The 144179-nt window shown below is 38.0% G+C and overlaps 1 protein-coding gene across 1 annotated transcript; it reads left to right on the top strand.

Annotated features, from left to right (window-relative positions):
• Positions 1 to 73063: 73063 nt before the first annotated feature.
• Positions 73064 to 127745, top strand: RGS5 (regulator of G protein signaling 5). The gene is made up of 5 exons (XM_063105584.1): positions 73064 to 73172; positions 104579 to 104689; positions 110738 to 110799; positions 118852 to 119018; positions 123021 to 127745. The coding sequence occupies exons 1-5, from the start codon at positions 73129 to 73131 to the stop codon at positions 123180 to 123182; spliced, it is 546 nt and encodes a 181-aa protein (XP_062961654.1). The 5' UTR covers positions 73064 to 73128; the 3' UTR covers positions 123183 to 127745.
• Positions 127746 to 144179: the final 16434 nt, after the last annotated feature.

Here is a 144179-nt window from a genome sequence, read left to right as displayed (position 1 = left end):
AACCTAAGCTCCCATCCTAAAATTAGAAAAGTGGAATTAAACCAGAAGGAAATAATAAAAATATGAGTGAAAACCAATAAATAGTAAAAAGGAGAATAAAGAAGATCATGAAACCAAAAGTTGGTGCTTTAAGAAAACCAACAAAATTTACAAATTCTTAGGTTGACTGAACAAGAAAATAAGAAAGAAGCACTATATACCAAAATCAGAAAGGAAAGAGGAGGTATTGCTACTGATCCTAAAGAAATTTAAAGAAATCAAGGATTTTTTTGAAAAACTTTTTTTCAACACATTAGACAATTTACATGACGTGGGCAATTTCTAGAAAAACATAAATTAGAAAATCTGAATAGATCTGTACCAAGTAAAGAAGTCAAATTAGTGCTTAATTAGTTGTATTTCTATATAATGGCAAAAAAAAAAATCTTAAAATGAATTTAAGATGACAAATCTATTCACAAATGAACAGAAACAATAAAATACTTAGAAATAAATTTAACAGAAGACATATAATATTTGCACACTGAAAACTACAACAGATTCCTGAGAGAAATTTTAAATATTTATATAAATGGAGACACATTCTATCTTTAAGGATTGGTAACCTCAGTATTGTTAAAATGGCATTTTCCCCTAAACTGATCTATGGACTCAACACAATCTCTTACAAAATCAGAGCAGTCTTTCTTGTGGAAAATTTCTGACTGATCCTAAAATTTATATGGAAATGCAAGGGACCTAGAAAAGCCAGAACAATTTTTTAAAAAGTTGGTGACTTACGCACCAAATTCCAAAACTTATCATAAAACTACAGTAATAAAAATAGTGTGGTATTGGTGTGAGGATAGACATATATATCAATGGAAGAGAACTGAGAGTCCAGAAATGAACCCATACATCTATGGTCAATTGATTTTCATCAGTAGTGCCATGACCATTCAAAGGAGAGAGGATAGTTGTTTCAACAAATGGTGATGGAACAGTTAGATATCCATATGCCAAAAAAAAAAAAAAAAAAAAAAAAAAAAGATCTTCAACCCCTACCTTACAGCCTATGTAAAAATGAACTCAAACTCAAAATGGATCACAGACATAAACGTAAAAGCTAAAACTGTAAAACTCAAGAATAAAACATAGGAGAATATCTTCGTGACCTTGAGTCAACCAAAAAGTTCTTAGAAAAGGCAATAAAATCACATCATAAAAAATTAATACATTCGATTTTATTAAAATAGATAACTTTTGTGCTCCAAATGACCCCATGAAAAAAATGAGAAGATAAACCTCAGACTGGGAGAAGATATTTGCAAATTACATGTCTGAAAAGGAGTTGTATCCAGCAGTTATCCAGTTATGTATATTCTCATAACTCAATGAAAAGGAGGTAAAAAATCCGATTGAAAAATGGGCAAAAGCAGGAATAGACATTTCACCAAAAAAGATATATGAAAGAAAATATGTTCAACATCATTAGTCACTAGGGAAATAAAAATTAAAATCTCAACAAGGTAGCACTACACACCCCAAGAATGGCTATATTCAAAAAGACAGACAATACAAAACATTGGTGAGGAAATGGAGCAGATGGAACCTTTATGCATTGCTGGTAAAACTGCAAAATGCTACAGTCACTTGGGAAAACACTTCAGTGGTTTCTTTTCCTTTTTTTTTTTTTTTGGTCGGGGGAGGGTGGGCAGTGGCTGTGCTCTAACCAACTGAGATAACCAGCCAGCTCCTTTAGTAGTTTCCCAAAAATGTTAAACATAAATTTACTATATGACTTAGCAATTCTACTCTAAGAAATTTAAACAAGAGAAATTAGCATGTGCCCATAAAAGGACTTGTATGCAAATGTTCATAGCAGCAGTATTTAGAAAGCCTAAAACTGGAAATAATCCAAATGTCCATCAACTGGTGAATGCTTAAATGTGGTATGTCCATACAGTGGAATACTATTCAGTAGTAAAAAGAAAAAAAGTGATGTATGCTGCAACATGGATGTCCTAGTCAGTTTGGGCTGCCATTACAAGGTACCGTAGACTGAGTGGCTTAAACAGCAAAAATTTATTTCTCACAGTGCTGGAGGCTGGGAAGCTGAAGATCAGAGTGCTGGCAGATTCTGTGTCTGGTAAGAGCCTTCTTCCTCTTTACAGACAGCCGTCTTATCTTCACATGACAGAGATAATTAGCTCTAGTCTTTTTCTCTTATAAGAACACTGATCCCATCATAGGGACTCTACCCTCATGAGCTCATCTAAACCTAATTACCTCATAAAGGCCCCACCTCCTAATACCATCCCATTGAGGTTGGTTCAATGTATGAGTTTCAGAGGGACACAAACATGCAATCCATAACAATGAACTAACCTTAAAAATACTCTAATAAGTGAAATATGCCAGATACAAAAGACCATGGTTCCATTTTTATAAAACGGCCAGACAAAGCAAATTTACAGAGGCAGGAAGCAGTGGTTTATTGGAGCTAGTGGGAATGGGGCACTGGTAGTGAGAGAAATTGATTGCAAATGGGCTTGAGGGAAAATTTGGGGGTGATGAAAAATGTTCTAAAACTGTATAGTGGTGATAGTTGCAAAACTACAAATTTACTAAAAATACCATTCAATTGTACACTTGCAGTGGGTAAATCTTATAGTGTTTAAATTATAGCTCAATAAGGCTATATAATTTTGAAAAGCTTTAAAAAACCATGAGGAAAGGGAAAACCAAGGCCTGGCTTTGCATATTTAGATAAAGACTGAGTTGCATGGTGATTGTTTTTCTTTCTCATCATCTGACTTGATTAACTCTGCCTTCAGAAGGAAAAGTTTATGAGAAATTTAATGGTTAACTCCCTAGAGGACTTTTGAATTTTTTGCTGTCCTTGGAGAAGAAATATCCAAATAACAGATGTATGAATTTCATTAATGATGAAAACTAGAATTTTTTAAAAAGGAAATGTTTTCGCAGGACGGATTGCTAGTAGTTCTGTTTATTTTTCCAATAATCTCTCTTCTCAACAGGTAAATTCACTTTCTGAAGCTTCCACAGACTAAATTAACTGTGGGGCTATAGAATTCTTGTGCAATCTTTAAGCAAAGAAAAAGAACTGTTATTGATGGAAGAGTTTTAGAGGAAGGGCAAGGAAAGTAAATTGAAACCTGAAAGAATCCTTTTAGTTTGCAAATGAGTTATAGTTTTAGTGGTGTAGTGGGGCAGAGCCCTGAAGAGTGATTGGGAAGTTGACAATGATTGACAAGAGAATATGTGATCTTTTGAGGAGTTTAGTTATAAAAGGAAGGAGAGATAGAGGTGTGCAGTCAGAGAAGGATGCAAGGTTAAAGGAGAAGATTTTTTTATTGTTATTATGAAAGGGCCTTGACCATGTTTATAGCCTACTTGAAGGAGTTAAGAAAGGAAAGGACAGTAAATACGGGTTAGAAAATGAGATTGAAGGGCCAGCCCTGTGGCTCACTCGGGAGAGCGTGCCGCTGGGAGCGCTGAGGCCGTGGGTTCGGATCCTATATGAGGATGGCTGGTGCACTCACTGGCTGAGCGTGGTGAGGACAACACTGTGCCAAAAACATGGGAAGAAACTAGCATTGAAGTAGAGAAGTGAAACTCTTCCTTTGACATAGAAGTGGAAATAGTGGGGATGAATACATATTTAAATACGATGTAAGTTTGTAGGCTCAGAGGTAAGATGGTAAGGGAATTCATGTCTGGCAACCTCTTTTTTTCTTTTTCTTTCTGTAGACGTAAGGGATATGATAATCACTGAAACTGTAGCACAGATGGAGTAAGTTTCCATCTTTAAACTTAGTACTTTACATTACGAAGTGTAAAGAAAGTATGGACTATCCCCCATGAGAGAGAAGATATAACTGAACAAGGACAGGTAAAAGATTTGTCATATAGTACAGGGCATACCACTGAGTCAGAGCCCACAATTTTCTAGTGGCAATAATACATCCAGATATTTAATACCTTTTAGCAATGTTCAACAATCCAAATGCATGAGTGAATAAGGCATGTTGCTGGATTTATCAATGGTGGTGAATTAATAAGGTAAATACAGTGGGATTAGGGTCTATGGACTTTGAAGTGCTGGTGAGAGAGTAATTTAAGAGATTCACCATGGATCTCGATTGGGTAGGAAAAGAAGAAAAACCATCAGGAGAGGGGTGAACTGGGAGAAAAGGGAAATATTTAAGGAACAGAGTCTTAGTGAGGTTGAAGAGAAGGTCAACATAGGGCAGTATAATGATTCTAAGAATGGGAGATGATAGTCAGATCTTGGAATACTGGAATTTACCATTTCTGAGATAAGGGTATTCCAAGATCCAGATTCAGTCATGTGTTTCGGTTACTGAAATGGAAGGACTCTGGGGGAAAGAGCTTAAGGTCATGTTGTTGGATGGGCATCCATATGCATGATTCAATCACGGGTGATTTTGGCAAGAACTGGGGCAAAAATCAAGATTTTGAGTCATACCAGAATGCTCAATGATGAGAGGTGTGGGTGTAGGAAATGAGTAAATAATGAAGAGATGAGCTTTTATTCAACTCAGAGTTTACAAATCAGTATTTGCAGATATGATTTCACTTCATCTTTACAACCTATGGGGTAGACATGACTATTAGTCTAATTTTTCAGATAAAGAAACTGACATTTAAGTTGGGACTTGGCAAACAAAATCACGCAGCTAGTAATTGACGGAGCTGGAATTCAAGCCCACATTTCTGACTGCAGAGCTCATGTTCTTTCCAGGAAAACGTGCTGTCTTAGCCTAGATAAAATTTTACCCCTTGGAACACATATTTCACAAAGATACTGTAAAGATACAATGCCTTGATCCAAACAAAAGATACTATAAGTGTGGAATTTAAGACCCATTAGTTGATAAGGGGTGCTTTCCTTGAAGCCACTGGTTGAAGAGAAGAAAGTGTTTCTCCCAATTTGTGCTAAAGAAAACAAGAGGCTACGTACATACATCAGCCAAAACCTCTCCTCAGCTGCCCCAAAGTAAAGAGTAGAACTGACCTTCAGCCACACCACAGGTGCTCCTCAATATTCAATTTAACTTAATTATAACTGGATAAAAATGTCAAGAGAAGGGGTCAGGAAATAAGGCATGAAATGTCTAGTGTGTTACTTAAAAACAACATAAAGAAGTGGATGGTTCAGGTCCTATTGTTCACATGTCTTTCATAATTCTAATTTTTTCTCCAAGACAGAAGGACTGATAATTATTTAAATAAAATATTTCTAAAGCACCAATATTTCTGGGAGAAAGAATCAGAGTTTCTTCTTTTAGACAACATTATAGCCATTTATTTCTTCTGTTTGACTCAACATAACTATTAAGATAGGAAACTAAAAAAAAGAAAAAAACTAATTCCTATTTTCCACTTTCCTGTAATTTTTGCATGTGGAGTTTAACCATGACAAAAACAGTAAAGGAAGGAGATTGGTCTTTGGGAATTATTGGGGCTCCTTTCCTACCCAGTAGTAGTGCCTAGAATATGACAGGTGCTAGGAAATGGTAACTAAGTTATATTTAGCCTAATAACTAAATGAGGGTACTGTCCATAAGGAGAGAAAATGACCTGACAGAGGAAGATTAAAATACCCAAAACCATTTTCAGAGAGGTTTGAAAGGAAAAGGTCTGAGTTCAAGAATTCAAAGAAGTAACACTCCTTCTTGAATGTGAATAGGAGTAAATATCCAACAGGAAAGGGTCCCCATTTTAGGGAAATGCCTACTGGGCCGATTGCCACAGATGTGGATTAAGTAGGTCCACAGATGGCAAACCAGGAGAAAAGTGGAATTACAGAAACAAGTAAGATGAAAACAATGTTAAGCAAACTATTACCAGTCCAGACTTTATGAAAAGTGTTTGAGCTGCAAATCCAGGTAGTCAAGTCCCTGAGGTTCTTTACTTCATAAGGCGTGGGTTTGGGTGGGGGTGGTGAATGAGCTGAGTCGAGAGGTGAGCTTAGTCAGATGCCACCTAGACCAGCTTATGGAATCAAGTTCTCCTCCCTGCCCCATAGGGAATTTACCACTACTCAAGGAGACGCAGGAATCTCCAGCCCATGGAGATGCCTAGGGTGAGAAAGAGCTTTGATGTCAGTAGCAGTGATGTAGAAAGGCTCAACAATCAGTGTGATTGAGAGAGGGGGATTCTACATGTAGTGGTAGCCATCATTGGGCAACTGAATGAAGAAGCAGGAGAATCTGAAAATGGAGGTGGTGGAGGGTTACCTCCTTCACAGTAGAGGAGGTAGACGATGGTAGTGATGGCAGCATAGAGTAGTATGGTAACCCTCACCTCCGAGGGCTTGCCAAACACAGCTCTGTGGTGTCTGCAGCATGAAGACAACTGCCTGACACCAAAGAAAGAATCTCCTAGAATACTGGCCCTACATAGAGCCATTTAAATAGATGCCATCCTAGACCCTTCAGCGATGTACCATCTAAGAACAAGAATGGACAGAAATGGGTATGCTGACCCCCAAGGACTCATGTCCTGTCAATGAAATGACTACTAAAATTTTGACATTACATGTACATGCTGAGTAAATGCCTTGTAGGGAGAAGCCAATGGGCTTGAGTAAAATCTAATTAATCAGAGTCCTCAGCTCTTTTCCAGAACATAAACTGGCTTCTCAATTCCAGTACTAACCGTATCAGCCAGTTCAATCACTGACTCGTGGCCTCTAGCTTGTTGGATCCATTATTCAGAGTAGGTCATTTGCTTTTGGGTAGATCGCTTTGCCCAAGGATATTATTGCCCTAGAGAGCCCATTTGGGACAGACCCAGGTCTTACCCTCTTGGGGAGGGAGGAAAGACAGAACAACCAGATGAGAAATACTTCTTTTTTCATAGGAATGCAAAGATTTACTAAGAGAAGAATATTAAAAAAAACATTTTTAAAATAATAACCTTTCCCCCCTGATATTTCCTCATTTCCCTTCTTTCTATATAATCTAATAATTATCTGTGTTTATTATTCTAATGAAGGGCAAAAAGCTCATTAATTTCTTGATCCTGCTGTGTTTTCCAGAAGCCCTTCAGGAAAGAATTGGAGAACATACAAAATGTTTGGGAAACATATGGATTGAGGAGTGAGGCATCTCTCATCCCACGCTAGAAAAATATTCTTCCGGGCTTGGGAAGGGACAGTGATAGAAGGGAACTGCTGAAAACAGAGAGTTCTATGAACCTGAGAGGAAAAATAGGGTTGAACCTTCTTTCTCTGATATAGTCCCAGGAAGGTGCTTTGAGGTCTATGATGATCTAGAGAGCAGAGGATAGACCCCCAGTTCCCAAACAGAGATACCTAGAGTATCTGGGCAGAGAAATCCAAAGGCAGTCTTCAAGAGATGGCTAAAAAGCAACACAAGAATCCTGTGTCTTTACGTGTAAGAAAGAAGGGGCGGAGAGAGCTGCCAGACCTAGAGTGATTACTGAGAGAGGACCAAAAGGGAATCACCGTGGACACGGTGTAGATAGATGAATGGGGTCGAGATAGCATCATTCCCAGGGGCTACCTGCAGAAACTCCCCATCAAATCTTAGATTTAAACAGGGGAAAGTGGAGCAAACACATGAAGCTTCTGCCGCCCTAGCAGAATATGGGCTTGAAATCCAATTTAAGTTGAGTTATAAAACATAAACGTTAAATTTCCTTCACATCTGAATTTGAAGCCTCGGATTTATCCTAGCTTCACTGCCACGTAATGCTATTTGTCAGCTTCCCGCATTTATTTAGGTGTGCATACTGAGACCAAAAACCGTCTCGTGGATTGCTTAGTTCCTGAGGATACATCTTTGAATAAAACTCAGCATGTTTTTGATCTCGTGGAGCTCACAGTCCAGTGCAGGAGATGAACAGTATTCAAAAGAACAAATGTATGACATGTTAAGTGGTAACAAGTGCAGTGAAAATATAAAACAAGGCAAGAAGGATATCTAGAGTGTTCACTAACTTTGAATACACGATATTTTCTCAGTAAAACTGTTGAACTGAATTGACCGGAACTTACGCTCTTCGAAGCACTGGCAATAAGTTCAATAAACTAAGAACATTTTCTCAAGAAAGCCAAAATAGGCAAATGAGAGAAGCAATTGTTTATATAGGATTTATAAATAAAATAAGCCAGCTAAGGACGGCATTAATACACTGCAAAGAAAGGGAAATGAGAAGGAAAATCACACAAAACAGGAACAAAATTTATTTTCATTAATTCAAATCCAAATATGTCTGATTCCAAAGGTTATGAAATGTTATGGCATTATGAAAAAAAAAAAAAAAAAAGCATAGGTTTTGGATCTGATTCCTGTTTCAGATTCTTTCTAGTTATGTTATTTAACTTTTCTTAACTTTTTTGAGCCTCAGTTTTCTACACAGGAAAAGAGATTAGTAATTCCAACATCACTGGGTTGTTGTGAAGATATATTTAATGACAATTATTTTAAAATATTATGATAATATTATGATAATATAAGCACTCAATAAATGATAATTATTAAAAAAAAAATTAACTCCCTTCCATGTAACCCTCACCCTTCCATGTATCCTTGAATTACATACAGAAGTAAGATGAAAATGATGTACACTGGTAATATATCATTGCCTTATGACCAGAGTGGAACATGGGGATATTTTGAAGTAACTAGCGGGTGCCCTCAGAGTTCTCTTTCAAAATTTACACTTGGCTTCCATTCCCCAGCATGTATCTATGTGTCTTCCCTTCTCGGCAGAGAATACGGTTAGTCTGTTACCTGAATACCCAGTGCTCAAGGCTTCTGCCCCATCTGCACTCCTCCCAAGCAAGCCTCTGTCCCTGTGCTAGCCACTCTGGAGGTGCTGGTGCCATGATCTGTCCCCCTTTCCAATCCTTGGGACTTTCCTTTATAAATATCCTTCCTTCTAACCAGGCTATCTGTGGCTTTTCAATAAATTCCTAGAAAATTATATAATTCTACTGAGTGATGAAAAACTGCAACTACCAGGAGTCATACAATAATAGCTCCTACTGGCTTTTAGGAGTCAGGTATCATATGTCCCTGCCCTGTCTCCAGCTATATTGATGTCCTTTCATCATACCCATGGTTCTGTCCACTATAATTACTTACCACACTGTATTGCTAGTGTGTTTACAGACCTATCTCTTCTTGGAGACTGTGAGGTCTTTGAAAGCTGAGACTGTGTCTTACTTTATCTTTTAGCTAGAGTGCTTGATGTAGACTGGGAGTTCAGATATTTTTGCTGTTGTTGTTCATCAAATGAAAAATAAAGCATAATAATCATCATGTAACATACGTGGAAGAACTTGGCTCTTTGTCCAGCATGAGGCTAGTGATTTTACATATATTAAAATATACATTTTAGTATTCTCCTCCCAAAGATAAGGCTGTGAGTTTTGGTTAAATAACTCAAGGTGCACATCTAACAGACAGACGTATCAGGCCAAACCAGAGGGAGGGCCAGTGGAAAGAGAAAATTTTTAGTAGAATGAGGACTTTTAGATTTCCCAAGTCACATGCAAATGTAGCCACAATTTTCTGCCTCTGCATAATAGCATCTTTGGCTTTGGAATCCTGAATAAGTTATTGCAGAATACCAAAGATACAGAAGGGGAAAATGCTTTACCACTTTTAAGCCATCCCTATTTACTCCAGGGTCATATTCATCTCCCACACACCCACAACTAAATTCTGAAAAAGGTATTGTTTTGATACGTTATTTCCTTGAGACCATATGAAATAGAACCTTCCTGAAACTGAAATTTTCCCAGAAGAATGCCCTGAGAAATTAGTTGGGTTTCTTCTCCAATTACATTCAAAACCATCAGTTAATTCTTCTATGAACAGATGTACACTACAAAGGTTGTAAAATGGCATTGGAAGAAACCAGACTGGCTACAGGCATAAATATTTTCCTCAATGTGGATGAGACTTGCTCGTATCCCCGCACTGCTGAGAGGGCCAGGGCTGGTGGGAATGAAGCAGCTGGGGACCAGCATCCCTGAGCCTTGCATCTCCCTGGGGAGCCCTGTCTTTTAAGGTGCCATAGGGATCAGTTAATGAGGCCAGCCTGAGGTCCTCGGGTCACATCTGAAAGAGGAAACAACAAAATCTTCATGGGAAAATTATGTGAAAACGAAAATAGACAGAATATACAAGTATTATCTAGAACCCTAGGGAATAAAGCCTGAAAAAGGAAAAAGAAAAAAAAAGAAAGAAAGAAAGAAAGAAAAGTAAGGGGGGAGAGATGATAATGGAAAAATGAAAAAAAAAAAAAAAAACCCTCAAAAAAATGAATTAGAAGCCCCAGCTGTGTTAGAAAATTTCAGTGTGTGTGTCATTATCTTTCTCTGGGCCTCAGTTTTCTCACTAGAAATGTCACTTCCAGGTACATTCTGTGAGATACTTTCTAGTGTTGAAATTTTGTGGTGCTGTTTTCACATAAGTCTCCTGTGTAAAAAATAAAATAGATCCAAAAGAGAACATAAAACAAGATTAGTTTGGAATGTGTGAAAAGTAATGATACTGAATTATAAAGAGGGGAAATTTGTCATTTGGTGGCAGGCTGGGAGTCTGGTGATCTCTACCCCATCCCAGCCTGCCCCCCACCTCTAAGCCTATATACCTGCTCTATATCTCTTTAAGAAGCCTTTTCTAATCTTATTCTCCCTAACCACAACCCCCCTCCCCCCTGGTTTTCCACTTGCCCAGGCAGAAATTAGCATTCTTCCTTTCTGCTTTCAGTAGCCCTCAGTAAATATTTCCAAGACACACATCACATTATTTTGTAGCTACTGCTTTAGTTGTCCTAACTAGACTAGACTGGACTAGAATCTCAGCTTCTTGATGAAAGAGATTATGTCTTAATCGCTTTGGTATTCTGAAGATCTATGGCAGTACTGAACCCATAGTAAAACAGCAAATATATATATAATGTGCTGAGTAGATGGGAAAATGAATAAATGATTATGTAGAAAAGGAAATTTGAGGACAGAATAAAGGAGGAGGTAGTTGGCAATAGGTTACCTTTCAAATCTTCCCAAATCTACTTATTAAATGTTTATTCATCTAGTTAACCAAGTGGTTTTTCTAAATATCAGCGTGACTTTGTGACTGTGTTCTTTCCTATCCACCCTCACTAGCTATCTGTTTTCTGACTTGCACTTACGTTTCTGCCTCTCCCTCCTGCACAAGGACATTAGCATTCTTAGGCTATTACTTTTATCTTCCTCTTCCCTCTGTATATATGCAGTATTCTTTGTTCCCCAGTCTTAGGATGACAGGTTGGGAGAAAAGCATCTTTTAAACTGATTTCCAAATTGCCTAGGAGATGTACTTTTCTTTGTGAAGTCCCTTTAAAGAAAGGATGCTGTTGCAATTAATTATATGCCAGTCTTAATGACAGTCTTCCTATTCGATGGATGTGTATTTGTCTACTGACTAATTAATCATTCAGGCCTACTCATCAGATTCTTCCTACTTCTCTCTCACTCCCACTCCCTCCCCACTCCCAATCACCACTTAACTTTAGGGAAATTGGTCTCATTCTGCCCGAATTTATTCTTGGTCACTGATTCTCAGTGTTCATTTAGATTAGAAATAAAACAATCAGAGAACTGGTGTGTTGATTTCCGAGTACCCTGACACAGGAAACCTGGAGAAGCAAAGGATTGCTTTAATACTTCAATCCTAGAAAAAGCAGGAAATACCTCGTGTTAATAGGATGGTGCTACAAAAAATTGGCTCATTCTGGAAGGATTTTAGGTGTTGTTTAAACATACATGATGCTTAAATTATCCCTATCTTTAAGTGCCTAATCAGAATTATGCAGCACTTTTATCACAGACGCTATTCCCACCTGATTGCAGAATCGGGTGGTGTATTGGTATGATTTAAAATTATGGAACATTAAATTTGCTCCATCTGCTTTATTTTAACAGATGAGGAAACTCAGGCCCAGGATGGAGTGGCTTATGCACAGTTATACAGACAATTAGTGGAAAAATCCAGAAATAGAATCCATGTCCAGTGCTTCTCTGTTAGCAATATAAGGGCTTTTTTCCAAACAGCTACAATTCCAGACTAAAATGCCAACCCTTCGAATCACTTCTTGTTTGTTTTAAGTTTGTCTCCTGAAAGCCCCAGACAAAACACCAATATGCAAATGGGGAGCATGGAGCAGTCTCACTGCCATAACTTTGGTTTTCAGATTAGCTCCTGATCCCTAGTAGAAAGCAGAATCCTGAGAGAATTGGGTTCATCAGACAGGTACGCTTGAATGTTGAGAGTGGAAGTCAGGAAATGACTGGAATAACATTTCCAAGTCTGTATTTCACAGAATGCTTATGACCTGTAAGGTGCTAATCATGGGCAAAAAAAAAAAAAAGAGAGAGAGAGAGCGAAAAGATAATCCAGGTCAATCAATTGAGAAATACCAGATTAAACACAGTTAAATGTATTTTTCACTTTTGCTCTGAAAAAGACCTGTGAAGAAAATGAAAAGACAAGCTACAGAGAAATATTTGCAAACCCCACGTCTGACTAAACACTCTTACATAGAATATGTAAAGAAATTTCAAAACTCAAAAATAAAACAGTACAAAATTATTTGAAAATACAAAAAAACCCAAACAAAACCAAAAATTTGGAAAATGAGCAAAAGACATGAAAAGACATTTCATCAAGAATAATAACAGATGGCAAATAGACATGAAAAGATGTTCAATATCATTAATCATTAAGGAAGTGAAAATTATCCCTACAATGAGATACCACTACACACCCACTAGAATGGCTAAAATCAAAGAGACATGCAATACCAAGTGTTGACAAGGATGTGGAGAAACTAGAGCTCTCACACATTGCTGATGGGAATGTAAAATGGTATATCTACTCTGAAATTATTTTGGCAGTGTCTTAGAAAACTAAATACACACTTAATATACAATCTAGTAATCAAACTCTTGGGTGTTAATCTCAGAGGAATTAAAACATACGCTCACACAAAAAACATGTATATAAATGTCCACAGAAGCTTCATTTATAATATCCAAAAACTGGTAACAACTCAAATATGTTTCAATGGGTGAATGTTTAAATAAACAGTGGTCCATACATAGCACAGAAATGAATGCATGATTGCTACATGCGACAACTTGGATGGATTGCAAGGGAATTATGCTGAGTGAAAAAAAAGTCAATCTTAAAAGGTAACATATGTATGATTCCATTTACATAACATTCACAAACTGACAAAATCACAGAGTTGGTGATAGTGGTTGCCAAAGGCTGAGGTGGGGAATGAGGATAACCTTAACGGGGTAGCAAGATATTTGGGTTGGAGTTATAAATCCAGGAGCCATCAGCATACAGATGGCACTTAAAGCCATGAGATTGGATGAGATCACTCTGGAATAAGTGAAGACAGAAAGTATGAGAAGTCCAAGGACCAAGGCCCGTGTCCTTATACATTTAAGAATCCATGAAAAAAGGAGTTATCAGCAAAAGAAACCAAGAAGAGGTGGCCAGAGAGTGTTAGAGTGGTGAAATTTGGGATAATTTCTCCCCCTTTTTAGTATTGTATTCATTGTGGTTTTAATACTTTAAAAAGGAAAAGAAAGTACAAATACGTCTTTGACATGTTTATAAACTTCTTGAGGTCAGAGCAAATCTTCTAGTGCTTGCTCTGGGATTCTTTATGTACTCCAACTCCACTGAAAAAAGCAATATTCCTCACCGAGAAAGAGATTATTAATTCAAGGAATATATTATTGAAGGCATTTCACTGGCATGATAGAGGAATGAGTTCATCTTGTATATGTTTGTGTCATCTTACTTAAAATGTGACTCGAAAAAAAAAAATCTAAAATGTATTTACTAGATAACTTTCAGAGGTGAATTTTCCCTCTTCTATATTCTAACCTTCATAAGGTCAAGGAACAGTATGTAGTTCTTTGTACATTGCCTTCCACTTAGTAAGATTCCATAATATTTGAAATATTTAGGTCTGTTAAAAACCCCAAAACTCCCAAACCTTACATTTATGAAAAATTCCCTTGTTAATGACTAAGCCCTGGGCTTAATTGTCTATAATTTTTACAAGTCCAAATTTTTTCCCTTTTATGGATGGAGTTTTACACATCATAAATTCAAATGTTCAGAGAATCTTAGATGTTATTATTCTTACCCTCTTTATCAATCCTCTTACGTTGAATTACAGACTCAACAGAGCCTAACTGGAACTGGCACTTTTCTAACACTAATATTATTTTCTATTTCTTTCAGGGTCTTTTTGTCAAGAGCTTAAAAAAGTAATTAGGTAAGCAGAAAAAAGTCATTTTATTTCCAAAGGCCAAGTCTTGAGAGTTCACCCTTGCATCAGCCACAGTAAGGCTTCTCCATTCCTACGACTCCAGACTTCAGTAGCTTTTCTTTAGCAGAGGTTTAGGGAACCTGGGTCCTATTTGTAGACAAGTTATTTAATTTTGAAGCTATAATGACTCAGTTGTAATGCTGTATCACCACATCCCCCTCACTGTCTCATAAGTTTGTTGTAAGAATACTTGAGATGATATTTATGAATGGATTAAAAAACATATTGATAGTTAAAGGCCCCTGCCCCAAATATATTCTTTACATATGAGGATACTTCAAAAACTTCATGGAAAGATTTGTATTATCTTTTAACTCTATTTTTCCATGAACTTTTGGTAGCTGGCTGGTACAGGGACCTCAGTCCTTGAGTGTTACAACACTGCACTCTAACCAACTGAGCTAACTGGCCAGCCCTCCCTGAACTTTTAAAAATATCCTAGTATATGTCTGTGGCTCTCTTTACTCTCTGCACTCATTTATGATAATTGCAGTGATTGCTTACACAAGATTAAATCTGCAACTTGTGTCTCTAGTCATTCTCTCTCTCTCATGCATTAGTTCTAGATAATCAGCAGGTAGCTCTGCAGCACCACAGCCTAAGCCATGTTTGAAGAAAGGCAACACCCGGGGAACCCAATAATAATCTCTTGGCCCTTGTGTCCTAGGTCAGCTGAGATTCATTAGACGGTGCTAAAATTAAGTGAATAAGCTATTTCAAGCCTCAAGCCCATATTAGTCTAGGAACTATGACAAGTATGGTACCTACCAGTGGGAATACCATGCACTGAGCTGTATTGCTAGGGCTGGAGCTCAGAGCCCTCAAGCCCATTGTACAGACTGGGTCACAAACCCTTCACACACAGGTACATGAGCTAGGTAATAGGAAAAGACCCTGGGAGCTGTGGGCAAAAAACTAATAGGCTTTATTCAGAGCAAGGTGCAGCCACCCTAGTGACCTCCCAAAGTGTCCCAAGAAGCACCATGTATCAAAGCCATTAGTCCTTTATATTTAGGTCCATAACTCAAGACACCTGGGTGCCCATATGCAATTACATTAGATAGTAACCAAGGGACATCTGGGTCCATGTGGATATTTACAGCAAATGCTCGGCAAGACTCTGAACATCTGAGGGGCCCTGACCATTTTCCTATATTTTCCCAACATGAGCCATGGGTAGCTGAGAGAAGGAGAGGAAGAGAAATATAAAGAGGAGAATTATAGCTAGCACTTACTATTGCTTTATGGTATTAACTCACCTAACTATCACAAAAAACTTGCATGGCAGTTACTGTCTTCCCCATTGTATAGATGAGGAAACAAGCACAGAAAGAGTGGGTAACTTTTTCAAAGAAATATTGAAGGTTTGCCAGAAAGTTGGAGTCATGGATTAATCTTCTAAGAGGAAGATCTTTTTCCCTGTTGTGAAAAACGTAAATAAAAGGAATTATATCAGACATACTAATTAAGAGGCTATTGCCTTAGCATAGGTGAGAAATGATGAAGACCTAAACAGAAAACTTCCAGAAGAGCTCATTCTTCCTGCCTTACATTTCTATAGAAGAGACATTTTTATTCTATTTCCCATAAAGCAGAGAGTATTGAAGTAGACACCACTCCCTCTCCACCCATATCTCTTCCAACTAGGGGGAACAGTGGTGAATGTTTTAAAATTTGAGAGCTTCATGCCCAATGGGGTACTTTCACTTAAGGTATGTTTATTAAACTGAATGGCAATATGAGCATATTTCTCTCCTTCTCTCTTGTGTTTTCTGCCCCTTGTCTTACAAGAAGGGACAGGGCTTTCTCACCTTTTCTTCCCATAATGAAGCAGGCAATCAGGGGCAATTGCTCCCCCAGCTGGAGGAGGCGGGCCATCCTCCAACTTCTCCCTTGACATTTAAATGAGTAAATTGGACTCAGCTGTTCCCACTGATGGGTGCCAATGTCCACCTGTAGGATGAAGTGTTAAGATGGTCACACGTTTGTCCCAGCCACAATCTCAAATTCAGCTTTACCAAGTAGCTCTACATTTTGCATTTCACTGAACAGCTATTGATAAAGCTGATTCTTTCTTCTCTCTCTCTGTACCTATTAGAATACTAATAGGAAGAGTTATCAGCATGTGACATCCCAGAAGAAGCACGAATAGGGACAGATATAAAAAGTGTTCACTGAGCTGTGTTGTTCTGGGGAAATACTTATTCCTGATATTTTGAGGAAACTCTGCTTCCCTGCTTGACCAGCGCCCACAACAAGGAAACCAGTTCATTTCTCTGAGCCTTAGGTTCCTTATCTATAAAATAAGGATTAGGAATAGGTCATTTTAAACAAGCCTAATGCTATTCCCTATTCCCCCTTAGGTTCATACTAGGATATCTAGAGAGCCTTTTCTATTATCTCATCTTGAATGGCAATCAAAACCCCTTCAGGGCCTCCAGAACAACCTGATGGAGTGTCAGAAGTCATTAAAGTAAAAGAGTAAAGATAAACAACAGGAGTCTTTGATCCCTGGGCCTGGTAATCAGTACATTAAAAAACTAGAGCATGAAGTCCAGTTATGCTCCCTAACCATATTAAAACCAAGGCAGATCAGACTCTATGCAAGTTTCAAGGACCTGTTGCTTTTACCCAGATCTAATAAAGAAGGTTGTTTTATCTCTGCTTTTACTAAACTGTCACTGTCTGTACTGAGGGAGGTAACGTGGGTAGGAAGAAAGTAAGATCTGGAAAACTGAGCTTCAGGACTGTCCTACCCACATATCTGTGAGGATCCCTAGGGACAAATCCATAGTATCTAATATCTCTTTTCCATGGAGGAAACCGAGGTGAGGCCCGTAGAGATTGAGGATATGTTCATAGTCACAGAGTTATAGAGCAAATTAGTGATAGAGTAGGAAAAACTGAGAAAATGTATTAATTGATTAAAAGAACAAACAGTCATTGCTCATCTACCATGCGCTGACATTGTGCTAGACTCTAAGAGTAGAATTAAAAAGATGAATAAATGTAAGTCCCTGCCCACCCCCCAGGAGCAGTAAAATATTGCTGGTGCTGTGAAAGAACACTGTACAAGATACAACTGGATCACTCTAGAGGGAGTGGCCATTTTTCTAGGAGAAAAGAGTCAGAAAAGCTCTATCAAAAAGTTATATATATGGGTTTTATATATATATATATATATATATATATAGGTTATATGTATTTGTATATATCAACTTCTATGCAATCCAATCATAATATAATTTCCATAACTAAAGTAGCATACATAAGTGATTGGGAAATGTTTTTAGTAGAGTTAAATGCAATTTAATTGGATTTGTTTGCCTGATAATCAATTTTAATAGTTACTGATTACATACTAAATTGATCTAAATTAGCAGGTCACACATGTCACAGATAATATGGTTAGGAATACATGGCCTTAGAATGGCGCCACAGGACTGAGAAGAACCCTGAAAGCTCACCAGTCCACTTGACTAAGAAAAACTCATATTTTCCTATCAAACATTTCCTTAAAATTATTCACAAATATCTAATGTATCTTAGAAAGACTTTCCAATTTTAGGAGTTTATTATTGCAATACATTCCAGAGGAAGCAGCAGGTAATACTAGACTTATTGTAGAGTGAATTGTTCACAGAGACAGGTAGTAATAATGTATATCACTGTCAGAAGAGCTGTCCTTCCTGCAGATCAGAGTTGTCATTAAGTGCTTAAATACTCTTTCTCACAAATGGATGTTCAGTTTTTAATTGAAGGCCAAGTTGAAGGCATAATCTTAATGATTTATCTGGAGAAGATAATCATTACATCTTGACCCTACAGAACACAGAATTTGTTTTAAGTTACCATTTACTCAGTACATACAATGGATCAAGTGACATTTAGAAAGCTTTACATGTATTGTCATAGGTAATCCTCACAATAAGCCTTTGAAACTGGTATTATTACACCCAGTTTTACAGATACATAATCAGAAATTCCAAGAGGTAAAATAATATACCTAAATTTACCCAGGTAATAATAGGTAAAGCTAGGATTTGCTTTTACATTCTCAATTATGATAAACACCATGCTGGGCATTTCAGAAGACACAACAATACAGTAGTCTTGGTTCCTGATTTCTAGGATCTTACAATATGCTTGGGGAATCAGATTTTTATGAAAGCAAAGTGATGTCAGTGCTAAAGTGTTAGAAGCAAAACCTTACAGCAGTATTCAAAAGAAAAAGGAGATATCTGGAAAGGTTTCTTGGAAGAGATGGGAGTGTTGTAAAACTTCAAAAGAAAATTATTTCTGCAGATTATCATGAGGAATAGAGAATTCTGGGCAAGGGGGCTTGTACAAGTATATAGGTTATGCTCAGAGGTCAATGGGTGGATGAGTGAACAGAGTTCATGGTGCGTGAGGGGCTACAGGAAAGGATAGATAAGACCTGGAAAGTAGAAGTGGGTGAAAAGAGCAAAACCACAGACTGTTTCCCAAGAAAAAAAATTGAAAGAATTTTAAAGCCACAAAATTCTGATGTATTTCAGGATTTTTCCAGGGATAAAAATCTTTTTCATTGTTGGTTTGAGAAAATTTACTCAGCAGAATGTATTCAATAATGTAACCTCAAGTTTTATTTTTCAGATCTGCTCTCTCCAGTCCCCCTCGCCCCCATTTACCTAAATAATATGGGAGTCAGGGAAAAGGAAGTGAATCCAGTATCTATGAGCCCTTATGGGGTATGAAAAAAGGGAGACATTTGGGAGGCAGAGCTCCGGATCTCTTTTATGGAACAGGCCTTTCCCAGTAACAATGGAGCCTGGGACAATGCTCTCTTCAGTGTCCATGTCATTGGACTTGTTATAGATGAGCTGTTATAATGAAGGCTTCCTGGTTAATTAAACCTTCTGAATCAATCTGTGTTATGTTGAGTTTTGTGATTCATTATAGAGCAAGCCTTCAATCTTGCTCTCATGGATTACTGTTTTCAGTGAATATGTTTGGTTGTTTACTCTCTGCTTGGCACCAACCACCTAGTGAGTCAACAACCAGAGTTGAGGACAAACTACTCTCATCGTCCTTTCTGAGTACTTCAATTTGCTTTATTTTTCATGTGTTGTAAATGTCATTGTTTCCGCTAATGTTGTTTTTTAACATCTGCCAAAAAAAAAAAAAAAAATCACTTATAATTCTTGTAACTTGTTTTCTTCACGAGTCATAAAAACTGTTGTATGATAGACTTCAAGCAACTGGGAACAATATGTTTGATAAACTTTGCAGTGTTAAATGCTTTGGAGATCATTTCTGAGCAGGAGTAGCATAATGAATTAGTAAGTACGTAGTGAAGCCGCAAGAGAGATTGAAAGTGTTTACCCATTGAAGTAATTTCTGGGAAAGAATCATGAAACGGACTTTGGAGGATTCTATGTGCTGTATCTGGACCTTTTGTTAAAACTGCAAAACCATGGCTTTAGAGAGCATGGGCCTTATCTTTCTGACTCTGTAGAATTCAAGCTGCTTCTGGTAAATGCTATTACCAAATTACTCATTGATTTGGGTAGAGCTCAAATTGGCGATAATAGTGAAAATAGCAATAATAGTAATGTTAGCTCCCAGCCATTGTGTACTTATAATAGGTAGAACTATATTAAATACTTCACGTAAGTTATTACATTTAATGCTTAACAAAACTGTAAAGTAAGAATTTTTAACTCCATTTTATATTAGAGAGTAAATTAAGTATAGTATCTTAAACAAAGTTGTACAGATAGTAAAGGAGCCAGGTTTTTGTTTAATTCTAAAGCCTGTGTCCTTAAGCACTATAATATTCCATCTCTCAGATTCTCCAAGTCTGCCAAACCAATGTGTGTGTTGTGTGTGTGTGTAAATGCCTCTTCCTATGCATAAACCACACAAATATATCTCTTCTTTTCAGTATAGAACGTTTGCTAACACATAGGAGAACTATTACCATTCATAGTAAGCCATAGTTGACTGTAGACACTACCTTTATTGTCTCCTCCCCACGGTCCAACCAAGACACCTTTACAGAAGTAACTTTATTTTACACAGAACTGAGCATGTCACCACTGCCCTCAGAAGACTTTGGCGGTTGCCTACGGAAAATATAATCAAGTCTGAACTCCTCAGCCCTCCATCAACACTGCCCTGCTGAACTTTCCAACCTTATATCTCATTACATCTTCCCCCCAGTTCTAAGTTCTTCTCATAGTAGGCAATCACTACCAGCCCCATCAGTGTACATACAATTTCCTGCCTTTGTACCTTTTTTCATGCTTTCCTTCTGCCTGAAATTCCTTACTTGTCCTGGGTTTTAAACATCCTTTAAGACTCAGAGGAAAACATTTAAGACAGAATCTGCCTTACCCTCTTCTGATTGTATATTACATTTGGTTATGGTGTGTTTCAAAGTTTGCCTTAGAGTGTACTACTCACTTGTGTACGTATCTGTCTCAACTTCTTTCCACCTATGTTTTTTTTAAGCACAGGAACATCTGGTTCATTTCGTATTTATGATGTCTTGGATAATGCTTAATAGGATAATGCTTAATACATGCTCAGAAAAATTGGTTAAATTGTATAAAAAATTCACTAATGTTTTCTATTTCTATTTCTGTAACTACTTAATTCCAACAATGCGCAGAATGTACTTATGCTGTGAAATGACCAAAATGTAAATATTTTTCTGATATATTTAAACAATATGCTATGTTTGATCCATTATCTGTCTATCCTCATGGAGCCACTAACCAAGATGTTTACATCAAAACTTTTATAGAACTCATCTGTAAGACAGGAATCAAACATCTAAAAAATAAGTTATAATTTTTCAAGAAAGATCTTTCTACATAATGAGGAGATTCAATTCAGTGTCCCACTTCATTTATACCAGAACTAGCTATGAAATGTGAAAAAGTAGCCTGAGGTTAATACTCTATGGACAATTTATCTAGTTTGATCTTGAACATAGAATACTTAACACAAGTACTGTACTTATGTAGGCATTCATTTTCCTAACAATGACTGATGATGTCCCCAGGAAGTCAAGCAAAGGTCTCCATCAATTATAGCCACTGGCCAACCCTCCATCTCCAGTGGAAATGTTGGGTCTTTTTCTATTTTAAATATTTTTTTTAGTTTATTTTTATACATGAATGTCTATTTGTGTCAGTGTTTTCTACCTTAAACTGAACATATAAGAATGGAGCGAACATACCAAAGTTTGGTCAGCCTGGTTATTTCAGTCATTTTAATTTAACAAATGAAGTGGATCAGTAACTTAATGATCTGATTTAAGCTACACAGTTGGTTTAGAATTTGGATAATATGAGAATATGTGACATTGGGATGCATATGTGTGACCCATACCTATCTGAAAGATACAATAAGCCAGGAAAACTATAGTCTGAAAACATGGGGCAGAAAAACAACTTTGTCAAAAGAAAATATTTTACTCCCAGCTGCTGCAAGCAGGGAAGGCACTTCTCTAAAGAGTCAAAATGAAACCGCACAGGAAAAGTACAGAAGAGTAATGGAAGAGAATCTCCCAGCAATGTTCAGACCAGAAGATAATATATTTCCAAGCAGTGCCACAAAGGTATTTATTTATTCATTGGACAAGCATTTACTGAAGGCATACTCTATACTGGACACTGTTTTAAGTTTTGGGGATACAGTGATGAATAACAACAAAAAAAATCCCTGCCATCTTCAAACTTACATTCTAGTCTGAGAAGAAAATAAATAATTAACAACAATACAATATTAGTCATTACAGAAGAAAAATAATCTAGGTTAAGGAGTATAGCATTTGGGGATAAGTTGGGGAACAGATAGAATTTCAGAGAGAGTGGTCAAGGGTCTCTCACCTCATGACAATGAACAGAAACCTGAAGGAGGCAAGGAAACAAGCCAGGAAGAGATCTTGGGAAGAGTGTTTCAAAAAAATAGAACAGCAAGTGCAAAGACTGGCTGAGAGTATTTTCTGGGTTTAAGGAACAATAAGAAAGTCATGGTTCCCAGGGTACTATGAGCTAGGGGTAGAGTGGTACGATATGCGATCAGAGAGGTAACCAAGAGAACGATTATGTCAGACCCAGGCACAGATTCTTTCTTTCTTTCTTTCTTTAGCAGCTTACCAGTACAAGGATGGAACTCTGTACTTGGTGTTATCAGCATTATATTCTTTTCTAATTTAAGTAAAATTTACATACAGTGTTTTGTGTTGCTATTTGTGTTGCTATTACAGAATAGCTGAGACTGGGTGTTTTATAAAGAAAAGAGGTTGATTTGGCTCATGATTCTGGGGCAGCTGCATCTGGTGAGGGCTTCAGGCTGCTTCCATTCATGGTGGAAAGCAGGAGGGAAGCAGGCATGTATAAGATCACACAGAAAGAGAGGAAGCAAGAGAGAGAGAGGGGATGTGCCAAGCTCTTTTTAACAACCAGCTCTCACAGGACTAATCCATTCCTGCAAGATAGAAAACTAACTCCACCCCTGGGGAGGCATTAATCTATTCATGAGGGATCCACCCCCATGACCCAAACACTTGCCACTAAGCCCCACTGCCCAACACTGTCACACTGAAAGTCAAATTTTAACATGAGTTCTGGAGGTGACAAACATCCAAACCAGAGGACAGTGAAATGTATAGATCTTAGGTGGAGAATTAGCTAAGTTTTGATAAATGTGTTCACCTATGTAACCATCATCTCAAACAAGATATAGAATATTTTTATTACCCGTAAAATTCCTTCATTCCTACTTCCAGTCAATCTCCACCCCACCTTCTGAAACATAGTGTAATTTTTTTCACCATGGATTGGTTTCATCCATTCTAGAACTTCAGATGAATGAAATCATAGAGTATGTATATATTATTAGCCTTTTTTTTTAACTGCTGGTTAGTATTCTAATGTATGTACACCCTGCAATTATTTATCTATTTTCCTGTTGGTATTCATTTGAATTGTTTCTCGATTTTGGGTATTATGAGTAAAGCTATTATTGTGTACATATCATTGTGTTGACGTATCTTTTCATTTCCCTTAGATAAATACTTAGATTAGAATTACTGGGGTATAGGGCAGGCATATTTTTTACCTTAAGTGACACAAAACTGCTATACAGTTTTCTAAAGTAGTTGTACCATTTTTTATTCTCTTTAGCATTGTATGAGAGTTCTGATTCTTTCCTCCCTAACATTTGGCGTTATCAGCGTTTTTTCATTTTAGCCATTTTAGTGGATACATAGAACCATCTCACTGTAGTTTTAACATGCATTTTTCTGACATGCTACGAGGTTAAACAATTTTTCATGTGCTTATCGCTCATTTAATGTATCAGTCTTTTAGTCTATCCAAGGGTTTTGTTCATTATATTATTTACTTGTAGGAGTTATTTATATTTGCACACAAGGATGCTTCAAAATGTTCGTGGAAAAAATGGAATTAAAAGATAATACCAATTCTTCCAAGAACGTTTTGAAGACCCCTCAAATTCTGCATACAAGAAGGGAAGCACTTTTAATGTTATTACTTTCTAACTGTGAAGAGAAGCCTCATAAGGTTTTGATCATGGAAAAATATAAAGCCAGTGGTATAATTATGCACATTTTGCACTGCACAACTTTAGGGGCTGCTATTCACATTTGCAGTCATCATCGATTTGTATATTTGTTACATTCTCCATCATATATCAGTAAAATTTGAGGAAGAGACAGCTTTTTCTAATTTACTCAAAAACATTGTTTGAGGTAGTAGTGGACCACTGTCATAAACTTTTACAAGGATCATTCTGTCTTCTGAACAGAGAATTGACTGTAAGAAGTCAAGGATAAGAAGTTGTCGAAGCAGAAAGTTGTGAAAGCATCAGTTGGGTGTTTTGTTTTGTTTTTCTTTTAGCTGTGTAAGGTGTGAGAAGAAAGAGGCAATCTAAAGCAGTAACTATTCAGTTTCCAAACAGAATTGAGAGGATATATAAAGGGCCCCAGATGTGCTGGATTGGAAGATGAAGCTTTTTCATATCTCCAGTATCTCTAACTGGCATAATGTTCTCAAAGAAATAGTCTCAGGATATAGATCAAATTAAGGGCAAGACTATAAAACTCTTTGTTAAAACCCTTTGAAAGATTCCAGATTATGCTTTCTAGACTCTCCTAGTTAGGCAAAAGAGCTTCTAAGAATCTAAGGACATTGTTCTGACATGACGTCCAAAGTAGAGAGGAACCTGTCTGAAAAAAGGATTGTTGAAATGGGTTTCATCTTGTGGAATGAACAATATATTACTTAGAAAGCCCACAAAGATTTTAAGAGATTTGTAATAAATTAGACTAAGCGGGTCAAAGTCAACACAAAATGAAAGAGACCTCTTGGCCTGTAACTTTCTATAGGCTGAAAGTTAGCCAAGAAAGCCACTCAGCAGTAAACACAGCCATGAGAAAAGAAAGATGTCTCAGAGGGTAGTGCCAAGACCCAGAGGGGGAAAGACCAAAAGATGAGAATAACCATGGATTGGAGGACTTCTTTTAGGGATTAGAACTGGGGCCTAATCATGGAACATTTTCTGTTTCTGCAGGAGGTGGAATTAGCATGTGTATGGCTGGAGGTGAGAATTGCTGCAGACCAGTACTTCCATGAGTTTCTTATCCTTCCTCTTTTGAATGAGAGTGTCTCTAGCCAATATCCTAGCCCTCTTTTAACATTATATCTTGTATGTGTGGGAGGAGATAATGTCATTTTAGTTCACAGGTCTCTGGATTAAGAAGAGCAGTATCAGAGGAGATAGACTTGAGAAACTACATCCAATGTGTTTCATCAATATCTAGACCAAATTTATGATAAATTTATGAAATGTAAGCCCAGTGCCCTCACTGAATGAGAATTTTTGGTGTCTGAAAGAGGGAGGTAAGTACATTTTGCATGTTGAAGAGATATAAGTTATTCTGACCTGAATTGACTATGGTCGATTGTTTGCAAAGCTAGCTGTAATAACTCCTTATATTCTTCATATCCTTATTCCTATGTCCCTCTTCCTAACCAGAGGCTGAGATTTTTCCCCGTCTCCTGAGTCTGGGATGGCCTAGTGGCTTGCTTTGATCAACAAAATGTGGCAGTAGCAATAGTGTATAACTTTTGAAGCCTGACATTACGATACTTTGCAGCTTTCACTTTCAAATATTTGGAACACTTTCCTGAGACTTCTCAGGATGCAAGAAAACATAGAGAGAAAGACTGAGTCATCAGCCAGCACCGAGTGACAGACTGAGGAGTGAGGCCTTCTTGGGGCTCACAGCTCAGCCAACCCTCCAGGTTGTTTTGCCTTCTGAGCAAACACAGGCAAAAACAGCCAATTCACAGAAAGGTGAAAAAATAACAAAGTATTGTTTTAAGCCACTGAAGTTTAGGGTGCTTCCTCTGATAAAGAACATCTGGGAAAATCCTACAGCTAACAGACAGAATGGTTTCTCTCTAAGATCCAAAATGCTTGCTCTAATCCCTGCCAATCAACATGGTACTTGGGGTCCTAGGCAGAAGTCGGTCAAGAAACAGAAATAACATCAAAAGGTTTAGGGACTGGAAATGAATAAATGTTGACTGATCGATTTAAATATTTATTTTAAAGTAACATAGTTGTTTACATAGAAATTTCTGAAGAATCCTACTCCCACTGGGAATTTTTAGAGCAAAGAAATATGAATTGCCAATGGATGGTAAAGCTGTTTGGTGAAAGTTTAGTGAAGAAAAAAATGCTTACATCATTTCAAAACATCTACAGATAATTAATTAGTTACAAAGAGAAAAAATGATTAAATTTACTATGGAGATATCTCCCAGATGTCATTTTAATAAGTGATCAAAGTTAATGTTATCAGTGATGAGATACATAATGAAACGAAGTTAATGTCACCAATCATGTGCCTCCTGATAGGATACAGTAAGGACAAAATATCACTCAAGTAGTATTCCTGCCCAAGATTTATAACCTAAATCTAATCATGAAGAAATATGAAAACAAATCAAAATTAAGGGGCATTTTGAAAACTGACCTTTATTCTCCAAAAAAATGTCAGAGTCAAAAGGCTTAGGAACTAGTGCCGTAACAACTAAATTAAATGACAGATCTTGAATTAGATCTTGAATAATAGGAAAAAATGATATAGAGGGCATAAAATTTGAACATAGGCTGTATAATAAATGGTATTATTGCATTGATGTTAAATTTTCTAAATTTGATCAATGTACAGTAGTTTTGAAAGACATTCTGTTCTTTGCATTTGGACTTTCGCTGTCCTTTGCACTGGAAACTATTCTTATTTTCTCTATTTATGCATTTTCTCCTTTTCTCTTAAGTTTCTTCTCCAATTCTACCTCTTCTCTGAAGCCTTATCTGATGACCCCAGTTCAAACTTATATCTCCCTCCTCAGAATTCCTATAGTATTTATTGTCCACAATACACTACTATATTAATTGATTAGTTAAAGAAATAGAAGTCACAGCATATCAACAGACTGAAGAGATAGGATCGGGGCCTGGGCATGTCTTCTGTTTAATGACATTCACTTCTACCTGTTGCTTGACTCCCTTTCTCTCTATTGACCCCATTACTCAAGAAGCAACCTATATTAACATACATGCAAACTTCAAACCACAGTCAATATTGCACCCAGACTTATTGAGTGTATGACTAGGTCTCCTATAACCAGTTTATACTGATCATTGAGTTTGGTGAAGACAATACCAGAAATATATCAGATGTACATTATTTTCTTCAGAAGGCACAGGAATCTTTCACTGAGTATGAACAGTGAATGACAACATACCAAGGCTGTGCGTCTCTACTCATAGCAAACAGGGAGTTTAGAAAATTGCTCCAACTTTAAATTTTAGACAAATTGACCAATCGCCATTCCATTGTTTTCCAGAAAAAAAAAACTACCAAAGAATTATAGTGTTATATCTTAAGTCAAACTAAGTGACCACTTAGTTTGCCACTCATCTCCTCCCCTCATATTTTATAGGAAAAGAAAACCAAAGAAATGGAGGTTTAGTGAGAATAAATCAATAACCCAGGAGTACTACATTAGAGGGAAAAATGGCTCTAGAGCCCAGGTCTCATAAATCCTATTTTTTTTTTTCTCTGAATATCAGCCTCTCTGATTTTGCCCTTAAATATGAAAACTACATCTGTTAGGTGATAGCAAACACTGTAGTTGTTGAAGTACTCTACTTCTGCACATGTAGTAGTAACAAGGAAAGGAAGAAAGGTGGAAAGCCTGGTATTCCTCAAGTTTGAATAAAATACCAATTTTAACCCTGAAGAAAAGAAAATTTCTCACTTAGCACTTTGATTTTACCCCTTGTTTCTTCCCAGGACACCATATAACAGAGCACTAATAAGCATAAATGATCCTGGGGACTCTAGGACAAGGGCATGGATGAAATGAAAGAGTACCAAATAAGTTCAATTTATTCCCCATCACACAAAACACATTCCTTCTGGCTTACTCTAGCCTGTGCATACCACTGGACTAAAAATAGACCCAACGTTTATTCCTGGAACATTGTTTGGTTTACTATTGTTAAATTCTCTGGGCAAAGTTGTTTTTCCCAAGAAATTACATTTGGGGATCACAAAAGCTTAGGTTCGCCTGGAGTTGCTCCTACAAAGCATACTTCCCTCCCAGTTCCTCATAATATGAGCACAAGCTCTGTCTTTTACCAGTACACAAACTGCAGAAAGCCGACTGTCATCTTCATGTCTTTGTTTTCTCGCCTGTAAAAAGGAAATAGTAATAATAACTGTTCTAGTTATTCTACAAGTTTTGTGCAAATCTAAGTACATAAGTATATGCAAAGGCATTTTAAAAATTTTAGAACACTGCAAATGCACACCTTTGTTATGGTTGTCAGGGACCATAAGAGATAAATTTCTTCAATGTTATCTGTTACAATAAAATAAACATGTTAGAAAGATTTCTCTAAAAGTATCTTTATATTTTTGGCCTGTCTTTCTACCACAACTTCTCTGTTGTCTACCACAACTTCTGTCATGCATGCAGTTTCTCTCACCCCCACCTCCACCCTGCTGTATTCACCACAGAATGGTGCCTGATTTGATTTTGCCAGCAAAATAAATACCAATCACTTGTATTATGCACTTCTTTTTATATAAATCTAATATATCATGAGCTCCTGAAGGTAAACAATCTGGTTTTATGTCTTTCATCCCTTACAGAGTTAATTAATGGTAAAAGCAATTTGTGGCAGTATATATGCCACTAAACCAATTATCATCAGAGCCTGAACTTTAAGACTGCTTTCCAAAGTGGTATAAGAAAGGCATGGTTGACGTAGCCTTCATTGTTAGTTATGTATGGCCAGGGTGTGGGAAGTCAATAGTGAAAAAGCTGAGTTGAACTAATCAGTCCATGTGGACTAAATCCACCAAAACCTCGGTTTGTTAGAATTAAGGTAACCACACAGAGCAATAATAGCTCCTTTTGATGTTGTTACTATTAGCATCATAACTTTTTTTCTTTTTTTGGCCTGTTCATGAGGGGAAAAGAAGAAAACTAATGTTGATTGAATACCTAGTGTGTTCCACGCTCTTCCTTCAAAGTCCCCAGCGATCCTATGAGGCAGAAAGGGCAGTTATGGTATGTTAATATGAAGTACAAAGTGGTGCCCCAAATCTCTCATTCCATATCTTGAGCCCAGGTCTTTTGACTCCCAGACCAAAGCTGTTTTCAACTTTACCTCTAAATATGAACATCTTATCTCTCATAGTTTTTATTTAGAAATTTGAAGGTCTTGGCAAACATGAATTCACAATCAAAGGTGAAATATCAATGAATTAGATGGGAGTATTATGAACTTTATTTTACAGAGGAATAACTTTGTTTTAGTCTGTTTTGTGTTGCTATAACAGAAATACCTGAGACTGGGTAATTTATAAAGGAAAGAGGTTTATTTGGCTTACGATTCTGGGACAGCTGCATCTGGCACAGGCCTCAGGCTGCTTCTACTCATGGCGGAAAGTGGCAGGCAGCTGGCGGGTACAAGCAGATCACATGGTGAGAGGAAGCAAGAGAGAGAGGGGAGGTGCCAGGGTCTTTCTAAGCAATGAACTCTTGTGGGAACTAATAGAGTGAGAGCTCACTCATTAATTCCCTCTCCCCCAGGGAGAGCATTAATCCATTCATGAGGGATCCGCCCCATGACTCAATCAGTTTCCAACACTGCCACATTGGGGATCAAATTTCCACATGAGTTTTGGAGTGGACAACACATCCAAATTCCATCATTTCGCCCCTGGCCCCTCAAAACTCATGTCACTCTCACATACAAAATACAATCATTCTATCCCAACAGTCCCAAAAGTCTTAGCTTCCTCCAGGACCAACTTAAAAGTCTAAAGTCTGAAGTCTCTTCTGAGACCAAAAGCAAAAGGCCTTCCAGCTGTGATCCTGAAAAACAAAACCAAATTTATCTACTGCCGAGATACAATGGTGGAACAGACGTTGGGTATACATTCCCATTCCAAAAGGGAGGAATAGGCCAAAAGAAAGGAAAAACAGGTCCCAAACAAGTCCAAAACCAGCAGGGCAGGCATTAAATATCAAGGCTGGCAAATCAGGTACCTTGATTCCATGTTCGACTGCCTCTGCACACTGGTGTGGGGGTTGGGTCCCTAAGTCCTTGGGCAGCTCCGCTCCTATGGCTTTCCTGGTCTCAGGCCACACTGCACCTCTCCCAGCTGGTGTTTCACTCTGGTAGCTCCACAGGTCTGGGGTCTCCATGGTGGTACTGCTCTCATGGTTCCACTAGGCATGGCACTGTTGGGGTTTCTCTGCTACAACTCTGACCCCACATTTCTGCTCGGCATTGCTCTAGCAAAGGCTATCTGCGGTGACTCCACCATTGTGACAGATCTCTTCCTGGGCCCCCAGACTTTTCCATACATACTTTGAAAGCTGGGTGGAGGCTCCCAAGCCTTCCCAGCTCTGGCATTCTGTGAGCCTGCAGACCTAACGCCACATGGACGCTGCCAAGGCTTCCGTCTTGTATTTTCCAAAGCTGCAGGTCCAGCCACACCTGGGGCCAATTTAGCCACAGCTGGAGCAGCCAAAGCAGCTGAGGTGCTAGTGCTGGAAGCAGCTTCTTGAGGTGGCCCTGGGCAGCGAGCCCATGGAGGGTGCCTCGGGCCTGTTCCCTAAGACTATTCTGTCTCCCTAGGCCTTTGGGCCTGAAATGGAAGGGTTGGCCCCAGAGGCTTCTGCAATGCCTTCAGGGCCTTTTTCTCCTTCTCTTGATAATCCCTTTCCTTTGTACTAATTTTCTTAGCTAATGGTCACTGGGCTGCACCATTGCATGCTCTCTGCTTTTCTACCACATTGTCATGCTGCAAATTTTCCAAATCTTTACGCTCTGCTGCCTTTTTAAATGCTGGCTTTACATCATGCTTTTTCTGCCATAACTCAGCGTAGGCTGTTAGAAATAACCATGCAGCGTCCTTAATGCTTTGCTGCTTGGAAATTTCTTCTGCCAGATACTCTGGTTCATAACTCTTAAGTCCCACCTTCCACAAAGTCCAAGGGCATAGACACAATGTAGCCAAATTCCTTGCTATGGTGTAGCAAGGGTGATCTTTGCCCCAATTCCCGATAAGTTCCTCATTGCTATCTGAGACCTCATCATCCACATGGCCTTTATTGTCCACATTTCTATCAGCATTCTGGTCACAGCCGTTTAAACAGTCTCTAAAATCTTCCAAACTTTCCCTCATCTTTTTCTCTTCTTCTAAGTCCTCCAAACTCTTCCAGCCTTTGCCCATTACCCAGTTCCAAAGCAGCATCCACATTTTCAAGTATCTGTAAAGCAACACCCCACTCCTCGGTACCAGTTTTCTGTTTTAGTCTGTTTTGTGTTGCTATAACAGAAATACCTGAGACTGGGTAATTTATAAAGGCAAGAGGTTTATTTGGCTCACAATTCTGTGACAGCTGCATCTGGCATGGGCCTCAGGCTGCTTCTACTAATGGCAGAAAAGCAGCAGGTACAAGCAGATCACATGGTGGGAGAGGAAGCAAGAGAGAGAGAGAAGGTGCCAGGGTCTTTTTAAACAACAAGCTCTCGTGGGAACTAATAGAGTGAGAACTCATTCAGTACTCCCCCCACCCCAGGGAGAGCATTAATCCATTCATGAGGGATCCACCCCCATAACTCAATCAGTTTTCAACACTGCCACATTGTGGATCAAATTTCCACATGAGTTCTGGAGGGGACAACACATCCAAACTCCATCAAAATTCATGTACAAAGAGAGGAAGAGAAGCTTATTTCCTATCAGGCAATGATTAGATGCAAAGCCTATGTTTGTTTCATATCATTTATTTGTCTAGTTATTAATTTGATAAGTATTTGCTAATGACCTACTATGAGCCAGGCATCTAGAAGATGCTAGGAATTCAGCAATGAACAAAAGAGATGAAAATCTTCCTCCTTGTGGAGCTCGGATGGTAGTGGGAGAAACTGAACAATAAAGAAGGAAGGAGGAAGGAGAGGTGTCTATGTATGGGTTGAAATTTTATTTAGAATCATAGGCAAAGTCTCTTTGTAAAGATCATGAGTAAAAATCCAAAGGAGTTGGGGGGGAAAGCCATACAGATATCTGGGGAGAGCATTCCAGGCAGAGGGAATTGCAAGGGCAAATGCCCTGGAGGAGGCCAGTCTGGTTAAGACAGAGTGAGTGAGGGGAGAAGACAGAAGGTGACATCAGAAAGGTAGTAGTCATCAAACCTGGGGATGGAGGGGATTTGTGTAAGTCTTGAGATCTTGAATGCTCCAACTTTGCCTTTTACTCAGTAAGATGGCATAAAGGTAGAGCTTACAGACCCCTCGAGTCCATTGCACAGATTGGGTCACAAACCCTCCACATGCAGGTCTGTGAGCTAGGTAACAGGAAAAAAAGGTTCTGGGAGCCATGGGTATAGAAAAATGGAATGGATTTTATTCAGATCTAGGAGCAACTGTCCTAGCAGCTTCTCTGAGAGTTCTGAGAAGCAGGGTGGCTCAGAGCTGTTAGTCTTTTATACTTAAGTCCACAACCCTGGACACCTGGGTGCCCATACACAATTTACATTAAGTAGTAACAAGGAACACCTGAGGATATTTACAGCAAATGCTTGGCAAGATTCTGAACATCTGAGGGGCCCTGACCATATTCCTATTTTTTCCAACAGATGGGAAGTCATCAGGTTGTTTTGAGTACAGAAGTGACCATACTGTGACTTAACTTTTAACATGACATTTTCACTCTGGTGGCTGTGTTAAGAGTAGACTAAAAGGAACGAGTGTGTAGAAATGGAGAATATTTAGGAAGCTAAATCATTAACTCAAGTGAGAGATGCTGGTGGCTTGGACCAGGCCTTAGCAATAAAGGGAGTGAGAGGGATTTCTTCTGGTTATCACTCAGGACTATCTTGTTACATCATTTAAATAAATGCCCAATGTTTAGAATGATGATTTTTAAAAACTGAAGTAAGCAAGAAATGTAAAATAACTTTGGCCTTTAAGGGTAGTTATGGAGTAAGCAAGCATTTTATTTAGCTTTCTCTTACAAGAGTTAAGCACAGATGAACAATAAAACCCTAATTGCTTGGAACCCTATTTTCAGCTGGATATGGTAGCAATCATCTCCAAAGACTCACACATCACATAAAACTTAGCCCTACTTGTAATCATTTCTCTATTGTTGATTAGAAGATGGTAATTCTGCAGTTTAGCTCTTCTTTGCACACATAATTGGCATTTGTTTCATGGACAAAGTCAAGTCATGGAACATTCTGCGGTCACCACACTAAATATACTTATTAGGGCAGAGGCATGTCTCAGAAACCACTATTGAGTTCCTAAGACAGGCTTGCTCTGCAGAGATCTTGGTCTCAGCCCCAGTGTGACCCTCCTTGGGGTCTAGAGACTCTAACACCAGTTGAGCAGAGTTTGATCCTCAGAGGTTTGGGGGTTATAGGTCCATTGGACCATTCGTCCAGGCTTTTAATTCCAAACTGATCCCCAATTCTAGAGGTGGTAACTGCTTCCTGCAGGTTCTACCTCAGTGATAATTTTGTGTTCCCATTTTTGCTTTTAAATGTACCTAGTGAGGATTTTTTTTAATACCTAGTTAACAATCCTTTATATTAAATCCTTTCTTTTAAAATTGTTTGTTATTTTTACCTCCTAACTGGACCGTAATTGAATCAGAAATTGGAACCAAGATTGTCCCATGAAACAGGCTGTCCAAGATAATTTTTTTTTCCCTTAGTATATTTGAGTACTCATGGAAAGAAAATGACAAACAGGTCATTAAATGCTAAGCTCAAGCTTGGAGAACCATAAAAGAACCTCTGATTTTGCAGTCATAAGGTCGATATTTCCGAAAGTCATCCACTAGATTTAATTATGTAGGTTGCAGAAGTAGCATAAAGTCTCCAAGTTTCTCATGTGAAATTTTGAGAATTTATTGGGAAGGAATGTGTCCGTGAGAATGGGTAAGTCTGGATGAATTAATAAAAATGAGAAATTTGAAACCGTGACTCACTGTCAGCCTCCCTTTACAATGAGAATAGCCTTCTCTCTTTTGTCTGAAGAATCTAGTCTTCCTTTGGTTGAAGATCCTGTAATAATTTTATTTAGATGCCCATTCCCTCCAAACAAGACCCCTTGTTTCTCCTAGATTCATAATTACAGTTTGATCTCAGTGTGAAGTATAAAGTCTGACCTGGGAGGAAATAGCTTATATGCTAAAATGATTGCAAGATTTTGCTAATCTATATAATTTAAACTGGTGGAATATCTGTGGATGGATTCTCAGTCGATCAAAATGTGATATAACCATGGATTGGATCCCATTTATTGATATGAGTGCTCCTTCCAGATATTCTGGATTGCAGCTGAACGTAGCTCTAATGGTTTGTTTGGTGGGTTAGCTGAAACTTGGGCTATGTATAAAGAGGCTGAGATGTCAGATCTTTCCTGACTTCATATAGAGAAAGGAAGCCAAAAGTTTAGATATATAGGAATGCTGAAATAGCTTTATCATTTGTGATGTACACAACTACACTATGTTCCTTGATAGGACTCAGAGAGTAATTCCTCACTAAGTCACTGAGAAATACATTAGTGGGAACAGGACCAGCATCCTTAAAAAATTAAACTGTATCTGTTCTCTATTATCCCATTATCGCAGTGGGAGATGCTACCACTGAGATGGGTTCTTTGATTTCAGTGGAGATTTTGGGGTCCTAGGGTAGAAGAGGTCAATTGGATGTACTTAGTTGCTATTACAAGATGGGTGCCTTTATTGTAATGGACAACAGGGACAAAGTGGTCATCAGAATTCTTCTGACTTGGAAGACTTTGAATAAAGGCCAATTAATCTTTAGGAAATAAATACTGTGGAGAGCAGCTTACAAAACGTTTGATTTATGTAAAAGGAAAAACTCCAGTTCTGGTGGTTAGAAGCCTAACTTTAGTCACCTTAACAAAGAATCACTGTTTTTCACTCAGTTCCCACACCTAAACCAGTTCACAGTCCCAGAGTCCTTTGATTGAAAGAGAGGCTAGGTCTCCTAGAGAAGCTTCCCTGTGGCTCTGTGTTGGGAAAATATAGGAAAAATGGTCAGGGCCCCTCAGATGTTCAGAATCTTGCCAAGCATTTGATGCAAACAGGCATATGCACTCAGGTGTTCCTTGGTTATCGTCTAGTAATTACGCATGTGCACCCAGGTGTCCTGGGTTATGGACTTAAGTATAAGGATGAGTGGGTCTGATCCATGGAACCTCCCATCCCCAGGATGCCTGCCCCCCCCATGGGGGGGCATGAGGAGGCCACTACTGCTGCTGGAGCTGCTGCTGCTAGTGCCCGCGGGACACTCTGCAAAGCTACTGTTACTGCTGGACCTGTAAGCTACTGGACCTGTAAGCTGCTACTGCTGAGGAAGCTGAGGACTGAGCTCATGTCATCTGCCAACAGCTCCTGGAATCTTTCCCAATTACCTAGCATGGACCTGCATGTGAGGGGTCTGGGGACCCAGTCTGTACAGTGGGTTTGGAGAGTCTGAGCCCTAGCTCTGACAATGTAAATGGAAACTTAGTATAACTAAAATAATAACTAAAATAATGAAACATTTTGGCTTTAGTTATGATTTGCCTTACTTTACACTCTGTCACAAGTATACACTGTAAATAGTCTTCCAAGCTTTCTGCAAAGGGACCTGTGGCTACTTAAGAAAGTGACTGTACAGGGGAAAAGGAGAACCCAGATCTTTTTAGTGATCAATAAACACTGCCTGTTGCAGATTCAATCACCACTTTGGTCTACCAGTCAAAGTAAGGGCTTATGGAAGTCAAGTAGTTTATGGAATTTTGGTCAAGTAGTTCCTTTGACTTACCCCATGGTTATTTCTCTGGTTCCTGAATATGAAATTGAAAGAGATATGTTGGCAACTAGTAGAATCCCTACATTGGATCTCTGGCCATTGAGTAAGAACCATTATTGTAAGAAGAGCCTAGTGGAAACTGATGGAATCTCTCTTACTAAGATAGTAAACCATAACAATACTGGATTCCCGGAAGAATTGTAGAGGTTAGCACCATCATCAAAGACGTGAAAGATGTAGAGATATTGACAGCTATCTTATTCCCACTTAACTCACATATTTGGCCTATGCAAAAAGATCTTGGAGAATGACTGTAGATTATGCTTGATCAAAAAGTGACCCCAATTACAGCTACTGTTCCAGAGGCAGTATCTTCACTAAAGTAAATCAACACAATTCCCTGATACTTGGCTTCCAGCTATTGAACTGGCAAACGTTTTTTTCTTCATACCAATTTGCAACAAATGTCAGAAGCAAATCGTTTTTATCTGGTATGACAGTACAACTACACAGTCTTGACTCAAGGCTACATCAATTCTACTGCTCTCTGCCATAACACAGTCTACAGAGATCTTAATTGTCTTTACATTCCATACAACATTACACTGGGGAAAGAAGTTGACTGATATCCATAGAAGGCATCACGGTACATATGAATGTACAAATGGTGGGAAGAGTTGACATAGAGTGTCTCCTAATGTAATTCACCAAAAAGGACTCCATTAGTTTCCTATTACTGCTGTAACAAACTACCACAAATTTCATGCCTGAAACAACACAGACTTATTCTCAGAAGTCTCAAATCAATGTGACAGCAGGGCTGCATTCCTTTTAGAGGCATCTGGGGAGAATGTTTCCCTGACTTTTTCAGCTTCTGGAAGCTGCCTGCACTCCATGGTCCAGGACCCCTTCCATGCATCACTCCAACCTTTTGCTTTCATTATCATATTACCTACTACTAACCCTGAGCCTGCTGCCCCCTGGTATAAGAACCCTTGTGATGACACTGGGCCCACTGGGATAATCTCCTGATCTCAAGATCCTTATCCTTAATTTAGTCACATTTGCAAAGTACCTTTTACCATGTAAGGTGACATGTTTACAGGTTCTGGGAATCAGAATGTGGACATCTTGGGGGGGGGGGGCGTGGTATTCAGACTACCACAAAAGCACAGCATTAATTCTATGATTTTTCCATAGAATTGGTCATGTGGAAGATCAGATGGACCATCTTTAAAAGTCACCATACAGAATCAAGAGCTGAATTCTTTAAGACTATCATACATTAAAAACAAAATAGAACAAAATGAAACAAAAAACAAAAAACCACAAAGGGCTAGCTGGTTAGCTCAGTTGGTTAGAGTGTGGTACTAATAACACCAAGGTCCAGAGTTCAATCCCTGCACTGACCAGACGTAAAGGAGAGGAAAAGAGAAACTATTTCAGATTGAAGGAGATTGATAAAACATGATGTCTAAATGCAACACATATGCACACATACATATACACACATATGATTCCGGAATGGAAAGTTTGGATAGTTGTTAGTAAAATTTAAATAGAGTCTGTGGATTAGATACTAGTGTTATATCAATATTGATTTATTTTTTGGGAGGGCTGTATGGTGGTAAAGTAGGAAAATGTCCTTGTTTTGTGTGGTTTCATATTAAAATATTTATGGTAACAGGGCATCACTTCAGAGAAAGATCGTGTGTGTGTGTGTGTGTGTGTGTGTGTGTGTGTGTGTGTGTGTGTGTGTGTGTGTGTGTGTGTGTGTGTGTGTAGATGGAGGAGGGTGGAAAAAGTGGAAAAATAACAATTAGGAGATTAGGAAATCTGGGTAAAGAAAGAATGGGAATTCTTTGCATTATTGAAGCTTTTTTGTAGGCTTGAAATTATTTCAAAACAAAAAACATTAAGGTGAAAAAAATTATCAATATCAGTGACAAAAAAGACAATATTCCTAAAGACTCTTTTTGTTTGTTTGTTTTTTGGTAGGTGGCTGGTACAGGGATCAAGTCCTGAACCTTGTTGTTATTCAGCACCATACTCTAACCAACTGAGCTAACTGGCCAGCCCCCTACAGATTTTATAAAGACCAAAAGGAAAAAAGAAGATAAAAAGATGAAAACATTTATTTGATAATTTTGATAAAATAATTTCCTCAAAAATACAACTTATTAAAACAGGCAGATGAAGAAGTAGAAAATCCAAAGAGTCAGATATCTACTAAAACATTGATTCTGTTATTTAAAATCTTCCTATAAAAAAGCCCCAGCCTGGATGATTTAATGGATAAATTCTTTCTGATATTTAAGGAAAAAAAATAGCACCAATGTTACTGAAAATAGAAAAAGAGGGAACATTTTAGAACTCATTTTAAGAAGCCAGCATAACCTTGATTGCAAAGGACATTACAAAAAAAAAAAAAAGGAAAATTATAGACTAATTTCTCTGATGAACAGAGATGCAAAAAGCCTTTGAAGAATTAGCAAATCAAATCTAGTAATATGAAAAAAAACAGACATATATCCTGGCAAAGTAGAGTTAATCCAGATTTTCAAGGGTGATTTAGTTTTTTGGGTTTTGTTTGTTTGTTTTAAATCAATGTAATAATGTACATTGACAAAAAAAAAAAGAGAGAAAAACATGATATTTCAGTAGATGCAGAAAAAGCATTTAAAAAGGAAGAGAACTACAGCTCAGTATGAAAAATGTGTACAACCCAGTGAAATACATATATATATATATATAATAACTGAACATTTGCAAGAGAATATTTCAACAGTATGCTTAAATTATAAGGTGATTAACTTCACTTGTTATCAGAGACATGCAGATTAAAACCGTGATATAATACTACTACATAACCAACATAATAGCTAAAATGATAAACAATGAATACTCAGTCTTGGTTAGAATGCAGAGCAACTGAAAGCCTTATAAAATGATGGTGGGAGTGTAAAATTGGTACAGACATTCTGTTTACTGGTATCTACTAGAAACTAAATAGATACTCTATGTCCCAGCAATACGAATCCTAGGTAAATGTACCAAACAGAAATTAGTCCATATGTTCAGCAAAAGACATATTCGTAGAAGCAGTATTCATAGTAGCCCCCAAATTGGAAAAACCCAATTGCTCATCAACAATGTAATGAAAAAATTAATTGTGATATAGTCACAAAATTACAGTAATGGTTCTCAAGCTTTTTGGTCTCAGGACCTCTTTACTTTCTTAAAATTATTGGAGAACCAAGGAGCTTTTGCTTATGTGGGTTATATCTAGTAATATTTATCATATCGGAAATAAAAATTGAGAATATTTTAAAAACAGGAATACAGGAGCACCATCACATACTATGTAGCTTCAGGAAAACTCCACTGTATACTCGTGACATAATGAGAATAAAAAGACAAATAACATCTTAGCATTACTATGAAAATGCTTTAGACCTTGTGAACACCCTGAAACGGTCCCGAGAACCCCAGGAGTCCCTAGATCACACTTTGAAAACCTATGCTTATATAACAATGAAATTGACCAGACTACAACAATATGCAAAAATACAGATTAGTTTCCCAAACTTAATAAAGAAGACTGAGAGTACATAATGTATGATACCATTTATATAAAAAGTATGAGAACCAGCAAAACTAAACTCCGATGTTAGAAGTCAGAATAAGGGAGTATGACCAAATGAGGGAACGTGAGCAGTGCTTCCAGGTTACTCTTAATGTTCTGTTTCTTAATCTGGGTGCTGGTTACACAGGTGTGGTCAGTTTGTGAAACTTCATAGAGCTGTATACTTGTAACACTTATCTGTATGCATATTGCACATCAAGGAACTCAAACAACTCAACAGTAAAAAGCCAAATAATTTGATTAAAAAATGGGAAAAGAGCTGAATAGACATTTCTCAAAGGAAGACATATGAATGGCCAACAAGTAAATGAAAAAATGCTCAATATCACTAATCAAGGAAATGCAAACCAAAACCACTTTGAAATATCATCTCACCCCAGTTAGACTGGCTATTTATTATCAAAAAGACAGAGAATAACAAATGCTGGGAAGGTGTGGAGAAAGGGGAATACTTCTGTGCTGTTGATGGGACTGCAAATTAGTACAACCATCATGGAAAGTAGCAAGGAGTTTTCTCAGACAACTACAGATAGAACTACCACATGATCTAGCAATCTCAATACTGGGTATATACCCAAAGGAGTGGAAATCATCATGTTGAGGGGATGCCTGCACTCCCATGTTTATCTCAGCTCTATTTACAGTAGCCAAGCTACGAAATCAACTTAAATGCCCATTGATGAATGACTGGATAAGGAAAATGTGGTATACATACACAATGGAATACTATTCAGCCATAAAAAAGAATGAAATTCTGCCATTCATAGTAACATGTGTGAGCTTGGAGAAAATTATGTTAATTGAAATAAGCCAGGCACAGAAAGAGAAGTACTACATGTCCTCACTCATAAGTAGGAGCTAAAAATTAAATTAAAAAAGAAAGAGAGAGAGAGAGAGAAAGAAAGAAAGAAAGAAAGAAAAGAGAAAGAAAAAGGAAACAACAATCAAGTTAATATGTTGAACTTTGAAAAGGAGAGCACAGAACAATCACAATAATATGTTGAACTTTGAGGAGAGCATAGAACTGGGGTTACTAGAAGTTGTGGGGGTCGTGGGGTTAGTGAGAAGTTGGTTAATGGACACAAAGGATGATAATGTTTCATAATGATGAATCAACTATCCTGATTTGACCATCACATATTATACACAAGAACTGATATTCAACTCTGTACCCCACAAATAGGTATAATCAATATTTCAATAAATAAATAAATAAAATAAAGAGTTAAACAATCAAAATTATACTAGAAACTTAGAGAGCTGCTGATTTGTTTACTTCCACTCAGAGCCAAAATTCTGTCCGGATAGTCTTTGAGTTGGAGAATTCCAGACTCCAAGCAACAAGCTTTTGACTCCAGGCCATCTCTCTGGCCCTCAGATGAATGGTCTCTGAGGTAATAAACCATAGTTTCAGGTGTAGAAGCACCACCAAAATCCACTTCTTGGTCTCCAGCTATTTCCCAGCTGCATCTTCACAATAAACACCTTTGTCCCCTCTGGGGGTGGAGAACACTGATTGGGAAGTGCTGAGGAGCGGCCCGAGGCAGTCTGTTTGTCTTTTACCACAATCCCGTTCTTAAATCTCCTGTCTCCTCATCGCTTCTCTAATCTTACCTCAGGCAAATGTTCCTAACTTTTTTCATGCCACAGACCCCTTTAGAACTTTGGCAAAACCTATAAGCCCTACCTCAGAGTAATGTTTTTAGGGGCATAAAATAAAATGCATATGGTACAGGAAAAATGAAATTGAAATACAATTGTGAAAATATTAAAAAGATATATATTATCATACACGTGTTCATTAATTCACGAAAAATGATATTTAAAATATTCAGAATTAATTAATTTAGTATCTAGCAGTGGATCTACCAAAATTTCAAAATAATTTTCAATGTAAACAATATTTCAGTATATGTGTAACAACTATAATGTGATATGAAAACATCTGTGAATTGGTGACAAACTACAAAGATCCATTGTGGATTTTTTGTTCCACATTTAAAATTAATGAAAATGCTGAATTTCAGTTACAGATTAATGAAAAAAAAAAAAAAGATGTCATTTTTTCCCCATCCTAGTATATGTGTGCTCTGAATTTTATCAACAGAATCTCAAAGCACCCAAAATACATGGAGCCTAGATTAAGAATTTGTGGGTCGCATTCAGCTTTTCTAAACTTGCATAGCTCCAAATTTTCATACTTAGTTTACTTGGACTGTAGTCTATAGCAAAGCTATATTTCCCACTTCTCTTTTTTCAGACAGGCTACTTTTAGCCCAAGCTGTCTTTCTCTCATATGAATGTTTAACACAAACCAGCATTATAGTGAGTTCCTCACAGCACCATGTCCTGCTTCTTTCACCTGACCAATTCTGCATTTTAGGATCTGTTACTCATAGTACCCTAATCTGTATACCAATTTCTGTATCTGTTGGTTTGTATTGCAAATAATAAAGAACAAAATTACAATAAATTTAAACATCTCAAATGGCTTTATTGCAATTCTAGAATGGGGCAACATGTCATTCCATAAAATTGAGTAAGTATTCCAATGAGCTGAGCAAAAGAGGTTGATTTTATAGCCAGAAAAAGGTGAACAAAAGCAGAAACAAGGAACAAAAAGTGAATTGGTCATTCCAAAGGCAGGGACAAGAAGACAGAACAATAGAAAAACAACTGACTAATTAGCATCGCGTTACTTCAGGTTAGCTCTTTTGTGTAAGGATTAAAGTGGAAGTCTTTGGGGGCCTAGTGCAGGAACTTAGTCCAAAACAATGGCCTTCTATAATTTTTATTTAACAACACAAACCCCAATTTAAAGAGTTTTTAGCAACAAGAAGATTTGATAAATCACATATAAGAAGTTTCAAACAATGGTAGAATTCAGGTTCGGTATTATTTTAATCAGTGGCTTAACAATGTCCTCAAGGTTCCAGGTTCTCTGCTCTTCTCCCAGAGTTATTTCTTTAAGTCAATTGTATGGAATTTACTAATTCCAAGAAAGAGATCTCTGGCAAAACAAAGAAACAAAAACCTCAGTGAACAAATTGGCTCAGGAAACATTTTACATTCTCATCTCATAGATTCACAGTGCTCATTAGGATGTATGTGTATGTACAAATAGCTGTCCTACATAATGATTTTGGTTAGTGTTATAATTTATAGAAAAGAATGTGTGTAGTCATTTTGTGGATGGATGCCAATAGTAAGCTGTTTTAGACCCCAAATTCCTTCTCTTTGACGGATGATAAGTGCCCAGTGATGATGTCTTCCAGAGGACATTCTACAGCAACCAGTGTTCCGTCATCCAGAAAACCCATAGTAAGGGCATGATTATTTCTTTGTTCTGTTCCACAGGAAAGGTGAATTGAACAGTTGAGATATATCATGTGATAGAGGCAGCAAATTGTCAATGTTGCAGCACAAAGCTGTGTATAGATTTTTAAAAACTAATACTTTATTTTTTGAGAGAAGTTTTAGGTTCACAGTAAAATAGAGAGGAAAGTAGAGAGATCCTCCATATATTCCTCCACACACATACACACCATCCCCCACCATCAACATCCAGGCCCCACTGTGTTACATTTCTTACAACCAATAAATCACCATTGACACATTACTAACCAAAGTCCATAGTTCACATTAGGGTTCACTAGACATATATCTACCAGTATAGTGTCATACATAATTGTTTCACTGCCCTAAACGTCCCCTGTGCTCCACCAATTCATCCCTCCCAAACCTATGGCAACCACTGATCTTTTTTCTATCTCCATAATTTTGCCTTTTCCAAAATGTCATATAGCTGGAACCATATAGTTTGTAGCCTTCTCAGATTAGCTCTGTCACTTAGTAATAAGCATTTAAGATTCCTTCATGTCTTTTTGTGGCTTGATAACTCATTTCTTTTCAATGCTGAATAATATCTTGTTGTATTGATGTACTTACTACAGTTTATTTATTTAACCATTCAACTATTAAAGAACATCGTGGCTGTTTTCAAGTTCTGGCAATTATTAATGAAGCTTCTATAAACATTCATGTGAGGGTTTTTGTGTGGAGAGACATTTTCAACTCACTCGGATAAATATTTAGGATTGCTATTGCTGTACCATGTGGTAAGAACATATTTCAGATTGTAAGAAAGTGCTCTACTGTCTTCTAAAGTGGTTGTATCATTTTACATTCCCACCAACAATGCACAAGAGTTCCTGTTGTTCCTTATCCTTGTCAGCATTTGGTATTGTCAACGTTTTGGATCTAGTCCATTCTAATCAGTGTGTACTGGTATCTCATTGTAGTTTTATTTTGCAATTTCCTAATTATGTCTGATGATGAGCATCTTTTCATGTACTTGTTTCCCAACTGTATATCTTCTTTGGTGAAGGCTCTCTTCAGATCTTTTGCTCAACTTTTAATTGGGTTGTTTGTTGTCTTATTGTTGAGTTTTAAGAGTTCTTTGTAAACATAGATCTTTGAGCTTTTTAAAAAAACAGACACGATGAGCCCTGTTTTCTGTCTGTTCCTGTTTCACTCTGTAAGAAACTTGTCTTTGATATGGAACTCAAACACCTGTTAGTTAAGCAAGCAATGTCAACATAGTTGGTAATTGGTGCAGTGGCCAAAGAAATTACAACAAGTGGTAGGCAAGTATTGAACAATGTTTCAATCTGAAGATTTTTGTCTCTAGCACTGGCACTTGATGTGACAGGTATGTACCCATATGAAAGGGTGAACTCATTGCTAGAAGATCCTTGTTCTGCAACTGCCTTTGCTCAGGTTAGAAGATATGAAGATACTTAAAAATTTTCTTTTGACAGCTCAGTGATGGACCCTTGATTTGATGCCACAATAAGTTCTGTGGAATCAGCAGGGAGAAAAACTGAAGAACAGAGCAAAGGAATGGCATTTTGGAAACCTGTCCATTTTGGATGCCAATATTTTTTTCTTCCAAAATTCAAACAAAACAAGGATAAAACCAAATTGCTGTAGAACAGACTATCCAGCTCTCACATAAATACTAAGGCTGTAGCAAATGTTCACAGGACGCTTTTTCTTGAGCCCAGTACTTTTTCTTTCTTTTTTCTTTTTTTGCATATTTTAGAAACTGAAGGTTGTTCTGTATGTCTTCCAATTCCTAAACTTGCAAGTATTAAGAAAACTGGAAGATAAGAAACTGCATCATTCAGCAAAGAAAAAAAAGACATCAGTGGAGGGAGAAGATTTTTCAAGCAGCTGCATCATATTTCTTTACCTGATCCTTTTCCATGAGTGGAAGAATCAGTAAATGTGGGTCTACACCTCCAAAATTCAATCTTATCAGGTGGATGCCACATTTCCCTCATGGGAAAGTGACATTCAAGTACTTTGGTTCTCACTCTCTGCTTCTTATCATTTGAAGAACAACTAAAAAAAAAAAAAAATAGAACATTATCATCTCATTTATACCTACCTGAGGCATAAGTTTGTCCTTTTTTTTTTTTCCTTTTCCCCCTGTATTCCTCTATTCAGTCTTGGCTGCCACAATTAAATAGACAGAAAACACAAGGACACTTTTTGTTGCATCTGTAGAGGAAACCTTAGCAGCAGACTGTGTCCTTGTTATTAACCGTGGTGACATATAGCATATCAGAGCTGGTGAGGACATGATTCAGACAAATATCTTAGTTTCAAAGTTTCCAAATTGCACCTTCCTGACAATGCCATCTGAGAGGCAGACCAGAGCCCATTCAGTACATTTTCACTTTGATGTGTCCATGTACTCTCTGTCCATGAGCATCTTCTGGCCACACCTTGTGTTCACATTAAACACCTAATGAGAGAGAGTTATGCCATCAAGATGGCAGAATAAACAATCCCTAGCATTGCTCTTCCCCATAATTTAGAACTACTAAAAAGCAAAAATTGCCAACCTGGGACCACTGGGGTTGGAGGAAGAGGAGAAGAGCCCTACAGAGTTTGTAAAGGTATAAGAGGCCATGACAAGATGGTATAGGTATGGCACTATCATTCTGAGCCCTGGTCACTTCTGAACTACCCTGGAAAAAGGCAGAAAGTGTCTGCTACACATGGATTGAAGCCAGAAAAAGCTGCTGTGACACTCTTCATGTAAACCTGCTTGGAGTCTGCAGGGGAGAAGAGGGCTTTGGAGTGTACCATACCAGCCCACAGGCCACAAAGACCACTGGCAGGATTCCCCTAGGCCTGCATAGAAGTAAGCAACCACAGATGACTGGATAAAGGAGTAGGCCAGAGTCCAGTGAGTTATGATGTGTGATGCATACACAGTCCTGCTGCATGGAAAGTGCTTGGAGTGCAGGAGAAAGACTGGCTTTCCAGGGGAACATTGGGTGCAGTGAGAGCACCTGGTCTCAGTGGAAGTTTGTCAAGGCAAGATAATTGCAGGGGTGCAATCTATAGGAAAGACTCAGTAGGGCCAGAATTTCCACACAGCCAAGACCTGGAAATGATTAATGGTACTCACAAAGAGCCTTCCCCAGAGAATCAACAGCAAAGAAAGAATTTAGCTCAAGCACAGAGATCAAGGTCACCACAGGAAGTTCCCAAAACTTGAGAACTAACCACAGGACAGCACATGAGTTCCTAAGCAGTGGTAGTAGCTATTAATGCACCACAGAATGGAAAAAAAGAACCCACAGACAAAGCTCTGATAACCACCTATAAAACCTACAAGAGGTAGCAGTCTCCTCAAATGCCCAGAAATCAATGTAAAGACACAAAGATAAAGAAAGAGCAGAGAAATATGTTGCCACCAGAGGAAACAAAGCACCAGCAATGGATGCAGAGGAGCAGAAGATCTATGAAAGGTCAGAAAAAGAATTTAGAATAATGATCTTAAAAATGTTCAGGAAGTAATAAGAAAATACAGGTAGAAGATTAAATGATATCTGGAAAGGAATTCAGGAGAAGAATGAGAAACTTGACAAAGAATAGAATCAACTAAAAAAAAACATAGAAATTCTAGAAATAAAAGATAGATTATCTGAATTGAAAAACTTGATAGAAAGCTCTAACAACAGACTTAATAAACAGAAAAGGATCAGTGAGCTCAAAGGTAAAACACATGAAATTATCCAATCAAAGGAGCAAAAGGAACAGAATAAGAAAAAATGAAACAGAAATACATCTAATATGAGACTCCCTCAAGCAAAATCACCTCCACATAATTTGTGTACTTAAAGGAGGGTAAAAGGGAAGAGACCTAGAAAGCATATGCAAAGAAATAATGACTGAAAATTTCCAAAGTATGGAAACAAACAAAAGCATCCAATACATGAAGCACAAATTCAATCCAAAGAGGAATAACCGGAGACATGTCACAATGAAATGATTAAAAACCAAAGAAAAAGAGAGTACTGAAAGCAGTAAGAGAAGAGAAACACATAGCATACAACTGAGCCCCAATATATCTCTCATCATATTTCTCAGTGCAAGCCCTGGAGACTAGAAAAGAATGAGATGATATGCTCAAAGTGTTGGAGGAAAAAGACTGTCAGCCAAGAATTCTGTATCTGGACAAACTAACCTTCAAATATAAAGGAGACAAAAAGTCTTTCCCTGAAAAACAAAAGCCAAGGGAAGTCATCAACACTAGACCTTCCTTAAAAGAAATGCTAAAGGGAACTCTTCAGTCTGAAAGAAAATAATGCTAGAGTGTAGCAAGAAAACATACAAAGTTATATAACTTGAAAAGAGCACACCTAGGGACCTGAGGCAGGAGTTGAAGGCAGCGTTCTCTGCTCAGAAGCAGGCAAGAGAGCACACCAGGGATCCTAAGGCAGCTGCTGAGGACAGCACACCCCATGTGGAAGCAGGCAAGGAGCAGGCCTAAAACACCACTTCCATGTGGGTGACCCACCACAGCCACCACCACAGCCACGGCTGCCACAAAAGTGGCTCAATTCCACAGAAATAGCCACAGCCACTGTGCAGGTGGCCTGCCAGACACTCAACTGCATTGACACAGGGAGAGACACCAGCAGAGATTGGAAAAAGAAGAGGACATCTCTCTCCTCAAAGACCACTCCAGGGTAATGGAAGAAGCAACTCTTCCACCAGTTGACTGGATATTGATGAAGAAATACAAAACTGCTGCCTTGAAATAAAAAACCCAAGAAAATATGACACCACCAAAAGAATGCAGTAATTCTCAAATACTGGACCCTTTGGAGCAGGGAACTCTTGAAATGACTGAAAAGGAATTCTGAGTAACAATCTTAAGAATATTCACTGAGATATGAGAAGACTCAACTACTCAACAAAATGAAACAAACAAACAAAAAATCCCCCAGGACATGAAGAAGGAAATTTACAAAAAGATTAATGCCTTAAAAAGGAATGTAGGAGAACTCATGGAACTGGAAGTGTCTCTCAACAAAATAAAAAAAACACAATGATAGCTTAAGCAGCAGGCTAGAACAAGCAGAAAAAAGAATTTCTGATCTTGAAGATTGTCTTTTTGAAATAACTCAGCCAGATCAAAAACAAAAACAAAAAAAAGGAAAAAAGAATTTTAATAAATGAAGAAAATCAAAGAGAGCTACCAGACAACCTTAAGCACACAAACATTCAAATCATGAGTGTTCCAGAAGGGGAGGAGGAAAACCTATTCAATGAAATATAATGGAAAACTTCCATTCATAGGGAGAAACACAGACCTTCAGATGCAGGAAGTTCAAAGATTCCCAAACAGATCCAACTCAAACAGATTCTCTCCAACACACCTTATAGGGTAACTGGCAAAGCTGAAACACAAAGAGAGAATCTTAAAAGAAGCAAGAGAAAAGTGTCACATTACCTATAAGGAAGCCCTTATCAGACTAACAGCAGACTTCTCAAAAGAAACTCTACAGGCCAGAAGAAAATGGGATGATATATTCAAAATACTAAAAGAAAACAACAACAACAAAAAAAAAACTACCAGCTGAGAATACTATAGTTAGCAAGGTTATCTTTAAGAAATGAGGGGAATAGTGTATTTTCCACACAACCAAAAACTGGGAGTTCACCACCACACAAGCAGCCCTACAAGAAATCCTGAAGGGAGTACTGTATCTGGAATCTGAAAAATGATAATCACTACCACAAATACACAAGAAAGAACAAAACTCACTGGTAGAACTTAAGTGTAAACAAGAAAGAGAAAGAAAATCTTGCCACCACAAAAAAAACATAATGACAATGTAATAATGCCCCTGCTTTATTTCTGATTTTAGTAATTTTGGTCTTTTCTCTTTTTTCTTCATCAATCTAGATAAAGGTTTGAAAATTTTGTTTATATTTTTAAAGAGCCAACTTTTGTGTTTTTTTATTTTCTCTATTGTTTTTTAATTCCCTATTTCATATACTTCTGTTGTGATCTTTGCTTTTGGTTTAGTTTGCTCTTTTTCTATTCTCTTAACGTAGAAGTTTACATTACTGATTTGAGATTTTTCTTATTTTTAAGGCATGTGTTTACAAGTATAAATTTTCCTCTAAGCACTGCATGAGCCCTGCATCCTATAAATTTTGATATGTTGTGTTTTGATTTTTATCTCAAAGTACTCTCTAATCCTGTGATTTTATTTTTTACCCATTGTTTATTTAGGAGAGTGTTATTTCTGCACATTTGTGAATATTCTAAATTTCCTTCTCTCATTGTGGTCAGAGAACATATTTTCTATGATCTTAGTCTTTTTAAATGTATTAATATTTATTATGTAGCCAAAATTTTTTAAAAAGGAGGTACATAACTCAAAAGTAAAGTATATACACAGACAACCTCAATGTTGTAAGTGTGGTGAATAAACCACTTATATCCTTAGTATAAAGACTAAAGGATTAACCTAAGAAGACAATAATATATACAACCACCATATGAAAGATAGAAAATATTAAAAGATGTAACTTGAAACAACAAAGTGTCAAAAGGTGAGGGGGGAATAATCAATTAATTGTTCTTATATTTAGATCAGTTTTTATGGTTGCAAATCACGACCTAGGAAAAATCTCCTAAAAGTAGTTTGCTAATAGGTTATTATTCTTGATTGTGCTACTTGTTCTTGAAGTCAATCTGCCTAGTTATTATACACCAAAGAGTGAATTCCTGACGGGACAAAGTAAAAATATGTATTGTTGGATCTTATCAATTAGATTCCTTCAGGAGACAGTGAGGGAAATCTGTGAGGCTGGGGCCCACCTGGTTTGCCAGTCTGTGAGCTCTCACTTTTCACGTGGTTCGAATTCTCCAGGCCAAGAGGTTTCACTGGCCCCAGCAGGCTGTAAGGGAGTTGGAGCTCAAATGGTGCTCATCACTCCTCCTGACTCTGGAAGTCTTGAAGACACCCCTCACCACCCCCCAGTGCACTTTGGTGGTCTTGGACAAGGGAATGAGACAGGGTAAGTAGTGCTCTTCTTGGTCCCTTCCTGACTCCCACTTTAGCACAGTTAAAGCAATTAAAGAAATCCTGGTGAAAAGAATTGTTTAAGTTAGTCTTAAGCACTGTTCCTAAACTTATATATTTATTTTTTGGCAGCTGGCCAGTATGGGTATTTGACAAGGAACCCACTGACATCCTACAGAACCAGCGCTCCCCTGCACGTGCCCTTGGAAACACTAGTCGGAAGCAGGCTAAAGAAGCCTCCATTACATGACTTCTACCCTGGCTTCTGGTAACTTCTTTCTTTGAAGAGGTTTAGGTGTCTGCATATATGGGTGTGTATAAAAGCTTCAAAATGTAGTTTGGATATAAACCAAGTGCCTAATATTGGTTCCCTTGGGAAAGGGAGGGGAAGGAGACAGGAGAGGGGATTTCAATTTATTTGTAAAGATGTATTTGTTTCCTAATGATATATTTGTTTTTGTTCTGGCCTAGAAGTGTTAACAGCACCCCCTCTCTGCTGCCGCCATGGTAAATGTGCTATTCCTCATGGTTCACCTATTCTCTGCCCACACTTTTGTAATTAGTTCCTTTGTAAGTAAGCCCTCTTCCAATCATCCTAATTTGAGTGTGCCATCTGGCTTCCTACTGACACACTAGTATTGCACGTATACCATGAGACAGAAAAGTTCTAGGTACTTCACATATGTTAACTCATTTATTTCTCATTTAATCCAAAAACATTGCTATATTTATTAACTAAATTTTACAGATGAAGTGACTGATATCAGAGTTTAAATAACTTGCCCACACAACTAGTAAGTAACACAGGCTTGAAATAAACTCAAGCAACCTAGCTCAAGAGCCCATTCTGTTAATCCCTATACTATGTAGCCTCCTGAATAAATAATTTTGAATATGCAAGATAAAATACATATAGCACTTAACAATGAATGACATAGATAAGTATGAATCAACATAGACAAATCTCAAAGATCTAACGTTGAAACAAAAAGAAAGTTTCAGAATCATCCCATTTTATGTATCTTTTAAAACTTTATTTATTTATTTATTTTGGAGGCTGGCCGGTATGTGGATCTGAACCCTCGACCTTGGTGTTACAACACGGCACTCTAACCAACGAGCTAACTAGCCAGCCCTGTGTCTTTTAAAATAAATACACAAAACGAGATGTAGTTTTTTTGTGGATATATATGTATGTGTGCATATAAAATATAAAAATATGTACTTTATGTAAAGTATGAAAGATGATTTGGATGTAAGCTAAATGCATCATAATTGTTTTCTTGATAATAAAAGGGAATGTGTCTTGGGGAGAGAACAAAAGACATTTCAACTTTATCTGAAATGATTTATTTATTTAAAACAACAAAATAGTGAAGAATCTGAAAAAAAGACAAAATTTCGTAACTTTTTGACTCTGGGTCATGAGTACTTCACTCAGTGTTTGCTGTATTATTCATTGCACTAAAACATTTTTAAAACCTCAGTTTCAAAAACAAATAGCAACAATAACAAAAAAAAATTAATTAAAAAATGCATAGATAGATAGTAAATAGGAAGTAAAGTTACGGAGGTTGGATGTAGAGTGAATTCTTCAAATAACTTTGTCCGTAAACAGGAGGAGAGAGCTCGAGGTAGCTCAGGTTGGTGGTAGGGTCAGATCAAAGGTGGGTTCTTAAAGAGAGACTGAAGCATAGTTGCAGGATAATTGAGAATGAGTTAGAGGAAAGGGAGGGATTTATGATGAAGAAGACAGAGAGGGATTATCCAAAGGAGCAAGGCCCTGGCAGCTGCAAGTGAGGACACATACATATTTGGTGATAAAAATGTGAAGGAGTTAGTTTCTGAAGGATTAAACTCCGCCCCCCACCACCAAAAAAATATGACCCAAGGCCCTGAAGAAAAGGTATGAGACAGTTATTTCAGCAAGTGGGAAAAGGGGTACTAGAGCAACCTAGTAGAATTGCTGCAGAGGTTTGAGTACCTGTTTGAAGTCACTGATCACAAACAACATGAAATCTATCGCCCCCGTGTGAAAACCTGTGTGATTCTCTTCAAGAATGTTCAATTGCATGGTGAAATTAGACTTAGGTTTTACCACAAGGATAAATTGGAGGAAGCAGGAATCAAGGGAGCTGAGAATACTTGCAAAGGAGTAACCATACTTTAGTTTCATGGAGTCTAACCTGGGAAAGTAAGGAAGTAAATAAAGGGGGAATTTCAAGGCTAGTGAGAAAGTAGAGTTCAATAGCTTGACTATCTGATGAGATCTAAGGATTATTTTAATGGGGTTACATGATCAATTAACTTTGAAGAACAGAAGATGGTGTCAGAAAATGGAAGGTTTGGATTTGAGATTTTCGAAGTGGGGCAGTTTCTGGTAATGATAAAATCCTGAGTGAGTCCTTGGTAGAGTGAAATAAAGCTAATTAGAGATGAGTTTTTTTTAAAAAGTCATAGGAGAGATGTTGGTTGGGTTGTCTCCCTTGAACTGATGTCACAATGAGTGGAAGATTGTGATCCTGTAGTGGAAGTCCTCAGAGAATAAAGAGAAGAAACCAGGAGGGAGAAGTTAGTTTTGTTTTGCTTAGCTTCAAACATGGGTTAAATAAACAAAGAGTTTTGTTTTTCTTGCATAATAAGAAGTCTGGATGCAGGCTCTTCAGGCTGATGCACTAGCCACGTGATGCCAACAGTTTCCTTTTTTCTTGCTCTAAACCATCTTTAGCTGGTGGCTTTTGCCCTCATGCTTGCTGTCTCTTGTTTAACAAGAGCCGACATTAAGTTAGCATCACACTCACCTAGAAGAGAAAAGAGAGGGACAAAAGTAGAGTCAGCTGAGTCTCCCTCCTTTTCAAGTGCTTTCCTGCAAATTCTGTCCAGTAATTTCTGCTTACACCACATTAGCTAAAACCATGTGACTTGCTAATCTTTGCTGCAAGGGAAATTTAATTTTTAATTTCTTTTTAAAAGATGAATATATTGTTTGTTCATGCAAAAATCAGTTTTCTGTTTTGGAAACAAGAAGAGAATAAGTAATACATAATCACTCTCGGTATATACCATGTGTTATATCCTGAGGATATGGGTCTTAAAGGGTAGGCTGATTTTGTGAAAGCAAGGAGGCTTATTAACCTGGAAGTGACAATGGCAAGGGATAAGGCTAAATTACCTCCTGATCCTGACATCCATAAAATATGAGAAAACAAAATGAAACAAATAACAAAAAAATTCTCTAATTTGAGGTGCAGTTCAATTATAGTTAAATCCTGACAGTAGTGAGAATGGTAAGAGAAGAAACTAAAGATAAGGACGGTAAACTAATTTATAATGACAGAGATCAGAAAGGCCCACCATATGGACATGAGAGAAAAAGGGGTTGGTGCGGGGGCACGCCTGGGGTCCTCCCGCAGACCCAGAAAGACAAGGACCCAACACGATTACCCCCCGTGTTGGGACCGAGGGGTCTCGGAGAAAAGTGAGCCTGCTGCCCACCAACCCAGCCCCGTGAAAGAGACACTCAGACGCGGCAGGGGTTCTGTCAGGGCAGTTCTACTTTATTGCTGTTACACTGCAATTTATATAAGCAAGCAAGTAGGGGCTTTCCATGAACTAACCAATCAATTAAAGGATCACGCGGGCATGCATTTTGTACTAACATGTTGAGCACAGCGATCACGCAGGGTTCAGGAGTGCGGAAATACTGGAGGACCAATAAAAATCTTTTGGAGCTATCTCGGGTGACGCCTCCCCTACTTCCCGCGGGCGCCATCTTCATCTTCCACCCATAGGCACCATGTGGCTCACAGATAATGTTTGCTCCTAAAAATGGGCCCAACAGGTTGGGTCAGAATAGTACGAGGTTAATAGTGGATGAAGAGTGAGGCTTCACTTCTGGAGGTGCCTGAAGTAAACAGGGACATAATGCACAATGATGTTTATCCCTAATACTATTTCAGAGGATGGTGTGTATTTTTTTTGTAGCTGTGATCCAGATGCTTAGGTTAGTGTCATGGTGGCTCCCAGGACAGCTGTCTCCTCCAGTTATATGTGCATCTATGGGGCCATGAGGGAGCCTTCTCCTCAGGCTTCACAGGAGGTAAGGTGATGTGTGTCAGTCTCATGGACGCTCAACACAGTGGTAGAGGTTGTATTCTGCATAAGAACACGTGACTGAGAGGAGACTGGGGCTGAAATTCAGCCAGCGCTCCACTAATCAAGCCATGTACTTCATCTACCTGGAAAGGTTTCTCTTTTCTAATTCTCATGAAGGTGGTATCCTAGGGCAATGCTGTGATATTTGGAGGTATTGCCATTTATTTAATGAACTCACATATTTTCTGTATCTACTGATACAGGCACACCATTCTATATGTTCTGGGGTTCCCAGAGACAAATAAAATGTGTTCCCCATTTAGCCTTAAGAAGCTTAGTGCATACAAAGGAAATAAGACACAAATAGCTACAATCATCCAGATTCAAAGATCCCTAGCATGTTAGAAATGGAAGGGAACTCAGAGGGATCTGAACCAAAACTGAAAAAAAAAAAAAAAAAATTTGTGAAGAAGATGAAGATTAAGGATTGAAAGTGATCCTCCATCCAAAAGATCCTGCTTATTTTGTGGAAAGGGAATTAAGTCTAAGATATTTTGACTCAGAAAAATCAAGAAAACTTTGTTTTTAAAATGTCCTCCAGTGCTACATTAGATAATATTTGTAGTGAGAACATGAACTTACAGAATGTTCTTCCAACAGAAATTATTTGTCAGGGGACGATGCTGTTCTCCAGGGAAAGGGACAGCCTTTTTAACAGCCACTACTGACCTTGAGGATAAATACTCCATTAGAGTAATTATACCAAAAAAGCAGCTCTCACAGAACTATGACAACTGTCTGTTCCCTTTAGAGACAAGTAGGACTCCTTCATTTTCAGTATCTTCTAGAGGCAAAAAGCATGGCATCTGGATGCAACTCCATCCTACTTCTGATGTAGCATATGTAGTGAGAGACTCCTGGAACTTCCAATAGAATAATTTTGCTCTATAGCTGAGTGGTGTTTAGATACAGTAAGATCATCCCCCAAAGAGAATTCTGCTTATCAAAATATTTAATAATTTAACAGAATATGAGTTTTCCTATTCTTTCATGAACTAAGTGGAAGGAACAAGTGAGAATCTTTCCAAAGCCTCTATGCCTTCACCTTCTCATTATCTGAGAGGATTAGGGCTAACACAGAAATCCCCCACCTTTTGTTACTTTTACTGTATATTTTTTAGAATCCTCATCCTTCCATTTTCCTTTCCCTTTGTCTCAGAATGGACCTCTCCTACTCCTTTTGAAATCTCAGCCTGCCCACACTCTTCACACTGTAGACATGCTAACATGTCATTCGTCCTCCTAAACATAATTATTAACCTTATTGCTACTTAAGCTACCATATCATTTTTCTCCTCTTAATGACCCCCAACTTCTTGAAAGAATGGTCTCTATATATCACTTCAACGTCATCAACTTCTACTTACTAGCAAATCTCTTACAATTGGAGTTTGCACCCATAACTTCTCTGATATTCTTATCTTCAAGTTCCTCTCTAGCTCAGATAAAACCTGAAACATAGTATACCTTTCTCACTCCTGTTTACTCCTGGCTTAATTCAGGATTCCTAATGTTCTTAGCTTGGATTTTCCATATGCACAATCCAGATTTAAACTATTTATTTTCCCATCCTGCCCTCCAGGTTCTAGCTGAGACTCCAACATAAGACCTGGTTTAAATTCCCAGTGCATCCAGTTGAGCCTGGCAGAGCCACTGTAGAAACCTAGTCATCATGCAGTCTATAAAACCTAAGACACCCTTGGGAGAACATTTTTATAAGAGGTAATTTTGCAAAAGATAAAATCCTAGACAAGAATTAAAAACCATGAGAAAATTTTGTGTCATGGTAAACAAATTTAAATAACAATAGAGATAAATTTAACAGCAAATTTTTACTGAATGCCTACTATGTTTAAGGCACTGTTATGAACACTTTATAGGCATTGTCTCATTTAAGTTTCACTTAATGGAAAACACCAAGGTGCTCAAATTTTAAGTAATTTGCCCACTGTCACAGAAAGTGATAGAACTATAGTTTGAGCTGAGGAACTCTCTCTCTCTCTCTCTCTCTTCAGTCTGTACTCTTAACCACTATCTTAAAATGCCTCCTTAGGGCCCAGCCCGTGGCGCACTCGGGAGAGGGCGACGCTCCCGCCACGGTTTCGGATCCTATATGGGAATGGCCGGTGCACTCACTGGCTGAGTGCCGGTCACGAAAAAGACAAAAAAAAAAAAAGCCTCCTTAAAGGCCATTGAAATCCTTTAAGATAAGTATTTAAAAAATTTTAAGGCAATTGGTGGAGTTTGGATGTGTTGTCCCCTCCAAAACTCATGTGGAAATTTGATCCCCAATGTGGCAATGTTGGAAACTGATTGAGTCATGGGGGCGGATCCCTCATGAATGGATTAATGCTCTCCCTGGGGGAAGGGGATTAATGAATGAGTTCTCGCTCTATTAGTTCCCATGAGAGCTCCTTGCTTTAAAAAGACCTTGGCACCTTCTCTCTCTCTCTTGCTTTCTCTCGCCATGTGATCTGCTTGTACCCACCAGCTGCCTGCCACTTCCACCATGAGTAGAAGCAGCCTGAGGCCCGTGCCAGATGCAGCTGTCCCAGAATCATAAGCCAAATAAACCTCTTTTCCTTATAAATTACCCAGTCTCAGGTATTTCCGTTATAGCAACACAAAACGGAGTAATACAGCAATAATGCAAGTCATTATATCCATAAAACCAGAACAAGAATAGTTACTCAAAAGAATCAAGTAGAAATCTTAGAAATAAAATTTATAGCCATGAGATTTTTAAATATAGAAAACATCTCATTTTAAGAGTAAATAGAATTGTCACAGCTGAATTCAAAATTAGTGAACTGGAAGAAAACATTGAGAAAATTTCCAAGAATGCTTCTCAGAAATTCAAAGAGACAAAAAATGTAAAATTAAAGGTAATAGAAATGGAAGACAGAATGTGATGCTAAACATTGTCTACTGGAAGCTCCAGTTCAGAATAGAGACAATTGAGAAAAAAAAGTAGTGTGCAAAGACTAATGGCCGAGAATTTCTAAAACTGAAGACAGACATGAGATCTCATATTGAAAAGTCCTCACTGTCAAGCAGGTTAAAAGCAAAGCCATACCCGTACCCATTATTTTTAAAAATGGAGGAAAAATCCTAAAGGTTCCCAGAGAGATTGCTCATAACAGCACGACCACGCTGACAGGAGAATTCACATCAGCAGCAACAGATGCCTGGAAACAGTATGTAAATATCTTCAAAGTGCTCAGTGAAAAGGATTGTAAACTAAAATTCTGTAACCAGCATAACTTTTCTTTCTTTCTTTTTTTTTTAAATACAAGGATTTCAAAGTCTACTCGCACTGATTCTTGTTTAAAGAACTCTTAAACAAGAGGAAAAAATGAACTGAGAAAGAAAGAATGGGAAACGAAAAGCAAATGTAGGCAAAAAAGATCGGTATAACATGAGGACAAACTTCCATGAATAGTAACTGTTAAAAATTAGGAAAGAAACAGTAACTTACTGTTTTGTGTGCGTGTGTATATCTGAATATCTGAGAGAGAAAGGGAGAGAAAGAGAAAGAGAGAGTTTTTGCATGTTTTTGTTTTTTAATGCTTAGTGATAATAACATGAGAGAAGGTATTATGTGTAAGGCAAGCTTAGGCTTTTGTTTGGTTTGGGGGAGGAGAGAGATGCTAAGTAATCTTTAGACTGTTAAACAGCATTTATTTAATGTGGATATTAAAAACCCATGGGTAGCCATTAAAATAATAGAATGTATAATATCCAAATGAATAAAGTGAAGTAAAATAAATAAATAAATTCAGTAACTCAAGCAGAAGGTTAAAAAAGGGAGAAAGTGTGGTATACAAAAAATATGAATATGATTGCAAAAGTACATCCAAATATATTATTGATCACAACAGATGGAAAAAGTCTATATTTACAATTATTAAGAGACAAGGATTCTGGGATTTGAAACATGCAGAGATATGCTTTTTTAATAAAAAAAATCTGAGTAGAGTCTGGGAGGGGTGGGGGTGAAGGAGGAAGATTAGGGGTCAACTAATGGGGGCAAAACCATGCTCTCTACCCTAAGTGAATCATTGTGCAGTATATGTATGGGTTGAAACAACACACTGTACCCCACAAAAATAAACATAAAGTTGAAAAACTAAGAAAAAATAATTGAGTAAAAAAGCCATGAACATAGGCAACTACTAACTAAAAAACAATGAGGTAGAAATGTTAGTATCAGACAATATAGATCTTAGAGCAAAATTCATTGAAAGGGATGACAGATAGTATATAAAGATTTAAAAAATACTTAACATAAAGATATAATGATCATGATTTTGTAGGCATCAAACCACATAGTTTCATAATGTAGACAGCAGATACTGCTTTTTTCAGTTTCTAGAAGAAATAAAAAAATCCATGTCCCATTAAAAAGTATTAAAATATCTCCATAGGAAATGAATATATAAATAGACATAAAAAGTAAATGGAGATTTGAATAAAATGAATAATTACAATTGTTATAGCTGTGTAAAGCTTGCCTATAGCCTACAGAAAAGAAAATATAAATTTTCCAAGCACATGAAGAATATTTACCAAGATTGACCAATTAGTAGGCAACAGATTTCAACAGGATTTACATTATCTTTATCTACATTTATATTACAAGACTACATTATCTTGACTGCAATACAACTAAATAAAAGGTCACAATAAAAAGTTGTGCTTTAAAAATTACAGTTTTAGAAAGTAAAATACAAAAATTAAAAACCCACACTTCTTACTAATCATTAATTAAAAGGATACTATAATGGAATTATTAGATATTTAGACTAGATAATGCACTAACACGTCTGTAGTGCAGCTAAAATAGTATTTAGAATACAATTCATGACTTCAAATGAAAGAGAAACTGAATATAATTTAGTCAAGTGTTTAAATTATAAACTAGTTTAAAAATATGCTCAGTAGAATAAACTGTAAGAAAATAGAAGATAGGAAACAAAAAATATACAAACAAAAATTTTAAAAAAGTAGAAAACCAAACAAAAGACATGTTCACCACTAACAAAAATGTGTTCTTTGAAAAGGCTAGCAAAGTAGAACAAATTTCTGAGAAAATTAACCAAGGCAAAAAGAAAATTTTAAAGAATAAACAATAATGGGGATAAGAAGGCATAAAAATATGAAGTAGAAGTTTATTTCAAATCAAGAGATATACAAGTAAATTTGGACACCTACATAAAACGGGCAATTTTCCAGAAAAATGCAAATTGCCAAAACTGACCAAAGAAAAATTATGACTAAATTAAATTTGTAGCTGTTAATAAAACTAAAATGGTAATATAAAACATACTCTCTCAAAAAACACCAGGCCCAGAAAGTTTTTCAATTTTTACTCACTAAATTTTTACAGAACAAAAAATCTTCATTTTATACAAATTATTCTATGAAGTAGAAGAGAAAAAGCTACTCTTTATTTTCCATTCAAAATGTCTTTTGTCTTTAGTCCACTTAAAATAGCAATAAAAAAATGTGTTGTATCAAGGGACAAATCTTACCAAAAGTACATATGACCATTAGGGAGAATTTGTTAAACTTTACTGAAGGGCAAAGAGATTGATATAATGCACTCATGTAGAGATAGAGCTGGGTCTCTGGAGCTCACAGACCCCTTGAGCCCATTCACAAACCCTTCACATGCAGGTCTGTGAGCTAGGTAACCAGCAAAAAGGTCCTTGGAGCCTTGGTTGAAGTAGGAATAGTCTTTATTCAGCACACACAACACTACGAGCCAAGCAGTCCACGCACATCTAATAGCTAAACAGTACAAAGAGAAACTCAGAAACCCAACCGTTACAGGCAAAGTCCAAAGAAAAAACTGAAACTGAGCAGCTGCCAGCAGAGTAAACATGCTCTATTTTTAGAAGCAAGCTCTCTGCCACCAGCCTGCCTCATAAACTGCAGAATACACAAAAGCAATAACTGGAAAGATACATAGGTGCACATGCACACTAACTCCACCCACACAACTTGTTTACAAGAAATGTGGAGGGAGCCTGACTAAATTATTCTATTTTCCCCACAACTCAGAACCGCCTGATTCTAAAATTTATATGGACAAATAATTACATATAAGGGGTAGATAGGAAAATGCTAAAAACGACCAAAAGGGTGTGCTTGCCCTACCAGTTTCCAAGATATTACAAATATATAGTAATTATGTGATATGGGTATAGGAATAACTGCAACTTAGTGGAATAGGAGAGAATAGATCAAGTATAAATAGAAACATGCTTTCTAATAAAGGTGGCATCTCAGATCAATAGATTAGAAATACTCCAAAATAAATGGAGTTTAGAAAATAATTCTCCATACAGTAAAAATATACTATCACTTCCCTACCTCACTCTATAAGCAATAATTCATTTCAAGTGGATTCAAGACTTAATTGTGAAAAGCAAAAATCAAGTTACTAAACAAAACTGTAGGAGAATATTTTTATGAGTTTGTTCTAATGAAAGCTTTCTTATATAAGACCAAAAACTTCACTGATAAGGGAAAACCTAGGTAAATTTGACAAGATCAAAATACACCATAAACAAGCTAAAATGATAAGCTACAACACAGGAGAACTTATTTGCAAAACAATAAATTTTTATCAGAATATATAAATAATTATTTAAATTAAGAATTTTTGAAATAACTTTAGACAAGAAAAAGTTGCAAAAATAGTAGTCTTCATATGCCCTTCACCCAACTTCTCCTAATGTTAAAACTTACATAACCAAAGTACAATGATCAAAACAAAAAATTTAGCATCTACACAATACAATTAACTAATTTAAAGATCTAATTTGAATTTTGCCAGTTGTTCTACTAATGTCCTTTTCTAATCCAGGATCCAATTTAGGATCTCACACTGCATTTAGTTGGCATGTCTGTTTAGCCTCCTCCAATCTATGATGGTATCTCTTTCTTTGTATTTCATAATTTTGACACTTTTGAAAGAAATAGCCAGTATGTCTTTTTCCCATTTTTCTAATTGAAATTTGGTCCTTTGGCCCTTAATTTTTTTTTTCATACTTACACTGAGATAAATTCCAGTTTTTTTTTTTCTACCAAATTTTATTTTATTTTGTCAATATACAATGTGGTTGATTATTGTGGCCAATTACCGAAACCTCCCTCCCTCCTCCCTCTCCCCCCTCCCTCCCAACAGTGTCCTTTCTGTTCACTTGTTGTATCAATTTGAAGGAATTGTAATTGTTCTGTCTTCTTCCCTCCCCCACCCCACCGTTTTTTTTTGTATTTATTTATTTATTTTTAGCTCCCACAAATAAGTGAGAACATGTGATATTTCTCTTTCTGTGCCTGACTTGTTTCACTTAATATAATTCTCTCTAGGTCGATGCATGTCGTTGCAACTGGCAGTATTTCATTCTTCTTTATAGCTGAGTAGTATTCCATTGTGTAGATATACGACATTTTCTGTATCCACTCATCTGATGATGGACATCTGGGCTGGTTCCAACTCTTGGCTATTGTAAAGAGTGCTGCGATGAACATTGGGGAACAGGTATACCTTCGACTTGATGATTTCCATTCCTCTGGGTATATTCCCAGCAGTGGAATAGCTGGGTCATATGATAGATCTATCTGCAATTGTTTGAGGAACCTCCATACCATTTTCCATAGAGGCTGCACCATTTTGCAGTCCCACCAACAATGTATGAGAGTTCCTTTTTCTCTGCAACCTTGCCTGCATTTATCGTTCACAGTCTTTTGAATATTAGCCATCCTAATTGGGGTGAGATGGTATCTCTGTGTGGTTTTGATTCACATTTCCCAAATGCTGAGTGATGTTGAGCATTTTTTCATATGTCTGTTGGCCATTCATATATATCCCTTTGAGAAATGCCTATTTAGCTCTTTTGCCCATTTTCTAATTGGGTTGCTTGTTTTTTTCTTGTAAAGTTGTTTGAGTTCCTTGTATATTCGGGATATTAATCCTTTGTCAGAAGTATATTTTGTGAAAATTTTCTCCCACTCCGTTGGTTGTCTTTTAACTCTGTTGTTTCTTTTGCTGTGTAGAAGCCTTTTGGTTTGATATAATCCCACTTGTTTATTTTTCCTTTGGTTGCCCGTGCTTTAGGGGTCGTATTCATGAAGTCTGTGTCCACTCCTACTTCCTGAAGTGTTTTTCTTATGTTTTCTTTAAGAAGTTTTATTGTTTCAGGGTGTATATTTAAATCTTTAATCCATTTTGAGTTGACTTTAGTATATGGTGAAAAGTATGGGTCTAGTTTCATTCTCTTGCATATTGATATCCAGTTATCCCAACACCGTTTGCTGAAGAGGCAGTCCCTTCCCCAGTGAATAGGCTTGGTGCCTTTGTCAAAGATCAGATGGCTGTAGGTATGTGAGTTGATTTCTGGATTGTCTATTCTATTCCATTGATCAGTGTGTCTGTTTTTATGCCAGTACCATGCTGTTTTGGTTATTGTAGCTTTGTGGTATAGTTTAAAGTCAGGTAGTGTTCTGCCTCCAGCTTTATTTATTTATTTATTTATTTATTTTTGCTCAGCATTGCTTTGGCTATGTGTGGTCTTTTGTTATTCCATATAAGTGTCTGGATAGTTTTTTCCATTTCTGATGAAAATGTCATTGGAATTTTGATGGGGATCGCATTGAATTTGTATATCACTTTGAGTAGTATGGACATTTTCACAATGTTGATTCTTCCAATCCAAGAGCATGGGATATCTTTCCATCTTCTTGTATCCTCTCTAATTTCTCTCAGCAGTGGCTTGTAGTTCTCATTATAGAGATTTTTCACATCCTTGGTTAACTCAATTCCTAAGTATTTTATTTTTTTGGTGGCTATTGTAAATGGGCAAGCTTTCTTGATTTCTCTTTCTGCATGTTCACTATTGGAGAATAGAAATGCTACTGATTTTTGTGTGTTGATTTTGTATCCTGCTACTTTGCTGAAATCATTTATCAACTCCAAGAGTTTTTTTGTAGAGGCTTTAGGCTGTTCGATATATAGGATCATATCATCAGCAAACAGGGACACTTCGACTTCATCTTTTCCAATCTGGATGCCTGTTATTTCCTTCACTTCTCTGATTGCTCTCCCTAGTACTTCCAACACTATGTTGAATAGGAGTGGTGAGATTGGGCATCCTTGTCTACTTCCTGTTCTTAAAGGAAGAGCTTTCTGCTTTTCCCCATTCAGGATGATATTGGCAGTGGGTTTATCATATATGGCTTTAATTATGTTGAGATAATTTCCATCTATACCTAACTTATAGAGGGTCTTTGTCATGAATGAATGTTGAATTTTATCAAATGCTTTTTCAGCATCTATAGAGATGACCATATGGTCCTTGTGTTTGATTTTATTAATATGGTGTATCACATTTATTGATTTGCGTATGTTTTTTTTTTTTTTTTTTTTTTTTTTTGTCTTTTTTTTTTTTTCGTGACCGGCACTCAGCCAGTCCTGACTGAGGTCAGTCCTATATAGGATCCGAACCCGTGGCGGGAGCATCGCCGCGCTGCCAGCGCAGCACTCTACCAAGTGCGCCACGGGCTCGGCCTTGATTTGCGTATGTTGAACCAACCTTGCATCCCTGGGATGAATCCCACTTGATCGTGGTGAATAATTTTAAGTATGTGTTGCTGTATTCTGTTAGCTAGTATTTTATTGAAGATTTTTGCATCTATATTAATCAAGGATATAGGACTGTAGTTTTCTTTTTTAGTTGTATCTTTACCTGGTTTTGGTATCAGGATGATGTTTGCTTCATAAAATGAGTTTGAGAGATTTGCATCTGTTTCAATCTTTTGAAATAGTTTGTAAAGAATTGGTGTCAATTCCTCTTTGAATGTTTGGTAAAATTCTGCTGTGAATCCATGTGGTCCTGGGCTTTTCTTTGTTGGGAGCCTTCTGATAACAGCTTCAATCTCCTTTATTGTTATTGGTCTGTTCATATTTTCTACGTCTTCATGGCTCAGTTTTGGGAGCTTGTGTGTGTCCAGAAATTTATCCATTTCCTCCAGATTTTCAAATTTGTTGGCATATAGTTGTTTATAGTAGTCTTGAATGATTCCTTGTATTTCAGATGAATCAGTTGTAATATCACCTTTTTCATTTCTAATTTTTGTTATTTGGATATTCTCTCTTCTTTTTTTAGTTAGCCATGCTAATGGTTTGTCAATTTTGTTTATCTTTTCAAAAATCCAACTTTTTGATTCATTGATCTTTTTTATTGTTTTTTGGGTTTCAATTTCACTAAGTTCTGCTCTGATCTTAATGATTTCTTTCCATCTGCTAACTTTGGGTTTGGATTGTTCTTGTTCTTCTTGTTCTCTAAGGTGAAGTGTTAGGTTGTTCACTTGCCATCTTTCCATTCTTCTGAAGTAAGCATTCATGTGATAAATTTCCCCCTTAGTACTGCTTTTGCAGTATCCCACAGGTTTTGGTATGATGTATCATTCTTTTCATTAGTTTCAATAAATTTTTCATTTCCTGTTTGATTTCTTCCTAGGCCCATATGTCATTAAGTAGAATGCTGTTTAATTTCCATGTGTTTGTATAGTTTCCAGAGTTTCATTTGTTATGTATTTCTAATTTTAATCCATTGTGGTCTGAAAAAATACATGAGATAATTCCAGTTCTTTTGAATTTGTTGAGACTTGATTTGTGACCTAACATGTGATCTATCCTGGAGAATGATCCATGTGCTGCTGAGAGAATGAATATTCTGAGGTTGTTGGATGGAATGTTCTGCAGATATCTGCCAAGTCCAATTGGTCTAGTATGTTGTTTAGATCTTGTTTTTCTCTGCTGATTCTTTGCCTAGATGATCTGTCTAATATTGACAGTTGGGTGTTCAGGTCCCCTCCTATTATGTTATTAGTGTCTATTTCCTTCTTTAGGTCTAATAGAGTTCATTTTATAAATCTGGCTGCTCTGACATTGGGTGCATATATATTTGTGATTGTTATGTCTTCTTGATGGATCAATCCTTTTATCATTATGTAGTGGCCCTCATTATCCCTTTTTATGGTTTTTAGTTTAAAGTCTATTTTATCAGAAATATGAATAGCTACTCCAGCTCGTTTTTCATTTCTGTTTGCATGGTCAATCTTTTTCCATCCTTTCACTCTTAGTCTATGTGAGTCTTTATGAGTGAGATGGGTCTCTTGAAGGCAGAATATAGTTGGGTCCTGCTTTTTAATCCAGTCAGCCAGTCTGTGTCTTTTGATTGGGGAATTTAAGCCTTTTACATTAAGAGTTGCTATTTGCTATTGAAAAGTGTTGATTTAATCCTAGCATTTTATTGATTATTGTTTGGATGTCTTAGGTGTCTTTTATTCCTTTCTTTCTGATTTACTGTTTGTTTTCTGTATTTTTTGGTTCCTTGGGTTGTAGATAGCCTTTTTGTTTGTTTGTTTTCTATTCATGAATGCCGTTTTTATTATACTTGTGGCTTTTGATTTTTCTTGGGTTTTTATGGCAGTGGTAGTTATTTTTCAGGTACCAAACCCAGTACTCCCTTGAGAATTTCTTGTAAGGGTGGTCATGTGGTAGTGAACTCCCACAGTTTTTATTTGTCTGAGAAATATACTATTTGCCCTTCATTTTGGAAGGATAGCCTTGCGGGGTAGAGTATTCTTGGCTGGCAATCTCTGTCTTTTAGTATTTTGAATATATCATCTCATTCCTTTCTGGCTTTCAGGGTTTGTGATGGAAAGTCTGATGTTAGTCTGATTGGGGCTTCTTTATAGGTGATTTGACACTTCTCTCTTGCAGCTGTTAAGATTCTCTCTTTGTCTTTGAGTTTTGCCAATTTGACTATAACATGTCTTAGAGAAGACCTTTTTGGGTTGAATACGTTTGGGGATCTTTGAGCTTCCTGAATCTGAAGATCTGTGTCTTTTCCAATAACTGGGAAGTTTTCTGCCACTATTTTGTTGAATATGTTTTCAATGCAATCTCTTTTTTCCTCCCCTTCTGGAATACCCATGACTTGGATATTTGAGCACTTAAGGTTGTCTGATATCTCTCTCAGATTTTCTTCAATGCCTTTAATTCTTTTTTCTTTTCCTTTTATTTTTCGTTTCTTTTTTTTTTTTTTTTTTGTCTGCCTGTGTTATTTCAAATAGCCCGTCTTCAAGGTCAGAAGTTCTCTCTTCTACTTCTGCAAGTCTGCTGGTTAAACTCTTGGTTGTTTTTTTTATTGCATTGAATGAATTCTTCAGTTCAGCAAGCTCTGCTACATTCTTTTTCAGGGCATTGATTTCCTTGTATATTTCTTCTTTCAGGTCCTGTATACTTTTCCTCATTCATCATGTTGTGTAGCTGAGTTTTCTTGTATCCCATTCAGTTTCCTTAGAATTATCACTTGAAATTCCTTGTCAGGCATTTCAAGGGCTTCTTGTTCTACAGGATCTAGAGCTTGAGAGTTATTACCCTTTGGTGGTGAACTTTCTTGATTTTTCATATTTCTGGTATCTTTCCTTTGATGTTTAGTCATTGTAGCTGGGGGTTTCACAGTCCACTGGTTTGACACTATTGTCTGGCTAAGATGTTGCTGGGGTTGCCAATTTGGTATGGCTACCTCAATGTCTGCTCAGTTGGTCACTAGTGCCTTGTGTGTGTGGTTTCCTCAGGACTTGGGCCTCTCCGGGGAGCCATCTCTCTAGTCAGCAGGCACTTGGCCGGGCTTCTGGGTCACACGGCAGCACTGCAAGGCATGTGGTCTCTGCAGAGCTTCCGGCTCCCCTGCTGGATGTCTCCCTGCTCCACACGCACTGGGCCAGGCTGGGGATGGAGATGGGTGGTGGCAGTGAGTCCTACATGCTGGATCACATGGCAGCACTGCAGGGCATATGGTCTCTGCAGAGCTTCCGTCTCCCCTGCTGGATGTCTCCCTGCTCCGCATGCACTCAATAAATTCCAGTTTAATCTAACAAGTACAACAGTCAGCATTGTCCACCCACCTGACCTCAATGATCAGTACAGGAAAGTCAGTTGACAGCAGCACACATTTGAGACTTTGCTGGAATTGGAGAGAGAAGCCCTTTTTATCCACTACCTTTGAGAGGGACTGTCCAGCCTTCTAGGAGCCATCAACTGCCTTGGAATCAAAACAACATGGAGGGGAGAGGAGCCTGGAGAGGCAGATATTCTGGAGCTGCTAGTATTGTCTGTCTGGCCCTTAATTTTTTAAAGTTCATTATGTATTAGGAAGATGATCATTTGTGATATGTACTACAAGTTTTCTCTAGATTTCTCACCTTTCTTCTGGTTTTTTTTAGAGATTTTTGTCATGACTTTTAAAAAATATAGTCAAATTTACCAATATTTGTCTTTGTCTTTGGATTTTGAGTCATAGTTAGAAAAACCTTCCCTACACTGAGGTTAAAAGGGAATCCATCCATGTTTTCTTCTATTATTGTAAGTTTTTACTTTGTACATTTAGATCATTAATCTAGTTGAAGTCTATGTTTGAATATGGTAAAAAGTATAGACCTAATTTTATACTTTTCCAAGTGGCAAACCAGTTGTCCTGGTGCCATTTATTATAACTACATTTTAGTCACAGTGTTTTGAGATGTTATTTTTATCATACCCTAAATTTCCACATGTACTTAGATCTATTTCTGGGCTATTCTATTCAACCAGTTTATTTGTCTGTTAGTAAACCAGTACCACACTGTTTTAATTATATAGTATGTTCAGTGTTTGGGTATTCATGTGTTTGTTTTTTCAAGTTAAACTTCAGTATCAAGTTGTTTAACTCCATAAAAAAATCTTGCTCGGATTTTTATTAGGATTGTATTCAATTTATAAATTAATTTAGGGAGAACTGACATCTTTATAATGTTGAGTTATCCTACACAAAGACAGGGATGTCTTACCACTTGTTTGAATCTATTTTTGTGTCTGCCAGGAACGTTTTAAATTTTTTCTTTTATTGGTTTTATATGTTCCCTGTTAATTTTATCTCTAAATATTTAATTGTCTTTGCTTCTGTTGTGAATGGAATTTTCTCTACCATTATGTCCTCTAAATAATTTCTTATTAGTTGTATATTATGATACTTCTCTGAATTTTTTTTATTGTTCTAGTTAGTTTTTATCATTGATTCTGTAGGGTATTTGAGGCCTGCTATTATGTCTTCTGCAAAAAGAGATTTTTTTCTTTACCAATTCTTATGCCTGTATTGATTTCCCTTAATTGTAATTATCTAATACCTCTAGCACAACATTGAGAAGAGCAATACTAATTTGAGCATAACATATTGCACACAGATACTGATATTCAACTCTCAACCCCATAGACATATACAATCGACTACATTTCAATTAAAAATAGAAAAAAAGAAAAAGGGAGAAATCAGAAATAAAATAAGAATTTACAATGAGAAAAGAACCCATGAAAAAAGTATTTTTTTAAATGACACTTCTTTTCAGATCTGCATAAATATTGGTCTGTAGTTTTATCTTTTTTGGTTGTATCTCTGTCTGGTTTTGGTACCCAGTTTATACTGGCCTCTGAATGAGTTTGGGAGAATGGCCTCTGTTTCAATTTTTTGGAATAGTTTGAAGAGAAATGGTATTAATTAACAAAATACCGGAGACTGAGTGATGTATAAATAGAATTTTATTTCTCAGAGTTCTGGAGGCTGGGAAATCCGAAATCAAGATGTCAGCAGGTTTAGTTTCTGATGAGGGCTACTGTCTGCTTTCACGATGGCACCTTGTGGCTGTGCCCTCACATTGTGGAAGGGTAAAAGGGGACAAACACCGTGTCTTCAGGTGGCAGAAGAGCAGAAGAGAAAAAACCCACTCTTTCAAGCCCTTTTATTAGGGTGCTAATCCCACTCATCAGGGTTGCAACCTCATGACTTAATCACTTTATAAAGGCCCCACCTCTTAATACTATCGTGTTGGTGATTTAAGTTTCAAGACATGAATTTTGGGGGACATGTTCACATCATAGCACAAATTTCAATGAAGATATTAAAAAATGATCTGGAAGAGTACACACCAAAATCTTAATAAGGATGGGGTGTGATAGAAGTGGGAAAAGAGTGGAAATGGGAGTGGTCATTTTAAGGGACTTCGGTTTTCTCTGCTGTCTCTTTATTTCTTTAAAGAAAAAAGCACAGAAACACATATCACCACCTGTTTATAGTATATACTTCTGGGTGGCAGAGTTATAAATTATGCTTGTATGTAGTTTTTAGAACTTATCACGAAGAAAGAAAGAAATCAAGCAACATGTGAGGTGAAAGCCTTGCCTCTGTTTACTCCGCGTGCTCCTAGCAGGCCTTAGGTGAAACTCTCTGCAGCAATTAGGGAGATTAATTAGTGGGTAGATGCCTGTTCACCATCTAACACATAGTCCAAGAGGTTTGCAGATTGGAAGCTATAAAATTCATCTCAATAAATATATTGCTAATAATAGTTAAAACAAAGAAATGTATACGTGATTTAGTTAAGAAAATGAATTAGAAATGGATCAGAGTAGTTGTGTGGGCAAGAGACCCTTTCATCTGATGAAAACTTTCAGTTTCTCCCACTACTTCCACCTACATAGCTAACTCCTGCCTTCTGTAATATCTAGCACTTTGGAGTCCAAACCCTTGTGGCATCCTCCAGGGCAGATAGATACCTCTTTGGTGTATCCCCTGAATTCCTTTTCCTGCTTCGTTAGTTATCACATCTGTATTAGTCCATTTCTGTTGCTTATAACAAAATACTTGAAACTGGATAATTTATAAAGAAACAATATTTATTGCTTAAAATTTTGGAGGCTGGTAAGTTCAAAATCCAGGGAACATATCTGGTGAAGGCCTTTCTTTGGTGGTAACTCCACAACAACACAGTTATCACATGGAAAAATGGCAAAAGCAGAGAGAGAGCTAACTCACTCCTTCTCTTTTTAAAGCGCCCAGAGCCAAGCCCATGACCTCCATGAAACCATCAACTTATTAATCTATTTATCAGGGCATGGTCCTCACAATATAATCACCTCTTCAAGGCCCCACCTTTCAATTAATATTATAGGATTTCCTACCCTCTTGACACTGTCACATTGGGGGTTAAGTTTCTAATACATGGACTTTGGGGGACACAGTTCAATCCAAAGCAACTCCTAACCACCCCTTTTCACCTTCTATGAAGAGGTTGAAATCACTCAGAATGTGATGGTCTGTTTCTCTTTTTGCCATTGTAGCTTGTACCTTTTTTATACATTTATTATTGTTTTGAGGGATGCTTAGAAGGGAAAGGAAATTTAAAAAATACTTCACTTTATTTTTAAAAGACTTCAAATTTATTTTACATGAGCATATTCTCTTTTTGTGTGTAGTTAAAAAAAATAACATGAGATTTATCCTCCTAACAAATTTTCAAAGTGTATAGTACAGTATAGTATTGTTGACTCTAGGCACAATGTGGTACACCAGATCTCTAGAAATTTTTCATCTTGTATCACTAAAACTTTATACCCATTGAACAGCAACTCCTCAATTTCTTTTTCCCCAGCCCCTGGTAAGCACCATTTATTTTCTGCTTCTAGAACGTGCTCCTTTTTTTACATTCTATCTGGCTATTCCATCTTTATCAAGTTTTTAAAGACAACTATTTATCAGATTTAGTATTTACTTTTACTAATTTTTTTTATTTCAGGTTTTAGTAAGGCTGAGATAATTTTTTATTCTTGAATAGTCTATCATACCAAGTCTTTTGGGACAGTCAGAAATCTGCTTTGATTTTCAGTCCTGGCCAAGACATTAGCCTCCATTGCTCTACATTACATTTTTTCCCTTATATTATTATCTCCTCAAGGCCCCTTGGGTATCAAACAGTGATTTAGGCTCTTTTCCCAGTGAGTCTCCTCTTCTAGTTTTAATATTCCCACTGTAAGACTCAACAGGCAACATCAGTGTTTATGTCTCTAAAAAACCACAATTAATTGATTGGCTGATATTTACTTAGCCAGTTAATGGCAGAACTTGGGCAACTGTTTAGTTCAAGCAATATTTGTAGATGTCTACATGCCTGACATTGTGCTTAGTGCTAGGGGTACAAAGGTGAATATGACAGGTGCTATTATTTTAATGTCTACCCCTCCCCCCAAGCTCATTTGGAGCTTAATGCCCAATATGGTATTGGAAAGATGTGGCCTTTAGATGGTGATTGGACCAAGAGGGCTATGCCCTCATGAATGGATTAATCCACTTGTAGATTAATGGGTTAATGGATAAGTGGGTTATCACAGGAATGACACTAGTGGATTAATAAGGACAGGAAGAAGTACGTTAACATGGTCTCACTCAGCTCTCACCGTGTGATATCTTGCAACACCACAAGACTCTGTAGAGAGTCCCCACCAAGAAGAAGGTCCTCACCAAATGTGCCCCTTGACCTTGGACTTCCCAGCCTCCAAAACTGTAAGAAATAAATTTCACTTCTATATAAATTACCTGGGTTCAGACATTCTGTTATGAGCAACAGAAAATGAACTAATACAACAGGATTCCTCCTTGTTAAAAAAATATGTGTGTGTGTGTGTGTGTGTGTGTGTATACACATTAGAGTTGTAGCTTTCAAACCTTTTTGATTATAACCCATAGAAACATAATTTATTTAATGACCCTGTGCACATATACATATTGATAATTAAATCAAAAATTTCAGAAAATAATACTTAACTTTCTACATGCAGTGCATTGGTTATTAGTCTATTCTATTTATCTAATTGAAAATATCAGGTCATAATATACTTAATTGACTTTATTAGCCACTAACAGGTCTTGATCAACAGTTTGAAAAAAAGAGTGTACAGGGAGGGAGTCATTGAAGACAAAAATTTCAAATAAAAGGCAAAATTGCATGAATGATCTTCAATTCCGTATTTAGAGCTTTTCTTACAGATCATGCAATGCTGCTTATTTTTAGCATGAACTCATGTATGCTCCTTAGGCATTCACATTACATGTTACATACTATCAGCACCTTGGACCCCGACAGGATAAGACACAATTCAGGTAAATTTTGGTGGAATACTCCTTGAGTTTTGGGAGGCAGGAAAATGTTGAAGGGGAAGGGAAAACAAGCTGAGACAAGAATGGGTGGGTGGATTGGTGCGGGGGAGGCTGAGGAGTTACTTAACCTAGTCTTCAAAGCAGAGAGTAATCAGAAGACCACTTACAGAATTAGAAGAGTTTTGGGGGATAAAATCATTTACTCTTTTCCCACTTTGATCACACTCAATCCCTGTTAAAATTTTGCTGTATTGGTCTTCCAGATCATTTTTTTAGTAACTTCACAGACATGTGAATTCATAAAGAGTATATAGTAATTATTTGTATGTGCTTTGATTTATATAAGGAGTCGTTTTGTCTCCTCCATCACTTAGCTCCAGAAAGTCTTACCTGGTGCCCTTGAAGTCTTCCAACATCCCACGGCTCACTTACATTGTATTGATAGAATATGCTTCTGGGTCTTGAGAGCGGTGAGTGCCTCTTTCTTCCCTGAACTCCTAGCACCCACCTGTGTGCCAGGAACAAGGTAGGTACTCACCTACGCATTCCCTAGATTCCCTAAATCTCAATTTTCTCCATTGTGAAATAAATGAACTCCAAGGCACTTGCAGTCCTAATAATCTATGACTTTGATAGATGTGAAGTAGCTCAAGGCACTCTGCTTTACATGAAAGCCCACATCTTTGCTGTGGTTGGCCTGAGATTACTAGTTCAAACATGAACGACCTGTGCATGATTTAGGGACTAACCCCAGCCTGGTCAAATCAGCAAGAGTGTTGTGATAAGACCAGTTGAAAGCATGCTGCGGCAGTGCCTGCAGCAAAGAAAGCATTCCAGCTCTGCTGTCTAGCCTGCAATTTCCTCTAAGGCTCTGGATTGGTCAGAACGACAGAGGGCTGGGGTAGAGCCTTTATATATTCCTCAGAGGGAAAGGCAGTTCTAGACAGTTTCGAAGTATTCCAGGACTCGCTTTGCTGTTGAGAAGCTGTGCTCAAAGCTGAGGAGCTAAGCCACTTGCCAAAATGTGCAAAGGACTTGCAGCTCTGCCCCAGTCATGCCTGGAAAGGTGAGAATGAAGTAATTTTGGTTTAACAGATGGAGATATAGAGAATCTTTACTCAAGGGAGGCAATAGAAGCACTGTAGTCTGTGGCTAAACTGAGGTGGAACAGGTGCTCGATTGTAGACTAGGAATTGTCTCTTCCCTGTAAACTGTACAGAGATTCTGAAAGATCCAAGCTAGGAAACCGATACAACATGGGATAATTCATACATCATTTAATATCCAGGACATCATTCCCTTCAAGGAGATGCCTATTTTATAGGAATCTCAGAGTTTAAAAAAAAAAAAAAAATTGTGGTTTAAGAATTTAGAGTCCAACATCAAACTGTCTGGGTTTGAATTCTGGCTCCACTACTTACTGTTTGTGTGGCTTTGGGAAATTTATTTAACCTATCTCTATCTCAGTTTCCTTATCTCTAAGATGGAAATACTAACATTGTCTACCTCACAGGCTGGTTATAAGGATCAAATTAATTAATTATATGACACAGAACAATGTGTGGCACATAGTAGAACCGAATAAATGTTAACCCTTATTAATGTCCAAGGACTGAGAGAGGAAGGCAGGTTTGCAATGAGGCAGAGGGGATCTGTCATTGTTCTTTATAGTCTAACCACATCAGACAGAAGTAGCTGGATTGCTGGACAGAAGAAAACTCTTCAAACACAGAGGTTATTTATTAGTTAGCATTCTTTCTTAGAGGCTACCTGGTTGTCCTTAGTCTGGACAATATTCTGGAGAGAATCCTAAGTATCTAGGCTAAGTAAATAGAAGAACTAGTGTCTTACTTGTTAGAAAATCCTACCTGATGCACGGAAGTGGGGCTGTTTCTCCTCTTATTAAGAATGGATTTGGTTAAATTTGGTTTGATTCTTCATGTTTTAAAGAAAATAAAAGATGACTCTTGTGCAACTCTCCATCCCTAAAGGCACTGGCAATGATTGTCTAAGAGGGTTATGTTGCTTAATGGGCCATCTATGATATCTGTGTCTTACAGAAGAGGTCTTCTTTATGATGACATCCACCCTAGAAATAACCTCAAAATAATTTTTAAGGCAATAACATTGTAGCATAGGAATTTGTTTCCAACAATACTGTCTAGTGTGTGAAAATAAATTCTACAGGGAGCCTTACTCCCTGCTGTCAAAAGGACAGATGATTTCTTAAAAGCATATAAAAGAAACTAAAAGCAGTTAAACCATAGTAGTTAGATTGTAAATAGGGGATCCGTAGTGTCCATTGGACCAACCTTGGGGAGGAGGACAGTTTTTAATGCTGGATACTGTTTATTGCTATCAGACTATCCCTCCCTCTTACCTACTCTATTCAAAGCCTAAGAAATAAGGAGAGCACACAGAGCTGAAAGCCATTCAAAGTTTCTTGAATATGAGACAATGCCTAATTATTTCCTTTTCTATTTTAACGACTATTAGAATTGCAACTTAACAACTTTAATGGATGCCTTTAGCCACTTCTTATTTGAAATTCTTGTGTACTCTCATGTAGTGGATAAATCTTACCTTATTAATTGGTGAACAATTAACTCTAGAATAATTGTAACATCAGTCTGCCAGGCATTTTGTGATCATATGACACACTGCTTGGCATTTAGTGAGTCATCAATAAATGTTTGTTTTAAGTTTGACATTGTTACTAATTTTTTCCATATATGTTCTTATAAATATGCATAATGTTTACTGAGACACTTGAATGGGACATTTCTTTCAATGATTTCTATTACTGTTTTATATCTGATTCACTATCAACATTAATATTGAATCACTTTGTGTATCTTCTAATGCACAGTAAATTCTTATGCCCCATGACATAACTAATATTCACGTAGAATATTAAAGAGTTGCCAAGGAGCAAGCTTCTTCTTCTTTTTTTCTTTTTTGTTTCTTTTTCTCTTGCATAGACTGATCCTTTTAATTTACTGGAATATGAATCCTGCAATTACTGGGTGCTATTAAATATTTTTTCATGATCTGTTATCATTATAAATAGAGTTATATTTGTAATTACAATGTTGCCTGAGAGGAATGTTTTGAAGAAATGGAATTATGGAACTATGAAGTTGTTAGCACACAGCCATGGAAAGGATCTAAGATGGTCTATTCTAAGAGTAAAATGATACTTGAACAAATGCTTCCAGCCCTGCCTTCCATGGCTCTAGACTCTGACTCACGCCTCCCTCACACCCTCGGGCTCCCACCTTTTCATGTCTTCTCCCCAAGCAATAGGAGGAACATGGATAAGCCTCAATGCTTAGATAAAGATATTTAAAAATTTATATAAAATAAATGAGGACGATAAATACTCATTAAAAAACAAATCTGTTTTTAATGGAAAGCTCTGCTGAAGAGTTAAGTTGCAACTTCTATATTGCATTGAAAATAGAATTCACTTTGCTAAAATCTGATTAACATATTGTCATTTATCATAGTGGAAAGAGTACTAGTTAAGGAGGAAGGAGCAGATTCAATTTTGTCAGGATCTGAATTTGTGTTCCTCAGCAGGTTACTTCTCTTTCCTAGGACTCTGTTTTCTAATTTAATAAGTAAAAGTTGGATTTGTTGTCCTCTAATATCCTTTTCATTCCAATATAGTGTAAATGAAGTGAGATACATCTTGTTTCAGTGCAGTGAGAGATGCAAAAAAAAAGGGAAATTTTTCCTATTTTATTTTTCTCTAAAAGTGTGGGAGCAGAGAAAAGACAAATAATGAACAACCGTCAAAGACCCAACCCTAGGCTGAAACCGCTGAACTGTGGCGGAAGAAACTTAGTAATTCTAATACTGGTTTATGAGAAAGCATAATTTACTTGGTCTAAGGGGAAATTTAATCCTAAAAAAAAATTCTTTTGTTAATGTCTAGGGAAGCATTAAGCTAGAGTGAACTTTGACATATTTGTAGAAACTATTCTTTGTTTATTTATTTAGACTTTTAGGACTATTGCTCATTAAAACTCAAGGCAGACCTCACCTATTTTTATATATTTAAAAAGACAAATAATCCAAACATTTGAGAAATGAATGGCCAGCACCACACAATTTCTAACCTCTGGCATATTGAGACCGTACTGTATGGGTGGGAATCTTACACAGTCAATTAAAAAGGAAAGATTTGAGTCAATTGAAGATCTTATTTTTACCAGTGACTTTTGACTTTGAATTTTAGGTTTCTTTTAAAAACTTGTCTTATTTTCTGAGTTTCTTGAATTTCTCCATCCAAGTTTAATTTTTAATGTAAATATTGCTCTTTGGAAATAGATCAAATATTCTGAAATAAAGTGCTGTCATTATGATTCCCAAAAAGTCTTCACCAAATTATAAAGCAACCAGTGTGGTTATTATTGTCTTTGTTCATCAGTGTTGACTAGTCTTAGTAGCAAGTTCACAGTCTACTAAACTAACAAGGGGAGTAAAGGCGTAACTAAGACTCAGGTTCTGACAAAGAATTTTCAGACATTAATAAAGTGTCACAAACCCTTTACTGCTGTAGGTGTCTGGCATAGATATGATTTCTGTTTAAGACTATAAAGATTGCTAATGGCATGTAATGTGTTTAATCCACAGTTCACACAGGGGCTTCTGGTTACCTCAAGTGAGTGGCAATGCTCGGAATTTCAGGTGATATAGAAAGTAAATGGGAAAGGTGATTTTTAAAATTTATTATTTAAAATTTTATTTTTAATTTTTAAAAATTCTATTTGTTTTAAAAATGTATTATTTTACTAAACGTTCCATTTTTCTCCTTCTTCTCTGATTTATGTGGGTCAGGTATGGACAATTTAGAGTAAAGGCACCTAATAAGTGGGGTTACTAATCAACTAATCTTTTAAGATTTTAAGCCTTTGGAAACACCAGTGGGTCAACGCCCCTGGGTCTGCAAGATTAAGTAAATACGGACTTTCCAAAGGCATGAGCACATCCTTGGGCCAATTGTAGAAAAAAGATAGCACTAAGTAAATTAAAGACTGTGACAATAAACTTGAACAAGTGATAGCTCAATTGGAATGAATAAAGGATCATCAAAAAAGCCTTAAGAGGTTGTGGAAAAGCCTCTAGCTGGGTTTAACATGCCTGCTGGGAATAAGTGTGAATTTGAAGCTTACTATAGCTGATAGTCTAGTGATATAATTGAAAATATTGCAGTAAAACTTTATAGTGTTAAGAAAGTGAATGAAGTATTTAATAAAATTTGGATGGGAAGTCACTAAGATCAACTTTGTTTTGATTCTTATTGGTGAAACAATATCTATTATTTCTCTGGATTGCCTTTCAAACTTGTGTACTTGACTTAAGCATGCAGAGTAAAGACCCAGGCCCTGCTCTCAAGGAAATTTTCAGCCCAGTTAGGAAGATAAATAAGAAAAATTAATGCTCAGTGTTGCAATCCACTATAAAGAATAAATACACAGCATGCTAAGAAGCACAAAAGTGGAAGGAGTGTGTGGGGACTCATTCATAGAGTTTTTGGTAGTCAGGGAAGACTTTGCAAGAAGTTACAGGAATGTTGCTTGAACTGTCTTAAGGGACAGAAGATTAGCCAGGTCTAAATAGGAAGAAAAGAAAGAAGGAAGGGGGCAGGCCCGCATGTGCAAAGGCACAGAGGTGAGAGGAGACTGCAAGGTTAGCTGATGTTTTGACATCAGTATACAGTCCATAATATTTCTCAGAGTAAAGCAAGGAGGAAAACCCGCATATGGTTGTATGGGAACTTCTTGAGTGCCCAAGGCTGAGGACTGAAGAGATTTGCTCAGGGGGAAAGACTGTTTTTCCCTCTTTGCCTAAAGAATTTAATTCCTGAGAAGACAATCTGTATTTGGCATGCAGTAGGCACCTAATAAATATTTCGTTGAAAGAATACACGAAAGAATTTACAGCAAGTGGAGACAGACTGCTGCCAGGCCAGCCTGGTGTTTTCTCTGCTTTCCCAAAGGATTGGGGAGAACAATATCAGTATCAGCAGTGACATTTTAGGCCACAATGGGAGAAAGAATGTATGTTGCTAAATCAAGATGGATTCCTGCTGGAGGAGAGGGGGAGCCGGGATTAGGAGAGGAAGAAAGGTAGAGCAGAACCACCATTTGTGTAATTTCATCAGGAAAATCTTGTTAAAGAGGTGAGTCTTCTTTTGTTTCTAATGATGGTGTGCCTTGGGCTATTGGTAAACTTTAGGAAATTGTCCTGCTTGGGCTATTTCTCATGCAGTTAGCTGTCACAGCTTTAATGAATTACATTCTGTCTTCTCACTAGTTTCCTTTCTTTTCTTTCCTTCGCTTAGTCTGGGCTATGTTTAATCACTAATTCAAAACACTTTTAGATCCTGGAAGCTTACATTTTAAAGCATTCCCCGAAAAATTATCTAGTTTGTTTCTCCTTCTTTAGCAAGGACTACAGACTATTATGGGATAGATAATATCTAGGGAGGAAGTTTATTTATGTCTCTGAGGCCCATGTTAATGGCTTTTGCCTGTCCTGCTGGCTGCAGAGCAAAGGAGCTAAACTTTAATTAATTCGGTCAAGATCAATCATTAGTAACAGGAGCCAGAATATGGCTGGAAGCCAGAAGATAACAGGTTCCTATCTCTTCCTTTGAAGTTTCAAGATAACGTTGGATCTGCACTGTATTTTAAAGGCTGAGTCACCCAAAGGATAAAGACAGTGAAAGATTATTTCTGACTTCCTGAGAAAGTTAATCCTAAAATTACAAAAGAAAATGCAGGTAGGAAGTATGTGAGTTCACAGTCTATCAGTCTATTCCCTGCCTGAACGTCAGCACTTGAAAAGTGAGGTGATGGGGAGGAAAGAACAGTGGTCATAATCCACCTCTATTCCTTCTTAGCTGTGTGAACTTGAACTTGGGGAAGTCGCTAAACCTCTCTGAGCTTCATTTCTTCATGTGTAAATGAGGGTATTTATCTCGCCGGGAGAGGTGCTATAAGATATAAATAAAATAATACATATAAGGTGACTAGTTTTTAGTAGGTGGACCCCTATTAAATAATTAATTTCCTTTTGTCCTTTTCCTCTTTGTAGGTAGTCAGGAGAACATAATTTAAGTCTGCCAGTTATTTGTCTAGGCCTTTGATAAAACATATTTCTTTCCATCCTTCTTCAACAAAACCTCATCTTTTTTTGAATAATAAAGATTAATTGATCAAGGCTTTGGATCCCTGTACCAGCCAACCACAAAAACAAACAAACAAACAAACAAACAAAACAGATGAATTTGTAAAATCATATGGTATGTTTTAACATTTCATCCATAACTCTTCCAACATCTATCTTTTTAAAAAAACATAACAACTCTCTACAACACATTAGAAGACTCATTAAAAACCATGATCATCTCTAAAAATAGTAATAATTCTTTTATACTAGTAAATATCCAGTAAACATCCAACGTATGACTTTCTCAATGGTCTTACTGCAGTTGGATTGTTTGAATCAGGATCCAAAAAGCGTCATATTTTGGGATTGGGCGAGCTCTTAAATCTCTCTTAATCAATAGGCTTCCTGTATTTTTTTTTTTTTCCTTTGCAATTTATTTGTAGAACACAGGATTTTTAGATACAAGTAGAAGAGACTGTATAACATGTGGGAAAGGTACTGAATGGGAAACCCAGGTGTCCTGAGCTGTAAACTTGGTTTCTACTAACTAGCGGGGGGGGGGGGGGGGGGGGGGGGGGGGGGGGTCACTAGCCATTTCCCCCTCAGGGCATCTCTCTTCTATTTGTGATAGGACATGATCCTGTTAACACTCCTTCTAGCCCCAACACCTTATTACTCTGAATTTGGACACCATGTATTTTGAGGAAAGATATTATTTTCATTCTAATTTTTCATCTCATCCAAGTCATCTAGGAAGGCCAGGGAACAAACTTCTGAACGTAGCTTAAAAGAAGCAATCAATTAAAAATGTGTAATTTTCTTTCCACCACTTTTGATCTCAACAGACTCAATGAAGAACCCCATATTTCTTTAAAAGACTTGTGACAAATTCAGAATAAACTCCCAGTTTGTGAAAGTATACACACACACACACACACACACACACACACACACACACGCACACACGCACGCACGCACGCACGCACGCACGCAGTGGAAAGTGACTCTTTTTTTATTTTGGTGAATTCCCTGAAGAAAAAGGATGGTCTCAGTTTCTTGTACAACACGAGGATAAATTAGAAAGACTCTAACAGCCTGTGATTCTTGCACTTTGTTTACAGTTAACTTAGTTCTCTCTTATCTCAAGAGGGTGGGTTCCTTGAGGGAAAAAGTAAAGCTAGGACACAGACACATCTGACTTTGGGAATGCGGCACCATTGACCACTCTTACGCTATGTCACATTTTTCTCCAGTTTGTGGAAGGGGTGGCCCACTCATGCCCTTCTCAACCTGCCCAGAGGGAGACTCAGCCCTCGCCTTAACAGTGAAAGAGTTTCCATCACTTTTTCATCAGGCTGGGATGAGAAGGGTGAGTCAGGCTATGTAAGAGTCTAAGCCTTTACATAATTAAACAATTTTTATCCACCCACTGGGTAGATCCTGGAGTACTGACAGTTCTTGGAAGTGCTATGAAGACTGCTTCTGACTGCGTGAATCCATGTCAGATATATATGAGGGTACCTCAAAAAGTTTATGGGAAGATTTGTATTATCTTTTATTTCTATGTTTTCACGAACTTTTTGAAATACCCTCACATATGTACTGCAACTGCAATTTCCAACCAAAATGCGGACATAGGTGTTGTCTCTAGACTAGGCATGAGAAATTGGGTCTTTCCTGGAAAATCTGTAGGTGCAATCAACCGAATTATAGGAAGCATGCATTAACAACACAGCTAATATACGTGTGCCTTTGTGCTAATTTACCCTGATTGTAGAGCTCCTAGAAAATCCAAATAGGGTATTTCTTGACAAAGCATTCCATTGAGTTACCGTGTCCAGGTAAAATAACTTACCTGACATTTTCTTTTTTTTCTCCTTCAAAAATATTTCAGGGTTTAAAGGATTCAGCCAAGCAGCTTTTGAATGGTTTGTATAGTAGATACTTGATGATCATGTTGGCTTTGTGAACCACAAATGAGGCTAAGACCATTATTCTATATTCTCCATGGCCTTCTTCCCAACTGCTTCCCAGACACTTCTCAAAACAGCACCTAGCTCATCTGGATAGGTTTTCACTTAAATCTTTAAAACCCTACATTCTAGAAGGATTTTGGAGCTATCATATTAGAGTCAGAGAAAGAGATGCAGTGTGAAGTAAAGTACTAGTAAAAATGTGAAGTGCTATACTCTGCAAGGGTTTATTTTTAGTAGTGAAGTGTGTGGAGATGTTTTGGTCAATCTACCATTTTTTGATGTGTTCTTGTGCAGAACATCTGTTTCTTGATGAGGCATTTGTCTAGAGAATTCAGGAAGTTTAGAAAGAATCAAGATGGTCTATTAAAAAAAATAGCTTCCTGTATTTTGGCAACTTATTTTAAGTGATAGTTTACAAGATATACCTGAGTCAACAGGAGCATGAGATCAAATGACCTGAGCACTTTGGGACAAGGTCAACAATGAAGGTCACATCAAAGACTTTTCCAGAAGGTCTGGTTGTCAGATGCTTTCTGATTGCAAGCTTCCAGAATCTTAGATCTTGCTTCTGAATACCCCCAGAGCAAAACAAATATGTCACTTAAATTCACACATGCATGCACAGACACACTCATTTATACTCATGCACCCTTGCTGTTTTTTATGATTTGAATAAAAGATGGATTGTTTGTTAAAATCAGAGATTTGTGTAGACAAACTGAAAATGATTCTGAGTCTGGTAGGAGGAAACAATTTTTCTTTTCACAAAGATGATTGATTGGAATTTTTTTCCTTCTTAGGCAAATAGGTGTTTCCTTTCTTCATGGCATGCATTTTACACTAAATGAGAAAAACAAATTGTTTTGGGTTTTTTTCTCCTCACACAACACTTCACTTCTGACACCAAATGTGTAGATTTCCATACCAAGAAATTCTCCAATTTTCTGCAGACATCGATTGGGTGTCTTACAATTCAATTCAATTCTGACACTAGCTACTTGGAATGAGCACCAGATCCCACAGAAAAAAGGCTCAGTCCCATAAGACTGTCCCCCACCTTCAGATGCCAATCACAAGTCTGACTATAAATTGGGGGTTCTTGGAACCCCTGCTTTGGGTTCAATAATTTGCTGTAATGTCTCATAGGGAAACATTTATTTACATTTACTGGTTTATTATAAAGGGTATTACAAAGGATTCAGATGAACACCCAGATGAAGAGGTACACAGGGTAAGGTATATGGGAAGGGAAGCAGAGCTCCCATGACGTCTCTGGGCACATCACCTCCCAGCACCTCAATATGTTCTTGTTCTCCAACCCATAAGCTCCCTGAACCCTGTACTTTAGAGATTTTTGTTCAGGCTTTATCAAGTAGGCATCATTGATTATTTACTCAATCGTCAGCCCCTCTTTCCTTTCCAGAGGATAGAGGAAGTAGGTCTGAAAGCTCCAAGTTTCTAATCAAGGTTTGATCTTTCTGGTGGCTAGTCCCACCCAGAAGCCCACCAATGGTGACCTCATTAGAACAAAAGATGCTCCTAACATCCCTATTGCTCAGGAAATTACAAATGTTTTAGGAGCTCTGTGACAGGAACTGGCAGCAGAGACCAAATATGTATTTCATATCATGTCACCAAGCCTAATTCCTGGTCTCTGGCCATGAGCCCCTACAGTAAAACAATCGTAAAAGTCAAAGGCTACTAGCACATTACTAGAATACATTCAGTCATTAATAATTCATCCAGTTCATCATCATATCATACGAAAATGTCTCCGAGGGAGAGGCCACTCAGGTTTGCAGGCTTCCATTCAATATCGCCAGGTTCCAAAAGCAGGAGTGGGCTCAGCAACATATGACTTTACCTTTGCAGACATCTCTTATACTTGAGCTAAGACATAATATCATTTCTTGCTTTGTTAATGTAATATTAGATTTCCTTATTTCATAACCCATTTATTTATTTATTTACACTCAGCTACTATTTATCCTTCTCTTCATTTATACTCAGATGTTTCTACCTTTAGAAGGACTTTCGGTTTGGCCACTGTGCTGGTCTACAATGCAGACAGCAACACTAGTCTAGCCAGTGCCTCCCCCACAGTCCATTCCCGTTCATATAGGGTAACATTATGGAGAACCACTGGGCTATTTTTACTAGCAGGCAGTATAACTGCATTCACTGTTAACACTGATGTTGTTAGATGGGCTGAAGGCACAGTCTGCCCAGCAGGCCCTCAGGAATCATACACTCTCCCACGACTTAGAGTTGGAGCCCTATCTCTGTGACCAGTGCATCCAGCAGGTGGAAAAAAAATTGAGGTGACGTGAGGAAGAAAGAAAAATGTTATAACCACTATATTAGCATCCTTCTCCCTTGGAAAGAATTGCATAGTCATGTCAGCATCCTTCCCCACCTGATCTTCCCCAGATCCGCCAGAAAAGCAGTGGAATATCTAGGGGAGACACTCCTTTTGTCCCATTCATGTTGAGTGTGAGCACACACTCATGAAGGTGTGTAAGCCAGTCCTTCATGCTTTTATCTTCTGTTTTAGACAACAGATGTTTCGATTATCCATTCCACTTCTCTATCAAACTTATTCTGAGGAAGATATCTCTTTGTTCACTGTTGGGCATTTTGGGCTGTAAAGTGTGTTTCTTGATCTGGAGAAATGACAGCTGGCTGTTCAAATAGGTGCACTATTTTCTGCTCTGGTTCTTTTATAGCACTCTGAGCATTTGCGTCTAACACCCGGTAAGCAAAGCCCAATCCAGGGTTAGTGTCTTTTCCTGTCAAGAACCGTTTGTAGCTTCCCAGGGCTATCAGTATCAGTCTCACTTGTCACCTATTTTCAGAGTGTTCCCACCAGAGAATCTGCCACCTAGCCACCTGCAGTCTCTGTGTCATCTGATGAAAAACAGAACAGCTCTTACTGACATTTTGCACCTCATAGTGTGCAAGAGAACCTTGCCCAGATTCATCCCATCTCTGCACTGCTGCAGTCCCCCCATGTCCACTCGTTTCATGCACCCAGGTGGCCACCTTAAGTAAGCACAAGGGGATATCTGCTTGTCTTTTCCAGTTACCTTCCAAACATGGAAGGAGGCTCTTCTGATGACCATTGACATGTCCTACTTTATTCTGCCCCCCTCAGATTCCCACAGTAATTTCCATAGGGTTGTGCCGCATGTGGGCATCCCTTTAATAAGCCAGGTTTCCATTGCCCTTCCATCTGACCATGTAGGCAGGACACTGGCTACTGCACAAGTCAGAAGAAACTGAAACATAGGAGCTTTTATCATTGTTTAATTTGTCGATCATTGCTAGGAAAACAGCACGCAATTCAGCCCACCGGGCTGGTCTGTTTTTGTCTTCTTTGATCAGAGTGACAGCCTTCCAACAGGATATTGTTAATTCACCTTGGAACTGCTGTCCACAAATCAAGCAACTCTTTGTCAGGCAGTTGAGCACTGGTTACAGGGCACTGACCAAGTCATGATAAAATCTGGCAGCTCTTCACCCAGTTCCAGAGTCAGTTCTAGGGAAAAAGAGGATTCCTGCTCATGTCTCCCCCTTGCATTCCCCAGGCAGCATGATCCTGTGTAGACTATTTTCATTTTGTTATAGGACATTTCTGGACACTGCCCTTTCCATCAGAGTGTTTCTCTGACACCAACAAGACATCATGGCTATTTCAGGTTTCAAGATTATGTTATGTCCTTGAGTCTTAGAGGCAGTTTCAATTAATGTTCAATAGCAAGCTAATAATTGCCCCTCAAATGGAAATTTTCTAGTTCAAAATTCTAGTAGTCATCACTGAAAGGCACTTACAGGCTTTTGCCATAAGCGCCAGTCTATGTTCCATACAGAGCTATCAAACAGAGAATTTGTCCACACTAGCACTTCAGATTCTGCTCTATACTGTTTGGGTGTGGGCAGTCTTATTGGTTCCCATTAGTATGTTCAAGTAGCATTGCTTAGAGTGCAGATTTGCATGTCTTCTGTTTTACAGTATTAGGTAGGGGAAACATTCCCCAGTCAGACACAATGTCTATCCCCGTAATACAATAAGGTGAAAGAGACACATCTACTTCACACAGAGCCTGTTTAAACATTTCCACTTTCATAATCCTATCAACCCTTCACTTTTTATGTTCTCTCAATCTAACTGTGGCCCAAGTCAGGACTTCACCAATGGGTTTTGTACCGTAGTGCATGGGGCTCCCGTGTCCAGGAGTTCTAGAAACTTTTCTTCTCTACTCACTGACCATTTTACGCACTTATATGCAAATGGCTTTGGGTCTCAGCAGGGGGTCACGCCCAGGGACCCTGGCCCCTTTGTCAATCTTTTTTTTTTTTTTTTTTGTCGTTTTTTCGTGACCGGCACTCAGCCAGTGAGTGCACCGGTCAGTCCTATATAGGATCCGAACCCGCGGCGGGAGGATCGCCACGCTCCCAGCGCAGCACCCTACCAAGTGCGCCACGGGCTCGGCCCTGTCAATCTTTATCTTGATTGAGTGGCCTGACTTTTGCTCCAAGCAACTGCAGGTCATGTTTCTCATTGTAATCTTTGTCTTCTGGCTTTTTAAATTTTTCCAAACTGGGATAAATAAAAGGGACATGTTTGGGACCCTTTAATGTTGAGGGATCACCAGAGATCCCTTTGGCCTGCCCAACCTTTGATAATATTGTATTAAGATACTTGTTTGATTTTTTCTTTCCTTCTTTCTTTTTTTTTTTTTTTTTCCTTATGCAGGAAACAAATGTTTTTATTTTTAGGCCTTACCCTTGTTTTAACCCCATCAATGTTTATTTTATTCATCCCATTTCTTCATAACCATCTAAAGATTTCATTGTGCTTGGAGGAGTTCCGTGATACATCTCTCCTTTTCCTCCTTTTTTTTTTTTTTTGTCCCATCAGTGTTTCCGGTATTTACTTTATTTTCTCAAAAACCTTTGAAACATTTTCACCTTCTTCAGAAGATTTCCTTGTCTCTCTCCTCTGCCTTTTCCTGTCCCCTTATTAATTAATCCACTGTTTTTGTTAGACTCTGTAAGACAGCAAATTTGATAAGGCTTTCCAGATCACTGTCAGTTTTGCAGCAATAAGACTATATGCAAAAGGGAAAGGGGCCCCTTTCCCACAGCATTTACCATGACCCAGGTAACAGGCATATTCAGAGGGTGAATATCTTGATTATCATAAAGCCAGTCCCACATGGCTTGCATATTAAGCACATCAGCTGCTTCATCTGGGGTGTTCCACTTGGCATTTATTTGGGGAAATGGACAGTTTCTTTTTCTCACAATATACAGGCCTTACAGTGGCTTTTGTCCAGCCCACCAGGTTGGCTGTTTCCTCAGGAATAACCTCCTGTGTGTCTGGATCATGTACAGATATCTGTGATTTTTCCATAGTGAGCTGTGGGTCCTGTTCAACCCAGAATCTATTTCAGTAAAGGTTTTTAAGGAAGCTAATGAAACCAATCTACAAAATAAAACAACTTAATCACTCTATACAACCTGGTTTCAGTAGTTTTTTGGTTTTGCCCTCCCCCAACATTGACTACCACTTTGGTGACCAGAGGCCTTAAAGGTAGTTTCTATTGTCCTGTATAATTTTTCTCTTTGTTGATGCCTTTCAGACCAGTGTTGAAAGCTTAGACTGACCCAAATCTGAGCTCGTTCCACCATCAAGGTCCAACCAAGCACTTTCTTTCATTTTAGCTCTTACAGATAATAATAACAAAGGTTTTGCATGTTGAGCATGCTTCTTATTATTTTGCATTTCCTCATGTAGCCAGTGAACCAGCTCCTCACGAGGCAGGTCTGTCATCATATCCACACTTCACTGGTAACTTTGATCTCTAGTAACTGGTCACAGTGCAGCTGAAGTTTCATACCATGGGAGACTAGATAGCCATATACTTTCTCTTTTAGCTGGTAACAGTGAGAAAAATGTAAGTTTAGATTTTCTCAAAATTCTCATCTGAGGGTTCAAAAGACATTATTTATTTTTTAAATTGCGCTCTATTCTTTTATTTTGCAGATCCTCTACGTATAGCTCAGCTTTTTTCTCCTTTCCTGATCCTATGGGGCCCTGATGTTTGTAATTATGCTAAAATGTGAGTGCAGATGGCTGAACTGCAGCTGAGGGAAAGGAATATATAACTGTCATTAGCCATTATGGAACACATTTTATTAAACGAATACTGGCTTAAAAAAATACCAAAGGCAATTGACAATTGTGACAGTCTAGAAATGAGTGCCTAGCCCAATTTTGATCACACAGAGGCACACAATAAAAGTCTATTAAATTAATGAATAGATTCTGCTCCATATATGGAATGTGATTTTTTTTTTTTTCCTTTGCTAATATAACTGTCTTAGAATCACAGACTGAAAATTGGTTCAGGGTAACAGATCAATTTCTTCTTTTATAGCTGAGAAAACAGGCCCAAACTGTTTTGGTGACTTGTCCGAGGTCATACAGATGGTTAGAGTTGGAGCTAAGGTGAAGTTTCTGGATTTAAATATCACCTTTATTTTATTTTGTCTGATATACTTTTATTTATGAGTTTTGGCTATGTGAGGGTACATCAAAAAGTTCATGGAAAGATTCATGTTATCTTTTAGTTCTATTTTGCCACGTACTTTTTGAAGTAGCCTCCTGTATCCATAATTTTTGTATCTTTACTTTTAAAATATTTATTCTTCCATTAACATCATCTTTCAAAATGTCTTGATTTCTGCACTGCAATCTTTAAGAAGGAATGACCTTGTCCCGCATTTCTACTTATCAGATGCCTGCAATTGCCAATGAGAATATCTGAGCAACACAAGAGAGACAATACTGCATAGTAATTAAGACCCTAGATGATGAAAAGAGGTTGAGTTGGAGTCCTACCACGGTCATTTACTGTGTGAATTTGGGCAGATCCCCTATCTTCTTTGGGTCTCAGTTTTCTTATCTGCAAGATGAAGGTAACTGTCATAGCTCCCTCACAGGACTGTTGTGAGCACTGAATAAGGTTATGCATTGTATGTGTTGAGTGAACCATTTATTTAGCTGGGAAATGTGTGGTTTCCTTTAATGTGTGCTTTTTCCTGGTTATTGTCAGCTTGAGAGAACTCTGTAGCCAAGTTCAGAATGGGTCTCAAACAGGGAACTGGAAAGCATCAGAAACTATCTTCATCTCCCTACCAGGCTAAACAGGAGGCGTGACAATGGGACACCGAATGAAAAGGCCCATTACTAGGAACATCAGAAAGTAAATAAGACAACTAAATGGTAGGAGGAAGGACAGAGGCAGGATTACAGGTAATCAGCTGAGCCTGGGGGGCTGAGAGAATTGGACCATTAACAGAAATATGGTTACCTGAGAGGGAAGTTCTTTTTAGGACTAGGTGATGAGTTTATTCTTCTGAACTCTGACCTTCTCCTTGAGGAATTCTTAGATGATGTCAAGTCAAAACCCCTTACCCTGACCTTCCTGGACAATTTTATAATTGCTAAATTAACATTTAAATAGCTATATTTTATTAATTTGATTAAAAAAATGTTGTGACTCCCACATTCAAGACTCTGGGGAGTAAATTAATACATATCACATGCCATAAAAATATAAAAATAAAGCTTATAGGACACTATCTGGTCTGGTTTAAGCTTTTGGGACTAGAAGAGAAGGAGCAATCTTGGAACAAAAAGCTGGTTCAGGGGAGAGAGATTAGATAACAAAAGGTTGAGAAACAGACTATTCAGTAAAAATTAAAAGAATTAAGATGATCTGTTAACTGAAAATAGAACAGTAAAATAAGGATCAGAGAACAATTTGGCTGGTTTTAAGCCTGTTTTCTATAGTTAATCAAGTCTAAAAAAAACAAAAGCGAAGTGAGGGTGAGTTAGTTTTCTATTGCTGCTGTAACACTTGCCACAAGCTTAGTGGCTTAAAACAACACAAATTTATTCTCATACAGTTCTGGAGGTCAGAAGTCTAAAATGGGTTGGCCGGGCTGCATTTCTCCTGGAGACCCTAGGTAAGAATCCATTTCCTTGACTTTTCTTTCTTTTTTGGCAGCTGGCCAGTACAGAGATCGAACCCTGGGCCTTGGTGTTATCAGCACCGCGCTGTAACCAACTGAGCTAACCAGCCAGCCACCATTTCCTTTCTTTTTCTAACATCTGAAGATCACCAGCATTCCTGGCCTCCTAGCCCCATCCTTCATCTTCAAAGCAGCAGGGCAGCATTTTCCAATTGCTCTGTTCCCTCTGTCGTACCTCCTTCAGACCCTGACTCTCTTGCATTTCTCTTACAAGGATCCTGGTGATTACACTGGGCCCATCTAGCTGATCCAGGATACTCTCCCTACATCAAGATCTTTAAGTTTATTACATCTGCAAAGTTCCTTCTGCTACATAAGGTAACATATCCACATGTTCCAGGGATCAGGACATGGACATCTTCAAGGGCCATGATTCAGACTGCCATAAAGGGAGATGTGGGAATGGGACTTTTGCCATGTGACCCACTTCTCCTTCTTTCATACCTGTTTCTATGCCTTGCCAGCTGTTCTTCTGTCATCTTAAGTGGAAATTTCTCAGGTGCAGGCCATAACCAATCAAGGTTTTAACTAGAAACTTTTCCATTTAGAAGACGGGATGTCCCTTCTTTTTTCCTGTGGGATGTCCCTAGCACCCTTTCTGCTATGCTTCTCCAAGGTCTCAGGTCCTTTTATCCTTGTGTTTTATATCTGATTGTCTCCTCTCACCTATGAGTTGCATTTGCAATACGTAAAATTACACTTGCATTTGTCTAAGATGGTTCATGTCTAGTCTAGAGGAGAGTACTCAGCCCAAAGACTCCTGCTTGGCACCCATCTTGTGGGAAACTGGTTGACAGTCTATTTGGTTCTTGGACCCTGTTGCCACACTAACCCCAGATTGCTAACTTAGTAACCCCTGCCCCAGTAATCACACAATTTGGCGGAGCTCCTATTCTTCAGTCCTTGATATGTGAGAGCCATAGTGCAGACTGTATTACTCACTGGAAGGAAAAGAAGGAAATGTTCTAAGAATGCCAACGTGAAGTTTCTAGAATTGTGATCCTACAACATATGCATGGACCTTTAAAGCGTCTTTGAACTTGCAGAAAACAAATTAGGAAAATGTGAACTTCTATATTAAACTTTGGGAGAAATCTCTGGGGAGTTCGGAGAAAGACAGGAAGAGGGCACTTGCTTTGGGAACCAAACCAATACCCTCTCCTTCCCTGGCTTGCAGGGTCCCCTCCAAATTGCACATCCCCAGATATCAACCTTCCTGGGAAGCTTTTTCTAGTTTTCTCTTGGGGAGAAGCTATCCCTTCATTCTTAGAATACTCACAGAACTTTTTAAAATCTTCTTTGTAGTTCATATCATTTCTTATCCTATTTTCCTCAGATTCAACTTTGGTTGGTTATTTGATATTATCTGATTTAATTCTTATCATAACCCTGCAAGGTAGATATTGTCAACATCACTGTTTTACCATTTAATAACTTAAAGTCTGGCCCAAAGTCAGACAACACACTCCACATGCCTGAGTTAAATGGCAGTTGTGCTAATTCCAAATCGAGGGCTCTTTCCACCATATCATAGCTGCATCCCAATAAAAACTCTCTATACATGTCTCCTTTAAAAAATGGAAGCTACTACAGGTCAGTAATAATCTCTTATTAATTTCGTAAAACATCTCTGTAGAATCTAGTACAGAGCCTAACAAGTGACGGTCGCTCTGTTAAAATCTGACAAGTAAATGAACGTATGAATTAATAGATAGTTCTTAAAAATAAAAATCTTAGGGACAATAAGCTGCTGTTACAGTATGTTTGGGGGGAGAGAAGAGGTGGTTTGAAATCTAATTCTATGCTTTGGAACCAGTCCTCTTTTCCTCATTGTTATGTCATTATTTGTCAATAGACCCATTTAGTAATTTGGCAAAGATAAATGTTGACCACGTGTTCTGATTATTTGAGGTGATGAATTTGTATCTACTACATCAATGTATTGTAAGAGGACATGTTAAGTCCTGAGAACCAGTTTTATTAACTGTTGTAACGCACGTTAATGTTTACTAAGACCTCAGTTAATTTTACTTTCTTCCTCTTTCCCTCCCTTCTCATCTGATACCTTTATTGCCTCTTTTATTTCTTTCTTTTGTAATATATAAAATGAGAAACTTTCAGTGTATAAAGTCCCTCTTTATATATTTAAAACAGAAGGACATGGAGATACTCAAAGACTGTGGGTGACACCAGTGTTCAGAGACGCTCTCGTGGGAATCCCTTCTGACCCCTCCACCTTTGGAACTCAAAATAAACCATAAATTGTTTTCTCCCTCAACTTGAGGGCCATTTTCCCACTATTCATTATCTGACTTCCAAATTGAATTGCCAAAAGTCCAGCAATCTTGCCAACAATATTTTGAATAAGATGGGGAATTGAAGGTCAAGGGACATGAGCTGTTTCTGTGCTGCCTGCCTTGTCCCTACACTGTCTCCTTCATTCCCCCCAGTAACCTATTCTGACTGATGAGTATGTCAGAGATAGGCCAGGAAAGCATGGGAAATGTCTCAATTTCCATGGGAATCCTTGAGTAGGGAGTGGCCAGTGCTTGGGAAAAATAATACTCTTTAAAAAAATAAATTAACAGCATAAGAGGGTGATATTACAGTGTAAATCTGAGCTGTGCTAGGCAGCAGCAGAGGTCTCCAAACTTGCTTTCATCACTTCATGTGAGTGTTCTCAATGGAGAGTTCAGTAGTATATCTTCTCTACACTATCAGAATTGGTTCATATTACAAAGTGGAGACCTTCCAAAAGGAGCTTATTTTGAATGTCATGAAAATCATTCATTCTAGGGCTGGCCCCGTGGCTTACTCTGGAGAGTGCGGTGCTGGTAGCGCCTGAGGCTGCAGGTTTGGATCCTATATAGGAATGGCCGGTGTGCTCACTGGATGAGCATGGTGTGGACGACACCGTGCCAAAGGTTGTGATCCCCTTACCGGTCCAAAAAACAAAAATCATTCATTCTCTCCTAATCATTCATCCATTCAATTAACATTTATTAACCAACACCTATCTGCAAGATGTTATGATAGGGATAATAGGACAAATATAGTGACAGCAATAATAGGAGATAACATTTATTGAATATTTACTATGTACCAAGTGCTATTCTAAACACTTTAATGCATTAACTTATTAAGCATCACAACATATCTGTGAGAACTCCATTATCACCATTTTACATAGAAAAACGAAGGCTTGGAATTTAAACTTGCCCAACGTCAGCCTGCTGGTGATAGTTAGAATGTAAACCCAAGCAGTCTTATCCTCAATGCCATCGTAACAGTTAAAGTGACTTTAAGATACTTAGTTATTTTCAAAAGCTTTGGAGAGACTGAGGAAGTGAGACACAGTACCCACCTTCGAGAGGCTTGCTGTCTCACTGAGAGTACATGCATATGGAATGCTTAGGTATACATTCACACACACACACACACACACACACACACACACACACACACACACGAGTAATTCAGTGAAAATGTGCTGTCTATAACTTTAGCGTAAGAAATGCATTCTGGTCCTTGCTCTGCAAGAATCTGGAAACATCTTTTAATTTCTCTAAATCTCAGTCTTTCCACTTTAAAAATAAGTGGGAGGGGGGGTAAATTAAAAGCACTCTAAGATCCCTTAAATATGCCTCTATTTTGTGATTTTATAGTAGAGAAGAAGCAGTTTAGGCTGGAGTAGTTACAGTGAAACTTATTCTGGGGCTAGCGTATTAGAAGAGTTTTAAATTGGCATTTAGGTGGAGGTGGAGGCAGAGGGAGCTGGGAGATACTGAGGAGACTAGACTGACAGGACTAGGTATACAGGTAGTTTTGGGAATAATGGGAATAAGATCAGCAATGGAAGACTTTGGGAGCCAGAAGGTGGTGATTGAAATTTATGTAGTAGATCAGTGTTTCTCAAAATATGCTCCTGGACCAGAGATGTAAATTCTCCAGCCCTACCTTAGACTTTCTGAATCAGAAACTCTGGAGTGGGGCCCAGCACTCTGTGCTTTAACCAGACCTCGAGGTGATTCCATGCACACTCAAGTCTGAGAACCACTACAGAGAACCATTGCAAGCCAGTGGGGAATTGTTTCTGAAAGGCTGGTCTGATAGTGAGTGCAGAAGGTATTGAAGTAGAAAAAGGGAAATGACAAGTTGGGACACCACAATGATTCAGGCCTGGAGAAAGGTGGTCAGCTTAGGTAAAGAGAAGAAGGGGAACATGTAAAATAATGTTCTAGGAAGAAAGGACAACGTTTGTGGCAGATTGGCTAATGGGAATGAGGAAGACAAGCAGTCTAATGCAGATCAGAGAGTGTATAAATTATGAGAATAAGAAGAATGTTATAGTCACAGATAAAAACAGGATGTTAGGAAGAAGAATTGAGTGAAAAAGGAGTACATGCACCATTCACAAGTCACTGAACATCTCAGGTCCTTGGTTTTCTCATTTATATACTAAGGACGTGGAATGTGATAATTTATTATAGCTAAAAGGGATATTAGAGGTTTTCTCACTAAACTTATTTTCTTCTCTCATTTCTCTCTCTTTTCCTTTTATTTATTTACTTATTTATTTAGACAGAGGACAGGAGAACTCAAATAATTTACTCAGGGTCACCCAACAAGTTAGCAAGTGAGTTGACCGTAGGGTTTGGTCACAGGCAAACGTTGTGCCGTTGCACTGTTTTTCTTCCTCTTTCCAATTGTCCAATTGTTATGTACTATGTTGAGAGCTGTCATTTTTTTCTGTTAATAAGTTAGACATTTTTCTTCATTGGAATAGGACTTTCTGTAAGTAATAATAATAATAAGCCCTGCCATTTATGGAGTGCTATGGTAAATGTGCCTGGCACTGATGTAAGTGTTTTACATATAGTAACTCATTTAGTCATCCTAAGAGCCTTATGATGTAGGTACCATTATTATCTTCATTTTACAGATGGGAAAACTGAAGCTAGGAAAGGTTTTAAAACTTACCAAAAGCCACACATGCAGTAAGATGAATCCGGGCAATTTGGCTCCAAAATTCATGTCGTTCATCATTATGCTATTCTGTCTCTTGCTTTAAAAAGAAAGCATAGTTTCGGTATTAACTGGATTTTGTGGGCAAGAGCTCAATGCTCCACCTGACTTTCCATCTAGGAACAGTTTTTTAGCATGTATCCTAGTTGCTTTACAAACTCTTCCAGTTATATAACCTGAGAGATTTTTTCCAGTTGGGAGTTGGAAAATATGTCTGCCAAGTTCAGGGAAGAGATGTAACACATCTCAAAATGTTACTCGTGACTGTAACAATGGAGTAAAGATCTGGGAATTATCTTATGATATCATTTGGACAGATCCAGCTGGTCATATCCAAAACAGCTGGTTATCCAAAACAGCTGGTTGCTAGTCTTTCCTTGATGACTTTTTTTCAGTAATGGAAACTTCTCCACATTTATGGTTCACTGTTTCCATGGCCTCATCATTATGGTTAGTAAGTTCTCCTGAACAACTCCTGGTTTTTAATCAATCTTTTTTTTTTTTTTTTTTTTTTTTTGGTGGTGGGGGGCTTTTTCATATGTATAGATGGCTGGCTTTTAGATAATTTTTAAATGTATCGTTATTTGTATGTTTCTTGTTTGAAATTTCATAATCCCTTGAAGCCAGGACCCTTTGCTTGGGTCTGGGTGTCATCTTGGGTGAAGCTGGGAACCCTAGCGCTTAGGGTGAAATCTTGTTACTGGTCCTATATATGTGTCCCCCTCTACGGTCCTGCCATCTCCCTGGAGTCCTGCAAAGGTGTACGTGGCAGGGGAGGATGAGGATTTGTTTAGTTATAGAACCTTAAACCACAGTCCATAACATTGTCTCAGGGATTTTTTCTTTTCCCTATTTTTATGCTTCTTCCTTAACCACTCATCAAAAGTAGTGGTCTCTCAGTCCTCCTCTTTAGGAACAAGCCAGCATATCCCCTCAGTGAGTCTAGGGTTTTGAAAAACAAAGGCCTAAATAGGATACTACCCTCAATTATCATCTGCTTTTGGCCTTACAGCACAACTCTCTCAGGAGTAAGAAAGCATAAACACCTGGCTACCATCTCTAAAGTAAGAGGAAAAACTATATGTGGAGGAAAACACGAGTCAACATCTCAACAAATTAATATGTATATAAATTATTGTTATTATCTTTAAGAGTTGCTACAGATTACCTGTTTTCTGCCTGTTTGCTGTGAGAAGGGATGGATGCTTGACTGTGGGTAAAGTTCTTGCAGCTAGATTCGGGTATTGTATTATTAGATGAACGTCTGGTGACCTTGTGGTTTTCCACACTTGGATACATCCGGGATCTGGGATGACAGAGTGCATTTTTCCCCCAGAGGACCAAGGAGAAGGCTGCATCAACCAGTAGGACCAGGCTCTATCGACCTACCTAAATCCGGTCTGCATGTGGCCGGCAGTGAGCAACAAGGGCACTGCAAAGACAGTACTTTCCACACTGCCTGGAAGTGAGTCAGGGCCTCACTGTCTTGTTTTGATTACTTCTTTGCCGTCCCGTCTCTTCCGGGCTTTCAGTGCATAGCTTTCCTCCTACCCTTTCCATGTAAACATCACGAGGAGTTGCTTCTGGCTTTTCCTAAATCCTTCATATAGTTTCTTTGTTATTTCACCAGAAAAGTAATGTTTAAAGCATGGAGTCCATTCACCCAGTCAAGAGAAAATGAGCTTAACGAATGGAATGTTAATATCCCAGGAGTAAAAGGAAATTGCTACAATTACAAACTGCTGCAATTACAACCTGTAATATAGGTGGTGTGAGTGTCAGATTAGCAGAGGTGAGGATGTTGGTGATGATGATAGTGATGACAACAATATTGATGATATTGGCTAACATGTATCGCTTGCCATTTATGTATCAGGCACTGTGCTAACTTTTACCTGCACTATCACATGCACTCTTCACAGCAGGTAATCCTCATTTTACAGATGATGAAACAGAGGTCCAGAGATATCATATAACCTGTGTAATGTCACTCAGAGAGTACGTGCCTGCTGAAAACTCGCTTAAGTCAATTTATGTATATCCAACTCTTAAGTTCTTTTTGGTAGATAACTGTAGCTGTTAATGGTTAGTGGTGGGTGATAGTTATTTCTCCACAACTTTGCTATCAGTTTGTAAAAGTAAGACCACCATACATATAATGAAGCACAATTGTGCTCTACTTTTTGGGAAAATACTTATTAACAAAGTGATGGAAAATGTTTATACAACTTATTCTATTATCTCAGTAAATTGCCAGTTCGTTGTGCTCTGACTACACCTTCTATGAAAGGTTCACTCAGACACAATCATATTCTGAGGTGGGATTCTCATACCCTCGTAGTTGGTATCAGGCAACAAGAAATCTCAGAATCAACGGCTGGACATAGGACTATGCAGAGATCAAGCCACAGGTGCCATCTCTAAGGGTGAAGAGCTAAATACTTCTTAAAACCTTTCTATGGAATAGGTGGGGAGGCTCCACAATAGTGTCACCAGTCCAAATGATTTGAATATAATTAATATGACTGGAGAGAGCCGATTATCTAACGAACAAGCCTACGTGTAAAAACTCATTTCTGTCGTATGTTCTGCTAATTGGCAAAGCATCTGGTGTTAAGCTTGATAAGAACAGCTGAGGCACCTATGGTAGCCATGTCTGGAGCATGGCCTTTCTAAAAAGCTTGCTTGCTACCGCTGAGATGTGAATTCCTGATTAGGGCAAGTAGCTAAAATTAACTGCCACATATATAGTGGCACACTGTAGCAATTACAACCAGCTGAAATTTTTCAGTTCACTGTTTTGTATTCCTTGTTTTGTGTCTGTCTCATCCAAGATAAAAACTCCATGAGAGAGCCTTGTTTTTTTTTTGTTTCAAAGGAAATTTCAAACCATGTAATAGTGTATGGCGCGTGGTAGGCATTCAATAAACATATTTCTAATTTGATGAATAAATAAAGGTGCAAAAGGAGAAGCTACACAAAGCTAAACTTTTCTCCTTCCACCATGATCCTATGAAATAAAGTCAGCTTATTTAAACAAGTGTCTGGTAGACTCCTAGTCTTTTACTGCAGGTTGCCTGTGAGGGGCCCTATCTGACAAGAAGTTAATCTGGGGCAGTGGAGGTAAGAGTTTGAACACAGAAATTTAAAGAGGTTTTTATTGAGACAACTTACTGTAGGGAAAGGTTAGAACGTATCAAAAGTTGGAAGATTGTAATAGATAAATGTGCTATCTATGGACACATTTGACACAATTGGCATTGTTAATTCCATCTTTTCAGCCATCTTACACTCTGAAGTTTCCTGTTATATAATTAATCACTAAAATGAGCGAAAGCCTAAAGCATTATCAGGGAATGATTCACTTGTGTTTGGAAACAGAGCTGTCATTTCTAAAGTCATATAACACATTAACAGTAATGATACCATATATTCTTTAGCATGATCTCCACAATTCTATCATTTGGATCACCAAGAAATATTTAATTTTAACTAACCATGATGTCATTTTTCATAAAGTATCACATATTAATTATATATCAGGTAAGAAAATAAATATATATTTTAACATACCACACTACATTACTGGACTTCTTTCATATTCTGTTAAAACACAAGCAATGAGTGGATTCTCTTTAGTTCAAACCGAAAGTAAGTTAATTCAGAAAAAAGGTAGATGCCAAAGTCATAGACTTTTTCTTCATCAAAATGACCCAGTATAGCCTTCTCCCTGCCCATGAGAGTCAGTCTTGCCTGTAAGTGACCATGTTCAGAGGATCCTGGAGAGGTGAGAATTTCAGTTCCAGAACTGACCTGATGTTCCACTGATATTTTCTGATACTCCACTAAGGGTTTTCAACATCACTTACTACCCGTCTCTCATGAGCCATCTGTGAATAACCAACTCCACTGATCTCAAGTTTTAAATGAGCAGCCAGCAAGAAGGCTTTTCCAGTCTTCAGCCACATGAATCCCTCTGGATGGGTCTAGCGCAGTGGAGGCAGGCCCTCTGTGCTCCCTTCTCCCTGCCAGCCTCTGCTGGGGTTCTGTCCATGTGATGCAGATCTCTGCCACACAGAAATCAGAGGAGCTCATCTCTTCCTCTGGGTCTGAGATCTGGGGATGCCATACTCTGCAGCTGTGGAGACTGGTTCCTAACAGTCAGAAACTTGTATTTAGTTTTCCTGGGTATTTATTACATTTGTAGGAACCAAAAAATGATATGTTCTTTTTACCGATGTGGAAACAAGCCTCATAGTCTTTCTTCAGAAGGAAGCAGCCAGAAACAGATCTGCTCTGAGATGACTTCTTTACTCATGCTCAAGCCTTCCCACTGCCAGCAGAGGGCACCTGCAACACAGATTTAAGTTGGATTGCATTTAAATGGGATTGTTCTATGGTGGGACACCTTTTTTGAAAATGTGTTGTAAAAACCCTGCCCTATACTTCTCAACTTTCTTCCATCTCTTCTTCCTTCTTGGCTGCTCCTGTCATATGTCTGGAGTCCAGAATGAAACTTGCCTGTGATTGCCAAAGTCTTCCAACCTCAAGACCAGTCTATGCCTCAGGGCTACTTCATTGCTTTTAAATCCTTCATTGCTTTTAAATCCTGATAAATTATGGTGTCATAATCAATTCTTCCCAGATTGCGGGTGATTGCAATGACCTCCCTCCCCCACCTCTTCTCATCAGAGTATATCCTATATAGTGTGAAGAACTAAATGCATGCTCAGTTTGAGCCCCATGTGTCTATTTTCAACCTCTTTAAAGGACAGAAATTGAATTCAGTTACTTTATGACTTTTAGTCATTTAATGGCTTTACTTCTCTCCAGTTAACCAAATTAGAAACAGCTTAGTCCTCAGTGATTCATTCTGTGCCACACCTCAATATTTCACTTCCCCCACCCCAAAATGCAGTTTTACCATAATATAGCAATTCAGTTCATTCATGCATTTATTCATTCATCAGTTTATATAGGAAATCTTTATTGAATGCCTATTAAGTGCCAGGCCCTGGGCTAAGTGCTAAGGCTGTAATTGTGAACAAAAGAGATATTCACCATGCTCTGGGGGACCTGACACTGTAGGAAAGAGATAGTACTCAAGTATATATACAGAGATATAAATACAAATTGATAAATGCCATTAGAGAAAAATACAGAGGGCTTTAGGAATATAGTAGGGGCAGCTGTTAGAGTATGTAATGTCTCCCATTGCACTATCTTCATGTTATCACATTAGTAAACATTTGAGCTCCTTGAAGGTAGGGTCTGTGTTCTTTTATTATTATATCCCACTCACTTTTATCAATGATTGGAAAAATATCTACTATATAGTTTACATGTATGTGTCCTATGTTCAATTTTTCCAAGTGTTTCCAACACAAGGAACATCTTTGGAACTAACCCTTGGAACATCTAGTATACAACTTTCTACTTAGTCGGTACTCAGTAAATTTGCTTGGATATAATTGTACTGCCAAACATTAAACCATGCACAACCCATTCTCAGAAAAGAAATTATTCAAACCCTTTTGAATAGCTGAAACGAATTATTCAAACCCTTTTTTGTTTGAAATCACTAGTTCGAGTCCTCTAGAGAATTATCTTTTTCTGAGCCTTGAATTCAACTTTCACCCAGGCATTTCCAATTGACTTTATTTCAAAACAAGTTTTTCTTTGTAAAACCGAAGAATAACAAGGGGGTGGGGAAGGAAACGAGATAAAAATCATTTCTTGTTACCAAGCATTAATGTAATGTAGCCAGGAAAAAAAATGCCTAGTGTGCAGTCAAATAAAGCCAGAGACTGAGTCTGAAATAGAAAACCAATTAGAAAAATTTTTCCCTCTGGGTAGAGTTGTTTTTGACATTAAATTAAAGTCAGATACATTCAAGTTTATCTTTAAAGGGGAAAATAATTTGGTAGGTTTGAGCTTTTGTTTTGTTTGATTTTCCATTCAGTTTGGTGTCCTCCCCCCTCCATATTTATGTGTATGAGGTGGGGATAAAGGGCAAAAGCAAGATGAAATGTATTCCAGAAACTCTTGAGGAGAAAAACAAATGAGTAACTTTGTGAAAAAATCAAAATGATTAAAGTGGGTTGAACTTCAGCATCTGTCAACTATTCAGTCATTAAACTATTGTTTTATTAGCAGAAATATAATATTATTCATTTTTGGAATGATCTCAAACTCCTAATTTAGTCCAATGGACTTTCAAACTTACATATTCTAACTTTTTAATGTCGTACACTTGAGCCTATCCCAAGCCAGAAGATGAAGCCATAGAGAGAAGTGTTTTCCAAAGCACTGCATTCCCTTTCTCCCATACATCCCCAGGGCAAACGTGAAGAAAAGAGTAACCCAGTGTTCTGCTATGAGGAAATAGAATATAATTTTGTATAAGAAATGTTATAAATGGTAGTTGATTTCTAGATCATCCCACCAAAATAAACCAAAAGAAACAAAAACCAAAAAACTACCCAAGCAGCAATATAGATGAAGTAAACAGTAGGGTTCTGACTCATTCTGGTTTTCAATACATTTAAAAAACATTGTCCTAAAAGCCTTTGTGGGATGTCTTATTTAACCACCATCTATGAGCAGCGTTTTTATGGAAAAATGCATCCTGAAATAGTTAGCCAAAGAAAATTTGAAACACATTGAGTTCATAAGATGGGATGCCATCTCTTTACAGAGACAGTCTTAGAAGGCACCTTTCAATAGTTTTACCTGTTTCTTGTTTTCATATCGAATTTGCTGCAGGCTAGGTACTAGAGAGAGGTCCCTCTATCATCCACCCCTCCATCAAAAAGGGGATGCTGAGTAAGGCAGCCTCACCTCATACAGCTTTCTGCTTTTCCTATCGCACTTCACATTCGTACAGTATATACTACTTTTAAACTCCTTAAAATGATATTTGCACACCCTTCTCTTTGCCCAGAGGGCCCATCCGTCCCTCTTTTGCCCACCTGGCTAATGGCTGCTCATTCTCCAGCTCCACCTTTGTCTCTCCTGAGAACCCCCTTGACCACCCTGGTGGACATTGGTAATTCCTCTGCCAGGGTTCTGCTACCTTCTGGACATTCTCTCCTTAAGCAGTTACTTGTGATTGTTTCTAAGTCTAAGACCTTAGTAGGCTAAAAGCACCTTGAAAGTATCATGTACTGCCTGACAAAGTAAACATGATCAATGAGTAAATTAATAAGGACTAAATGAATGAATTTGTGAATGATTATTTTGAAAACACCCAACTCCTTTGTTCTAATTACCCCTAATGTTCAACTATTACTTTTTCACCAGGAGATCATGCACAAATATCTTTCTGCCTTTTACAAAAGCAAATGGCTCAAATGGGGCAAAAGAATGAAAGGAAAAAGAAACAGATGTTGAGAGGGGGAAAAAAAATCAAAACAAAAACCTAAAGAACTGACCAAGCTAAAAGCAAAACATATGAAAGATGTTCATTAGATGATCTTTATCTAAATACTGGTTAGTGCAATATGGGGTCAAGGTTGTAAATGGAAACAGTTGCTGCATGCATTTCCCTTATGTACAGAAGTAGGGGCATGTGGGGCCAGGAGAAGTGTTACAAATGAAGTTCTTCACGGGCTGGGGGTGGACCTGTGTCTCTGACTGTAGTACTACACATTAGCCAGCAGAGGGTAGCCATAAACATCATGTGCATTTCTTCCCAGATAAAGTATTCTACTACTCAGCTATAAAAACGAATGAAATACTGCCATTTGCAACAACATGGATGGACCTTGAGAGAATTATATTAAGTGAAACAAGTCAGGCACAGAAAGAAAAATACCACATGTTCTCACTTATTGGTGGGAGCTAAAAATTAATATATAATTCTCTCTCTCACACACACACACACACACACACACACACACACACAAACGGGGGGGGCGGGGAGAAGATATAACAACCACAATTACTTGAAGTTGATACGACAAACAGAGGGGACATTGTTGGGGGGAAGGGGGGAGGGAGGAGGGAGGGAGGTTTTGGTGATGGGCAACAATAATCAGCCACAATGTATATCGACATAATAAAATTTTAAAAAAAAAAAAAAGTATAAAAGGAGCAAACCTTGTCTCCAGAGGTAGAATATGGAAGATGGAGGGTGCAGTAATTCCTTAGTAACTTGTGGGAAATATTTTGGATGTTTCAGTTTGGTGCTTGAATCTAGGGAACACGGGTTGAGTTTGGTTGGAAAAATGACTATACAGTTAGAACTCACTTTGAAGAAGTGGTATTACATGTCCTGTGCTGTGCTAAGTGACTCACACGCATTCGTGTATTTAATCATCACCAAAAATCTCAGGATGTGCTATTTTTCGGTCCTAAGTTTTAGGCACAAAAACTAAACTTTAGATAATTTAAGTAACTTGCCGAGCCTGGAATCAAAGCAAAACTTATTCTTACTCACTATGTTATATAAGCTCCCTCAGCAGAACTTTCCCCATTTTCTCCATAATGCTGTGCTCAACTGAGTTCGATCTGATGTGGTGTGGGAGGGACCCAAAGTGGCTTGTCAGTGAGAGGGTCCCAGGGAAAGAACTGAACCAGAAAGAAATGAAAAGGAAAAGAAACTGCAGAGGTGACTAATTCTAAATCATAGTTTCAAAATCATATTTACTATACTAAAAGAAATTATGATGTGATAATTAGATACAAGTATAATTCAAAAAGTTCATGGAAAGGTTCGAATTATATTTTAATTCTTCTTTTCCATGAACTTTTTGAAGTACCCTCATATGTAGGGAGTTTTTGTAAGTTTACTACAATAGGTTTCCTTATCTTTTTCTTCCTAATATGCATAATTACTGATTTTGTAGGCATTTTATTTACTTAAATTTCCTCATCACTGTCTCCCTATGAATAAATGGGGAAAGCATATTTATTATAGCAAAATTCTATCCTGCCACATTGTGAACCCTATCACAGTTCTTTAATACTTTGGTTATGATTAGTATTGACTGGCAGATAAATGTTAGCAGATTTGTGAGGGACAAAATCAAGATATTTTTAATTCATTTTGGCAAAAGTTTTGAATGTTTACTGTGTTGCCAAACATCGTGCTAGACAGAGGGTTTCAAAGATATTTAAGATTTGATTTCTACCATCAGAGTTCTCATATCCGACTTGGAAAATAGACATAAATCAATAACCCTAGCACAATATGATAAGCCCTATCTTAAATGCACATGTCATGTGCTAATGTGACAGGGAAAGAACAGCTTTTGGAGGCTCCCAATATGCAATAGCTTGTCCTATGGATTAATATTTAATATCCATGTAGTGCTTTTTGAGTTTGGTATCATGATAAAGAGATGGATAGCTTAAGAAGTTAGTTTTTAAACTGAGCTAAGAAGAGTTGCACCCTGTGATGAAAGAGTACCCACAGTTCTGACCTTATCTACTCATTCAGGTGTTGAAGATACAAAAGAGTAAGAAATGCTGCTATGGTCAATCCATTGGCATTAATACGCATCCATTGAGGGCTCCCTGCATGTAAGATACATCAATGGCCATTATGAAGCAATGGGCAAGGGACTGGAAGAGAAAACTTCACGGAGAAATAAACCACCAAGAAGGGATCATTTAATTTTATAGCTGGAAATGGCTCAAGAAAACATCTAGGCTAACTTTGTCATTTTATAAATGAGGAAACTACGCATGGCAGTAAAAATGATTATCTTTTCAAATGTCATACATCTAGTTAATAATGGCTGGGATGAGAGCCCTTGGAAGACTGGTAGACAACGCAGTGAGTAGTTCTCCCTGTGAACCCTAGGCTCAGATGGCTCAGGCTCAGGTCCCATCTGCACCACATACTGGCTGGATTATCTTAAGTAAGTTATTTAAACTCTTTGAAATTCAGTTTCCTCATGTATAAAATGGAAGTAATACTATAGTATCTGTCATCGACATTTAAAACAATAATTAAGATTAAAATGAGATAATTAACTAGAGACATAATAAGAGCTTGGCAAATGTTAATTATTAGAACTCACACATCCCGGTTTCCGCATTAGTACTCTTTCTGCCACAAGAATGAAATAAGTGAAATGGATTTTGTTCATTTTTATTTCTCTGACACAGAAAGAAATCTCTTTTTCAGATCTGTGTGCTCATGCCATGTTCTTGTTCCCCCTTACATCTTTTCGTTCAGGGCCAAGGAGATTAAGATCAAGTTGGGAATTCTTCTCCAGAAGCCAGACTCGGCTGTTGACCTTGTCATTCCATATAATGAGAAGCCGGAGAAACCAGCCAAGACCCAGAAGTGAGTCATGAACATGGATTCCACTCATTTTCCTCCAGAGGATGGCTATTGTTCAAGTGTGCGGTGCCATTCCCCATCTGTAGAACCACCCCCTTCAATTACTCACTGAAGATCCTAAAAGCCCTCAGAGAGCTGGTTTGTAAATGAGCGTTTCTTATTTTCTTTTTTTACTATCCCATGTCTGGAGCATAATATCATCAGAATACTTTAAAAGAGAAGATGGGGCCCTGATTTATCTTTGGGGAGACATACCATGCTTTACAAAATGGCACCAGCAGCCACCTCCTCAGTTATTTATCACACAGAAGTGCAGTCCAAATACCTGTATACCTGTTTGTTTACTACCTTGGGTCAGGTAACCATCCCTTGATGCTTCCCTGCTAAAGAAATATCCAAGGCTGCTTCCTCAGCAGGAAGATGCAAGTGAGAACGTTTCTCTCTGGAAGATACTAAGGACAAAACAGACAATTTAAGTCTAGTAGTTACTTCTCCAAAGTAGTGTCCCTTCAACGTCCAACAGAGGAGTAGAAGACTCACTTAAGGGAGAAATGAATACTTGACAGCTATTTCTATTTAATACACATCAAGTATTTTTCCCAATCCGTAAGTCAATATTCCTGATCGGGTTTCTGCAATCCTCCCTCACGCCTCCCCCACCCCCACCTCTCTATACACACGTCCTCCTGTCAGTTTAGGCATGGTGGGAAACTGTAATTCTAAAGAGTCAAGATGTTATGGCAGTGAGTCCCACTCTCACAATTTACATTTGTCCTGCACTAAATTAATTAACGCTACATTCCCATTGTTTATTATCCTTCCACTAACTACATAGACCATCACTGCCTAAACAGATGCATTCCATCTTCTCTTTAAAACAGAAATGCCCATAAAAATCAAGAAAGTGAGGGGAAAAAAAAAAAAGCAAATGTATCCAGACTCCTTCACTCTGCTACCCTAAAAGCTTTGAGGAGATCACAGAAGTGTGGTAAAAATACAGAAGTCCCTTTTAACCTCCATCTCTCTTTTTAAATTTAACATTTGTATAAATTGGCCAACCTGTCCTTCCCCAAATGACCTTCGACTTAATATAGCTGGATTTGTTGGGAGATAGAGAGATGGGTTATTCTTTTTAAAAATCTTTTCCCATTAGTCTAAGTAGATACTTTTATTCTTCTCTTTTTATTGCTTCAAAGTGATCCCAAACTTGAAGTGAGGCATAATTGAGTTCTCTACATATAAAAAGGGGAAGCCGATTCGATGTGAAGCAGCAGGCATCGAGCACGAGTGAGGAATAAGAGACACATTTTACAGAAGCAACAGATCAAAAAGTCTGTTTTGAAGTAAACAATGTGGTAATTATTGATCTGTTGGAATTAACTTTAAAAAATATAGTACTACATGTCCTGCTTTGATTCTCTGCTTTCATAACCCAATAGACACTTGAACTATGTGGCTTAACAGGGATTCAGAGAGAAGCAGTTTTGAAGGAAAACCTGCAGCTGACATTTATTGGATTATTTGCTTCTCTTGTCTTCCGTCCTCTTTCTTTTTACAGAAGTCTGAATTGTTTTGGAAAAATCCTTCATATCCTGTGTGAATACTTGTGTGTCTCCACTGCATTTTTAAGAGTGACCACTAAAAAAGTCTCCCACTCTCTTCCAAAACCAGGGACCTCATCTCACCTCTTCATGTTTGGCAAATTTTTGTGAATTTACTGGACAGGAAAAGATCGTGTTCTGCGTGAGCTCAATCGATTTTTCTTTGCATTTTTAAAATTTCCCTGTAATTTTTCTCCATGTTCTTCTCTCCGAGGAGAAAATAAACCTTCTCTTGACTGAAGGTATTTTTAAACCCTCTCATCTTCTTTCGGTGATTGACATCAGTAGATCCCTTTTTAAAAAGAACATTTTCTATTTTTTTACATTCTCATTGGAAAAAAAAAATTGGAGCATTGAGAAAAATAGAAAAAAGCTGCCCATATCCCTACTACCCAGAGCCATCTTCTGTTGCCATTCTAGTGGTCTTGATTTTTCTTTTTCCCTCTGGACCCTCTTCCACTGTGAACGAACAAGTACTGAAAAATACTCTCCCAGCTCTTCACCCCTTCTGTTCTGATAGCTTTCGCCTACTTTCTTTGGCTAACTCTAGAAATAGAAGTTGACACTCACTGTTTCCAGTATTTTCCTTATCTCCTTACTGGGTTGAAGCCTCACTACTGCTCTGCAGCTGTTGTCTCTAAGGCCTCGTCTTTGACTCAGCTGTAGAACTTGACTGCTCCTCAGCTGACCTCCTTTTTAAAACTCTCTTCCTCAATTTCTACTCCTATGTTCTCCCCCTGCCTTTCCTTTCCCTTTTCCACTTTTGCCCACCCTCTATATGTGAGCATTCCCTAAGGCTCTGCACCTAATTGCTAGGATTAAATTCCTGAAAATGACATAATTAGTCAACCACATAAGTTTACTTTGTGATAACTGTTGTCGTAGCTTATAATACAATCAGTTGCAAAATGTTAGGAGCTGATATAGATATACGTATAGTTTATTTTATATTCTAAATGTTCCTTTTTCTTCTTGCCTATGTCATCTATTTTTAACTACATTTTTGTTGTTGTGTTTACCATTTTATGGCTCTAAAATGACTTCCACACATAAACAGTACCTAGCCCATGCTAGTGGAGAACAGTTACAGAATGTTTTCATGCACATACTCCTGCCTGGTTCACTGCACAGCGAGCCTCACTGTAAGGATTAAAGATGTATGTACAGTTTTTAGTGCACGTATGAACACCAAAAAGTAACAGTTTTTTAAAATCTGTATCCCTATCCGTGATGCCCATGTCACTGTTGGCCATGGGGTGAGGGCTCAATGAATGTTCATGGACTTGAGCCTGGCCATGAGTCGCCTGCACCCAAGTGCAGAAAGAAAGAGCGGGGCAGGCACTTATAAGTCCAATACATGACTTGAATTTCATTTGCCTTGGCAAGAGCAAGAGCATGTGAGAACATTACCAGGAATGTTTAAATATGTGTCAGGCACTGTATAGATTAAAAACCAAACCAAACCAAACAATAACAACAACAAAAAACCCAACTGCTGGTACTGCGAGAGGTTTAAAACACTTTCTCATGGTTACAGCAAATTAGTGTCAGAGTTGCCAACAGCTATAGTGATGGCTCATGGGACTAGTCATTGAAATCTAAGTCTTGGGTGATTTCAGCTTTCGTCAACCAGGCTAACTCTGGGTAATATGAACCATCATTCATTTACTTGTTAATCTGACTCACATTCCTTGTAGGGTGGATTGATATAGTAGGAGATATGCCATAGGATAGGGAAGAGTGCAAACAGTTCTTTGTGCATGACGGGCTATACCTTATGGCAGTGAGTACATCTGTGCCATGTGAGAGATTCATCGAGTAAATGTGGTAAGAGTACAGTAAAGAGAGAGGGCGCTTCCAGCAAAGATAGTCAGTTCCCCAACCAGGTAGCATTTACACCAGGCATTCTAAAATACACAGTTAATCATCTCTATAAATGTTTATCTTGCCTTTCATTTGAATTGGCTTCCTCTCCCTCCCCCACACACCCACACACAGAGACTTCAAGTCCACCCTGTGTGGTGAGCTATTTGACCTTGCAAACCAGGATGCTTATTGGTTATTTACATCTGCATCTAACTTGCTTTCAGAGAAGTCAGACTTAATAAGGGCTGGCAAATTCTAAGAATCGGGACAGGATGAACCTCCGTTATCCCCTAGGCTGGTAATCAGAACACTGGGCTTCATGCTGTGGGGGATGTGTCCTGCTTGACCGTGCCCTTAAATCAATTTGGACTAATTTCACCCCAAGCGGGCTCTGCACATGTCCTTTTCAGGAATTTAATCTTGGCCGTGGTGTGTTGCTGATATTAACCATTAGTCTGGTCTCACAAGACCCCTTTGGACAAATAAGATCTGGTAACATGCTTAAGTTTGGTGCACCTTCTCGTGTTTCTTCTTCCTGTGCTCCTCTATACTAACCAGAAGAAAATGAGGTCAGGAGGCGATTTCATATTATGAGAATATTTATAAAATCATGAAATTCAGCAAGTGAAGCAGGTCTTGCCTTTGCTCTGAGTCAGTTTTTTTGTTCAGTAACTTAATGTCCTGCTGCTTCTGTCAACAATTAATAGGGACTTGATGTCTGTCTACAATGTGCAAAACATTGAACCTACTGTAGTGAAGAAATTGAGATTTGTAAGGACTTGCACCTATGCAGGTATGAAATAATATGTACATGGAAAGAGTTCTCAATAGGAGGCAATACAGAGGCGACAAAAGGAGTTACTGACCTCTAGAAAATAAGGTTTTTTTTCCTGGTTAAAAGTCAAACACACTTGTAACCCCCTCTTCAGGCCATTTCCCCTTCCTGTGCTCCATTATAGCAGCCAGAGGAAAAAGAGGAGTAGGAAGGCAGCTCACTTGTTAGAACTAAATTTTCGAGGAAGTAGTACGTTTTTAATCTTGTTTCTAGCCAGGAAAACAGATATCATCTTAGATTATTTCACAAGGTTTATTACCCTCATTTTCAGCAAGTTTAACTTTCAGAGAATGAACACATAAAACTTTATGAAAAATCATACAATTAGGACTCAAAATCTGTAAATGTTCTGCAATGAGGAATAGAGAAGTAAGGAACTTATTCACCATATGTTAGCCAAAAAACTTACTGCTGTCTTGGACTCCTTATTACATAAATAAAATAGGGGCTGAATCTGAGCCTGGGGCAGCAAAATGAAAAGGAGAATAAGCAGTTGTCTTATCACTGTCAGTGGCTAACCTGAATAATTAGAAGCCCCCAAATATTATTTTATAAAATACTAGAAGCAGGAATTTTCCTCGATTGTCTGGACATTTGGGAAATAACGTAAGAGCTACGGAAATTCCAGTTTAGGAAAAACACCTCCATTGACCTTAATATTCTGTCAGTCGGTTCTTATTTGACAATGAAGAAGTCACATGGTAATGCAGGAGTTCAAGCAGGGTGAGCCCGGGAGAGCACAGTCAGCCATCTCCCAGACCCAGACCCGACACATCCTGCTGGGAGAGAAAGATCTGCGGTTAAAATGAAATAGCTGCAGGGTTCCTGCATGTATGAATGTTAAAATAAAAACAGCCTAAGGGGAAATTATATGTTGACTATTACCTTCTCATTTTGAGTCAGCATCTCAAGCATTTGTATGCAACATTCTTATTCAGGATATATTAACCACTTTTCGTCTCAGAAACAGTAAATCTTAAAAAATAGTATCCTGTCCTATCTGAGTAGGAAAATGCACTTAGTTTTTTTGTTGTTGTTGTTGTTTGTTTTTTAATGCTGACTTGCTATGATCACCTTCCCAACGTGAGGCAGCATTACACATACATCTTCCACTAGTCTGAATGAGATGGCCTTGGAATGTAAATGTGGAACCAAATGCCCACTGCTGATTAAATCAAGCAGTAAGGCAGGGAACATGAGCACAATCCCTGTAACGGGACAAACAGATTTCATTCACTTATATATTTGGAAGAAAGACCACAGTTGGAACCACTGTCATGGGATATACAAGAATACCAAGACATAGCTTCATGACAAATAAACTCTACTTCTTTTTATTTATTTATTTTTTTTTTCTTTTTTCGTGACCGGCACTCAGCCAGTGAGTGCACTGGCCATTCCTATATAGGATCCGAACCCGCGGCCCCTGGGAGCGTTGCCGCGCTCCCAGCGCAGCACCCTCCCGAATGCGCCACAGGCTCGGCCCCAAATAAACTCTACTTCTAAAAAGGGACAGACCTAACCAAATTGTTCAAAGAGATGAAGATGTTCAATATAGATGTATGATAGCAAACCCAGCTCATTAAACCTGATCATCACAAGGAAAATAACTCAGACTTTCTTATCCTGATGATGAGTCATCGATGGTATCATTTTGATCTAAGAAAAATGGGGACAATTCACTGTTGGTGTATGTGGCTAACTTCCTACTTACACTGTCACCTTTTTTATTCCTTATTCTTGATTTAGACCCTCACTGGACGAGGCCCTGCAGTGGCGTGATTCCCTGGACAAGCTCCTGCAGAACAACTGTAAGTTCGCATTGTTTTTTATAAGGGCCAGGGTAGGGACAGAGACACAGAACACCTCTGTGTTTCTCAAGTCCTTCCCCAATTTTGACACTTCTTCAATTTTTCAAAGTGGTCTCAACAAGGAAAAAGTACCATGGGAACAAGGTTATCCAACTCACAAAAACAGCAAGGACCACGGGACTGTGGGAGAATACAAAAATAAGGTGACCGAAAGACTCATGGTGGCAGGGGTGTTTCCATCTGTCCTGCTTACTAATGTGAGTTAGAACAATTGGCTCAACCTATGTGCTTTGTAATATTCTCATCAGTAAAATAGAGAAACTTTCCCAGTCTAGCCTCATAATGGAGTGATACGAATTGGTTATAGCAGTGTAAGATCACTGGACAAGTCATGGGTAGTATGTCCTACTTCAAACTGCTATTAACCACCCTTGTGACCTGACGTGGGTTGTTATCTCCTCCAGCCTTGGTTTCCTCTTCTGGCAGCATGGCTCTTACATCTTCATTTAAGACATGACAAAGGTGCTGACCAGTGAAAAATTTGTTTCCAAACTAATGCCCAAATACCAATGAGTACCACTTGCCTTTCCCCCAATCCAAAGTCCTTACTCATTCCCAAAACTTACAGTATCAAGTTCAAATTTATAATGTTCATGATTCACCATAACTATATGGTTGGCCTGTAAAAAAATTGAACTGTTCTCTGTTCTATATTGGATTTCTACATGTAATCCTTTTGGCTAGAATACCTTGTATTCATATCTTTATCTGTTGAAATTCTCACTCTCCTACAAGAGCTAATCTAAATATTAACTGCTTAGTCTTCTTTGACCATCCCAAAGACTCTTGGTCTTCTTTTATCCATCCTCTCAATTCCAGAGTCATTTGTCTGCACGTCTTTTATGCCACTTAATACTTAAACTGCCTTGTATTCTATTCATAGTTGTCACCCTTCTATGATAGATTATAAACTCATTGAAATCTAGGGCTTAGTTTTTTCACCTGGATAATTTCACAACAGAAAGTGCAAATATGGGGAAAACAAATATTTGCTGAATAATTCACTCTAAAAGCATGATTCATTTTAAATATATAACCCATGTTTCTCCATCTTCACCACTAGAATGGACCATAAAACATTGTTAGATGCTTTGCAAAAATAAAGATTTAAAAAGTATCTCTCACAAGACCATCATGATTAATGGGCACAGAGGCACAGACTGGGTGACAAAGGATGTATGTTGAATTGTATGTGCACACTTTTTGCTTCTCTTGACCTGTGATAGAATCAATCTCTCTCTTGCTCTCTCTCTCTCTCTCTTTTTTTTTTTGGAGACAGAACACCAAAATTTTTAATTTGGTACTTTCTCAATCTCATTCATTTCTGATTCTCTTTTATTTCTTGGGCTCAACAGAGTACCCTGCCCTGACACATATAAGGTGTTCAACTAATATTTATTGAATGGATGAGTAAACGAATGAATGAATTTCTCCTCTTGGACCTAGAAATTCTATGAGGTCATCTAGTAGAAAAACATTTATCAGTTGACTTACTGTCTTACCCTAGTGGTTTTGGAGTACATAGCAGTTTGACACATGGCCTATTGATAAATTATAAATGCTAAGTACCCTGAGTACAGGTATCTATTGCTATTGTCAAGAAACCTGAAAGTTAGCAAAGCAACTTTCATGTTTTCAAAGCCCTTAAGAAGGCGGGTAAATATTTATGTGCTCATATACAATCCTGTTCAGTCACACTGATCCTCAGGGCCACTGGTTCATATATTGTAGGCTTCTAGAGGACAGAGAGTTTATTGGGATAAGAAAGCTAAGGGTGGGAGTTAAGCCAGAGGCAGTTAGTGTTAACACCTTAGCATTTGTTAAGGGACTGAGGATTTCCATCTTGCAACCAAATGATTACCATGGTGTGAGCTTGAGGCTTGAGATTCTCACAGTAATACTTTCTACTTCTCAGAGGGGAAAATACATATGCACCTGTGTATGTTTGTGATAATATACATTATTTCATTTTATTGTGTATAATATATATTTAAAAAGTATACATAGGTATGAATTTGTGTATGTAGTATGTGTGTTTATGTGTTCTTGTATGTGTGCATGTGTGTATAATTTTAAGTTCGACATAATTATGCTCTGAAGTAAATAATATTTTAAAGACTTGGGCTATTAATATTTCCAAAGCAATAGCTTAAAAACCATTTGATAACTATTCTAGTCAGTTTTTCCCTTAAAAGTGGCACCTATTCATTGAAACTAACTTGAGTAAAAAAAGAAGGTTTATGGTATGGGTATAGACATCTGACAGAAACGAAGGAGAAAGCCGTGCTCTGTGAGACAGGAAGCCATCAGTGAGTAGGGCAGTCTCTCCGTCTCTATTTCACTGTTCTTACTGTCTCTTTGTCTCTCTCTTCTTTATCTTTCATCTTCCCCTCTCTGTGCTTCTCTCTATGACTCTCCTTTCTCTGTGTCTCTCTTGTCACTCTGTCTGCTCTTTGCTTCTCTCTGTCTGGCTATCCTTAGAGAAAAACCAGCGGAATGATAAGCACGCACAAATCATTTTACCCCAACAACACTGACTTGAAGGAAGAACATTTGATCTATCCCCCAAAACATCAGCTGCTGTGCACCACAACTCTAAGCCAAACTTCGGCAACTCAGTTCTTATGAGATGCTCTTATTTGAATTTGCTAAGATTAACAGTCTATAACCAGAAGATATCTAACATTAGCTATAATTGATACAAAATGGGTAATGAAGAAAGGTTCATGTGAGAAATCTATGCATCTAAAGCTTAGCCATCCCTTCTTGCATATTTGATTTGATAAACTTTAACCACTTAATCTTGAGGAACGGCATCTTTGTTGAATTATGAGGGACATTCGGCATTCTCTCGTGCTAATGTAGGACATTGACTCTCACGGTTGGTATAGTCCCCAAGCATTTGTTAAATTCACATCTTAATTTTTCTTGTGTGGAAATAAAATGAATTAGTACCAACCTTCTAAAAAAAATAAGACAGTTAAGCTGCTACTTAATCTTTTCTAGCAAGGTTTCTCCTACCTTTCTTCATTTTTAAAATAGTTGTTAATCATCCAATGTATTTGACTCTGTTCTAAAAGTATATCAACTTCTTACATGTTTTACCTTCTTACATGTTGTGCCTTCAATTCTATAGGAGGCACCATCTGTTTTCATTTAGTAGGTCCATGGGGCACATAACCAGTGTGTCGTTCTTTACACACAAAATTAGATTGCACGTGGGAGTTTAAATAAGACAGTGACATTAAGTAATTCCTCCACATAACTGTTTTTAAGAGTAGAGAAAGAATGAAACACAGTTGAGTAGATGCAAAGTTTTTATGTGGATCCCCTTTCCTTGAGACATCCTAGATATGTGGCTCTTCCACGGGGAACAAAATAGCCTGGATCCAGCTCCACCTTCTTGTTTCTGTCTTTGCACTCTCCTTTTGGTGCTCTCTCTTTGGTTTCCACTTTTCTTTATTTTCTTTTCTGGCTCGTCTTCATCATCATCTTACTCACTGGCAACCACAATTTCCTTTAGAACAATAATTATAATAAAAAAAAAGCAGTGGCTAACATCTGTTATTCACCATGTACCAGGCACTTTTCATATAATAGTTCATTTAATGATCACAATAATTTTAAAACTTGGGTACAGTGACAATCTCTATTTTTCAAAAAAAGGAAACTGAGATACAAAGAGGTTAGGTATCTTGTCCATGAAATAAAACACTACAGCGATAGCAAAATCTTGAAAGTTTGTGTTCTTTGGTTCTGTGACTTGGAATGAAATGCTTCTGTTAGTGTGTCTTATTTAGTACAATGGTAGCCTCTATTACTTATTAGGTGCACAGATTTAGGCTAAGAGGTGGGATGGAAAAAGGGCAAAGGTAAGTGAAACAAACCTCAAACTCAAAGAATTAACAGCCTCATGGAAAAGACAGCTGTGTAAGCAAACAATTCCAGCAAAAAAATGGAAAATGGTCTCTTCTCTCATAATGATAAGAATCCTCAAGAACAAGTTGATGGTAGTGGGTAAAAACTACCCCACAGAGGCAACGTTTGAGTTGGGTTTTGAATGATGGCAAAGGTTAATTTTAAACTTGTTATAAATGGGATGTATTGAGTTACATAATGATAACTATGTACAGCAACAGGTAAGAACTTTATATAAATTATTTAATCCTCATCATAACCCTATCAAGTAAGTTCCATTATTTTCTCTATTTAACATATGAGACAACAGAGGCTCAGGGAGGTTAGGTAAATCCCCCAAGTTGTTGTGGTAATATAGCATGCCAGAGTTCACCCCCAGGCAATTGGGGCTCTAGAGCCCATGCTTGAAACCAATAAGCCATGGAATTCTATTTATCAACTATTAATGACATTTCACTTTTTTCTCCCAGTTGAAGAGATTTGCACTAATCTAGTTTTCAATATTTCTTTTTTTCCTTTTTACCAAACCAACTTGGATTTGTCTAATGCTCTTTTTATTTTCAAAGTGGTTTTATAGGTGGTTTTATTTTGTTCTTAGGTAGGGCTGCTATTTATGTGGATGTCAAAAGTAACACCACTCGGTAGGGCCAGTTCTGGGATTCTAACGTGGATCACAACCTAGAGTGTTCCACAAGACCAGATGATCAGGTGGGTTTCACCTGCTTCCTAGGTAGTGGATCCTGAAGAGGTATGTTGAGAGGTATTATGAGGATCTGCAAAACTCAGAAGAAATGAATGTGGTGAATTCTCAGGGTTGTATGCTGGGGGGTGTACTGGGGTGTGGAGTGGGCAGGGGAATGATGGAAGGCAATAAAGACGTGTGTGTTCCTTGCAGAGAAGAGACATCTGTCCTGGAGTTTTTGATTCTGACCTGTGAGGACTTCCTCAGGAGTAATGGGAATTTAACAGAGAAAGTCTTTGAGGAATGTACCAATTGAAAGCCAGAGACTAAGGTGGAGAAAGTGCCTCAGGAGTGGCTTTGGAGGGTTCCTGTAAGGAACCCTTCAGAGAATGCTCAAAAGCCAGATGAGAGAAAGAATAACTTTAAACATCTCCTAGACCAATACAGTATAAAGCCATTTTACAAATGTTGGTTTAAAGTGTGTACACTGACGAAAAGCCTTGAAATAACATTGTGGGATTCAAAGAGAGTGATGAGACCAGTACCCAGGAAATGGAGCCACTGCACTGGAAAGTTATTTTGCAAGCTCGTTCTTAGATAGTAGTAAATGTTAACATTGCTATGGAATCTGGCATATGTCATCAGGTCATAGATAATGTTTGGAAGGACTTGGATTTTATCTCCACATTTTACAAAGACACAGAATGGGTGATTCAGAGTGCCTGATTGGCTGTGGGGATACTGGACTAATGAGAATACATTTATCGCACGATTTTGTGGAGTTATTTTTTCCTCCACAATCTTAGACATGATTGGGAGCTCATAAGACTTTATCTCCTGGCAGCTGAAAAGTGCCTGAGCATTTTTCTATTTTGACAAAGACTATCTGACATCTTTTGATTAAGAAACAATGAAAACTTTAACCATGACAAAGGAAGAACTAGTCCTATTTCTTCTTTTAGTGTAATGTTGACTCCTGTGTCATAAATTATGACGAATTGTGCTGGAGTTATAGTAGGAAATACATATAGGGAGAGAGAGAAACTACACCTGATTTTATCCAGGTCCAAGTTATCAAATGGTTTTAAAGTAATTCCTCTAGTAAGGTTTCTAGAGAAAATTGTCTGTGATACTTACCACTGTTCCCAGATATATTTCCAGGTGTTGATCAATAAAAAATGTTTTTAGGGTAAGTACAGGGAGAGGAAATTAAATTGCAAAGTGTCTTGTGTGGATCCTGAAATCGATGGTGACCCTAATCCAAATTAATTATCACTCTAGTCGTTCTCTTTTTAGAATTGAATTTGGTTGCAGGGGACTGTGAAAGGCATAAAGACAATAAAAACATATAATAATTGAAAAAAGGATGAATATGTATCTTTGTTTAAATTGTCACATACATTTTGTGCTTGTTGCATGAAATTAGTGTTTTAGGCAATGACTAATGAATGAAATTTAGAGTCTATAAAAAGGAGTAGGGAGAAATATTCAGGGAAAGGGAAATAGATTGAAACTAGGTCAAAGGAAATGAATTTAGAGCATGAACGTGTTCCCTGAGCAGAACTAATGGATTGCAGAAATGTCACCTGGAGGGGACAAGTTAGAGGAAAACCAGATCCTCAAATACTGCCTTCTGCCCTGGTAGACAAAGTGACATGCCAGCGTGTTACTGAGGGTAGGCCTGTGATTTTGACACAGCCTGTGGAAAATTAGAGGTTTTCTCTCTCCTCCCTTTAGAAATCTTTATGTTTCTTAGATAATAGAGTATGGATTCTCTTCCTACAGATAGACATGTGTTAGAATTTTGGTTTAAAAAGTTATATGTGTATAAATGTGTATATATGTATTCAGCCTTATATATAATATATATATATATATTCAGCATTAAAGAGAAGGAAAATATTGGAGATTTAGATTTTTCCTTTATTTATCTCTAATGTCTTCTTAAATCCTCACAGTGCCTCTACTCACTTTGGAGTTTAGTGCTGGAAGGGTAGAAAAAACAAGAAAGAAAAGGATCAGGCCCAAGAATCCTCATATATATGTATAGAGATATATATATATATACACGCACACATACACATACGTGCATTATGTACATATATATTTATACTTTTAAATTATAAACTGAAGTTTATTCTACATGAGCAGTAGTGCAATGAAAACAAAATAGCAACAGTTATAATAGCATTAAATGTATTGTATTTTAGAAACGGAAGTCTAATTGATGGATGTAGAATTCCTCTGTATGTGGTAACTTTATCTGGCCCCTTCCCACTCACCTTTCAGGTCTCAAATTGAAGGTTCCTTCCTGCCCCTCCCCAAGCCTAAAATGAAGTTAGGACCCTCCTAACTTCACTGTCTTCACTTACTAACTTCACTTACTCTGTCACTGTCTTTCATGTAGTTTCCCCTCTATTGTGTAAATGTTTTTTGTATTTCTTTATTTTTTTTTTCTATTTCCCCCAGAATCTATAAGTTCCATCAGGGCAGGAGCCATGTCTGTTTTACTTATCACAGTGACTTATCATAGTGTCTGGAACATAAGAGTTGCTCAAAAATCATGTGTAGAAAGAAAGAAAAAAAAAAGGATTGTAAGTAGTTTACACATGATACTCAACATTAATATTACTTATATTGACAAACCAAGTTTTAAATTCATTCTTTCCTTTTTGATAGCAGAGTTTCCAGACTGGCATCAGTGTTAATAGTGTTCCTTGGTGCCATAGGCAGGTAAACACTCATCATGGAAACATACACTGTGTTCAATTGTTTTAGAAGACAGTGTGGTAAATCCCTCTGTCTGGTCCCAGAGTTCCTTATGACTGTCCGTGATGAGCAGGGCTGAAGCTCCGTGTTCTCTGCTATCTCCCTACGTCTCTGTCCTATACCTCCTCCATCTAAATGAAAGGATAAGGGAAGGTGGACATGAATGAACTAAAACTTGGTGCTTAGGATAGCATAGCTTTCCCATGCTTGTGCCGATATGACATTTGTGCTGGCCTTGTATTTTTCTCTGAGTCCAAGTGCAGTAGAAAGCAGGCAGCCATTATTGGACAGTTTTTATTCCAAGAATCTGAATCATACATCTCTTAAGAAGTAGTGTAAGAGAATGGATAAATGCATGGACTCTTGAGTCAGACTGCCTGGGTTTGCCACTTACCAGATGGTTATCTGTGGGCAAGTCACTTGACCTCTCTGACTTCATTTATAAAATGGGATATTAATAGCACCTGCCTCTTAGGTTTGTAATGAGAATTAAATGTTAACATTTATAAGGTTCTTAAGTAAATGACAGAAACATACAGTGAGTAAGTCTCGGCTATACAGCAGGGTAGAGTGTTTATTAAATTAATTAATAAATTTCCCCAACTGACTTTTTTCCTTGCTAGATGGACTTGCAATTTTCAAAAGTTTCCTGAAGTCTGAATTCAGTGAGGAAAACCTTGAGTTCTGGATTGCCTGTGAGGATTACAAAAAGATCAAGTCCACTGCCAAGATGGCTGAGAAGGCAAAGCAAATTTATGAAGAATTTATTCAAACAGAGGCTCCTAAAGAGGTTGGTCCTGGTGGGTAGGTGGGTGAGTGTGGTCAGTTAAGGGTCAGCTCAACAAGCTCCCAGGAAGCAGGCCTAAAGCTTGGAGCCGATGGCTACTCCTATTTGTGAGAAGGCCGCCTCATTAAGCAAATACTGAGTACAAAGGCAGAGCACTATAGTCAAGCAGATGTGAGCTTGAATCCTGTTTAGACCACTTTTTAGCTATATGGGTCTCACTTCAGTAAGAGAATGATACCAAGGTGTGATCCTGGTGAATTGATGAGTATCTCTGAACCTAGTTTTTTTCTTTGTAAAAATGAGAATAATGGAGAGACTATTTTGCAGAGTTGTTATGAGGATTAAATTAAACAGTGGATGTAAAAATGTATATCTCAGTGTCTGAACTAATTGATGCATAATGAGTATTCCTACCACATGTGTTCTTTTTTCCTCTTTCCTTTCCCTTCCCTTTCCTTTTCTGTCCTTCAAACTCTGATTTTTCCCTCTCTAATCTCCTTTGTTGTTTATCCCCCCCTCCCATCCCCACTCCCAGGCCTTTGCCATTTATACTTTAGTTGGGACAACAGGATTTTCTACTCATGAAAATCAAAATATTACAAGATAACAGTACTAGAGAGGATGAAAGTCAAGATGCCATTACTTGACTACTAAAGACCAGATATGTGTTGATTTCAAAGAAGATTTGGGGAAGTTTATTTGCTCTTTTCTCTGCTATTTATGAAACCGCATTGAAAAGCTTGTTGTGCAATTCAGAATGGCTGCAGCAAAACCTGCCCATTTGTGTTTTGGTCAGGTCACTCTAATTCCACATTGTTCCCCTTAATCCAGTCTGGACATTTCATCAAGGGAAGTCAAGTACAGAGGTATTTGTATCTGAGCAAGCCCTGTGGGTAGGCAGTAATCAACTTAAGATGATTTGAGAGGGGAAAACTCCTGGCATCCTTTTTCTCCCACCAATGCTCTAGCCTCTGAAGTTCCACCATTAGATACTTAATCCTTTGGTGATAAATTCTCCCTCACTGGCCCTTTTTAAAGGGCAAATATGTTTAAGTGGATAGACAAACTATACACCTTTATACCAACAGATATGCTCTCTCCATGAAACAGAGGTGGAAGTTAGGAATACGAGAGTGTAGAGTACCATGGGTCACAGTCAAGAAAATGAAAAGGACTTAGAAGGGAACTAGATTTAGTCTTGCTGTGGACATTAAATTTGTAATTGTCTTGAGCTCTCCCCTTCTACTCCTCAACCTCCCGCCCCAAGCACGTATGTCAGCTCTCTCCTACTTCTGATGGATGCCATCTGTGTTGGGCCATCTCGTCTTCTGTCAGCATGGAATCTCTCAGTCTATGCTAACAAGGAGATTAATTTAGTGTTAAATTGGACACACATTTCCCCATTTCAAGTGGATTTCCAATTTTCAATCTGCCTTTCTATCAACTTCGCTTCTGTCCACAGAATTCTAGGATTTGTTGAAATATCCGCAAATGGTAGAGACCCATCCAGACTATTGTTAGTTGCTCTGAACTGTAAAACAACATTGCTCTCAAGGTTCTTTATTAATACATTGTTGGTTATCATAAAAATATGGGACAACAAAAACAATTTCAAAATAAATAAAACCCTGGCTACCTGAATTACTAGAACAAATAAGTGGTGGGGGCCAATCACAAGGCTCTGATTCACATGGCTGTGACTTCCATCTGAATGATCTATGCTTGGGTAAGGGAACAAATACAGGCAACGCAGGATAGCATAGAATAATGAGCCTGAGCTGAGCATCAGAGGAAGTGAATCCTGCTCCTAGAACATACAAAGCCTTCAGTAAATATTTGTGAGATGAATGAATGCAAGTATCCAATTCCAGGCCTTCTTAATTGTGTGGCCTTAGGAAATCTCTCACTAAAGCTCTCTAATCCTCAGTTCTCTTAACTTTAAACATCTTACATATATATATGTATGTGCACCTGGAGTATGTTTAATAAGTTGTAACCATTGTTACTTAAAAAAATTCAAATCTTATATTTTGACCTAAATATTTACTATTTCATTCTGATGAGATTGAACCATGAAACAAATTCACCCAGGCGAATAGTCATCTTTCTTTTTCTGAATATTCATCTCAGCTCTTTAATACCAAGAACTGACTGAGATACACTGGTAAGGATTGGAACTAAGATTTAAAAAAGAGAAATGGCCATATGCTGTTTGGTAAGTAGATAATTTGTACATTGCAAATTAACCATATTTAAAATTAATAAAATAATATTTTCCTGGCTCAGGAAACAGGTGAACATGTATCACAATGACTCATTAGTGGAGGCCTATGCACATAAAAATAGTAAGAAAAATATCTGCTATTTGCTAGTGGATACTATGTGTTAGAGGGTTTTAAATGCATTATTTCTTTAAAAAAATAAGATTAGAAGATACCTTTATACTTTTTAGAAATTTAACGTTTTGGAGTAAGGCTGCCTTCCTGGCTCAGTGCGGATTTAATATGAGAAAAGGAAGAAGAATGCTTTAGTGTGGAGGGAAGAATAACAGACTGAGAATAGAGAAACCTACATTACAGCCTCCCCTCTGTCCCACAGAGGTGTTTATCGGCATGGAACTTGATCTCGTTGGGCCTCAGAGTCTTCACATGTAAAAGCTGGTGCTTGACCATATCGCCTCTGAGGCTGCTCCCAGTTCTGACAGTTTTGTCTTCCACCATGCCTGCAGAAAGCACACGGCCCCTTTCACCTATGGAAAATCTTACTGTAGCCTCAGCTCACTTTGTCCTGTACTTTCAAGCACAGCTTAGTCCTGCTGTCTGGTCTGGCTCATATTCCCCAATGATGCCTTTGTCTCTAACTCTAACTGACCCCAAATAGCTCTGTTCAGTATCAAAGACTTGTCTCAGCCCAGGGGAGACCCCAAACATTTTCCAATGTTCTAATCCAGAACCATTGGCTGCTTCAGATTCTATTTCTTTCTCTTTTACACTCAGACCCCTCAAGAGTCATTACAGCAGAGTATGAAGTATATATATTCCTTTCAAATCATATTCAGGCAATCTTGTAAGGCTGTACCCTATACAATTCCAGGGGAACCATTCACATAGACACTAATAAGAACGATGTCCGGGAGCTATGCAATGTAGCTCAGCCCTGCACTCAGGACACAGAAGCCACATTGCCTTCCAGTGCTATAATTTACCACTTAAAAGCTCAGGCTTTAGAGCCACATTGCTGGGCTTCTCAATCTTCTCTCTTATGACCTTGGGCAAACCACATCACATTTCTGTGCCTCTGTTTTCTGAACTGTCAAATGTAGATGATAGTGTATGCCTCATAGAGTTATAAGATGAAATGAGTTCATACATGTAAAGTTCTGAACACAGCACCTGGCACAAACTAAGCACTCAATAAATATTAGTGGATATTAGCTGCTGTATTTATAACTCTGTCAGAACTACTGTTTTCTGGTTTGTTTTAGTAAACACCAAGTTTCCTTGCTCTTCTGGAGCCATGCAAAAGGTCCTTGATCCTTGGTCAGAGTTTCTTTCTCCCTCTCCACACCCTCCACTGGTCATGAAACCAAAAGCTGTCTTAGAAAGATTGCAGAATTAGGCGTCAGGACACCTGAATTCAAGTTCTGATTCTGTGGATTCAAATACACTTATCAGCTCTACGATCTGGAGGAAGCCACTTAACCTTCTGGTTAAGAATCATGCTTAGAGCTATTGTCAGGATTAACTAAGACATGTATGTGTTAGCTGCTAGTGGAGGGTCTGACACCCAGTGAGTGTCTACCTGATTGGTTCTTAACCTAAGTCATCCATTTATGACAGCATCAATTGTCTTACCTCATTGCATATAAAATAGAATAATATTTCCACATTTTATGACTTTCCTCTCTTCTCTTTTTTTATTGGTGAGAAATTCCACCTCTCTCCCCACCCCTCATCAAATCCTGCAACCTGGGCTGACTCAGTGACCCTGTTTCCTGGCCCACAGGTGAATATTGACCACTTCACTAAGGACATCACAGTGAAGAACCTGGTGGAACCTTCCCTGAGCAGCTTTGACGTGGCCCAGAAGAGAATCCACGCCCTGATGGAAAAGGATTCGCTGCCTCGCTTTGTGCGCTCTGAGTTTTATCAGGAGTTAATCAAGTAGTAATTTAGTCATGCTGTGAAATCATTCTGAGTTATTTCCTCCATAATATCACTGCATTTTCCAGTAACCTACATATTTTCCCATAGCAGCTGTGCACAAAGAATTTGCTCAAAAGAAAAAAATCCCAGGAAGGCTTGCTTACTCTTTTTGCCCACATTGCTTTGGATGCTTATCTGTTGTCCAAATACCTTCCTTTCCCAGTTTCTTCTTCCTGCTACATTCATAATTAAGCTCTACTCAGTTTGTTGTCAGAACCAACCAGAATCACAGAAAAATTCTTCCTTAGGCAAAGAAATAAAAGACAAGACTATGATATCATTGAATGTGGATTTAGGTAATAGATCACCTAAATTGGTCTGAAAATAAATATAGATATAGAAAGACCAATTTCAAGGGAGCTTATTGTTTTAATTCTAATCCAGGGAGATCACCCTCTATTTTTGAACTTGTTTAGTAAAAGATGGTAAGGTTTTTATGAGGCAGCCACTACTTAATTTTTTAAGCAAATACATTATTTCAAATATTGATCTTTCTCTTAGAGCATCTTCATGTTAGCTGGATATTATAGAGATACAAGCATGAATACATTGTATTTGTACTAAATCAATCTGAATAAAATTCACGTGAATTCTGTCCTTATACCTTTTAGCAACCCCAATCTTCCCTCACTGTTTTGCTTCCTGCAGTGATAGGCCACAGTATTTTTAGTAGGTTTAAACTTTTAATTCTATATTCCATTATTATAAGTATTGCTAGATATTTTTCCTATCGTTAGTAGACTTGATTAAGTAATTATTTACATAATTTAGTAATAAATAGAATCAAACTAAACCATGTATGAGGGAGATCAAGAGAGGATATTGAGTTAATTCCAAAGAAGGAAGGTGGTTTTCAAAGGATTAATAAAATGCTGAAACGTTTAAGTAGAAGACTACATTGTTTAGTATTGTATTTCCTTCCTTTGTTTCTCTTTTTCATTTACACAGTCCGAGTTTCCCATGTGTGTAGCTCATTTATTCAGTTATTTTCATTTATTCAGTTATTTTCTAAGAATATTGAAACTGAAGCAACTATGTTTTTCTATTCTTTGGGTAAACACTGACCATGTTTGTTGGATTTTCCCTGTTTTTTTGATTTCAAAGAATAATATGTGCTTCCTGAATGCTTGCCATTTTGCCTTCTAAAGTGGGTTGGAGTGACTAGATATACTGCCGACAATTGCTAGTGGATTCATTCATATTTGTCTGCATTGCCCACTTTGAGCAAACTCCTTCATCAAGCAGTCCACAGCTTGGCCAGATCAACATTGCAGACACGAGGTTCTCATCGTACGCATTTGTGTAGAGCTGGCAAGAAACGCAGATGAAAATTTCTAGGGTGCACTTCCAGCACCATCTTCCTCACCATCTGTCTGTTGTGCCCCCAAATCAGTAGAAAAAGTACCAGCCTTTACTTTCTAATACAGCTAGAAATGTTAAAAAACCCAAGAATATAGGTGAGGTTTTTTTTTTTTTTTGAATGCCAAAACATTTTAAGAAAAAAAATTTAATTTAATTAAAAATTCAAATATTTTATTGGCATTATTTGAAATATCCATGTTTGAAAATGCCCAGAGAATTAGCTAGATGTTACAGACCTCACCCAGATGGTTGATGTTATGAAAACTCTAACTGACTGTATCCACAAATGATCTGCACACCCTGTGAAAGTGGGTAGACTTGTCAGTAAATCATAAGGACCCTCACCTTTTCATAAGCTGAACCCAGGAGACAGGCGCAGGAAGGGACACCAGGAGGACAGTGCTATGAAGGCTATGAAAACAATGAAAGAAGGAATACCCTTCTTTATATCTACATATAATTAAATGGGACATTATACCTACATATCTATATTTATCTATGTTCATATGTATCTATATATGAGGGTATTTCAAAAAGTTCATAGAAAGATTCGTATTATCTTTTAATTCCATTTTCCATGAGCTTTTTATTTGAATGTCTTTGACAGTTTTCTGAAACTTAGAAAAGAGAAAGAGAGAAAAAAAAAAAAAGAAAGAAAAGAAAAAGGAAAACCTGTGTTACTAGTAGTTTCCATAGTAGCACAAAGAAAATATATTCTTTTAATTCTGGGAAGTTAGAAAAAGCGGGATGATCTTACCAGGGGACAAAAATGTGTAACATCTATTTATCACTTCCTTCCTCTCCTCCCCGCGTCTCCACCTTCCCTAGAGTAAATTGCCTGGGAAAATACTTAGCTTCATGCAAGAGCCCTGTGGTTCTTGCGTTTTCCTTCCTTGTGAAAATGTAGCTACAGTCATAAGTGGATTTGGGATGTAGAAAGGTGGTGGAACCAAACTGTGGTCAATGGAAATAGGAGTATATGTTTCTCTTCTGGAGACAAACCTAAGATTAGCCCAGATAATGGCCCATAACCTAAGTTTTTCTGCCTGGGTTTGACATAGTTTGGCATTGGGATCAGATTAAGACATAAATTAGACCAGGAAAAAGAGACAGATTATCAACTCTAGAGTAAGTTAGAAGGCTATGCTTATGTTCATTTGCTAAAGCAGTGCTTGTTCCTGTGAACGACCCTCCCCCTGCACACACAGACACACACACACACCCACACACACACACACACACAGACACACACACACACACCCATTCTTTCTCCCAGATAGATTCGTTCTGAAATGTAGATCTAACTATGCCATTTTAATAACTTGATTTCAAATAAATAGAGTCAAATGTATGGAAACATTTTGTGCCCCACTTCTCACACCCTGTGTACTCCAATTTTCTACCATATAAATTATACTTTAAGTAGAATTCAGTTTTTAATGCATAAAGAGAAGAACTTGGTAAAATAAATTGTTTTTATTTTCATCTTTTACAAAGCCATGGCTTCTACCTGGTTGTTGTGTTCTCTGCACACAGTCCATTTCAATGGGATGGAGCTATTAATTATGTCTCAAAGAGTAGTAGGTGTCCAGAAGGTTCAGTAAAAACCTGCCCATTAGCTAATCACTTGATGAGCATTCCTTCTAGAGCTTTGCTGAGCTATCTCATCACAAATTTGATAATTTGATAATCATTTAAAAGTCTAGTTATATTTGGGGGAAATGATCTTTACTCCTGACACTGTTCCCTTTAGCAGGCCATTTTCTTTGTTTCTTGGGAATTTAGCAAGTTTGGGAGAGAATGAGTCAAGAGAAGAAAAAGAAAAAAAGGAGAGAAGGAAAGTGGTAAAAATGTGCCCAGACCTATGAAATTAATCCATTTGCTAGGAAACATTTAGGAGCAGTTTAGCTTGACTGAAAAATCAAACTGCTTCTTGCTGTCACCTTTCAGATTTGCAGGAAGGCATTTCTTGACTCACAGTGCAGCTAGAAGAGAAAATGCATTTTAACATCCCACAGAGCCTTCATTACAGAAAAGAACAAATATGGAGGATATCCTTCCACCTCCCATTTGGCTTGCACGTGCCAGAAAGCAGAGAGTGGAGAACTCAGTTTCCAACATCCCAGCATCCAAACCCAAGGACTAGACAACTCTATGCAGGTTTTGGACATAAGGTCTCAGTGCATCTCAGTGCATATCCTGACTGAATTGTCATTAGACCTCTCTAGTCTCTTCCTTGTATTAGAAAGTATGTATTTAACACTTGCTTAGTACAAGGCTTTTTAGTTAACAGTTTAGCAGCTGCTCTTCATGTTACCATCACTTTTCATCAAATAGGTCCAGAGCAGTGGATATCCAAAGAAATCCTTTCCCCAGCAGCATTTAACCATCATGGAACTGAAAAGGTCAATTCTTCCAACTGAAGAGACATTCATGGCTTTGAATGGAAATTTGTAGCAGAGAATGACAGACAAAAAAAAAAAAATATATATATATATATATATATATATATATATCCTCGTACCATTGTCCCTTACCTCATAGTTTAATAATAACCTTATTATTTTCCTAGAAGCTGCAAACCAACTGCTTAACATTCATATCCAGTTTAATAAGCCTCTTCCAAGTTGCTCGTTCTCTCACCTGAGATTTTCCTTCCCACCCATATAGCTTCCTTCCTCTTCTTTCCCTGCAAGAGGAAGTAGTTGGGTCTGTCCACAATTAGGTAATAATGAATACATTAAAAGCATTTGACTGCCTATACAGGAAAGTATACAGGCTAAGGCATAGGCAAAACAAAGGGAAATGCTGAGAAATTTGCCACTGAAGATGAGTAGTCTGGATAATTTTTGCCAGACGTCCTTTTTATATCATTTAGTATCAAGATTTGAGAGAACAGAATTTTTTAAAATGCTGCAACTTACAATTCATCTTCAGGAGACACAGCCAGGAGAATGGAGTAGAAATGAAAGGTTTATAAATCTACTTGTCAGCATTTATCCCATATATTTTTAATTCAGAAACAATTGTGTTTATCTTCTGCTTTTTGTATCCAATATGTTATGTACTGTGTGACTCATGCTTCTTGATAAATAAAGCACCAAATGTATATCTGTAACCACGACCACATATATCATGATTAAATATATATCTATATAACAGCTTCATATGAGTTTTTCTTGACTCCCAGGCATTTTTTTATATTAAACATTCTTAAGATAGGCTTGTTTCTTTACCATGATTCTTATACCAGGTGAGCCCTTGATCAATTGAGAGTATTCTTATTAATAAAGGTCAATTATAATAGAGCCTGACATACAAAATTCAGGGAGATACAAAGTGCTCCAATTTCATACACTCTGGTGACTATTTTCTCGTGGATTCAAGGTGACAATATCTTATTGACCCAGCCATCATCACTGTTAGGAACTGGCTGAGCACATTATTATGATTCGGATCGTGCAATATTCAGTGAATACAAGGGTACTTCAAAAAGTTCATGGAAAAGGCAATATGAATCCTTCCATGAACTTTTTGAAGCACGTCTTGTACAGTAATTCCTTTCTCTTTCTACAGTGGTGACAGATCTGAATTCCAGATGCCTCTGAAAGCAGCTCAATTCTATGAACTTAGATTTGGTCCTCAGCTAGACTGGAGAAAAGGGGAGGGAAAGAAAGCCTGTTTGCAGAAAGAAGCATAAATAGGAGCAGATTTATAGGGAGAAGCAATGATAAGAATCCATGTGGAGAGAGAGAGACAGGAGAGTATCTGTCTTGGTCTCTGACAAGCTCCTTATTTCTCATTCCAGTCCCCATGAGGCTTAGGTATATTTAATATAGATATGATGCCCTGAATCATTTTGATACCACTTATTCTCCTCTTTATTTTAATTATCTTGGATGAGTTTCTGAGAGTTTTCACTGAGAAGTATTGTTGGAGCAAAGAATACCGACATTTCTCTGTCTTCTCCCAGAGAAGAAGTGACATTTTCAAGGTCGCTATGCAAATCAGTGGCAGAACAGAGCTTAAAGATCAGACTGATTAATTACCTTCCAGACTGGTCCACCAGTGATCCCTTAAGACATTCGGGCTATTGGCTCCAACTTGAGCAAAACAAGCAAAATGAACCACTCTCTAAGTGGGTACCGGTTCTATCATCTGTCAAAGGCAGGTAAACCAAGCTTTCCAAGCCATGAGATCTCCAAAGCACATTTTGCTAGTTTTACATTTTCTAAATCACCAGTATCTTGAAAATTATTTTGCCATAAACTACTTTCCAAATATGTTAACTTTTCAAATGGCTTCTCAATGCCCCAGGGCATTCTGCATTTGAATCAGCCTCATCTGGCAAGTTCCTGGTCCACTTTCCATGCTTTTTTCTCTTTTTGGACAAATCCTACCTTCTTAATGCCTTAACTTGTTAAAACAATAAAAGATGTGAATGGAAATGTTATAAAAAAAAAAGTAAAGCTTATGAGGAGGCAGTGTTTGCTCCATCTTTGACAGCCAGGCTTCATAGCCAGATAACGGGGACTCTTTGTTAATGAGGTCACATTCCAAGTCACTCCCACTGCAGGAGAAGGCTGTTGACGGCAGGCAGACAGGGTGCACATGCCTGCAGGCAACTTTAGAAATCTTAGTTGTGTCTTGAAAAGCGGTGCCTTGTGACTGCTGCTGGAAGGAACAGTCTGTGACAAGTGAGAAATTGATGCCTATCTCAGACTCTGCTACTAGATGCCTGAGGCCTCTTTGCTTCCAAGCAGAATTCTTGGAAAACATAAAAGACACTTAAAAAGGAATTGGAACCCAGAGGCTTTAATGAATAAAGATAAATGAAGATTGATGTTCCCTTATTTCTTTTAACTTAACATTTATTTTGACTGCTTTTTAATTTAGCAACTAAAGCCTTAACTTCTACATCTGCTTGAGCTTCTCTAAAAATTTGACTGACAATGAGCTGGAAGGTGATAAAGAAAAAATCCAGATTCAGAAAATGTTGGAGCTGGAATAGACATGACTAATGCTCTCATATAACCATGATGAAAATCCCCATCTCCTCTGCAAAGACTCTCTTCAGCTGAGATGACAGCAGCTGGGGGTGCAGACACTTGAAGCCTGGAGAGCAAAGGAGGCACCTACTTGCCTATCAGATCAGCCAGGTAATAGTCATCACACACCAAAAAACCACTCCCAGGCTAAGAGATTATTCCACCCAATCTCCATTTTACAGATGAGGAAATTGAGGTTCGTAGAGGTGAAATGATTTGTCCAAAGTTGTACATCTGTATTATGGAACAATTCTTACAGATGCTCTGATTCCTAGTGTGGGGTGTTTTTCCCTTGGAACAAAATGCATGTTATGCCACATTCACGTATCTATAATAACATAATAGATGTTCTTAAAGTTGATATCGAAGAACTATGGGATACTATAGAAATGGTAAGGTAGGGTTGGGCCAGAAAAACACTGCTTCTCAGAAATAGATATCTCTCCTCTATCTCTATATAATTTTCCCAATGATATATCCTTTTGGCTTAACAAATCTCTCCTTTAATTAAATGTAAAATATTCTGTCAGAAAGTTATCAGCCTTTCATACTTTAATGTGCATAACTCCAGTAAGATGATACACTTTGCTTATTTCTTAAAATCTTCCTAAAAAGGGGAGACTGTTTTGATTGAGGAAGAGAGAGGTCTGTCTACTGTAGCGCTATTTTTTGAAATTAGTTATTTATATATATTATACATAGCCCGATTCTCTGACAGCACCAGGTAATAAATAAAAGATGTATGGACACAGAACAGTCTTTTATCCTAAATATTGCCCTAGCAACTGTTATGTATTGCTTTACTCTTTACTGAGATTTGAAGGACTGGTGAAGTTCTCATGCTAGATTTCCCAACTACCTACTGCAAACTACCATTTACAATTTATTTCATTTTGTTAAGCATTGCCTATCACTTGATTTCTCCCTTAAATGCAAATTCTCTTAAGAGGGGTAACACTAAAGTCTTGAACAGCTTTTTATCATATGAAAACAGCTTTGAGCATTTGTCTGATCATGTTATTCTTCTGTTTAAAACCTTTCAATGGCTTTCCATGCTTTGCAGCCTCACATAGGCTCCAGACCCAGGGGGCAGAGGGAGTCTTGTGGAGCCTGTTAATCCAAAGGGGCACCCTGCACTATCTATTGATTGAATAACACCTCATGTATTCATGTATTATTTTAAACTCACCCAGGCTATGTGGTTAACAACAAAATACAAATTCACTTTTAAAAATTTTCCAAATTTCTATTAGCTTGTCATTTGGAATATTTTAAATTAATAGATAATTGTATTATAGGTACTCTCATATGGATCCCCTCAAAAATACTCTTCATCTTAAAAGATTGTCTTAATTCTAAAATTTTGATTGCTACTGCCTAGACAATAGCATCCCGAATCCTCAGCCTGATACACCAAGTGTGCTAGAGCAGCTGTGTAAGCAACCTCTCACAGAGCTCCAGCTGCGCTCACACTCCAGGCCATGCGCGGACAGTTCCTTTTGCCATATTCCCAGTTCATCTAGCTAACACCTGCACGTTTTCCAAGAATCAGCATACAGGTATCGTATTTTCCAGAAAGACTTCCTTCACTCCCATCGGACCCCATTTAACCAAAATGGGGGACATCCCTCTAGTTTGGTGTGCTTCCACTAAAGATATATCCCTACCATTTAGACAGGATAAACATGTGGAACAGTTTGGGAATTACCTTTGAAGAGAGTTGGAAAAGCAAAGGTCTGGGCTTTTAACTTCTGATATAGCCTGTGCATAAAAACTTCCAGATGCCCCTCTCCTCCTCAGTTCCTAGGAAGATAAGCCAAGAAAGGAAATAAAAACTACTGTGGCTTCTAACTATACCCTCAGGAACTGATATTCCTCCCACATCCCAATGTTGTCCCATGTGATAAATACCAATTTAGAGAAGAACGGAGGCTGGTAACCAAGGCAGACGGGAGGCTGGTGGAACCATCAATAACCTCAGACCCCTCCAGGCAAACAGCCACCTCCTCCGTCCCTTCAAAGCAGCTGTGTATTGAATTTCTTTGTCTCTGTGGCTTTGCTTCTTTTCTGGATAAGTAGGTCAGACATTTATCAGGTTCTTTACCCTTGCACATCCGCAGCCAATTTTTCTAACCATTAAAAAGAACAGAGAAAATAAGTGAATTATTCTTGATTCTTTTATGGCAGGTAGCTAATGTGACTTTTCATTCTAATGTCATTTCTGTTTCATTTTAGGGGGTGACCAGAGATAGGGAGCTAATCTTACCCCTTTAAAACTGTATTTTCTCTAAAAAGGTTTAATGGCATTTGGGAATTGCATGCCTCTCATCTTGCCAAATCTTCCCAGCTCAGTCTTCCTAGAATGACTAAGAGTAAGTAGAGGAAGCAAAAGAGTACATATTTTTAACTTGTGTGAAGGACCTTCTATTTTATTAGTCAACAGTATATAAAGTGTCTGCATATGAAGATAAAGGCACTTGAAATCCAAATGAAAGCATTTATTTAGATCCTAGCTCCTCAAGACGGGTAACAGACTTGAAAAAGATCTCAAAGTTGCAGATGGTATATTTTGGTAAAAACTAAATCAATGGCTCTTTGAACGGTAAGTATGGATATCAGAAAATAGTATGTGGGTGATATTAGGCTTTATGGCTGGGAGAATGGCTTCTCTAGTTACAACCATCATCTCCCTCTAATTAGCTCAGAATTATGTGGCTTAGAATCATAAAGTTTGAATTGTAGGCAAGGTTCTTCTTTTCTATTGCCTTGGGCAGCACAGATAACTCCCTGAGCTTCTTTTTGCTCATCTAAAAAAATGGGGCCACACAGAGAGGTGATGAGGAGTAAGTGAAATAAAATATATAAAAAGATTTTGTAACCTGTAAATTAAGGCTGTTTTCTCAGATCTTCATCCAGGCCACTTTGCTTCCTTTTATATCTTCCTGGTGTGAATCACTAGAGCATGATCAGAGAAAGTAAGTGCTGTTTAGGTGTCATCAGGAGGGAGAGAGCTGTTTGTATAGTTTTCCCTATCGTATTTCACCTAAAAGGTAGTTAAAGTAGGCAGGATTAAAATGTTCACTTTACACATAAATCTGAAGCTCAGAAAATTTCAGGGAATTTCAAGGTTACACAGTTAATATTAGGAGAGCTGAGCCTAGAGTACAGGTCTTCTGGCTCTAGTTGTAAAGTTCCTTTTCTTCTACCAGACTCTGCAGTGTGCTGCTAACAAACTCAGCATTTTAGCATCCCTTCAGTGTTCGTAATAGAGAATGGAAGACCTTGAATAATGTCTGGGTGCTCTGCGTTGGAGAGCCATTGCATGCATGTGTGTGTGTATAAAATATATATAACTTTTCCTTTTTAAATCCTTCTCATTGGACATTAACACTAAAAGATTCATAGTTCTTCTAAGTGGGTAAGAAAAACGGAAGGATATAGGAGCACATACATACAGATGGTCCTTTAGTCTGCCATCAGGCTTACATACAAAGGCTCTGCCTGGTTCCTTTGTTTAAAAAGGTGTTTGATCTCAGATTTCAGCTGCCTGGGCCATCTGTCACTCTTGTTTCCCTGAAGTGTGGAGCTTTTTACTAATGTCTGAGGTTATGCTTTTATTAGCTCATTCTGCTCACGGTTGTCTTGCTTTAGTCTTTAATGACTTCTTACGTCTGGATGTTTCCTTTAAACGTTCAAATCATTTCTGCATATGTGATTGCATTAGCTTCCCATGTCCAGTTTCTCTTCCCTCAGAGTCTTTGGAGCTACTCTGTCTCTGGTACTCCATAATCCTATTTTGGGGTATGCTTCTATCATTTATTCTTGGGATCAATTCTTTCTATTTTTTTTCCCAAATTTCCTCTTTTTCTCTCTCCTTTGAGTCATTTCTACTACTTCTCTTTAATTTCTATAATAGAACTTACTTCTTTCTCCAAATTTGATTTGCTTCTTCTATTCCTGGTGGATACTATGCCAGGTGTTTCACACACACATGGCTTTATGAGACAAGAATTTTTACTTCATTTTTCTCATGAGGAACTAAGACTCAAAGAGCATCAGCGATGACCCCAAGTTCATGCAGCTGGAAAGGAGCTCAGTTGGGATCCATGGTGGCCATCAACACTGACCTTGTTGTTTTCCCTTTTCTTCCCTCCCTTAAATGTATTTTCCCTCCTTTTTGAACTTCAGAACAGGTTATTTCACTCTGAAGAGGACCTAGATTTGTTCTTTTACTTATTCAGAGGCATGTAATCCCTGTGTGCAGAGTGCCTCTTCTGTTTTCCCTTCCTACTAGCACATCCACTTCTTGTCAATATTTGACACCTCTGTAGAATTCCACTGAATCCTACCCACCTCCACTTCTACTCTCAACCACAGGCTATCACCTACAGGACCCTGAGGAATTCACATATTCTCTAAGCATAAGAAAATAACAGGCTATGCTAATAACCACCAAAGGTTACAGAGATTTTCCAGGACAGTTGCCATTTCAAACATCCTACTCTGTTTTTCCCCTAAGTACACTTGTCAGACTGTGTGTTCTGGTTTTGAGTTTGGAAATATATTTCTTCCAGCTAAGCTGTAACTCAGCCCAGACATACCAAGTTTGTATAACGGTAGTAATGTTAATAAATCAGGAGCTGTAGAAACATGCATTCCTCAACTTCAAAAGATAAACAGCTGAATTTTCTAGATCCTGAGGGATCACTGGAACAAGTCATAATATGCCTAAAAATTTTTCTCTTAGAAAATAGAAGTCTAGTGGGATAAACACAAATATCCCAATTTGATCCTTGCAGATATTACTGCTTATGAAACTTTTTCCAGCATTTGGAAAAGTCAGTGGCTTTCTGCTTCACTGCGCGTTAGCACTTTGTTCTGAACTCTATTATAGCACTCATCATAGCTGTTCAATATGCATACCTTTATTGCGTCCTGACTATGTTCCAGGTGCTATGCTAGTTAGAAATACAGACATAAAGGAGGCCTAATCTCTGCTCTCCAGGGAGCTTAGAATTTGGTTGGGAAGATATGTGTATAAACAGAGTTCCAAAATAAGGTAATAAGTGACATGCTGGAGCTCACAGTTGTAGAATCCTAGGGGAGGGAGCACCCAAATGGCCGCCTCTGTAAAGCACAGCAGATGAATTTGACTATACATCCATACCACACTGTCACTACCATTTATCTCCTACCTGAATGAGTTAACTAACAGGTATTGCACTGCAGAAGACTGCACCCACTCTCCTCGCTCCTAGTGCTGTGACTTCTTACCCGCGTGAACTTCCCCCATCCTCACCCACCTGAGACATTCCTTAAAGACTCAGCTGGAGGGTCACTTATTAATGGAGATATTCTCACCATGCCATCTCCAAAGACTGACTCCTTTTGCTTAGTGCCTTCTCTCTAAAATAATAATAACATTAACAATAGTAATAATAAAATAATTATTTACACTATATGCTAGGCATTTTGCCAAACATTTACTGTCCATTATCACAATAACCTCAAGTCACAAATGTGGGGTAGTTTTTGGCATTCTTATTTTGAAAATGAGAAAAGAGGCTTAGTAACTTGCCCAAAGTTGCAATGTTTCTTATCCATCTAGACTATGAACTCCATGTCTTATTTAGTTGTGTGAACCAAGGAAATAGGACAGAACATGCCTGTGATAAATTATATGATTAAAAGGTATTTGTTAAATGAGAGAATGAATGGATGAATGAATGCCAGACACAAATGAAGTTCACTTGATCTTCATACCCTACAAGGTAGGAAAAACAGATATAATCATCCCCATTTTATAGCTGAAGAAGAAAATCAGGGAGATTAAGTAATCTGCCCAAATCCCACAAGCAGAAAGGAACAGACCTATGTCCCGTGATTCCTAGTCTAAGACTTATATACCACTCAGCCCTCTTGCTGTCAAAGGAGCAGCTTCTCAGTTGTCTTCTCATTCGCCTTTCACATGTCTGGATACAGAGCTGTGTTATGTTTAGTCATGTCAATGCTAAAAACCAAGCTGAGTTCCACGATTTCATTATTTATGATCTCCCCAGAACATTGAATTTTATATTTGTTAATCACAAACATTCAGCAATCATACACTGATCAAAACATCTTTTGGGTGGCTTTTCAGCTCTTGACAACAGGTCACCACTAAAAGGAAGGTTTAGAAATATTTTTACTGCTTTTTATGGAATTTGAAAAGGTCATAATTGGCAACTTGTTACTCAGAGACAACTGGCTCAAGAATTTCTATCATTGTTTACTAATTTTATCTCAAAATTTTCTAGAAATTGTGCTTGAGATTCAAAGCAATTTCACCTGGTAAGTCAAATCCCATTATAAAAAGTTCCTTTCCTATAGAGAATTTCATATATTTTCCTATAGAGAACTATTCAGGAATAAAGTCGTACCAGTCACTCCCTGAAATTAGTACCTCATTTGGCAGATTCTGTTCGTTATCGTTTTTTATTTTTTTGTTGTTGTTGTGAGAAATCAGACTTAGATGTAAAGTGGAGGAGAGCAAGATCAAGCCAATTCCACAAGCAAGAGCTGAAGCCCACAGGGATAGAGTTAAACTCTTGCTTCTAATCTTGCTGGTGTGGGTGTCCTGCAGAAGCCAGGATATTTCATCATAGAGCTAAATACACACGTGTAAAGGTAAAAATAAGCTATTTTTTTCTGTCTTCCTCACAGTCCACACAGAACATTTCTGTGGCCTGATGTGTGTGGATTTTTCTCCGTACACTAACCAGCTCTCCAGTGGACACCAGATGGGTGTCGTATAATGTAACTCAATTACAACACTATCTACCTAGAGGTAGCATCAGATCTCACAGATTAAGAACTCAGATCTGCTAGATTTCCCCTGCTTCAAATGCCAATTGCAAGCAGTAGATTATCACCTACACTCCTGACTAACTGGCTGTAAATTGGGGTTACTACTACCCCATGCTTGGGTTTGATTAATTTGCTAGGACAGTTCACAGAACTCAGGGAAACATAATTACTGGTAAATTAGAAAGGATATTACAAAAGATATAGATGAACAGCCAGATGGGAGAAATGCATAGGGCAAGGCATAAGAAGGCAGTGAGGAGCTTCCATGCCCTCTTTGGACATGCCACCCTCCCAGCACCTCCACGTGTTCAGTGACCTGAAAACTCTTCAAACCTGGTCCTTCTGTCTTCATTACATAGGCATGATAGATCAAACTACTGGCCATTGGTCATCAACTCAACTTTTAGATCCTCTCCCTTCCCTCGAGGTCAGCAGAGTGGGGGCGAAAGTTCCAGCCCTCTAATCCCATGTCTGGTTCCCCTGGCAATCTGCCCCATCCTGATGCTATGCAGGAGTCTACCAAGAGGTGCCTTTTTAGAACAAAAGATGTGCCTATCACACAGAAAATTCCAAGGGATTTAGGAACTCTGTGTCACATGCTCCTATCACTCAGTAATGAAGGTCAAAGACCAAATATTAGAACAAAAGATTCTTCTAGAGACCATATCTACAAGGGTATTAGGGGCTGTATGTCAGAAATCAAGGGCCAAGACTAATATATATATATATATTTTTTTTTTTTCTTATTATATCGCAATATCGTCACATACATGACTTAGGAGTTGGAGAGAAGCTGCAGGAAGATCCACGTGATGGTGTAGCAGTTTCAGGCCCAACTGCTGCCTCATGCCAATGAAGAGAGCCAGCAAATAAATAGCAATGTGCATGAGTCACAATGGCTGCTGCTTCACTTATACACTTCAAATCTTACACAGAATTTTTCTCATGGCCCACCCTAACCAGAACATACAAGAAAGGGAATTCTGGCAATGTAGTTCATTATGGCCAAGTTGATACATTACAAAGCCACTACAGTCCATCCCTTGTCAACCTGGCCCTTACATACATCTGTTTAGACCATATTTATTGTCCACATAATGCCAATAACAAAGTCACACTTCTCTCTAACATGACAAAACAATTCTATATAAAACAAAAACACACTATCTTTCCCCAGAAGAGAATAAAAGGCCCCTTTTTGTGCTTCAGTAATGTTCATTCCTTTCCTAGCTGATTCATGTACCCTCCTTTAATAACCTGTAATTTATGTATCAAGATATAAGTTAATGACCATTAGCACACCTTATGTTAGATGATAAAGAGATGAGAGAATCCGAGAAAAACAAGAAAATATGTTAGTATTTATACAAACATATATAAAAATAAGGGAAAAATAATTGTAACTATTATGCTCCTCCCTTCTGCAACCAGTCACGTGGTTATAGTTAGTATTTGTAATTACATTCTTACACTATCCATTCCATATTTCCTTTGCTTTCAACAAGCACTTCATTTGGTTGTATTAACTAGCCTGCTGGGATGACCCAAACCTTCATTTCTGAAAGTCTGAACCATTAGCACTCCCACCTGAATTGCATTGTTGTAATTTTCCATTCACTTTAATCATAGGACATGGGAGTACTAAGGGCACTCTAGAAGATCTCTTGCATTCCAGACATACAACTTTATATCCCTATTATATTGCAGCAACCCAATTTCCTCTTGATAGTCAGGACCAATCACTCCAGCCACTATGGTAATACCCTTCTTTATCTATTGATTTGTTGGCAAGAAGAGCTCAACATAGCAATGTAGCAGACTCAACTTCCACTTAAGTGGAATCATTGTTGTGTCTCATGTTGAAAGAATTTCTTTCTCTGAAATTAAGATCTCAAGACCAGCAGAGATCTTACATCCAAAAGTTGTAGGGATGAGAGCAAGATTGCAGAATAGGTTTCAGCTCTTGAATCTCCACAGAAACATTCGACTTAGCAACTATCCATGAACAAAAATATTTATACAAGAGCTCTAGAATTCTGGTGGAATGTTACTGCATCTGGGTGTAGTACAGAAATAGGAAAAGATTCATTGAAGAGGGTAAGAAGAACATTTCCATTTAACCTGTGCCACTCCTCTCACAAGCCCACATAGCACAGCACCAGGTGGGGGCGGGGAGAGAGAGAGATCGCCTCAGCTCATGAGTTCTCTTATGGAAAAGTAAAGAGCAAAGTGAGTTCCAACTTTCCAGTGGATGTTGGCACCGGGGCCACCTGTCTGCTGACAGATCTCTAGCAGCTGGTCCACCAGGAATCTCTGGCTGGGCTAACTGGTGAGGACGTTTTTATTTATTTATTTTTTCTTTCTTTAAAAATTTTTTTTTGCTGAAGTCAGGTGTAAAGACTGAAACAACTAACTACCTCTTCAAATATACAGACATCAACACAAGGCTACAAGAACCACGCAGAAGCAAGGAAACATGACACCACTAAGGGAACAAAAAAAGCTTCAGTAACTGACCCTAAAGAAATGGAGATCTATAAATTGCCTAACAAAGAAATGATCATCTTAAAGAAGCTCACCAAGCTATAGGAGAACACAGATAGACAACTAAACAAAAATCAAAGAAACAATACAAGAACAAAATTAGAAGTTCAACAAGAAATAGGAAATATATGTCTGTGTGTGTGTGTGTGTGTGTGTGTGTGTGTGTGTATTTTGAAGCTAAGGAATGCAGTGACTGAATTGAAAAACTCAATATAGAGTTTCAACAACAGACTCAATTAAGCAGAATCAGTAAGCTTAAAGAAAAGTCATTTAAAATTACCCAGTCAATGGAACAAAAATATAAAAGAACAGAAAAGAGAGAGGAAAGCCTGCAGGACTTACGGATACCATCAATTGAACCAATATGTGTATTATGGAGGTCTTAGAAGGAGAAAAGAGAGAGGCAAAAATTTTATTTATAGAAATAATGTCTGAAAAATTCTCAAGTCCAGGAAAGGAAATGGATGCGTATATACTTATTTCCATACTTATTAAGCTGAATACATTAAATATGTACAGCTTCTTCTATAACAATCATCCCTCAATAAAGTGGTTTTAAAAACCTAAGTGTAAAAAAAATAGTTGTAGAGAGATAAGTAGATATTTTGCTAATGGATCATTTGGGCAGTTGGGGTAATAATTGTAAGAGGCACCATGCCTATTTCTACATTTTGATTTCAGGGCCCATGTATTCCTGGCTATGAGAGATACAGCACCATATATTGGACACTGATTTAGATTATATATTTCAAACTGTGTGACATTCTCCCAGTCTTTTATGTTAAAATGCCAGTTATAACTGAGTGCTATAACTTAATTTTCTAAGGGTTAACCCACAGAGGCAATTTAATCAAGCCAACTACTTCAAAATGATGGGGAACATGGTAAGACCAGTAAATTCCAATAGAATGGGCCCATTGCTATCCTCCATTTGCTGGCAATTCCTTTGTCAGAAGTAATGCTATATGGAATACCATGACAGTAGATAAGGCATCAAGTCCACAGATGGTAGTTTTATCAGAAGCAGTGCATGCAAGAAAGGAAAATCCATATCAACAGTAAGTATCTATTCCAACAAAAACAAAACACTGCCCCTTCTACTGTGGAAACAGCCCAATAAATTCAGTCTACTACTGATTCTTCTAGGGAATGTTGCCATATTGGGGCCCAGTTTTGATCTCTCCTCTTGGCAGATTGGGCACTCAGCAATGGATGTGCTAGATTGGCTTTGATGAATGGAAGTCCATATTGCTGAGCCCAAACATACTCTCCACCTTGGGCACAATGATTACTTTGTCCATGAATTTAATGGGCATGAGTGGCTGGGGATGGAGGCTGATGTACACAGAAAAGTTCATCCTAAGCACCTGATTTTAAAATTCTTCCTCTGTTGGTGCCATCCTTTCATGAAGATTCATAGAGGAGTCAAATATTTCTCCACTCAATGACTGTTTGGAGAAGTATATCCAAGCACTTCTTCTACAGACCTCCTTGTCACCAATTTTTAAACCGTGTGACCTTCAAGTCCCCGACAACCCAGCCAAACCATTAGCAACAGCTCATGAATCAGTACAGACACATACTAACGGCCATCTCTTCTTATAGACAAAATGAACATCCAGATGCATTTCTCGAAATTCTGCTCACTAGAAGATTTTCTTTCATCATTGTCCTTTTCAGTTGTCCCTGACTGGGGCTGTAGTTTTGTGGCTGCTCACTTTTGGGGTGGTGCCTTTATGTTACTCAGAAACATCTGTAAACCAGGCCACAGACTTTTCTTCCTCAGTCAGTCGGCCATAGGTAGTGCCCCTTAAAACCATAAATATGAGCTGTGAGAGAAGCTAGCAGGAGTAGGGGCCATAGACATTTGAGCTACTTCCTTATATAACTTACTTGTGCCATCAGGGTCCACTTGAGCCTTATCTCGTATATTGCTGTCATTTGATGATTAAGTGCTGCTCTGTATACTTAACTTTACCATTTGATGCATCAGATAACTTCCAGTTTACGATGGGCACCTTAGGTCTCATAATAACTTAGCAGCCATGGCCAAGTACTTGGTCTCTACTAAGACCTAGTAGCAAGTCCAAATTTGTTTCTGAAGAGGAATATTTATTGACAGAGGATGGTATGACTTTGTATAAAAATCCTAAGGGTCTTCTCTGGGATTAACCTATAAAGGCCTGGCAAAGACTTTAAAAGCCACCTCTGTCTACCACTGACGTTTCAAGCATCATCATATCTGTTAGGATATATGATCCAAGAGTAGCCAAAGATAGCCAAGTGGCAGACTAGTCACGTGGTTATAGTTGGTATTTATAACTATATTCTTTCACTACCCATTCCACATGCCTTTTTCCTTCAATAGGCACCTCAGTTGGTTATGGCTCCCTGCCAGATAGGATGATTCCAAACCCTCATTCCTGGCATACATAGCAGCCTATACTTATTGCTGAGCCTTCTCTTGTTCTGACTCCCACTTAAAACTGGTAGGTTTGGGGGTTACTCAATGAAAGGATTGGAGTAACATGCTCTAATACAGTATATGTTGCTTCCAGAATACAAAAAGACTCATTAAGCATCGTACTTTTTTCTTAGTGGTAGGATTCCAAATGCAACAACTTGTCCTTAACCCTGAAAAGGATATCTCAACATGTTCCTGTTCGCTAAACTCCTTAAAAGTTCAGTAGGCCTCTGAATTTTGGGTGAATTTATTTCCTACCCTCTGGGACACAAGTGCCCTACTATTGTGTCTAAGGCAAGAATCAGCAAACTTTTTCTATAAAGGGCCAGATAGTAAATAGTGTAGGCTTTGTGGGCCATGTAACTCACTTCATCACAGCTACTTAACTCTCCATTATAGTAAAAGAAACAGCTATAGAAAATATCAAAACAAATGAGTGTAGTTGTGTTCCAATAAAACTTTATTTACAAAAACAGGTGGTGGGAAAAATTTAGCTTGAAGGCCATGGTTTGCTGACTTCTTGTCTAGAGGAGCTGATTTTTCCTAATCAGCAGGTTCAGTTAGCATCATAACATCAACGTAATGGACAAGTATGATGTCCTGTGGAATGAAGACCTCATAAGATCCCTTCAAACAAGATTATGACATATAGCTTGAGAGTTGAGATACCCCCGTGGTATAACCCCTGTGGCAAATGTATATTGCTGGGTTTACCAGCTGAAGGAAAACTGCTTCTAATAGTCTTTGGTAGCAGTTATATAGAAAAAAAAAAAGTATTTGCTAGATCAATAGCTTCATACCAGTTTCCAGAGGATGTATTGATTTCCTCCACCAAAGAAACTACATTTGGAATTGATCTGCAATTTGAGTCACTACTTTATAAATTTATGATAATCTGCTGTTATTCTCCAAGATCCATGCATTTTCTGCACAGACCAAATAGATGAGTTGAACGAGGATGTGTAAGAAATCTCTACCCCTACGTCTTTCAGGTCTTTGATTGTGTCACTAATCTCTGCTATACCTCCAGGAATGCAGTATTGCTTTCAGTTTACTATTTTTGCAAAAAGAGGTAGTTCCAGTGTCTTTAACTTGGTCTTTCCTACCTTACTAGTCCTTAATCTGTGGATCAGGAAACCAATGTGGAGATTCTTCTAGTAGCTGAATATATATTCGAGAACTAGAAAATAAACACAGAGTGGGTACAGAGATCCACTGAGCTGACTGTGAGATGGGTTCTCTGTTTCGGTGACTCAAGTCAAACATTTGTTTACTAGACTTCCATTTATAAGTGTTAATCAAGACTTAAATGGGCAGCCCATTTATTTCAGTTGTCAGCACACCATGATCAACTAGTAAGTTAGGTTTCTGTTTGCTGCTTTAGTTCCACTGTTCATTTTGATAACTTTATCCACCTTTTCTTTGATGATTAAATACCAACACTTGGCCCCTGACGTCCCTGGATTTTGTTATTCTCATTTCATTTAGGGATCCTACTCTGATGGTAGCAGTTTCCACTGTAACTTATGATATACAAAAAAAGAGTCACTACAAAGCTCTTAAAGGACACTGAAGCTCCTCTCACAAATTTGTTTTTCATAACCATGGCGAACAGTGTGTCCCCTCGATGTTCTTTCGGATGGGTGAGCAGTTCTTGCATAATAAATCCACAATAACATTCCAATTTTCCTAAGCTTTAGATAACTTTTTTTAAAATATACCAAGGAAATCCTCACATTTCAACATCATTTAAAGTAGGCCATCTTTGGGTACTTATTTCAGTCAATGAACCAAACAAACTGTTAGAGTTACTTCTTTTTCCATGAGCTAAAATGTTCAATCCAGAATTTCTGTTTAGTGAGCATGTATTAATAAACTTGGCCTGATTTAGCTATATTTCCATCCACTTTAATTCTAAACCTTTAGGAGCCATTTGCACACATACTACCCAGTTTTCTATTGATATAAGTTTGCAAAATCAAGCAATTCTTTTGGTTTATAACTCCTCATGGGTAATACTTTTTACCTTATTCTTTGAGACCTGCTGAGACTTGAGTCTAGTTATAGATCCATAAGCAAGAACAGATGACAGGAGTAGGTCCTGAGAATGATCAGTAGTTCCTTGAAAGGCAGCTGTTTAAGGGAGGGCATTATAGTTTCCTTAGGCAAGAAGAGACTAACCTCTTCAGGCAGGATGGAAGAGCTTCTATTACTAGCACAAAGGCTCAGTGGAATTAGATGTCCAAAGTTTACAGCTTCCTCAATATCTGCCCATATGTCCCCATCCCAATTTTCAAAATTTCATTCCTTCCCAATAAATCCCCTAACTTTAACAAGAAAGACCCTGTGAGATAGGGACTTCAATTTGCTCTGTAATTCAGCCACCTGGAGTATTAGACTGAGTTTAATTTCTAGAAGTCTAGGCCCTTTGGCTATAGGAGGTAAAGGTTTTTCAGGGAAGTCATAAAAATTTTCAGATCTCTTACGTGGATATGCAGCTGGGAATTCGAAGCCCTGAGCTCAAACTTTTCTTTTCCTAGGTTCTCTTGCACAATTAGAAGCAATAATCTAGCCCCATTATATTCCTTATTTTCACTAAAATGTTCTGTAACAGAAAAGGTTTGGTCACCTTTCCTACCATAGGCACTTGGAATGTACAGGTGATGACATGAGTAATTCTTTTGCTGTTGCATGC

The sequence above is a fragment of the Cynocephalus volans genome, chromosome 8, assembly GCF_027409185.1.
Source record: "Cynocephalus volans isolate mCynVol1 chromosome 8, mCynVol1.pri, whole genome shotgun sequence".
Taxonomy (NCBI): Eukaryota; Metazoa; Chordata; class Mammalia; order Dermoptera; family Cynocephalidae; genus Cynocephalus; species Cynocephalus volans.
Note: the sequence above shows the minus strand (reverse complement) of the source record. Positions and strands in the feature narration are given on the sequence as shown.

What these genes read in the sequence shown, in the direction of transcription:
- RGS5 (XM_063105584.1), top strand. Translation starts at nt 73,129, where the DNA reads ATGTGCAAAGGACTTGCAGCTCTGCCCCAGTCATGCCTGGAAAG. An exon ending in CCCCAGTCATGCCTGGAAAG is followed by an intron (nt 73,173 to 104,578) that starts GTGAGAATGAAG and finishes CTTTTCGTTCAG; the next exon opens with GGCCAAGGAGATTAAGATCA. An exon ending in AAACAGAGGCTCCTAAAGAG is followed by an intron (nt 119,019 to 123,020) that starts GTTGGTCCTGGT and finishes CCTGGCCCACAG; the next exon opens with GTGAATATTGACCACTTCAC.